General features: G+C 43.9%; 1 protein-coding gene and 1 long non-coding RNA gene across 2 annotated transcripts; both read right to left on the reverse strand.

The window, feature by feature from the left end:
- Positions 1 to 884: 884 nt before the first annotated feature.
- LOC144687268 (interferon regulatory factor 6-like) lies at positions 885 to 44,550 on the reverse strand. Its single transcript, XM_078553123.1, has 9 exons — positions 44,114 to 44,550; positions 23,447 to 23,647; positions 21,889 to 22,093; positions 16,372 to 16,403; positions 15,414 to 15,453; positions 12,991 to 13,281; positions 10,873 to 11,265; positions 2,547 to 2,665; positions 885 to 2,027 (listed from the first exon to the last, which is right to left on the reverse strand). Exons 2-9 carry the CDS (start codon positions 23,621 to 23,623, stop codon positions 1,830 to 1,832), a joined length of 1,455 nt encoding a protein of 484 aa, XP_078409249.1. The 5' UTR covers positions 23,624 to 23,647; positions 44,114 to 44,550; the 3' UTR covers positions 885 to 1,829.
- Positions 44,551 to 79,444: 34,894 nt separating this feature from the next.
- Positions 79,445 to 84,436, reverse strand: LOC144687269 (uncharacterized). The gene is made up of 2 exons (XR_013578105.1): positions 84,274 to 84,436; positions 79,445 to 84,078 (listed from the first exon to the last, which is right to left on the reverse strand). It is a non-coding gene; the product is annotated as an uncharacterized LOC144687269 (long non-coding RNA).
- Positions 84,437 to 144,179: the final 59,743 nt, after the last annotated feature.

The raw sequence follows: 144,179 nt of genomic DNA on the forward strand, positions 1-144,179 counted from the left end.
TTTAAATCCTGCTAATCCCAATTGTGTATAAATGAAAAGGTTATCTATACAGTCTGTAATAACTTATTTGTTAGAAGATTATGATGATAAGAACTTGTATTTTCAAAGCCATTTTAAAGAAACCTTCACTATGGTGAAGCTTTCTTTCTTCCAAGGAAAATGATGTGATAGAATCCATTTTCCTCTATCCACGTGTGCTGAGTAAGTTAGCAGCCTGTGGAGATTGTAACATTTAAAATACAGGATGCTCCAATGCTTGTTACATTTGTTCCTGTCTAGTAATTTGGGAGAATTTTGATAGGTCACCCAGATCAGTCCAAGAGTAAGTATTTTTTAGTCAGGCACAGTCGAAAAAGAAGTTGTCTACCCCCAAGCAGCTGAAGTGCTGTTGTTAGCTCTGAGTTGGCAGGCTCCAGGTAGAGAGGGCTTGGGAGAAGCCCTGGAGAGCTGAAATTATACCAGTAGTTAAAGGCTGATGGGCAGATTCAGGAATCCAGGGGAACGTAGTGTTGGAAGAGGAGATTGAAACCCTGGGAGGTGAGCAGTTGTTGAGGTAGTCCAAGTTGGAGTGACTTTGAGGGAGTTTCAAGGCTAGATCTTTGAAAGTGCAGAAATGGAATCCTTTGTGAAGGAGAAAGATTTTTAAATGAGTTTTGGTGACTCACAGTGTCCCTGGTGTCTGGGTGTGTTGCTGAGAAATCCATGGAATCTGTCTTAGCCACATCTGTCCTTTGATGGGTACTGTGGAGTGTTTGATCATAGTTTGTCTGTTAACTCATATGTATCTCATGTTAATTCTGAATGTTAGAGCATAAGCTATACATATTGTAAATTACTTTACTTTTCTAACTTTGTATAGTAAAGTTTATTTTGATAGTTCAAAATCCATGGAATTTTGTGCCTTTATTCTCTTAGCAAGCCTCTTGGATCTCAAACTTAGCCTGCTTTAAACCTTTAAACAAAAAGTTACTGGTCCCTAACTGGATCGTACCAAAAACTTGGGGATCTGGTCCAGGATCGTAATAGAAGACACAAATAATCCTGAAGTTCTAAATTTACCAATAGACTAATCTAAAAATGAGTGTACAAAACACTTAAAAAACCAAAAGATTTATATTTCAGGAACATTCCAAACAAAATATGGAGAACATAGGGGTTGGTACCATGGAGAGACACAGAGACAACTGGATGGTTCCTGATTCTGCTGTTATCAACTCTGGAAGTTCTGAAATCCAAACCAAACCAGTGATCATAACAGTAGCAACCACCGTTGGTTACACAAGGAGTGATATACAGGGAATCCCCTCTGGAGGATACAGTCAGCGTCCTGTGATGTGAAATCTATTCTCCTCATCATCCTCAAAGTTTAAAAGATTGCAATATGTACACACAGTGAGATCTGATCTCTAAACAAAAAGGAATTGGTCATCTCTAGACACAATCCTAGGCCTTGAAACCATTGACAAGTGCTTTTTATTAAAGTTAGGATTAAGAATGAGTTGTCTCTGAGCAGTTGTTATGCCGTCCATGGTATTGCAATCTGATAGAAGCAGGGTGAAGCAGCCCTTAATTCTTTAAAGAGGAGGCAATAATAAAAAGGCAAATGCACAAATCATGCTGAGGAAATAAGAAGAGCTCAGTCGTCCTGTACACTCCCACTCCGAGTTCTGCATTAAGAGCAGAAAGCTCGAGGGTTTGCCTCACTGTCTGCCTGGGCTCGATCTCGGTCTCCTCCTCAAAGGATGTCAGCAGCAGATTTAGAGCCAGGGCCTGAGAAACATGGCAGCATTCTGGGTAGTTTATTTCCTCTTGCTGTGCGCTTTGTAACCTCACTGTAGGTTGGCAGGCTGCATCGGCCATTGGCCCTGGCCCTGTTGGGACTGAAGTAACCGATGGAGTTCTTTAAACTGAAACACCACGTTGTCCTTGAGGTCCGGGTTTGAGATCTGCAGACGGATGCTTGTACTGTCGAAAGACAACTCCCCGGAAAACATCTCGAACATCATCCGTGCCACAACTGGAATCACCTGAACCATCCCAGAGAAAGGGAAAAGATCTTGTGTCAAATCATCACATTGCATATTGAAAAGGAAATTCACAACCAAAAGACAGATTCTGCATCAGGACATCTTTTGCAGTAGGAATCTCACACTGGGACATCCCAGAATGGCTAATTCACCATTACAGCACCTCTATAAATAGCAAACTGTTTTGGGACGAAGATCTTTTCTTTGAGGAGTGTCTTTAAACAAGGGTCCCCTCATGGAAAGAGCATCCGGACACGGGGATCCCTCATGGGTAGAGTCTAGATCTCAGGATCCTCCCTGGGAAGGGTGTCCACATAGTGGAATCCCTCATGAGGAAAGTGGGATCCTCCCCAGGAAGGTGTCTACTCTAATATGACAGCAGCCTCCCGATACCCCACCCAAGGGTCCATTCTTTGTGTACGAGCCCAGAGATGTAAGCAGGCTCCAATAGGATCCACAGGGTTCCAAGCTCAGACAATCTGACCACCCACCCTGCCCCATCCTGTCTTGCCCTGTTACCTGCACCATGATCAGCTTCTTTTCCTTGGGTTTACCATCTGGCCATTCCTCACCAAAGCAAAGCTGGATCTCGTAGAGCGGGGCAACACTAGTCTGTCCTTTCTGGTACATTATCAATTCTGTGTAAGGAAGGGACAACATTGAAAGGAGAAAAATGTTTTAAAAATGTGCTTTTTCACTTATAAAATTCTCATCCTTGTTTTCAAATTCCATTATGGTTTGTCCATCCCCAATCTCTGTAACATACTCTACCCTACAATCTTCTGAGATCTTTGTGCTCCACCGATTCTGTCTCCTTGTGCACCCCCAATTTTAATTGTTCCAACATCGGTGGCCATGCCTTCAGCTGTTTGAGCCTTAAGCTCTGGAATGCTCTCCCTAGACCCCCTTTCCTCCTTCAGACACACTAAGTCCTGCCTCTGAACAAGCTTATCATCATTTGTCATTTGCAAGAGATCCTAGGAGCGTGTCAATATTTGCTGGGGGCGAGGATGACGATGAGGAAGAGAAAGACAAATTGTATTTATATAATGCCTTTAACATGGTAAAACATCCCAAGGCACCTCACAGGACTGTTATAAAACAAAATTTGACACCGAGCCACATAAGGCAATATTACAGCAGACGGACAAAAGCTTGCTCAAAGACGCAGGTTTAAAGAGTTGCTTTAAAGGAGGAAAGAGAGGCAGGCAGGTTTAGGGAGGGGATTCCGGAGCAAGGGCCTAGGCAGCTGAAGACATGGCTGCTAATAGTGCAGCAATTAAAATTGGGGGTGCTGAAGAAACCAGAACTATAGGAGTGTAGACATCTTGGAGGTTTGTGGAACTGAAGGGGCAAGGCCAAATAAGGATTTGAAAACAAGGATGAAAATTTTAAAATCCAGGTGTTGTTTAACTGGGAGCCAATGTAGGTCAGCAAGCACAGGGGTGATGTGTGAACTAGACTTGTTGCGAGGTAGAACATGGGCAGCAGAGCTTTGGATTACCTCAAGTTTATGGAGGATAGAATGTGGGAGGCTAGCCAGAATTGCATTGGAATAGTCAATCTGGAGTTAACAAAGGCTTGGATGAGGGTTTCAGCGGCAGATGAGCTGAGGCAGGGGTGAAGTCAGGTGATGTTACAGAGGATGTGGCTGGAAGCTCATCATGGGGCCGAATATGCAAATAGTCTAGTTCAGGCCCTGACAGTTGCCAGAGAGAAAGATGGAGTCAGTGGCTAGAGAACCGAGTTTCTAATGGAGACCGAAGACAATAGGTGAGATTTTAAGTAATTAAAAAACCCATCCACTTGCACAGAGTTAAAAATCGGGCTCAATGGTTTTGGTTTTCCCAATAATTAATTGGAAGAAATTTCTGATTATCTGGATGTCAAACAGGCAACTTAGCAATGGTGGAGGAATTGGAGAGAAATGGTGAAGTAGAGCTGGGTGTTGCCAGCGTGCATTTGGAAACTAACTTACCCTTTCCCTGCCTCTACACTTGCATTAAACCTGTTACATCTCCAACTTTTGCCAGTTCCGAAGAAAGGTCATTGACCTGAAACATTAACTCTCTCCACAGACCTGCTGACTATTTCCAGAATATTCTATTCTTCTGTGAAAATGAACGTTGTAACTTTAGATGGTGTCACCAAGGGGATATCATGTGGATGAGAAATCAAGGATATTTCCTTGGGAGACACCAGAGGTAATGGTGTAGAATCAGGAAGAGAAGTGCTTTGCAAGTGATACTCTGGCTATGATTAGATAGAGAACCATGTAAGAACAGTCCCTCCCAGCTGCAGAGAGGGGTTTGGAGGAGGATGGTAGGATCAACCATGTTGAAGGCTGCAGACAGCTCGAGAGGAGGAAGAAGAATAGTTTACCTTTGTCACAGTCGCACAGAATGTCATTTATGAGTTTGATAAATATTGTTTTAATACAATGGCAGGATCCTTGGGAGTGAGTCCATATTTGCAGGGGTTCCCAGGATTGAGTCAGTGTTTACAGAAGATCCCTGGTAGTGAATCAATGTTTACAGGGCATTGCTAGGAGTGAGTCTATATTTGCAGGGGATCCATGGGAGCGAGTCAATATTTGCAGGGTATCCCCGGGAGCGAGTCGATACTTGCAGGGGATCCCCCGGAGTGAGTCAATATTTGCAGAGAGTATCTAGGAACCTGTCAATATTGGAAAATAAGATTTCCTGTAACCCTAACTCTCTTCCACATTTCTTATAAACATGAAATTTGTTGCCACAGGGAGACTCTTGATTGGAGCATCCTCCCTGTTAGCTGCTGTGAGATTGTAAGATTACCTGGGAAAATGACCTTTGTACTGTGTTGAAGGTGTAACCCCACCATGCCGCTGCTCTCGCACCTATGGCCATGCTTTCCTACCCAGAGTCAGAAGGTCGTGAATTTTCTAGTTCAGAAATTTAAGCACAAAATCTAGACAGGCATTCCCCGTGCAGGACTGAGGGAGCAACTCAGTTTTAAAATTCTCATCTGTGTTCAAATCCCTCCATGGTATTGCCACTTCCATTCTCTGCAACTTACTCCAGCCCTAAAATTCTCCAAAATTTCTGTGCTCCACCAGTTTTGGTCCCTATGCATCTCCAATTTTCTTTGATCCATCATTGTTGGGTGTGCCTTCAGCTGTCTTGGCCCTAAGCTTTGGAATTCTCTCATTAAATCTCTCTGTCCATTTATCTCCCTCTTGTCCTTTAAGATGCTCCCCAAAGCCTACTTTTTGACCAAGTTCTACCTTAATATTTTCCTTATATGGCAGAATGTCAAATTTTTTGTAGTAATTGCTCCAGTGAGATGCCTTGGGATGTTTTACTATGTTAAAAGTTTCCATATAAACGTTGTTGCCGTCTTTCAGATGAGGTATTAAATCGAGGCCCTATCTGTCTGTCCAAGTGAAAGTAAAAGATCCTATGGCACTTTTCAAAGTAGAGTACATGAGTTCTCTCCAGTGGTCTGGCCAATATTTATCCCTTAACCACCATAACTAAAAAGCAGATTATCTTTTCATTGTCACATTGCTGTTTGCGAAACCTTGCTATAAGAAAATTGGTTGTCGTGCTTTCTACATTATAACATTGGCTACACTTCGAAATAAGTACTTCATTGGCTAGAAAGCACTTTGGGACATCCTGATGTTGTGTGAAGTGCTGGGTATACTGATTCATTTGGGAACATTCTTCTGAGATTGGGGCTAAAGTAAGTTGTTAGGATGAATGACAGTGATGTTTACGTTGCATTTAATCACATTATACCTGAGATGGAAGTGTTTGACATAGATACTGAGTGCCCAAAATGGGAAATATTCCATTATCAACACCGTGTACCTTGTCAATGTATAATAATCACACTGCCTGACAATCACTTTGTTAAAGACAATTGCTAGTTAAACAGGTGATGGGCATTGATTATGCCATCTAAACAGAATAAAAAGATACAGCTGGAACACTTTGTGTGGAAGTTACTTGGAAGTTAGTGGCACTGAGGAGCTGTCTTGAAAATAAACCAGCTTGAACCAAAAGACCAGCCTGGATTAATTCTTCTACTACAACCACTTATTGTGATCAACACGGTAGCAGAGGATAAACTTTAAGCTTTGGTGATTGATTGCTGTGTATGAAGCTTTTTGTCTCAATCCTGAGGGAAAAGAAGTGTACTGTTGCTGACAATTTAAGTTACGGAATGGCTGAAGGATGGTGTAAAATTGCAAGCTTTGACTATCCACCAATTTTTTTCTGAGCCTGAACCTTATCAGCAATGGAAGGCTGAAGTTGAGATGTGGACCTGGGTTATTTCATTATCCCAGGAGAAGCAAGGTATGGCTTTGGCATTATCGTTACCAGCCAAAAGTAAGATAAGGAGAAAGGTATTTTCGGAGTGGAAAGTGGATGATTTGGATCGGGAAAAGGGATTGAACCTTCTGTAACAATTTTTGGATAAGTTTTACAAAAAGGATGAGTTATTTGAAACATATGAAGCTTGGACCATCTTTGATAGGTTTAGGAAATCAGATGATCAGTCCATGGAAGAATATATCATGGATTTTGATAAACGATCCAGGAGACTACAGAGAATTGAGCTCAAAATTCTGGAATTGGTATTGGCGTTTAAATTACTGGACTGTGCTAGCATTTCCAAAATTGATAATCTTTTACTACTAACAGGGGTTCAGTTCTGGAGGAGAGAATCTCTGCTAGATCAAATGGCTGCTATTCTAAAAAAATTTCTGGGGTAACAGTCGTTCCAAGCCACTTTCTTAGCAAATGCAAACAACTATGCTGTGAAGCAAAGGGTAGAGGATTCAATGGTGGCCAAATTTTGAGGTCGACCAAATGTTAGATGAAAATTCCAATACAAAGATGAGATTAATGACAGGAGGTCTGAAAATGATTGTTACCCTAGCCAATTTGAGAGTCGGGACAAAAAGCATGTCTGGGATGGTGACCATAGGTGTTTAAAATGCACGGGGAATAGTTAATCGGTGTTCCAGTGTGATTCCCAGTATCATTACGCGACGAACTACCCACTATATTTTTGAAGTTATCCACAAGATGGATTAATCTGAAACTGAAAATGATGATGGTGACTGCCATGATGGAATTGTATTGATCACAGAGTTTGAATCAGTGATGAGTATCTTGATGCTAGATTCCTTCAACTGTGCAGTTCTGGATAGTGGTTGCACTTCTACGGTGTGTGGCATGGACTGGCTTGACTGCTATCTGGAGTCTCTTGATGAGGCAGATCGGTGGAAGGTCAAGGAGAATGAAAGCTCTACCTGCTTCAGGTTTGGAGATGACAATACATTAACATCCTCCAAACGGGTGGCCCTCCCTTGTAAGATAACAGGGATTAATTTGTTTATCAGTACTGATGTGGTTTCTAGTGCGATACCGCCATTGTTAAGTTGATCTGCGGTGAAGACGACTCGGATGATGTTTGATATGAAGAATGATAGAGCAGTCGTGTTTGGAAAAAATGCGGATCTACATTTTACTTGGTCAAGCAATTACTGCTTGTCACTAAGGAAGCCAAAGATTTCTCATCAAAAAGTTCATGAAGTTTTGTTAACTGCTGGGAATGAGAATTTGGTGGACAAAAAGAAGATCATTTGGAAATTACATGGACAGTTTGCACATCTGGCACCACAGAAACTGAAAACTCTACTTCAAGGTGTGGGAGTGGTCGATAAAGGTTACGATGATCTTACTGAACAAATCACTGCTCAGTGTGAAATTTGTCTTAAATATTGCAAGACACCACCGTGTCCTATTGTGAGCTCGCCACTAGCCAGGGAGTTTAACGATGCAGTGACGATGGACTTGAAAGTTTGGGACAAGGATGGAGGTATTTTTTTTACTACACTTCATAGATATGGCAACCAGATTTAACCTATCCATTATAATACATAATAAAGATGAAAGGACCATTGTCGATTAAAGTCATGGAGAAATTGGAAGGAACAAGTTTAGGAACACCAACAAAGTTCTTCACAGATAATGGTGGGGAACTCGCCAATGATGAATTTCGAGATTTAAACATCATAGTTATGCATGCTGCAGCTGAGAACCCATTTAGTAATGGGCTTGCGAAAGAAACCATGCAGTAATAGACAACATGTTACATAAAATATTGGCTGATCAACCAGATTGTAAAATGTGAATGGCGCTAGCATGGGCGGTGCATGCAAAGAACTCTTTGCAAATGGTTGGGGAGTACAGTCTGTACCAGTTGATGTATGGAAGAAATCCAAAGTTCCCTTCGCTGTTGTCAGATGCTCCCCCTGCTCTAGAAGGGAATAGCACTAGCCCCACCTTTTCTGCTCATCTGGATGCTTTGCATGCGGGCAGAAAAGATTTCACAAAAGCTGAGGTTTCGGAGAAAATTCAGCGATTCCCAACAGCACCACATAAGAACATCGGGAATACAGTTTAGACAAGGAGACATGTTATATTATAAAAGGGAAGGCTGGAACGAGTGGAAAGGACCTGGCAAGGTAATAGGGAGTGATGGGAAAGTAGTAATTGTGCAACATTGCAATCAAACTGTTAGGGTACATTCTTCGTGGTTAATCAGTACTGACTATACCTTTACAGGTTCTGAACAGGACATAGAAAGCAAGGAGGCACCAAGCACTTCACATACACGCACACACTGGGTAGTTATGAGGAGCAGACGACGGCAGATACGGCGTTGACTGACTATGAACAAAGTAACACTGAGATACAGGATAACACAATTTGTCCAAAATGGCAACTACCCAAAGTAGGAACAAAGGTAACATACATGCCAGAAGGGACCAGTGTGTAGAGGGATGCCACCATCATAGGGAGAGCAGGAAAGACCACTGGTAAATACAAACATTGGCTAAATGTGCAGGATGAAGGACAGGAGACAAGACCTACCAATTGACAAACCGAGGTAAAGATGTGGAAACCCAGAAAGCGCTGTATGAGTTCTGACAGTGGACCAGAAAGTGGTCGCGACCCTAGAAAAAAATCACGAACTTGCAAACGTAGTTCTGTTCGCATGGGAGAAAGATCATATAGTAGTATTCCAGAAAGGGAGAGGAATGTGAGTAGAGGCCGTAGCTTAACAAGAACAAGGACTGGAGAGCAAGCTAGGAATCTTAATGGAAGTAGAAGTCTTTATAAACTGAAAAATAAGCTGATAAGGAAACCAAATGGAAAGAATTAGAAAGTTGGAAGGAACTTGGGGTATATTCTGGAATACCTGACAGAGGACAGCCAGCTTTATCTCACAGATGGATCTATTCAGAAAAGATACTCCCAGGCGGCACAAATAAGGCCAAAGCGAGATTAGTAGCCCGAGGCTTTGAAGAGAGACTAGGGGATCAGGATGTCACAGTGGACTCACCTACTGCGGGAAAGTGAGTTTGAAGATTTTTTTTTTAGCTATTTTGGCATCGTATTGCTGGGAGTGCAAATCAATTGATTATATAGGCTGCGTTTTTGCAGGGTGAGAAGTTTCAAAGCGAAGTTTTTTTTTTAAACTGCCCAAAGAAGCTGGTGATGTAGAAGGAAAGCTGTGGAAATTAATGACTCGACCTGACGCTAGTTATGATGTGTTGGAGCTGAGTACCATGATGAAACATGCTACAGTTGAGGAAGTTCTAAGAGCAAATAAAACACTAAAAAAATTAAACTTGCATGCTCAAGTCTCTAGCCTTGGGTGAACCAGAAGGTATGAGGTTAGTCATTTTTAGTGATGCTTCATTTGCCAATCTCCCAGATGGGTACTCTAGCACAGCAGAGTTTATCATATTCTTGGTGGGAAAGAATGAAAAATGTTGCCTGCTGGCTTGGGAGGCCAAGAAAATAAAAAGGGTAGTGAAAAGCATCTTAGCTGCTGAAGCGCTGGCATTAGTAGAAGCAATAGAAACAGGGGTTTACTTATCCAATATACTGACAGAAATATTATATAAGGGGCAATGTGGGAAAAGTTTGCCCATAGAATGTTATGTTGATAACCAGTTTCTTTTTGTCAAATGAACATTGTCTCAAAGTGTCACTGGAAAAAAGGGTAAGAATAGACCTAGCCAGCATAAAGGAAATGTTAGAGAGAAGAGCGATCTGATGGACTGATATAATGGATTGACACAAGTCGCCAACTATCAGGCTGTTTTGCAAAAAGAAGTGCCTGCCTAAAGAAATTATTAAATGTATTGGAAGAGGGGTAACTTATGCTATAATGACGATATATATATTTGGTAAAGGAAATACGGGATCTATAGATGTGGAAATACGTGACATTGTTTCCTTCTGTTTGTTTCAAACAGAATGTTCTTTAATTCTTTTTCAAAGCTTTAATTTAAAAAAGAGGGGAATCTGTCAATGTATAAATAATCACACTGCATGGCAATCACCTTGTTAAAGACAATTGCAGAGGTGTCAGCTGTGGCTCAGTCCATAGCACCCTCGCCTTTGAATCAGAAGGTTGTGGGTTCATGTCCCACTCCCGGAAACGAAGAACTGTGATTGTACTCAAAAGAGTTGCAATCTGTGACTGTTGATAACTCGAAAGAATTTTTTTTTTTAAAGACAATTGCTAGTTAAACAGGTGATGGGCATTGATTATCCCACCCAAACAGAATAAGAAGATACAGCTGGAACACTTTGTGTGGAAGCTATTTAGAAGTCAGTAGCACTGAGGAGCTGTCTTGAAAATAAACCAGCTTGAACCAAAAGACCAGCTTGGATTAGTTCTTCTACTACAACCACTTATTGTGACTAACATCCCTGACCTTTTTTCAGACACACAAAATAAAATTAACAATTTTTTGAAAATTTGGCCAACTCACCACTGAGGAAGTTTTCCAAACTGAAGAGTTTGATCTTCTTCTCCCTCTCAAGAGGGTTAGGTCCTGGTGCTCCAATAGCGCAGGGCCCAGACCAGTACACTTTACACTGGCACAGGCGGATGGCATAAATATCCTGCCCATGGATCTCCAGGATCAGACCTCGGTCCATGACATCCAGCAAGTGATTGGTGTAAAATCGCTGTTTCTCGTGAGAGACCTGGTCCGTGCTGGGGAAACGGACCTGCTCCAGGGTGATGGGTCCGAAGAGCTCCACTTGGTCTGGGATAGGGCCTAGGTCCCCATAGTACAGGCGGCAGCCATGAGGGTTGCTGACGGTGATCAACGATCCCATCTGTTTGCCTCGGTATTGGAACTTCACATCCAGGTCAGTCACTACCCCAGAGGAAGAGACAGAACCTTGGTTAGACTACACTTGGATTACCATAAACAGTTCTGGTCTCCATATTATAAAAAGAATATAGAGGCACTGGAGAAAAGATTAATGTTACCAGAACTGAGAGGTTATATCTATCTGGAAAAATTGAACAGGTTGGGTCCCTTTTCTCTAGAAAAGAGAAGGCTGAGGGTTGACCTGATGGAGGTCCTTAAGATTATGAATGGGTTTGATAGGGTAGATATGAAGATGTTTCCATGTTGGGGAGACCCCAGTCTAGAGGCCATAAATACAAGGTAATCACTAATAAATCTGATAGGGAATTCAGGAGAAACTTCTTTACCCAAAGATTCATTAGAATGTGGAATGTGCTATCACATGGGGTAGTTAATGCAAATAGCATAGCATTTAAGGAGAAACTAGATAAACGCATTAAGGGGAAAGATGTAGAAGGTTATGTCTGTCAGGGTTAAGAGGAGTAGGAGGCTTGTGAGGAGCATAAACACTGGTATGGGTCAGTTGAGCCAAATGGCCTGTTTCTGTGCTGGGAGGTGGTGGCATAGTGGTATTGTCACTAGACTAGTATTCCAGAGACCCAGAGTAATCCTCTGGGGACCCATGTTCGAAGCCCATGGCAGATGGTGAAAAAATCTGGGGTTAAAAGTCTGATGATGACCCTGAAACCATTGCCAATTGTTGTAAAAACCCATCTGGTTCACTAGTGTCCCTTTAGGGAAGGAAATCATGTTACATGTGACTCCAGACCCACAGCAATGTGGTTGACTCTTAAATGCCCCCTGAACAAGGGCAATTAGGCTCTGTAGGAGCACTCTTGCCCCTGAGTCAGAAGTAGATTTAAGTCCCACTCCAGAGACAAGCACATAATCCAGACTAAGACTCCAAGTGCACAGTTGGAGATGGCGTCTTTCAGATGAAATGTTAAAAGAGACATCACTGTTTTAAAGAAGAGCAAGGGTTTTATTGGCCTCAACCACCTCACTAAAAAAAAATTACCTGGTCATATATCTCATTGCAATATGTGAGAGCTAGCTGTATGCAAATTGGCTGCTGCATTTCCTACATTACAATAGTGACTACACTTTAAAGGTACTTAACTGAAGTAGTGTTTTGGGACATTGAAATGGTAAAAGGTACTTTGTAACTATGTCCTTTCTTTAAGCTAGGGGAGAGGTTAGAACTATGCAGGGCCTCATTCCTGGCAAATTACTTGTATAGATGTTCAGCAAAGGCAGGATGAAACTCAACTGTGACACAAACAAACTCTGCACACCTTAACAGCTTAAAAGAAGGAAACTCATCTCAGTCCTAATCAAAGAATTGGATAGAATTTATAGCACAGAAACAAGCCTTTTGTCCCAAAGTGTCTATGCTGGTATGTATACTACACATGAGCTTTCTTACACCCTATCAGCATAATTTTCTATTCCCATCTCCTCCAATGGGTAGGATTGTGTCAACTGTTAGTTCTATTCCCTACAGGATATTCAGATTCACCGCCTCCAATAGAACTGAATAACAAGCGGGGTGTATAACAGTTGGCCAATGCAATAATGCCCATTTAGCACGTGAAAGTAAAATTTCCACTCCTAAATGTTTTAAAGACCCCGTGTTTGATTCTTTATGAAGTAACATGCCTCCTGAATGCAAAGCAGCAATGTCCATGTTATACAGAAGGAAGCCAATGAGAAGAAACAATAACTTACACGGCAGAGAGTTGATAAACATTTCAGATGTGGTCATTGATGGAAACTGGTCCACTGGCTGTGCTGAGAGCGGATTAAGAGTTCCTTGAGCGATTGGAGGGGCATTTGGTTGAATGAGGCCTCCATGAGCAAGGTTGGGCTGGGAGAGTTCACTGTGATCAAGATTTGCATGGGTGAGGTCCCCTTGTGGAAGTGTCGGGTTAGAAAGTCCTCCATTCGTGCAAGAATCAGGCACCGTAACTTCCTGTTTCAGCCAGGTCTGTGTTGGGTATGGTGGTAGGCTGGCATTATCTGGCACAAATCAAAAAGAGAGGAAAAGTAAAAGTGAAAATATTTTTCTTAAAAAGCAAGATGAAGGATTCAATGGAACACTGGGTCAGGCACTGTCCTTAGTGTTTGACAGAACAGTGCAGAGGGAGTTTTACTCTCTATCTAAACCATGCTGTTCCTGCCCTGCGGTGTTTGACGGGGCGCTGTAGAGGGAGCTTTAACCTGTACTTTAAGTGACCTGAGAGAGCTTGTTACTGACACTAATTGCGCAAATTCAATTAAGTCCATTATCCAGGACAGGGAGGCAGTCAATGTTCACTGGGGAGAACATTCTGAAGGACTCTTCAAATCATATTGCCTTTAGCTTGAACGCCCTAAACTCCATTCCTCAATACCCCATCTGGCTCAGTTTTAGCACCACCCCAGTCCGGAGCGAAGTTGAAAAAGCCAATTGACAGCTGAAAAAAATCTGGAGCAGATGGAAAACCTGCCAAAGTTCTGAAACACAATGGAGATACACTCCTGGCATGGCTGCACGACCTCATATCCCTCATCTGGGAAAAGGACAGCATGCTGGGGAATCTCAGGGACGCCATTATTGTAACTATATTGAAGAAGGGAGATAAGTTTATTTGCACTAACTATATAGAAGTCTCTCTGCGGCCTGCCACAGGGAAGATCATCGCAAGGATCCTCCTCAATCGCCTCCTCTCAACTGCTGAAGAGCTCCTTCTAGAGTCACAGTGCAGTTTTCACCCATCGTGAGACACCACAGACATGATATTCACTGCTCAGAAAATCCAAGAAAAATGCAAGAAACAGCACCAGCCATTGTACGTGGCCTTTTTGGACTGCACAGAAGCCTCTGACTCTGTCAAATGTGAAAGCTTATGGAGTATCTTCCTCAAATTTGGTGCCCTCAGAAATTTGTTGCTATCCTCAGCCTACTCCATGATGACACAAAAGCTGTGATCCTCACCAATGGAACCACCATATCCCCAGAAAATTACCCCAAAGGCGCGGAGATAATTCACAGAACATACAGAAAACTGTTCAACCTATGCCACTTTCAATCCAAAACCACTCAAACTTCAGTCACCGATCTTCAGAATGGAGATGACGCTTGTGCGCTCTCTCCAAAACTAAGCTCCGTATCTTTGTCGACTCCTTCTCCGAAGCATATGAGAAAATGGGCCTTTCACTAAACACCTGGAAAACTAAGGTCCTTTTCCAACCACCTCACACAGCCCAGCACCATACCTTCCCCCACCTCCCCATGAATTAAGATCGAGATCCTGGAAAACGTGGGCCATTTTCCATAACTTGGGAGCTTCCTCGCAAATGAAGGCAGACGTAGATTACAAAACTCATCAGCGCCTCTGAATCTGCCAGCCCAGCCTTCGGCCAACTGAGGAAAGAGTACTTGAGGACCAGGATCTCAGCCTCAGCCCGCCCGCGCTCCTATATGCTTCGGAGACTTGGACATCCTACAGCTGGCACCTCAAAGCACTGGAGAAGTATCATCAGCTGTGCCTTCATGACATCCTCCAAATCTAGTGGCAAGAAAGGCAATCCAACAGCAGGGTCCCCTCCTAAGCTAACATGCCCAGCATTGAGACACTAATCACTCAAAACCAGCTTTGTTGGGCAGGACATGTCACTCATAAGCCTGACACCAGACTCCGGAAGCAACTGCTCTACTCCATACCCAGTGGCAGGAGACTCCCAGGAAGAAGACAGAAATTATTTAGGGGTCTCCTCCAAAGCATCCTTGAAGAGGTCAAATATCCCTGCCAATTCACTGATATGTGACTGACTAAAATAGAGAAGGTTCGTTTGGGAAGGCGCTGAACACATCGAGAGACCTCGCTGGGAACATACAGAGGCAAAGTTGAAACATCAGAGAGCACACACAGCTCTCAACAACTTATCTACTCGACCCTCCAAGCACCACCTGCCCTGCATGTGGCAGAGTCCACAGATCATGCATTGGACTTACCAGTCATCTCGGAACCCAATGAACTGGAGTGAAAACAAATCATCCTAAATCGTGAGGGATTGCCTAAGAAGTAACCTCAACCCACACCAAGTAATTCACTTCCCTGTTTCCTTTGCCAAGAATCTCAAAAGCAAGTGGTGAAGCCCATTCTTACCTTTTAAAGTCATTGATGGGAACAAAACTTGGAGCTGTTGCTGCAAAAATAAAAAGAGAAACAAATTTGTTATGGAGTTGAGCTTTAAGACATACATTACTTCTTTTTAAAAAATTGCAAGTCACACCAGGAGCAGCCTACAGTGTGATCTGAGCCCTACCCATCAGCAAGGTCCCAGCTTCTATTCTATTCTATGTGTAAGAGTGATCTCAGATGGGGTACTAGTCAGACACAACAATCGGCCTCAATGTCCCTGGGTTAGGAAGAAGATCACGATGGCTTCGTAGGAACAGGAAGAGGCCATTTAACTACTTGAGCCTGTTCCACTATTCTATTAGATCATGGCTGATCTGTACCTCAACTGCTCCATATCTCTTGATATCCTTATCAAACAATAACCTATCAATCTTTGTCTTGAAATCTCCAATCTACCCCCAGCATCTAAAGTCTTACAGAGGAGAGAGTTCCAGATTTCCTGTTTGTGTGAAGGAGTTTTTCCTGATTTCACCCTGAACGGTCTAGCTCTAATTTTAAGGTTGGGTCCCACTGTTCTGGCATCTCTTACCAGAGGAAGTAGTTTTTCTGTATTTCTCTATCTGATCCATTTATCATTTTAAACACCTCTTGACCTTCTAACTCAAGAGAATGTAAGTCAAGGTTTGAAATCCTACCCTAATAATTTCATTCTATAAGCTCAAAGTTTGAGGCAGTTTCTGGAAAGGGTTTACTTTCAACCCAATAGGTGAACCCTGCAGAGGTTAGAAGGGATCTTACTCCAAGAGACCTAGCGTACTAGAAATGCAATGTTTCAAACTGCAGGACCGGAGTCGACAGAATACCAGTTTCTGTTGGGTGGGCATGAAAATCACAAAACCTTACAGCACAGAAGGCGACAGTTCGGCACTCAGTGCTTGAGCTAGTGCTTTGAGAGAGTGGTTTTAATCATTAATACACTTACCTCCTCCTCCTCATCATCATAGTCAATGGTCTCTGAGAGAAAGAAAAAGACTCATGAGACAATAATTAAAGGAATGGTCGATTCAGTCACTCATCTTTGAAAGGAATTTGAATTCTAATGAAGGGTCAGATTCAAAATGGTTAGCCGGTCTTTTCCTCTGTTGCATATTTCCAGTTTGTCTTAGGTGTCAGCTGTGGCTCAGTTCATAGCACCCTCGCCTTTGAATCAGAGGGTTGTGGGTTCATGTCCCACTCCCGGAAACCAAGAACTGTGATTGTACTTGAAAGAGTTGCAATCTGTGACTGTTGATAACTCGAAAGAGTTTCCAGTTTGTTTTTCCTTTCCACTCCACCCAAGAAGTTTCCCTTTTTTCCCCCCCCAAAACCTTTCCATGTAGGTAATTAGATTCAATTTCAGGAAAGTCAAAGGCCGGGATTTTCCGGCCCCAGCCAGAAGTCCATTGACTTGCGGCAGGACCGGAAGATCTCGCCGGCGGGTGCGTGTGGAAAATCCCGCCCAAAGATAGTACAAGCTTCAGCTTCAGCTAGCAGGTGAGTACTGTGGTGCTTCAATTCCAGTGCTGAACTATGGAAATGATTCCGGGCAGGGTTCTACAGGAGACCTGGAAGTGACAGGAGGAAAATAAATTTACCTAGCGAGTTGTTTCATCTGGAACGCACTGCCTGCAAGGGTGGTGAAACACGTTCCAATAGTACAGCTATATGTATATTAACTTGAGATAGATGTTGAAAAAGAAGAATTTGCACGGCTATGGAGAAAGAGCAGGTGATTGGGACTAATTGGATAACTCTTTCAAAAACCTACACGAGCATGATGGGCTGAATGGCCTCCTCCTGTGATTTATTATATGATTCTATGAGAAATTTTCAACAGGGAACTGCAACAAGATCTGGCACTGATATTAAACATCTGGCCACTTAGCAACAGGGATACAAATCAGACATGACATGTAGTACAGATAAACATCTCATGAGATTGAGACTGGTGATTGCTCAGAGCACAAAACGGGCCAGAGAGACGCTGTATAGACTGATACCATCTTCTGTATGGTCCAGCATTCCCACATCAGCAAGTGATATTCGCTCTGAATTTCAACTTCACTGTGGAGGGATAAAGAACTGACAATGAAATTACCTCAAACAGGGTCCCACATGCAGGAGTTTGGATTGTGGACTCTGTCACAGACTGCTTGGAAGGGAGAGAGAACGGAGGGCGGGAGGGAGGGAGAGAGCGCGGAGGGAGGGAGGGAGGGAGAGCGAGAGAGCGGAGGGAGAGCGGGAGGGAGGGAGAGAGAGCGGAGGGGGGGAGGGAGAGAGAGCGGAGGGAGGGAGGGAGGGAGAGAGAGCGGAGGGGGGGAGGGAGAGAGAGCGGAGGGAGGGAGGGAGGGAGAGAGAGCGGAGGGCGGGAGGGAGGGAGAGAGAGCGGAGGGCTGGAGGGAGATGGAAGTGAGAAGGAAGGGAGAGAGAGCAGAGGGCAGGAGGGAGATGGAAGTGAGAAGGAAGGGAGAGGAGAAGGGAGGGAGAAAGAAAGAAGAGGTAGAAAGAAGGGAGGGGGAGTGAGAACGGGGAGAGAGAGAGAGACGGGGAGAGAAAAATAGAGAGAGAATGGATTGAGAGCGAGAGGGTGGAGAGAGAGGAGAGAGAGAGAGAGAGAAGGAGAGGAGAAGGTGGAGAGAGGGGAAGAGAGAGGAAGAGAAGGTGGAGAGGGAGTGAGAGAGAGCGGGGGGAGTGAGAGAGTGAGAGGAGGGCGAGAGAGTGAGAGGAGGGCGAGAGAGTGAGAGGAGGGCGAGAGAGTGAGAGGAGGGCGAGAGAGTGAGAGGAGGGCGTGAGAGTGAGAGGAGGGGGAGCGAAGGGAGTTAGGCAATCTCCTGGTGGCTGAGTGGGTTGGCACAATGTGTACTCTCAAACATCAAAGGTACACAGGCAGCAATAAGAGGATAGAGAGGATGAATGTGTGGCTGAAGAGATGGTGTAGGAAGGAGGGCTTTAGTTTTCTGGATCACGGGGTCTGTTTCTGGCGATGGTGGGGCCTGTACAAGTCGAATAGGTTGAACCTGAAATGGAACGGGACCAACATCCTTGCGGGGAGGTTTGCTACTGCTGTTGTGGGGGACACGATACAGAGTGGAGGTACAGTAGGGGGTGATGCATAGCCAAATATAGAAGAGAAACTAAGTCAGTCTGGAAGGCAGAGCAAATATAGACCTATTAAGGCACAAGGGAATAATGCAAGGTTGGATTGCATCTATTTTAAGGCAAGGAGTCTTACAAGTAAGGTAGGTGAATTCAGGGCATTGATTAACACATGGGAATATGATATTGTTGCTATCACAGAGACATGGTAGAGGGAAGGGCAGGACTGGCAGCTCAATATTCCAGGGTATAGAATCTTCAGGCGTGACAGGTGGGAGTGTAAAAGAGGAGGTGGCATTGCACTATTGATCAAGGAGTCAATTACTGCAGTAAGGAGAGATGGTATCTTAGAAGATCCCGCAAATGAGGCCATATGGGTAGAACTTAAATACAAAAAGGGGCAATCACTTTGCCTGGAGTGTACTATAGGCTTCCAAGCAGTCAGGGGGAGATAGAGGAGCAGATATGTAGACAAACCTCAGAGAAGTGTAAAAGTAATAGGGTAATAATAGTAGGGGATTTCAACTTCCCTAATATTAACTGGGATAGTCTTAGTGTGAAAGTCTTAGAGGGGCGGGATTCTTAAAGTGCATCCAGGAGAGCTTTTTGAGCCAGCACGTAGAAAGTCCTACAAGAGAAGGGGTGGGACTGGACCTAATCTTAGGGAATGAAGCCAGGCAAGTGGTAGAAGTGTCAGTGGGGGAGCAGTTTGTGGATAGTGACTATAACTCTGTAAGGTTTAAGGTAGTTATGGAAATGGACAAAAATGGACCAGAAATAAAGGTTCTAATTGGGGGCAGACTGATTTCAATATGATAAAACAAGATCTGGCCAAAGTGGACTGGGAGCAGCTATTTGTAGGAAAGTCTACATCAGACCAGTGGGAGTCATTCAAAAAGGAAATAGAGAGAGTTCAGGGCCAACATGTTCCTGTAAAGGTGAAGGGTAGGACCAACAAGTCCTGGAACCCTGGATGTTAAGGGATATAGAGGATTGGATAAGGTAAAAAAAAGGAGGCTTATGGCAGATGCAGAGGGCTGAAAACAGCAGAAGCCCTAGAAGAGTATAGAAAGTGTAGGAGGGTACTTAAAGAAAAAAGTAATTAGGACAGTGAAAAAGGGGCATGAAAAAGCACTGGTGGACAAGATAAAGGAAAATCCCAAAGCATTTTATAAATATATTAAGGGCAAGAGGATAATCAGGGAAAGAGTAGGGCCCATTAAGGATCAAAGTGGCAATCTGTGCTTGGAGCCGGAGGATGTAGGTGAAGTTTTAAATGATTACTTTTCATCTGTGTTCACTATGGAGAAGGACAATGTAGGTGTCAAAATCAGGGAGGGGGACTGTGATATACTTGAACAAATTAGCATTGAAAGGGAGGAGGTATTAGCTGTTTTAGCGGGCTTAAAAGTGGTTAAATCCCCAGGCCTGTATGAGATGTATCCCAGGCTGCTATATGAGGCAAGGGAGGAGATTGCAGATTGACACTAATTTTCAAATCCTCTCTGGCCACAGGAGAGGTGTCAGAGGACTGGAGGACAACGAATGTGGTGCCATTATTCAATAACAGTAGTAGGGATAAACCAGGTCATTACAGGCCAGTGAGTCTAACATCAGTGGTAGGGAAACTACTGGAAAAAAATTCTAAGGGATAGGATTAATCTCCACTTGGAGAGGCAGGGATTAATCAGGGATAGTCAGCATGGCTTTGTCGGGGGGGGGGATCATGTCTAATAAATTTGATTGAATTTTTCGAGGAGGTGACTAGTTGTGTAGAGGAGGGTAGAGAGCAGTTGATGTCGTCTACATGGACTTCGGTAAGGCTTTTGACAAGGTCCTGCATGGGAGAATGGTCAAGAAGGTAAAAGCCCATGGGATCCAGGGCAATTTGGCAAATTGGATCCAAAATTGGCTTGAGGCAGGAGGCAGAGGGTGATGGTTGAAGGTTTTTTTGCGATTGGAAGCCTATGACAAGTGGTGTAGCACAGGGATCGGTGCTGGGACCCCTGCTGTTTGTAGTGTACATTAATGATTTAGATGTGAATATAGGAGGAATGATCAATAAGTTTGCAGATGACATGAGAATTGGTGGTGTCGTAAATAGGAGGAAAGCCTTAGATTAAGGGACGATATAGATGGGCTGGTAAGATGAGCAGAGCAGTGGCAAATGGAATTTAATCCTGAAAAGTGTGAGGTGATGCATTTTGGGAGGACTAACATGGCAAGGGAATAGACAATGAATGGTAGGACCCTAGGAAATACAGGGGACCAGAGGGACCTTGGTGTTCATGTCCATAGATCCCTGAGGGCAGCAGCACAGGTAGATAAGGTGGTTAAGAAGGCATATGGGATACTTTTGTATGGACCCGAAACGTCGACTCTTTTCTCCTCCACCGATGCTGCCAGACCTGCTGAGTTTTTCCAGGTAATTCTGTTTTTGTATATGGGATACTTGCCTTTATTAGCTGAGGCATGCAATATAAGAACAGGGAGGTTACGTTGGAGCTGTATAAAACGTTAGTTAGGCCACAGCTGGAGTACTGTTGTGTGCAGTTCTGGTCGCCACACCATAGGAAGGCTGTGATTGCACTGGAGAGGGTGCAGAGGAGATTCACCAGGATGTTGCCTGGGCTGGAACGTTTTAGCTATGAAGAGAGACTGGATAGGCTAGGGTTGTTTTCCTTAGAGCAGAGAAGGCTGAGGGGGGAATTGATGGAGGTATACAAAACTATGAGGGGCATTGATAGAGTAGATAGGAAGAAACTTTTCCCCTTAGCGGAGGTGTCAATAACTAGGGGGCATCAGTTTAAGGTAAGGGGCAGGAGGTTTAGAGGGGGTTTGAGGAAAAGGTTTTTCACCCAGAGGGTGGTTGGAATCTGGAACACACTGCCTGAAGGGGTGGTAGAGGCAGGAACCCTCACAACATTTAAGAAGTATTTAGATGAGCACTTGAAACGCTACAGCATACAGGGCTATGGGCTAAGTGCTGGAAAATGGGATTAGAATAGATAGGTACTTGATGGCCGGCATGGAAACAATGGGCCAAAGGGCCTGTTTCTGTGCTGTATAACTCTATGACTCTAAGAGGAGACTCCAAAACAGTCTCCAGTCACTGCCACACGAAATAATAGCTTCCCAGAAGGAAAGGTATGGGAAAATCAGCTAAATTACAGGACGATCCCATAAAATACAGAATGATGGTCATCCTGATTCTCTAGTCACTGGTCCAATACCAATAGCCACTGGGTGAGCTGTAATTGCACAGTTTTACATTTGCCTTAAGTTTGAGGGTGGTATAAATCAAAGGGAAAGAAGAAGGTTGGGAGGGCATGAGCAGGACTCTGGGATTTCACGTAACTTCTACCTGGAGTGATGTTTCCCCCATTGGACTGCTGAAGATCGCACACTTGGTAGATCTTGTATGGCTGCACGGGGGTCTCCTTGGTGCCATCATAAATCAGTTTGAACTCCCGGCTCTTGTTGAGGGCACAACGGAGGTTTGCTTTCCATTTGGCAGGATCTGGCCCATCAACCCCTTGGTGATATTTGCCCGTCTCCACTGCCCAAGCCTAGATATGGAAAGAACACGATCACTCAGGAAAAATAAACAAATGCAACTTTGTCCATCAGCTGTGGCTCTGCGTTAACACTCTTGTTTTCAAGCTTCTCCATAAAACCTCTCTCTCTCTTTGACCAAGCTTTTTGTTACCCCTCTTAAGATCTCCTTTATCAGCTTGGTATCCATTTCTGTCTGATTGTCAGAGGGGTCATCTTTCAGATGAGACGTTAAAAATCCTGTTCACTTCCTCAGGAAGATGCGATAGAGCCCACAGCACTACTTTGAGGAAGAGGAGGGAAATTCTCCCTGTTGTTCCAGCCAATATTTATCCCTTAACCAGCATCACTAAAATAAATTGATGATCTAGTCATTATTACATTGCTGTTTACAGGAGGTTGCTTTTGGCTATTTGGCAATTTGGCTATCGTTTTTCCTACATTACAATAGTGACAATACTTCAAATCCTACCACCGCAGCCCACACCCCCTCCCCCAAAACCCCTGGCTGTAAAGCACTTTGGGACATTCTGAGGTTGTGAAATGCAATTTCTTTATTTTTTTCTTTACACATTATAACATGCCGTTAATGTAGCAAAACATCACCAAGGTGTTTCACAGGCTGAGTATAGTGCAAGGCGATTTAGATATCAATGGAGAAAATTTAACGGGAAGTGGGGAACGGTGGGGATGGGGAGGTGACTAAAGATGAGATCACAGAGGTCTGTCCAAACAGAGTGAAATTTTAGTTCTTCTTACTTCTGCAATCTCATCTGTTGCAACTGTTCTTGTGGCTATGTGTGAAGACTTCATGGTCTGTGTTAAAGATGTCACTGAAAATCATGGAATTCCACCTTTAACAGCACTGTGCATATACCTACAGCACATGGACTGCAGTATTCAAGAAGGTAGTTCACCGCCACTCTCTTGAGGGCAATTAAAGATGGGTACTAAATGCTGGCTTTACCAGTGATTCTCACACCATATGAACAAATAAAAATATAACTATTGAAGGAAGTAAGCATTTAATGCTTGTACTAGATCGCTCTACCTGTCCCTGTCCTGACCCAGTCCAAAGTCCTACAGTAGCAATTTTAACCTACCCCATCTATCAGGGAAACTGATGAGATTGGACGCAGTGCTGGTTGTATATCCCACCTGTTTTTACTCTCCATTGAAGTAAATGGGAAGTAATATTGGGTGAGATATAAAATCAGCCTTCTGGTTTCATGCCCAGTGAGTTAGGTTAAAGTGACTCCAGCCTTGAATCTTTTCATTACATGGGGACCCTGGGGGAAGAAGAACAAGTTACAGCAAAATTGTTCAGCACAAAGCAAACAAGAAACTACCAGAGTCGTCCACTTCACCTTGAAAATAGTGTTTTCATCGTCCTGGGTAGGGGCGTGCCTGGTGGCATGCCGCCATGGGATCTGAAAATGTTTCCGCTGGTCATCCAGCCACTGGAGCCCAGGATAGTGCCCGCTGTCCACCTGCGCCAAGAGCCACGGTTTCAAGCGAATCCTCCGTGGCTGCATGGCCATCATTCTAAACTCCTTGGAACGTCCGAGCTGAAACCAAAGAAGACAACGACACTGAAAATTACTCAAACATTTACAACAACAACTTGCATTTATAGCGCACTTTTAACCAATGTTCCCCCTAATTTTTCTCTGTTGTGAGCAGCCTGTTATTATCACACTGCTCAGTACATTCCAGATTCTTGCACAGACAGCTTAGAGGAAACATTACTTTTAACACAGTAAAACATCGACAAGTGCTTCACAGGAGCATTATGAGAGAAAACCTGACATCGAGCCACATAAGGGTATATTAGGACAGAGGATTAAAAGCTTGACCAAAGTGATATGGTTTAAGGAGTGTCTTAAAAGGAGAAATGTTTAGGGAGGAAATTCCAGAGCTTAATGCCTTGGCCACTGAAGGCATAGCCACCAATAGTAGATTGAAGGAAATTGGGAATGTGCAAGAGACCAGAACTGGAGGAACTTGCAAGATCTCAGACAGTTGTAGAATTAGAGGCCAGTGATTTGTCATTTGAAACCCTTTTTCTTTTCAAACACAGGACAAATCTTGAACAGGAAGTAACAACTTCCTATGCAATGATTCAGATAAATTAAAAGCGAAGATACTATTTACGCAGAAGTGACTTTTTCATGGCAAAAACAGCTAACTTTGGAAGTCCCTTCAATTTCAAGTTGACAAAACCCATCTGTGAACACTCAGCTTGAATAATCTTTTCACTTCAAACTTTCATTTTTGCTCCATACCAAGGGAATTAAGTCATACTTCTCTTTTTCTTTAAATAAAACTGGCATTTTCTGTTTCTGTTTAATACAAAAGCAAAAATACCTGGAAAAACTCAGCAGGAACCTAATTCTGATGAAGAGTCATTCGGACTTGAAACGTTAACTGTATTCCTCTCCGCAGATGCTGTCAGACCTGGTGAGTTTTTCCAAGTATTTTTGTTTTGGATTTCCAGCATCCACTGTTTTTTGCTTTTATTTTCTGTTTAATGATCGGGTGAAGGGGCAAAGTCCACAGCATAGGACACCAACGAGAAGCTAGGACAAGGAGAAGCTGGGTATTACAGAATGATATGCAATTATATAACACTTCCTCATTTTTCTCAGAAACATCTCAAAAGTGCTTCAAATGTAATGAATTAAATAGAAATCACATCAGTCTATGTTAGTGTTTATCCTGCACACCAGCAATGTTCCCAATATCATGTGTCCAGCCTGTTCCCCTTTCCTTTTATTCCCTTTTCCTTCAAATACTTGTCTATCCTGTTCTTAAATATTGATACAGTCTCTTTTTCAATCACTAACCCTCAGTGCAAAAATAGATTCCTCCTAGTTTGTGGGCTAAATCTCCTACATTTAATCTTAATGTCTACATTTCCTCAATCACTGGGAACAATCTCTTTCTACCTACCCTGTCACAACCCTTCATAATTTTAAACACCTTTATCAAATCACCCCGTCCACTCCTTTGTTCGAGCAGAAACAACCCAATTCTTCAAGTGGTTCTTTGTATTTGTATTTCTTCATGCCAAGCAGCACGCTTGTGAAATAAAAATATAGAATGTCAGAAATATTCAGCAGGTGATACTATCATCAGACTTTTAATTCCAGGTTTTTATTCAATTCAAAATTTCACCATCTGTCGTGGTGAGATTCGAACCCAGATCCCCAGGGTATTACCCTGGAATACTAGTCCAGTGACAATACCACTCTGCCACCAAATTCAGAAGGTTGTTTTAAAAAAAACATATGGGGGAGAATTTTCTCCCCGTTGGACGGGCCGGTCGGGATTGGGCGTGGACGGGCGCGGAGCCGATCGCTGACAGCGATCGGCTGTGCACCACCATTTTACGTGGGCTGGCCAACCGTGATGCACACCCAGAAGCGCTCAGTGCTACCTGTGCGGGCGGCAGGAGGAGGCTGAGTTGGGGCCTGCGCTCTTTTGCGCATGCACACAAAAAAGCACAGAAATCCCCCTGAGGCACAGAGCTGCCTCAGGGAGATTAAGTTCATATTTAAAGTTTCAAATAAAGACAGATTAAAATTATTTAGACTTGTCTGCTCATATGACAGTGTCACATGAGCTGGGACATGTTTATGAATTTCCATAAAAAATTTAATTTAATTAATAAACCCTTCATGAAACTTCATCCCGCCTGTGGATGAGGTTCCATGAAAAATGCGAAGGCCGCCTGGGCTCTTCACCTGCCCACCAACCTTGAGGTTGGACGGGCAGCCATGTCAATTACTTTAATTAGATTATTAACAGCCTTAAGAGGCCTTTGACAGTTCGGCGTGCGCGCAACCGACTCCGGTGCACGTCCGCTGAACAGAAGATCAGAATGACACGCGGTGACGTCGGGATGCATGCCTGACATCACCGCTCATCATTTTATGCACCGGAAAGCGCCCCTACCTCCCCCACCCCGCACACCGAACAGAACGTTCTGGCCATGGGATCTTTGGCTTTTTTGGAGGAATGGAGTGCAAATGTTAGGAAGCTATGCAAATCCTTTATAAAATTGGTTAGACCTCAGCTGGAGTATTGTGTTCAGTTCTGAGCACCACACTTTAGGATGTCACTGCCTTAGAGAGGTTGCAGAAGAGATTTATTAGAATGGTACCTGCACGAGGGACTGAAGTTATATGAAGAGACTACAGAAACTGAGTTGCTTTCCTTAGAGCAGAGAAGGTTAACAGGAGATATGATAGAGGTGTTCAAAATCATGAATGGTTTTGATATAATAAATAAGGATAAACTGCTTTCAGTGGCAGATATGTCAGTAACCAGAGGGTACAGATTGAAGGCGAATGGCAAAAGAACCAATGGGGCATGAAGACACTTATTTTTTTATGCAGTGATTTGTGATCTGGATCCCACTGCCTGAAAGGATGGTGGAAGCAGATTCAATAGTACATTTCAAAAGGGAATTGGATAAATACTTGAAGTGGAAATTTGCAGGGCTATGGGAAAAGCCTAGGGGTTTGTGATTAATTGGATAGCTCTAACAAAGAGCTGGCACAGTTATGATGGGCCAAATGACCTCCATTTGACCTGTATAATTTTATGTTCATGTAGCAATAGTACTAGACTAGCAATTCAGAAATTGAGTGTTAAAATCCCATCTAGCACCTTGTCAGATAGCGGTAGACATCGAACTGGTTCATTAATGTGAGGGGAACCTGCCACCCTACCTCTGTATTGGCCTACACATTTCTCAGCCTACTTTACATGGTTGACTTGTTTCTCTATATTGCAGCCGCATGTACAGTTCAAAAGGTGGCTGTGAAGTACTTTTGGAAATCCCAAGGTAATGAAAGGCACTATAGAAATGCAAGCCTTTCTTTTTTAAGAAACTTTCCCATGACCATTGAAGTCAATCACAAAGGTGTCACTCGTAACACATTAAGCAGGCCGGCTCTTTCAGGTAGAAACTTAGTCATCCTAATGGTCACAAGTTGTCACTAGTCACTTTTAATGCATTTGAATTAATAGCTCTTTTTAATCAGGGGAAGGTGGTGGTGGCATAGTGATATTGTCACTGGACTAGTAATCCAGAGACCCAGGGTAATGCTCTGGGACCCTGGTTCCCATGGCAGATGATGGAATTTTAATAAATAAAAATCTGGAATTAAAAGCCTAATGATAACCATAAAACCATTGTTGATTGTTGTAAAAACCTATCTGGTTCACTAACACCCTTTAGGGAAGGAAATCTGCCATCCTTACCTGGTCTGGCCTACATGTGACTCCTGATCTGCAATAATGTGGTTGACTCTGAAATGGCCTAGCACGCCACTAGAAAGTCAATAAGACCCGAACAGCACTTTGGATGTACCTATACCACAGATTGCAGTGGTTCAAGGCAGCAGCCCACCACTGCCTTTTCAAGGGCAATTAAGGATGGGCAATAAATGCTGACCTAGCCAGTGATGCCCACATCCCATTTACTGTCCACTCCTTCGAGTGGCAAATGAGCTTTAACACCAGCAGACACTCTATAACTGGCAGGGCTGTATGTGTGGCTTTTCGAGTGTCGCACACATCCTCGGAACAGAAACAAACCCATCACCAGTAACATGGGTGACTGTTCCCTGAGTCACAGGTCCCTCAGACTCAAACAATGACTTTCCATAGGGTAAGGACATACGTACTTTAAAAATGTGGAAATATCGCTTCCTATATTATAAAAATAATTTCCTTTGGGCTTCTGTTAGCAATGGTTGTGTGTAATTGAGTCAGATGGATTCCCAAAGTATGCCCAGTTAGGAGATCTTAGTTTGAGTGGCAAGAGGATAGCCCAGTGCTGAGGACAGGCAATTACTCAGAGTTCCGTGCTCTGTACAGTGACCATGCCTGGAAAAAGCTTGTGTGTGCATATTGGATGAAGACAGGATCAGGATTCACTGTGATGTCTCCAAGGTTCAGCAGCTGAGAGGAGTTACTGAGTCTGACAGTGCTGGTTTAACATTAGTCAGGACAGGGTCCTTATCTTCTTTCAGGTCCGGTACAAGATGGGCTTGCTTTGCTGTGAGTATATTGCATTCTATACCTCATCAGACAATGCTAGTAAAACATTTTATTCCCAGCTGACAGCAATCTGACGAGTATAATAGTATTCTAAAGAGAAATCCAGGGAAATAAGACCAACCAAACAGCTTCATGCCTGATGTATTTTTAGATGTAAAAAGTTGGATTAATCAACAACTCATTCATCAAGTGTGACTCATGTTAAAATGAACAGTCACTGTGCTCACTGTCAACATGATGAGATGATCACCTTCCAATTTGTGCTGCTCCCCTCTTTGCCGAGAAAGAGTTATACCCATGCCAGCCAGTACCTTATACAAAAGGCTATTAATCATGGCTATGCAATGACTGTGCATCAGCAATCTATTCAACTGTTGAAGCATCACAACTATTTCCCATTTTGCCCAATATGCAGAGACTTGAACACATAACCTGAGCTGGTAATTCAGTTCAGTACCAAGGGAATTCTCACTGTTGGAGATGTCCAAGACAGTGCATCAACAATCTTTCTTCCCAAGGATAATCCCACAATGGAACTGGTAAAAAGAAAACAGTCACAGCTCCATCACTTGAAATCTTCAAGACCGATCTTTAGATTATTTCCATTTAAAAGTTTTCATTATCAGGACTACCACCTCAGCAGGTCATGCCTGGTTTAGCTAGCGTCACCCATATTAATGTTGGTGGAATACTGATATTAATATATGATGCCAACACAACTAAAACAGAAGCAGAAGTCTTTCCAAATGAGATGTTAAACTGAGAATACCCTTTATCTGCTCAGGTGGATGTAAAAGATCCCATGGAACTATTCAAAGAAGAGCAAGGGAGTTCTCCCCGGTGTCCACGTAAACATTTATCCTCAACCAACATCACCAAAAATAAGCAAAATGGCCGTTCACTCATTTATAGCTTGTGGGACTTTGCTTTATGCAATTTGGCTGTTGTGTTTGTCAACAAGACATTCTGAGGATGTGATCATGTGCTATGTAGATGCAAAGTCTCTCTTTATGTTACTTCAAGTCATCTTATTCACAGGTTTGAATTCATGAATGATCCAAAATTGAATAAAATGTCAGCCATGGCACAGATGGTAGAAATCTCACCTCTGAGTCAAAAGGTTGTGGGGTAAAGTGCCACTCCAGGACTCGAGCACAATAAGCAACGCTGACATTCCAGTGCAGTACTGAGGGAGTGCTGCACTGTCAAAAGTGCAGTCTTGAAGATAAGATGTTAAACTGAGACCCTATCTGCCCTCTCAGATTCCATGGCAGGAGAGTTATTCCCACTGTCCTGGCCAATATTTATCCCATAATCAACATTACAAATAAGAGATAATCCAGTCATTATCACATTGTTGTTTGTTGGAGCCTGTGTACAAATTAGCTGCCACGTTTCTTACACTACAACAGTGACTACACTTCAAAAACACAGACACCCAGTAATTGTGAAACGTGCTATATAAATGCAAATCTCGCTTTTCTTTCTTTCAATAATCACCTCCTAATTTTGAACATATCACTGGCCACAAGAAAAACATAAATGCTGTAAATCTGAAATAAAAACAGGAAGTGCTACAAATATAGGCGTTTGGCACATGTACAGATAAGACAGGTTACCATTTCAAATGGGGCTCTTTCTTCTGAGCATGTGTTCAGCAGGGAAACCAATCTAGTGGTTTATTTTATAAAAGGTTCCCTTTTCTCCCTCTCTCTGCTTTGTCAGACCTTATGGAGAACACACCAGGAGTGGGTAAACTGTACCTAAGTTTCTTTATTGCCTGTTATACAGTAAAGACCTGCAGTTTGTGACTTCCTCTTTTGCAAATTCACTTATCCATGCAAAAGTCTTTGTAGACCAATCCGCCCATTGTGGGCCCAAGTGTTCACTTATCTGCGGTTTTAAAAATAAAAAGTAGAAGCCATCTTTAGAAAAGGCCAAACGAAAGAAAAACTGTCTAAATAAAGTTTAAAAAAGGTGTCCATGATGTATTTTCTGCAGAAGAAAGCAAGCACTGCGCTTGCGTCCTCTGCTGTTGTTTGCACGTGGGTGTTCCCTGTTACTGCGTTTTAATTTCTGATCACAGTCCACCTCCAGTCCCAAGTATTGTGTGACAAATTTTACACTTTTCTTGTTTTATTAAATTTATTAAAAACATAGTTTTTATTGCCTTTGATCCTTCATGCATGTAAAATTTTAGGATGGCTGGAACATATCTAATTGACTCCCATTGTAAAGTATGTTTGTTGTTTGCGATTTCGCTATTTGCAAGGTTTTGCAGGAACGTAACCCCCCCCCCACCCCCGGCGAATGGCGGGACTTTGCTGTACAATTGTTATGATGTGATGGAGCTTTAACCTCCCCTCACTCCTTATCCCTGCATTTTGAAGTGGTTTAACCCCATTTTTGCCTGGCCCCTTTCCATCATTACCCAGATCACGGGTGAAATCTTGTCAAGGCATCAGGAGTCTTGCCTGCCGGCTGAACAGCTGGCAAGAGATCTGTTGAAGGGTCATGAGGACTCGAAACGTCAACTCTTTTCTTCTCCGCCGATGCTGCCAGACCTGCTGAGTTTTTCCAGATAATTCTGTTTTTGTTTTGTAAGAGATCCATAATGCCTCTTCTCTGGAAGACCTGCCGAACTGACTTGCCAATCAGGCAGTGACAAGGCCAATGGTAGGCCTTCCTCTTGAATCAGGTTCCCAGCAGTGGAAGTCTTGTCTAGCAAGAGCTGCCGGCCTATCAGAGGTTGGCAGCTCTTGTGCACAGCAGTGCTACAGAGGAGGCCATGGCTGCTGCCACACTGGAGTCCCAGGATTGTGGAGCGAACCAAGGCCAAGGTAAGTGATGCGGTGGTGGTGGGGTGGGGTGGGGAGGGAGTGGTTTCACGGGGTGGGAGTCATGGGGAGACTAGGGGGCAGGGATGTTAGAAGAAAGGGAAGGGGGTTGGGGTTCTCAGTGGACCCCCCCCCCCCCCACACCTCCCCCCACATCCCCTTTCTGATGCTCAGTCCCTCGATCAGGTACTGAGTGCCTTTGATTGAGGGACCAACCCTGTCATCCCCCACCCCCCACAAACCCGGAGGTGACAAGCTGTCCACAGGGTAGCAGCTGTCACATAGGCTGCATGGTGACAGACCTGTCAGAAGCTAGGTTAATCTCAGTGGTGGCGGGAGGAGACTGTTTAGTGGCTCTTAATTGGCCAGTTAAGGATGTCAATTGGTGATGGGGTGGGCAAGTTGACCATGGGCTTTCCCACTCAGAACTTAATTCGGGTGGAGGCGGGAATGTGGGGTTTGGGTACACCACCATCTCTTCTAAGTACATACCCTTCCCACCTCCAAACTCGCCACCAGCTAGAGTTCAATATTCTACCCCATATCTCAAGCTTAGATGTGCCATGGATCCTGGGCAAAAATCCAAGATGTCCAGAATGCGGTATCACAGAACAGTACACAGAGAAGAGTTAAAACATTAAATAGCCATTCGATTAGATTCCAGCTTATAATTCACTCTTGGGTTTCTGTTATTCTACATACAAATCCACCAAACCCCTTGGTTTGATTCCAGCCTATAACTCACTCCTGGGTAACCATTATTCTACATATAGACCTACCTGAACCCCTTGATTAGATTCCAAACTGTAACTCACTCCCAGGTGTACCTGTTGTTCTATATATAAACTACCTGAACCCCTTGATTAAATTCCAGCCTACAATTCACTCATGGGTATCCATTATTCTACATATAAATGCCCTGACCCCTTGATTAGATTCCACCCTGTGACTCACTGTCATTCATGTAATTGCTGGGAATGTGCACACCTGCCATAACAGGAAAGTCCTCTATATCATTGTGTGGGTGGGGTGGGATGCCTGGAATATGAGTTCAGGTATGTGTGGAAATCCCCCTTACAACACTATCCACTTGGAGCTATATGTAAATGTTTTCATTGGATTTTGGGTGTGTGAAATATGTGAGCTGATCGTGATGTGGGATATTTGAACTAGGGAATTAAACAGTTTCCATTTTGGGTGCCCAGCCTCAGCAATAGGATTCCTGGGGCAGTTATAGCACCATTAGGTTCATGCCTGAGCCTCAACCTCAGTAGTGCTGCTCCTCCTGCACAGACTGACGTCTTCCATCTGCCAAAGCAGCTATTCTGTCCCCTGAGTGAAACTAACTATCTTGGAACCAAATTAAGAGCAGCCTTAATTGGAGCAGTGTGTACAATTCTGGACACCACACTTTAGGAAGAATGTAAATGTTTTAGAGAGGATACAGAAAAGATTTACGAGAATAATTCCAGGGATGAGGGACTTCAGTTATGTAGATAGATTAGCGAAGCTGAGGTTTTCCTTAAAGAAGGTAGTTTTGATAGAGGTGTCCAAAATTATGAGAGGTTTAGACAAGGAAATAGAGAAAACTGTTCCCATTACTGGAAAAGTTGAGAACCAGAGGATACCAGTATAAGGTGAATAGCAAAATAACCAATGGCGACATGAGGAAAAACTTTTTTATGCAGCGAATGGTTTAGGATCTGGAATGCACTGTCTGAGTGCGTGATGGAGTAGATTGATTTGTGGCTTTCAATAGGAAATTGGATAAGCACCTGAAGAAAAATATTTGCACATCTATGGAGAAAGGTTGGGGGTGTGCAACTAGCAAAACAGTCACAGACAATGACAGATTACCATTAGGCTTACATCCACTCCATGTATAATACGGATTGAGGATTATCTGTATAACAATAACCTAGCCAGCAGCTGTCACTATGGATTCAGAAGGCAAAAATTTTGCCTGACCAACCTATAGAACTTTTTTGAGAATGCAACAATCCAATTGGATGGCTGTGAGCTCTAGGATCCATAGTACCTAATGGCTAAGAAACTGGTTGAAGGGTAGGAAACTGCAAATATTAGATAATTGTAAAGTGCTGCTCATAGGAAGAGAAAATAGACAATGCTCTGTGAGTGGAGCTGAAATATGTTAAAATGGATTTGGAAAAGGATCTATGAGTTTTAGGGCAGAATCGTCCCATATTTGCAAATTGCGGTAGCGGGTAGGATAAAGGACGTTTTATCTGCTGGCTGTAATGGCGGCTTTTCATGCAGTATCGTCCTATTCCTGGCGCATCCCGCCTCATTAATAACGCATTCACCATGAAACATGCCGGATCGCTGGTGGCGGGTTCGGATTTGCCCATCACGCAGTCACTTCAGATGTTCAGTAATCTGGGCACCATATTTAAAGGGCGCCCCTGCACAGAGCTAGCACTCTTTGAGGGATCGGAAGCTGCTGCAAAGTCATGGCTGCCAAAGGGAGGAAACATGCTGCCTCCAAATTTAGAGATGCCTCCCTCAGGTGCCTACTAGATGCGGTGGAGGCCTGCTGTGAAGTCCTCTACCCCAGCTCTGGATGAAGACCAGCAAGCACCAATCCAGCACGTGAGGTGGTGGCAGTGGTAGTCAGCGCCAATGCCCTGCAAGAAAGGACAACCAACCAGTGCCGAAAGAGGATGAATGTTCTCCTCCGTTCTGCCATGATAAGTCACTCTTCTCATTACTCTCAACTCACACACTCAAAAACCATCACACATCCACAGAGATCTCATTCACTGCCAGTTCAAAGGACATCACCATTCACTCTCTCACACGCACCTTCATCTGCCCTGGGAATTTGTCCTCATCCCGTCCATGGCAGCGCTCACCACCCACACATGCCATGCATCCTTATCATCTGGCCTGGCAAGCATCCTGCTTAGACTCTCTCCATCTGTATTCATGCAGGGCAAGCTGGCACACAGCAAAAGGGAGAGGTCACAGACCGGTGGAGGAATGCCTGACATCAAGATCCTCACAGACTTTGAAAATCCAGCTGGCCAGCGATGATCTGGACCGTTCCTGTGCTGACGGTAGGGTCAGCAGTGCTCAGCCAAGTGAGGATCCAGCAGTGCAACATCCATCAGACAACCATGCTGTGAGTCAGTTCCCCTGTTCTGCAGTCCCCTGCCACGCACAATTTATCTCTTCTTGCTTTCGAAGGCCCATCTGGGAAACAGCCGAGGGGTCCACGACCCAGATCCTTGACTCAAGCCCCGAAAGCACCTCGGAAGAAGAATCTGATAACACCCTAATTGAAAACCCATCATAGTGCTCACCCACACCATCCACCAGCATGGAGACACACACCTCATTGGGACCTAGCTCTAGAGTAGCTTTGAGGTCATAATGTGGTGAGCACATCGCATTGCCTGATCAACAGCAGGCACCGACCGGGAAGGGCTTCCCAGGTTTCTGGCACTCAGAGGACTTCCGGAGGCCAGAAATCTGCTGAGTCCGGTCAGATGACGAGCCTCTAGACTCGGTCATACCTTAGTTGCTTTAGCAGCAAAGGCAAGCTTAGGAACATCAAGAAGGAATGTCCATGGCACTCCTTAGATTGCAAAGCACGATGGAGGAGTCCATCTGCCTTCATTCTGAGGTGATAGTGCCAGCATGCCAGCGCACCAAGGTCAACACTGGTAGGATGGCGGCCACCATGAAGACCTTGGTCCAGGATGTCGCTCCTGCACTGCTGCGTCGGCTGGACTCCATCACTGACACCATAGTTGGCCTCCAAAAGTGTCAATGCGAGAGGGGTGCAAGGCAGCTTGATTTCACTCCAGCTTCCCCTTCTCCTCAAGGAGTCAGCCAGAGGCCCTTGGGCACCCATAGAGACAAGGATCAGCAGGTGCACACCCCAGAACCATCCACCCAGATGACTCTGGCAGTGTCCGGCCCATCTGAATCTCTTCTTCCTGTGACCTCAGCAGCTCCAGCTCCACAGGCTGAGGAGGGCACCAGTGCCGCATAGCAAGACCCCGAAAGGAGGCTAGGGCCCTCCACGTCTCGGCCCTCCGGAGGATGCCCTTCAAGGTCATCACAGACAGGTCGCAGCACTCAGCGGCTGCTTCCATGTCTGCTGTGGATGTCGGGGGAGCACCAAGACATAGCAGCAGGGTTAGGAAGGTGAAGAAGATGTAACTCTTTTGCTACAAAACAAATAAACTAAATTAACAAATCAAGGGACAAATTAAAAGGCAGTCCCTTGAAGGGAAACTGCAAAAGCAAAAGATAAAATTTAAAGGAAATTTACAAATACTAAATCAAAATGTGATTAAAGGGGTCGATAAAGCACCCCAGTCCCCTCGGTACCCGCCAAGCACAGAAGGCCTCGACGGTGCTGGCGGACACTGCGTACTCCCTCTCCAGGGACACCCAGCTATGGAAGAGGGGCAGACAGTCGGGTTGGACAACCCCCTCGATTGCCCTCTGCCTGGACCTGTTGATGGCCAGGCCCAGGAGCAGGTTCACAAGGAGATCCTCCTCCTTCCCTGCCCCCTTCGCATCAGGTGTCTGTAGATCAGGAGTGCGGACTGAAGTGCAAAATAAAACAACAGTAAAAGGTTTCTCATGTAACTAAAAAGGGGGTGCAGCCTACAACAACTAACATAAGCGTGGTCTGAACAGGAGTATGCTCAGACAGAAGACCACACGCACCTGCACCACCTCGAGACCCAGAATGTATTGAGGCCGAGCACGATCGTCCTCAGGTCATGGGTGGCATTGGCTGTAAGCCAGACATCCACCAACGTGTGATGAGCCAACTCCAGTGGGAGCATCCAGCCCGCTCCTCTGTCACCCAGCACATGCGTGATCCTGGTCACCCCGGCAGCCACAGCCCTCCTCTCCGCCAGCCACTGAAAGTGGCGGAGGTGCGGATTCCTGAGCAGTGGCTCTCTGACGATAGCCACTACTCCTGACAGCGGAGAGCTGCGGCACAAGGTGACCATGTTCCAGACTTTGATTGGGTCCTGGTAAAAGAAGGGCAACTCCTGCAAGGAGCCACGAAGGCCCCTCAGGTTTACAACAGGAGCTGCACGTCATAAAAGAAGATGTAATTCTTTTGTTACAAAACAAGTAAACTATGTTAACAAAATCAGGGATAAAGTAAAAGGCAGCCCCTTAAAAGGGAAACTGCAAAAACAAAAGACAAAATTCAAAGGAAATTTACAAACATTAAATCAAAATGTGATTAAAGGGGGCTGACAAAGCACCCCAGTCTCCGTGGTGCCCACCAAGCACGGAAGGCCTCGACAGTGCCAGTGGACGCCACGTGCTCCCTCTCCAGGGACACCCAGCCGTGAACGCAGCTGTAGAAGAGGGGCAGACAGTCGGGTCAGATGACCCCCTCGATCGCCCGCTGCCTGGATCTGTTGATGGCCAACTTGGCCAGGCCCAGAAGCAGGTTCACGAGGAAGTCCTCCTCCCTCTCTGCCCCCCTGTGCACCTGGTGTCCGTAGATCAGGAGCCTGGGGCTGAAGTGGAAGCAAAACAAAAGCAAAAGGTTTTTTAAATATCTAAAAAGGGGGTGCAGTCTACAACAACCGGTATATGCGTGGTCCACGGCCTCCACAAGGCCTCAAAAAACATAGGCGTCTTGGGAGTCCATGAACCAGCACATTCTACGGTTGTATGGGACCGCCACGTGCAACACCCTCCACCCCAGGTCCCTGATGGAAATGGGGAGAACACTTCCGTAGAGGGACCTCCACCGCCAGACGGCAACAAGGCCCAGATGGCGGGCGAAGACAAGGAAGTGAAGGGTGCGCAGCAGCAGCCCATATAGGAAACCCCTCCGTACCGCGCTAAAGGGCACGGAGGTCATTGCCGCAAGATGACTCAGGTTGCAGTGCTGCAGCTCCCGAGGGGGGGTTCGAGGCTTGGGGCCAATGTGGAAATCTGTCCGAACAGGGGTACGCTTGGACAGAAGACAACGCACACCTGCGTGACCTTGAGACCCAGAATGATGTCGGGGCTGAGCACGACCGTCCTGAGGTCATGGATGGCATTGCCGCGAGCCAGACGTCCACTGACGCGTGATGCACAAACTCCTGTGGAAGCATCCAGCCCACTCCTCCGCCACCCAGCATTTCTCCAATCCTGGTCACCCTGGCAATCATTGTCCTTCTCTCCGCCAGCTACCGAAAGTAGCGGAGGGGCAGATTCCTGAGCAGCAGCTCTCTAGCCACTACTCCTGATAGTGGGGAGCTGCGTCGTGAGGCGACCATGTTCCAGACTTTGATCAGGTAAAAGACGAGCAATGCCTGCAAGGACAAGGAGTCAAATTCAAGTCTGCTGTTTCTGCTTGCTATTAAAGTACTGACATGAAATGAAACTGGGCTAATCTCAATTCACTTCCCAATGAGTGCAAGCCAAAAGCACACACCTACCCAGCATTTGACATGAACAGTGGGAAATTGGAAATTTCAACCAGACAAACTACATAAGAACATAAAAAATAGGAACTAGAGTAGACCATGCAGGCCTTTGAGTCAGCTCTGCCATTCAATAAGATCATGGCTGATCTTCTTGTGTTCCGAATTCCACATTCCCATCTACCCCTGATAACCTTTAATTCCCTTGCCTAACAAGAATTTATCTACCTCTGCCTTAAAAACATTCAATGACCCTGCCTCCACAGCCTTCTGAGGCAGAGAGTTCCAAAGTCGCACAACCCTCAGGGAAAAAATTTTGCCTCATCTCTGCCTTAAAAGGGTGACACCTAATTTTAAAAGAGTGCCCCCTAGTTTTGGACTCACCCACAAGAGGAAACATCCTTTCGACGTCCACCTTGTCAAGGCCATTCAGGATCTTATATACTTCAACCAAATCACCCCTCACTCTTCTAAATTCTGATGGAAACAAGCCCAGTCTGTCCAACCTTTCCTCATAAGACAATTCATTCATTCCAGGTATCAATCTAGTAAACTTCCCCTGAACCGCCTCCCAATGCATTTACATCCTTCCTTAAATAAGGAGACCAAAACTGCATACTGCACACTACATACAGGTGTGATTGGTGTGGGAAATTAAAGCGTCTTTGAGATTCTGGTTAAGGCACACAGGAATGGACGAGCATAGGGAGCTTCATTCTGCAACTGGCAGTGCTAACTCCTGATAGATACTATTTTAGCAGAAAACCAGTGAACAGTAAGCAAGGAAATAAAGCACAGACAAGCAAGGTATAGTCACCCTCTGATAAAAGTTGTTTGAAGATTTTCACGGTGAGAACAATAACATTGAGTAAGATGATTTTACACCAAGTAAAATTTGCTCTGAAACGAGCAGTTGTCACCTTAAAAGAATTCCTTAGAAGGACTGATAGGCAGTATCAATGAGTCCAGTGCAGTACTGTTTTGATGGAGAGGGTCTTCCTTCAGTTGTGACCTTAAGCAAGGTTCGTCTATCTGCTGAAAGGTTTCATGGCACTTTCCGATGAACAACATAAAGTTTTCCTGATGCTTTATCAACAATCTTCCTTCAACAAATATCAACCAAAACCACACAACACACACACAGTTTAAATCGATCATTCACCACTTGCGATTTGTTGAACATTGCTGGGAAATGGTGCCAGCATTCACAACAACAACAGGCCACTCCTCAGATTTCTCTTTTCTAAGAACCCCAACCTGTTCAGTCTTTCCTGATGGATATAACCTCTCAGTTCTGGTATCACACTAGTGATTTTTTGTACTTTTTTTCAATGCTTCTATACCCCTTTAATAAGCTGGAAATGAGAATATAGGGGCCAGTAGCATAGTGGTAATGTTACTGGACTGGTAATCCAGAGGCCCATACTAAAGCTCAGGAGAAGCAGCTGGGTGAATTTAAACTCAATTAGTTAATTAATCTGGAATAAAATCCCTATGATCATGAAAATACCAGATTGTTGTAAAAGACCATCTGGTTCACTAATGCCCTTTAGGGGAGGAAATCTGCCATCCTTACCTGATCTGACCTACTTGTTGAATCTTAACTGCCCTCTGATATGGCCTTGTAAGCCATTGAACTGTAGGTGGCTCAACGCTACCACCTAGGGCAATTAGAGATGGCAAGAAATGCTGGCCTTGCCAGTGACGCTCACATTCCAAATAAAAAAAAGACATGTTTACTTCTGGTTGTAGTCAATGGCTGTTACATGCTCCCTATGCCCTAGGCTCTGAACTCACATCTTTCTCTAGTTTCTCTCCTATCTCACCTCATGCTCTCTCTGAGCTCATCTTGCCCATGAAACCCACCTCCTGCTCCCTTGATCCTATTTCCACTAAACTGCTGACCACCCAACTTGCACTCCTGGTTGCCATGTTACCTGATATAGTTAACAGTTCTGTCTCCAAGTGTTGTCCCTCTTTATTTCAAATCTGCCATCATCAACCTCTCCTCAAAAAACCAACACTAGACTCCACCATCCGTGCAAACTACAGTCCCATCTTCAATCTCCCTTTTCTTTCCAAAAACCTTGAACATGTTGTTACCTCCCAAATCTGTTCGCATCTTTCCCAGAATTCCATGCTGGAATGCTTCCAGTCAGGTTTGTGGCCACAATATCTGCCACAGTACCCAAATGATTCTTATCAAAATCACAAGCGGCATCCCATGTGACTGTAACAAAGGTAAACTTTTTCACTTCATTCTTCTCAACCTGTCTGCAGCCTTTGACATGGTTATCCAATACATCTTCCTCTGATGCCTCTCCACTGTCATCCAGCTAGGTGGGACTACTCTCACCTGGTTCCATTCTTACCTAAGACACTGCTTGAAAACTACCTCTTTGATTAAGCTTTTGGTCAGCTGATAACATCTCTGTTTGTTTTATAACATTCCTTTGAAGAGCCTTGAAATATTTTATTATGTTAAAGGTGCTATATAAATATAAGCAATTGTTATTGTAAAGGGAGCAACAACAATGATGGTTTATTTGGAAAATTTGGAAACATAGGAATGGAAAGAGCTGCTCCACTATTCAATTACATCCTAGCTGATCTGTATCTTAATTCCCACCTTGATTCTGTAACCCTTACCGCCATTGCCTTACAGATGCTGGTAATGATATTGCTGTTCATTTAATTAAGACTGCTTGCCACCCTATCACAGACCTTCCTTTTTGTGCTATTGAATTTACACCCCATGCATTGTGGGAACTCCTGGATGCTTTTTCTGTCTCAGACAAACATGTGCAGGAAGTGTCATAAAGCTGGATGAAATCAAGCTCCATATTTTGGAGCTTGAGCAGCAGCTGGCATCGCTGTAGTGCATCTATGAGCCTGAGGTTTCTTGAGGTGGGCACTTGGCAGCGTAAGAGTGTGCAGGCAGAAAGGGAATGGGTGACCTCCAGATGGACAAGGAGGATCAGAAAGTTAGTGCAGGACTCACGACTGTATCTTGCTCCCTAACCAACATTCTGTTCTGAATACTGGTGAGGATGAGGTTCCTCTGGTGAGTATAGCCAGAGTTAAGTCCAGAGCACCATGGATGGCCCAGAAGTGAAGGGGGTTTGAGGAGGAAGGTCAAAAAAGCAATAATGGTAGGATATTCAATAGTAAGAGGGACAGGTAGATGTTTCAGTGATTGTAGATATGATTCCAGGTTGGTATGTTGCCTCCCTGGTAACAGGGTCAAGGATGTCACTGAACTGCTGTAGAGCACACTGAGGGGGTTGGATGAACAACCAGAGGTCATGGTTCATATTGGTATCAACAACACTATGTAGAAAGAGGGATGAGATCCTGCAGGAAGATTTTGGGAGCGAGGAAAGAAATAAAAAAGTAGGACCTCAAAAGGTTGTAATCTCCAAATTATTATTAGTACCATGTGCCATTGAGTACAGAGATAAGAAGAAATGTAGATGAATGTGTAGCTGAACAGTTGGTGCAAGAAAGAGGGCTTTAGATTCCTGGGGCTTTGGGACTGATTCTGGGGAGATGGAACCTGTACAGATGGGTTGCATCCTAACAGGGTTGGGAGCAATATCATTGTGGGGAGGTTTCCTAGAACTGCTGAGGAGTGTTTAAACAGGCTTGGCAAAGGTGAAACCTGAATGTAGATTTAGAAGGGAGAGGCGCAAAACTGAAAACGAAAGACAGCAAATTAGTAAGCAAGTATGGAAGGCAGAGGAAATAAAGGCTAGAAAATAGACAAAGGAGTTTGTCAGTGTTGATTGGAATATATTTCAATGCAAGGAGCCTAATGAATGAGCAGAGAGACAGATATACACTTGGAATTATGATACCATAGCTATTAATGAAACTTTGACTTAAGGAAAGTCAGGAATTGCAGCTCAATGTTCCTGGTTACTGGGTTTTCAGATGAGAAAAGGAGAGTCACAATATTGATTAAAGATACAATTACAGCTGTTAGGAAGGATGATATGCTAGAAGGATCATCAAATAAGACCACATGGATTAAACTGGCGATCAAACGGGTGGAAATATTCTATAATCCCCAAACAGTCAAATGGTGATAGAAGAACAAATATATAGATATGTTTCTGAGAAGTCAAAACAGTAGGTCAGGTATAGTGGGGGATTTCAACTACCTGAATATTAACTGAAATAGAGTCGGTGTTCAAGGCCTAGAGGGTGCAGAATTCTTCACCATATTAAAAAGTACTTGAATATGCCCTTGAAGTGCCATAACCTACAAGACAATGGATAAAGAGCTGGAAAGTGGGATCAGGGGTAGATATTTTTCAGCCAGCACAGAATATGATTAGCCAAATGGCTAGCTTCCGTGTTATAAATTTCTATGATTCTTTCCTTCCCTCCCCTCATTCACTGCCTCTGTACTTGTTTAAAACTTGGTACAATTCTAATATTTTCCAATGTTGATGAAAGGTCATAGACTTGAAATATTGATTCTGTTTCTCTCTCCACAGAAGCTATCCGATCTGCTGAGCATTTCCAGCATTTCCTGTTTTTAATTCCAATTTCCAGAATCTGCAGTTTTTAATGTAAAACTCTTTCAATCTTAGTTTGGTACAAATACACTATGGGGAAAAAAAAATACATCACTCATCACACTTAATTCATTACCTCAGATTGCTCCCAGCACGACCAACATCCTACAGCAATACAACTTAATCACTCATCCCTGACAAAAATTATGTTTGGAAAGTTAGAAACCAGAATCATACAATTGTATGCCCAAGTGAACATACTCACCATTACACGTCACTGAAATGGCAATGGATAATATTAAATCATCAATCCTGTCAAGTCAAATTATTCTTGTAAACATCATCAATAGGTATGGTGCCAACCTGCTGATCTCTCCTTCCCTCTTGTGCCCCTAGAATGACATACCCGTTCACTGACAGCCATTTAAAACATTCTCTCCTCTTTACTTCTGAAAGTGCTGAACGTACAGGCACTGGCAGCCATATGGTACTTCCTCCAAATTGTCAATCTTTAAGTGAGAGCTGGTAGGCATTTCTATCACAGACAGCAGTAAACCTGTCGTAGTGTCCACCTCCACACTTCCCACAGACTGGCAGTAGACAAGGAATCCTGCCTGGATTGGGATTCTACAGTTTTCCTTGATGACACTAACCCAGGGTTGCTGAAGTCAATTATAGCTCTTCCAATTCAGCACAGACTGATATTGAATCAGGGAGCTTCTTGTCTGTATGGCCTGGATATGACCAGGCATCATCATTGCTAAGTAGGGCAGTGAAAAATAGTCCAACTAATAAATGATCCAATTACTTTGTGGCTAAGGGAGGAATATATTAAAAGCTCTAACAATTAAAACGGGCAAGACTGAGTTAGATAGATTTTTGATCGACAAGGGAGCCAAGGGTTATGGTGGGAGTGCAGACAGGAAAGTGGAGTTGAGACCACAATCAGGTCAGCCATGATCTTATCAGATGGTGCCACTGGCTCAAGGGGCCAAATGGCCTACTCCTGCTCCTAATTATTGTGTTCTTGTGTTGGGCAGGTTTGATGGACCAGATGGTTTTTTCCTTCCGGTCGTTTTTATATGTCCATACATCTATATCCCCTGAAAAGAAAACATGGCAGGGAGAGACGTTGCATTAAAGAAGGATCCCAAGGTTTGGATGATGGAAGTTTTCTCAATACTTGTAGGTAGAGATCCTCTTGGTTTCTGGGTAGGAGGGCATGGGGTTGGAAGGTGTAGCACCAACTACCATCTTTTATAAACGCTGCTCAGTCTCACAAGGATTCTCGAGTGTCCTTGGACGATTACCAGACCCAGCTTTTATTCTCTCCTCTTCCCATACACATTTATCCCTCATTCTTACAGCCAATCAATCGCTTGAACCTTCCTATATTCCTATTTCCCTAAACCCCTTGTTTTCCCTGTTCTTTTTTATCCATAGCTCAAAACTTTTAACTCTTACCACTCCCTACAAACAGCAAGCCTTAAAAACCCAAACTTTATTTTACTTTAATTAATAAGTGCAAATTCTCTCATACTCTTATTAACCTTGACTGGTACCCATTAAACATTTACTACACACTGATTGCTATGTTTGCCATTTTTGAAATAGTTATCCATAGGGAGTATTATCACAAATCGGCAACAGTGCAGTCCAGCACAGACAAGATCAACTACGCATTCAATTCTCATTGAATCCAGCAATCTGGTCCTCCTTACTAACATTTTTGTAAAATAATTGAATTAAATAATCCCGAGCGAGTCCCACAGTTCAATGGAACTGGCGTTAAATACGCTCTGGAATCCAGCAGTTAGTAGATATGGGAGTTTTGTTTTCGGATTAAATCACTTTGACGGGCGTGATACATAAACAACTGCAAAAATTAATAACAAAATGACAGATCATTCAAACTTTAAATTATTTTTGAAAACATGAATTCAAAACATTTTAAACCTCTCCCAAAGAAGCGACAATTCCCAACATTTACTTGTCACCGTGTTGTGATATTCGTATGTGACAGGTATAGCCACCATACACAATGATGTAACTCCGAGATACTTGGGACCATATTAATAAAAGTGAAACAAACACGGAAGCCGCTGACTTTAGCTGCAAAACAAATAAATCATCTGAAGCCATACAACTTTTCTGAAAAATTGAGACTTATGTTCGCTTACCGGGAATCCTGGCTGAAGACGTGAAATTGACAAGCTGATCACACGGACATTGATTCGATCGATTCCGATGCCACCTCTCTTCGGGGTTTCTTCGGGACCAAGGATTTCTCCTTCTTCACTGGATTTTGACCCGTGATTTTATTTATTTTGTTGGAAGGACAATCTATCTCTTCCCACTTTGCTCTCAGATTTGTTCGTACCTCGACCTACCAGCTAGTGACAGTCAGAGCGAAAGTACATTTTATTCCTTCTTCAGCTCTCAGATAGGGGATGTGAGAGATTCAACCCCACTTCCTGAGTTTCAAACTGAGCTATAATAATTTAACCGTAAAATGACGCCGAGTTTACAGCTGTTCCTTGCACAGTACCCACCCTTCCGGGTTGCCGAGCCACATTCATTTTTCCCAGTATCCGTCTAAAGTGAGAGGAAATTAACCTTCACCCCCAAAGGCACCTTGCAAATCGGGAGAGCATGTTTGGAACAGGGAAGAGAGAGAGAGAGAGAGCGCTCTCGGTAAAGCAGTGATCCAAACACTAAATCTTTTCTACCCCCCGCCCCCCAAAAAAGTTGACAATCCTTCTTAATTCTTTGAAGTGCAGTGACTTGTTATGTTACGCAATCGCCACAGGCAGGCGCCTTGCAATAAAGTTCCACAAACCACCTTCTCTGAAGCTCAAGAATGAGAGGGTCTCTCATCGAAAGATTACATTTTTGAGAGGGATTGACAGAGTAAATGCTGAGAGGCTGTTTCTTATGGCTAGAAAATCTGAAACAAGGAATCATAGTCGCAGGATGAGGGGTCAGCCATTTAGGACTCAGGTGGGGAGAAATGTATTCAATCACTGTGAATCTTTGGAATTTTCTAACCCACAGGGTAGTAGTGGTTGCTCAGTTGTTAAGTATATTCAAGAACGAAAGACGTGCATTCATATAGTGCTTTTCAGAACCATTGAATGACTTCAAATGCTTTATAGCCAAAGAAATATTTTTGAAGTGTAGCAACTGTTGTAGGAAAGGAAGCAGCCAAATTGCACAAAGCAAGATTCCACAAACAGCAATGTGATAATGACCAGAATCTGTTTTTGTGTTATAGATTTTGGAATAAATATTGACCAAAACACCAGGGAGAACTCCCTTGCTCTTCTTCAAAATTCTGCCACTAGATCTTTTAAATACAAAATAGGAGAAGTAGGCCATTTAGCCCCTTGAGCCTGCTCTGCCATTCAATAAGATCATGGCTTATCTGCGTGTGTTGAGTTCCACATTCCCATCTATCCCCAATAACCTTCGATTCCCTTGCCTAACAAGAATCTATCTGAAGAGTCATATGGACTTGAAATTTTAACCCTGTTTCTCTCTCCACAGATGCTGCTAGACCTGCTGAGTTCTTCCAGCATTTTATGTTTTTGTTTCAGATTTCCAGCATCCACAGTGTTTTGCTCTTATTATAAGAATCTATCTACCTCTGCCTTAAAAATATTTAGTGACCCTGCCTCCATCACCTTCTGGAGGTAAAGAGCTCCAAAGTCACACAACCCTCAGAGAAAAGATTTCTCATCATCTCTGTCCTATAAGAGTGACCCCTAGTCCTGGACTCACCCACAGGAGGAAACCTTGTCAGGGCTGTTCAGGATCTTATGTACTTCAATCAAGTTACCCATCACTCTTCTATACTCCAGTGAAAACAAGCCCAGTCTGTCCAACCTTTCCTCATAAGACAACTCACTTATTCCAGGTATCAATCTAGTAAACCTCCTCTGAGCCATCTCCAACACATTTACATCCTTCCTTAAATAAGGAGACCAAAACTGCGCATAATATTCGAGACATGGTCTCACCAATGCCCTGTATAACTGAAGCATAACATCCTCACTTTTATAAAAACAAAAAACTACTGCGGATGCTGGAAATCCAAAACAAAAACAGAATTACCTGGAAAAACTCAGCAGGTCTGGCAGCATCGGTGGAGAAGAAAAGAGTTGACGTTTCGAGTCCACATGACCCTTCAACAGAACTGAGTGTAGTTAGGACAGGGGTGAAATATAAGCTGGTTTAAGGTGGGGGGTGGGGGGGAGAGAAGTTGAGGGTGGGGTAGTTGTAGGGACAAGCAAGCAGTGATAGGAGCAGATAATCAAAAGATGCCACAGACAAAAGGATCAAAGAGGTGTTGAAGGTGGTGATATTATCTAAGAAAAGTGCTAATTAAGAATGGGTGGCAGGACACTCAAGGTACAGCTCTAGTGGGGGTGGGGTGGAAAGACTGACGGGGTATTAGTTGTAGATTTAAAAATAATGGAAATAGGTGGGAAAAGAAAAATCTATATAAATTATTGAAAAAAACAAAAGGGAGGGGGAAGAAACGGGGTGGGGATGGGGGGAGGGAGTTTAAGATCTAAAGTTGTTGAATTCAATATTCAACCCGGATGGCTGTAAAGTGCCTAGTCAGAAGATGAGGTGCTGTTCCTCCAGTTTGCGTTGAGCTTCACTGGAACAATGCAGCAAGCCAAGGACAGACATGTGGGCAAGAGAGCAGGGTGGAGTGTTAAAATGGCAAGCGACAGGGAGGTTTGGGTCTTTCTTGCGGACAGACCGCAGGTGTTCTGCAAAGCGGTCGCCCAGTTTGCGTTTGGTCTCTCCTCACTTTTGATCCTCACTTTTATGTTCAATTCCTCTTGTAATAAAGGATAGCATTCCATTAGCCATCTTGATTACATGCAAACAGATGCAGCTGAGGTAACTGAATGAAGACTTGGAGTTTGGTGAGATGGGGAGTTTTAAGTGTTAATTTGTTCTTAAATTTTGCTCTTAAAATCTAGTCTCTAATTAGCAGTAATTGGAAAGTACTGTATAAGCAGGCTAAGATCTTTCTTGCTGTTTAAAAAGGGTAAACTCACTCTGAGCTGAGTAGTTAAGTAGCTAACTGGTTGAATCTGGTTACTGCAGCCCCAGTTCAGTTTACATCTAGCTGAGAGGGCAGACAGAGGGCTTTGGTTTAACATCTCACCTGAAAGACAGCACTTCTGACAATGCAGCACTCCCACAGTATTGTAATGGACTGTCAGCCTTGATTTCTGTGTTCGTGTCCTAGAGTGGGACTTGAATCCAGAACCTTCTGACTCGAAGACAAGCTCCAACTGTGGCAACTGACTCAGATCAATGGATGCTTAGGTACTAGGGAAATAAAGGGATATGGGGATAGGCAGGGAAATGAAGTTGGTGTAGCGTTATGGGCAGTAGAAAGAGGCAAATCTGAACTCCTTTATTCTCTGTCTGTAAGTAGATGCGATTTTTGTTTTAAAAATGAGCTGTGGCACTTATTCTAAAAACTCTTCGTTCATGCAGTCAATTTTTAAAGTGACTTGCAGCAAATTCTCTTAGGATTAAATCAGAAGTTTATTTCATTCACACATTCAAACCCAGGGGATGATCGCAACTACACGCGCACACACACAAGTATACAGTAAGGGGATAGGAAAGAGGAGTTTTACGATTTATAAATAACATAACAGGAAAAAGAAACACAGAAATGGATATCAATTTACGTGATTGTCAAGAGTCCAGAAAGTCCAAATCCATAGGGGGTTCCCTCATGGAGATGTTCCAGTTCAGGTGGGTTCCTGGCTGAAGGCAGAAGTGCAGAGATCCTTTAAAGATGATGGTGATGCAGTGAGGCAAGGTTGATATTCAGAGTCTTGGTCTGCTTGAAGGAGGTGGTCAGTGGTTTTCAGATAAGCAGGCTTCAAGAAGGGCTTGTTGCAGGCTGCTTGGTCAGCTGGAGTCTTGCTGTTGGATGTTTGCAAGTTGGAGTTAAATCAGCAGACTAGCCTGCTTATGAGTTCTTAATTGTATATAGAGTTTTCAAAATGGTCACTCGAGTCATGTGACTTCCTCCACAATGATTTCGTAAAGGGATGCTTATCTGGTGTCTGATCTGGCTTTTGTTTTGTGGTTTATAATGACCCAGTTGTTGGCCACTGGAAGAGTCATTATCCATATTGATTACTCTGTTGTGGATAGCTATTGTCTTGGTAGACCCTCAGACACTGCTAGAGGTGTAAGCTTATAAAGGTTCAAATGACGACCATTTCCTTTCAACAGTTCCTTTTTGAAATGGACCTTGACAGTCTCAGGTGTGGGACCTTGGCACCTTCAAAACCCACGACCACTACCATCTAAAAGGACAAGGGCAGCAGATAGGTGGGAACACCACCACCTGGAAGTTCCCCTCTAAGCCACACACCCTCCTGACTTGGAAATTTATCGCTGTTACTTCACTGTTGCTGGGTCAAGGTCAAGGGACTGCAGCGGTTCAAGAAAGCAGCTCACCACCACCTTCACAAGGGCAACTAGGGATGGGCAATAAATGCCAGCCCAGCCAGTGAAGCCAACATCTCCTGAATGAATAAAAAAAATTCCATGAGCAAAAAGTCAGGGAATGTCTCCAGTGCAATCCATATAATGCCTTAGTGGTCACCTTACAATTTCAGTCATAGGTGACTTGTGGCAGCCATCTTTTGGTTCAGCAAAGTTAATTTTTTAATAAGCAAAAAAGAATAAAGTTTGATTTACATAGTTTATGATTTATTTCATGTCTTAGGGATATGTCAACAGTCATGATCTTATTAAAAGGCTGTATAGCCTAATCCTGCTCCAGTTTCTTATATTCTTAAACATTATTGATAAGACTGACCAGTCAACTTGTGTTTTTTCTGGTGCAGGTTGAGGAGGATAGTGGGCCAGGATAATGAGATAACTCACTGTCATTCTTGTCAAGATCTTTAACTTCCACCTGAACCATCATAGAATTTTACAGCACAGAAACAGGCCACTTGGTAAAACCCTTCAATTTCTCTTGCTCTTTTTCTCCATGTCTATCAACTTCTCTATTTCACTATATCTATCGAATTCTCTAATTCTAGCAATTTCTCTATCTCAATGTGTAATTCCTTATGGTAGTGAGTTTCACATTTGAATCACTTACTAAGTGCAGAAATTTCTCCTGAATTCCTTACTGGATTTATTAGTGACTATTGGGCTGAATAAGGTGGCGTGTTTCAGTGGGTGGGATGACTCGCAACCATAAGTGGGCGGATTGACGACTCCCACCCCCACTGATGTAGCACACTGTATAAAATGGCAATAACCCAATTAATGGCTGCAGGGTAGGTTTTCAGCTCACAGCATTGCTGCATTGTTGATCCCCTGCCTAATTGGAGACAGAGGGCGCTATGTCCGGTGACCAAAGTCGAAGGCTGTGATTTGGAAGGAGGTCACAGCCACTCATTTAAAGGGGCACCTAGCACGGTACAATGTCAGATGACTCAGTGATTTACTGAAGTCCAAAGCCAGAAGGAAGTTTTTGTTTTCAGCAAGATTCTCAGATATTGTCTGAAGTAAGTATTATTATTCTGAAAAATGTTTCAATTCTAAGCCTTTGCAGAGTTTAAGTGTTTTGGCCAGTGAACACACATAGCATGAATTCTGATCATCTACTTAATGTAAAGATCTGAATCTTGGGAAGCTGCTTAGTTCTAACATGTTTTCCTCCATGGATGACTGAGGAACAGGAGCAAGGGAAGAGGCAGGGAAGAAGGTCCCGAACTGCCCTGCATTTCAATGGTGACTCCCTCTGCACCCTCCTCCAGGCTGTGTCCACCAGGCATGAGGTTTTGATGCCAGCTGACTGGAAGAGAAGACGTCCCTCAATCATCCGACTTGCCTGGACAGAGATGGCTGCAGCGGTCAGCAGCATTGGTGTGGTGCCTCAAAACTGGAGGCAATGCAGAAAGAGGCTAAATGACCTCTTGAGATCCACAAGGTTGAGTACACCCTCACTCTGTGTATTAGTGTACATGAAAGACTTGATAATGCTCGAGACTTGAGAGTAGCTCCGAAATCCGAGGCAGCATTGTGCACCAAAGTCACTGCTGATGGTCTCAATACCTCAATGGAAGTGTTGTTGTTGTTCTGGGGTGAGGGGGGGACGTGGGAGGTGGGGGGTGGTTGGCCTTAGACTTGACATAGGTACATAGCACAATGGCTGCCAACCACTGTGCAGAATATGCATTCTTCACAGAGCCTGGACGCATGTTGAAATTAAGGTACTTGTGAACAAACATCATTGCAACTTCACACTTCATTTCAAGCAAAGCGAGCCCACAATGCCCAGGAGAGAAACAGGATTTGAGGTGGTGTGTCTGCCCTTGCAGTCCTCATGTCACTAGAGGAGGAGGTTTTGTTGTCCTCCACCAAATGTGTTGTAAGGTTGTATGTTGTCTCATGAAGAGATCTAGAGGCTTGTATGGTTGAACAATAAATGTTTATTAATAACACATAACTATATAGAATACAGTCCTGACTAGGTGCTATCTTCATACCGACTTCTACCAGACTCACTACTACACTCTACTACTCCCATGTGACTGTCTACATCATAGTGTGGGCAGTGCTGATTCCCCAGACCCAAATTAACCCTTACACCCTAATACTACACCTCCCTCAAGTCTTCACCCAAATGTATTTACCATGATATTTACATGCTATCCCTTCTCCTCCCAAGTCTCTGACATTACAGATTCAGATGGTCTGGAGACTTTTATGATTCTTCCAGATCTCGTTCTTTTCAAGTTCGGAGGAGTGGCAGCTTCAACTACTTTGGGCTGACTTTGTTGGTTTGGTGTTGAAGTTGACCAACTTAGTGTTTCAATTATTTGGGTTTCTACATCTGGTTCACTCAAATGCATGAAAGGAGGCTTGTCATAAGGAATGAGGAGAAGACTCCTCCCGTTACATCTGATTATGCTTTCTGAGGTATGTATCAAGTAAGACCATTGTTGATCTTCATTCCTCGGGACGACGATGCCTTCTCTGTCAAAGTCCCTGATCCAAACCTTGTCACCTCTGTTTAGCCTGGGCAGGTTTCCAAAACACTACCTCCTATTGTAAGTGGAAGTTTGCTGCTGTCTGTAGGACTGTTTTCGGTCCTGAACCTTCTGATAGTCCCTGACTGCCAACCCTGGGATTAATTTCTTTGGCAGCATGGGAAATTGAATGCAAAGTTTCCTGTCCATCAGCAGCTCTGATGGAGCTAATCCACACTGCAGTGGGGTGGATTGATATGTCAAAAGTGGCATTGGAAAGTCATCATTTTTATTCAAGAAGGTTTTAATTGTGTGGATGCCCCTTTCTGCCTCACTGTTAGACTTTGGATACCTTGGGGAGCTGACGAGGTGCTGAAATCTGTAATTCCTGCCAAAACGAGTTAAGTATTCATTAGTAGATTGCAGCCCATTGTTGGAAACTACCTGGTCTAGGATGCCATGGATCGCAAAGATTTCTTTCTATTACCTATTGACCAGCGCTGTGGTTGTTGTGTGTGAATGCTTCAATTCAATCCACTGAGAGAAGTAATCAACAATGAGGAGGAAGGACTTGACGTTGTATATCAATAGATCCATTCCCAAATGTTCCTATGGTCACGTCAGGAACTGTGTGGGAATAAGGGGCTCCCTCTGGATTGGTTTGCGCAGTATGCACATCTGGCAGTTTAAAATCATCTCTTCAATTGGTCTTGATATTCCTGGCCACCGCACTGCAGACTGGGCTCGTGTTCTGCACTTTGTGATGCCCAAGTGGCCTTGGTGGATTCATTGTAGAATTTCCGGTCAGAGTGAGATGGGAATGACCAACCGTTTGTCACACACTAACAGATCATCAATTACAGTGGGATGTTTCTGCTGTTCAAAGTAAATTTTCATAACATTGTCATCTGGACACTGCAGTGGCCAATCTTGTAGGCAGTACTGACGGATGAGGACACATTCTTCATCTCGCATCTGTTCCTGACATATCTGTTGAAGCCTTTTGGAGCTCGTCGACAGTTGTGCTGTCATGAACTGGGAATATAGCTCGAGTTCATTGACCGATTGACATTGTGTGTCACAGAATGGTTGACTGTGTCCGCTGTCGTTTGATACTTCCCCTAGACACTTTTGTATACAAAGTGCATGAGATCCAAGTGGAATCTCTGAATTCTGAGGAGTTATCCTGGTGGGTTCTTTCTCGTCCAATGGTTTGTGATCTGTCTTGATGATCGCCTTCAGGCCAACAGTATAGTCAGGGAACTTCTGAAAAGTCTATGTTACTGCAAAGGCCTCTCTTTCAATAATTGCATACCGCATCTGTGTGTCTGACAGACCCCTAGACACGTAATATACTGGTTGGTGGCTTCCATCCAACTGCTCTTGGAACAGAACTGCCCAGATCCTGTTGATGAGGCATCTGCTGAGATGGTAGTTGGTAGGGATGGGCTGTAGTGAGCCAGGATATCTGGTGAGAGCAGCATATCTTTGATCTGACAGAATGCTGGCTCTTGGTTTGCATCCCAACACCACTCTTGGGCCTTTTGGAGAATGTGTCACAGAGGCTCTGTGACCTGCGCCAGGTTGGGCAGAAATTTCGCCAATTGGTTTGCCATGCCCAGGAATCTTTGAAGGTTAGGAATAGATGATGGGGTTGGAAACTCACTAATGGCCTTTGTTTTGTGTGGATCTGCCATGATGCCCGTGCTACTCACAATATGACTAAGAACTGAATGGGGGTCTTAGAAAACTCGTACTTATCATTCAGCGTCAATCCTGCTTCCTGAAAGCATTTCAAGACAGCCGTGAGCCTACTGTCATGTTCCTTGACAGTTATACCATAGACAAGGAAATCATTCATTTCAGGCCATGTAAGATGGCCGACATCATGCGCTGAAAAATCTCAGGTGATGAAGTAATGCCGAAGAGCAAACAATTGAAGCAGAATCTGCCATTTGGGGTGATGAAAGTTGTCAGCAACTTAGATTTCTTCTCTAATGGAACCTGCCAGAAGCTGCTGTTGGTGTCAGGTTTCAGGAACACTGTGCTCTTGGAGAGTTTGGTTGAGCTGTCACCCACCTAGGACACTGGGTGGATTTCCCTTGTCACTGTCTTGTTGACTTGTGTCAGGTCGACACAGCTGCGTATGAATCCATTTGGCTTTAGCAGTTGGGCCATCCCGGAACACCGTTCTGTTGGCTAAGTGACGGGGGAGATGACCTCCACCTTGGCCATCTCATCAAGTTGCTGTTGTACTTGCTTCATAAGTGGGCATAGTATTTTCTGTGGTGTAAGCAAACACACTGGTTTAGCATTGTTTCTCAGCATTATGATGTATGCAGTCTTCAGTCGCTCCAGCCCACTGAAAAGTGTTGGAATATCCTTTTTAAATCAGAACCAGATCCTTGCTGGTTAATCTTTGTTGATCTTTTGGATGAGTTTGAGGTCAACATAGGCCTTCCTGTTCGGGAGAGAAAATTCTTGGTTGTGGAGCACATATAACGTTTCCTGTATTTATTTGTTTTTACATTGGAGCATTGCTTGCAACATACCTTTGACCTGGAGCTTCATGCCTCCTGGTGTTGTAAGTGGCTTCAGACATTGTTTCACTAGCTACAGTTCTTTATCCTCCAGGACCATCACACTGGCTTCTGTGTCTAACTTAAAATTTGTGAGGTGACCATTTACAGATTTGTCAGCATTCCAAAATATGAACCTGGGATTCTTAATTTCTCTCAAGAAACATTGTTGGACTTTTTCTTGGCCTCACTCATCTATCTCATGGATTCGTTTGGGATCCTCCTCACGTCTCGAGGTTTTGGACTTACACATCTTTCCAAAGTGTCCCAGGTGGTTGCAGTGAAAGCACTGCGCAGTGATTGCTGGACACTGCTCACGCCTTTGAGGTCTTTTGGTGCCACAGCGCTGACATGGTCTGCTACCATCATGTATTTTGCTTGGGTAATGCTTTCCTTGCCCTGGAGTCTCCTTGCCTTTTGTTGCTTTATGAGCTGTACCACAGTTTAATATTGCTACGCAAAATGGATTGATTTTATTGGCGTACTTCCGATTGTCTGACAATTTGGATGGCTTTTTCCAAGTCAGATCTTCTTTAAATTGGAGTACACCCGAAAGATTATCATCGGCAGCTCCCACTACTATTCGGTCTCTTATGAGTTCCGACTTAAGGTCACCATAGTCACAGCCATCAGCTAATCTGTATGACTCATTTATGAAAGAGGACAAAGCAGCCCACTTGATTGGCACCATATCTACAAACATTCACTCCCTCCACCACCGACGCACAGTAGCAGCTGTGTGTACCATCTACAAGATGCACTGTAGAAATTCACCAAGGCTTCTTAGACAGCACCTTCCAAAACCACAACCACGACCATCTAGAAGGACAAGGGCAGGTGATAGATGGGAATACCACCAACTGGAAGTTCCCCTCCAAGTCAATCACCATTGTGACTTGGAAATATATCGCCATTCCTTCACTGTCACTGGGTCAAAATCCTGGAACTCCCTTCCTAACAGCACAGTGGGTGTATCTATACCACATGGATTGCAGTGGTTCAAGAAGACAGCTCACCACCACCTTCTCAAGGGCAACTATGGATGGACAATAAATGCTGGCCCAGCCAGTGAAGCCCTCATCCCATGAATGAATAAAAAAAGTCTACAGGTTCACCGGGCTTTTGGACTTTCTTGTTAAATTTTGCTTGCTCTAAAATGTTATTGCTTCTCCAGTTAAAGTAAGTGTCAAAGGATTTCATGAGCTCTTCAAAGTTTTTGGAAGATTCATTTATTCCTTGTCTGGCAATTATGTTATCGGCTATTGGACCTACTGAACATAATAGTGTATTCACTTGTTCAGCTTCTGTTTTCTTATTCAAGCCTGATGTTATCATATATCTTAAAAACCTTTTTTTCCATAATGTCCAATTTTGCACCTGCTCTGGCCCTGGCATCTGCAATGTTTATTTACCATCCATGGCTGTTCTCAGCACAGGGAAATACATCATTAAATTTTTTTCCTTCCCTCCCACGCTTGTCGGGATTTGACAGGCTTCCATTGTGGTTACGGAGCCATTTTAAACTTCAGTGATTCTGCAGAAAATCTTTTGAATGAATTGTTTTGGCCAGCTTGTTGCTTTCCTGAGTTTAAAGAATCAAATTGAAGACAAGTTTTTGTTATGACTTCTCTTTAAAATTCTTTTTTCGTTTGCGCGCAGTCTTCATATGTTATGACAATGACTCTGAATCCAGGTTGCAGCATTCTACAAGCCATACTGTGAACCAATCAGTCTGCTAGTGCTGTCTGATTATTGCACTGAATTTAATAGCTTATTTCAGCCTTTTTATGGATTTTGCTCACCCTTTTTTGATCTGGCTAGGTCCTTTGACTTTGTTTTCAATCAGGTCTCACAATGGACCTCCGCGTGCCCTGGTGGATTCCTTCTACAATGCACAGTGGATCTTTCTTCTGCCCTTCAGCCTCCACTCCTGTGATGGAGCTTCCTAGGTGTTCAAAGGCCAAGAAGCTTCCTGGTAGAAACCTTGTGAGTTTATTATGAGTGGTTTAATGGTTGCAAGGTGTCATATCTCATAAACTACACAGTGCTAATGGTGTTGAATATTGTGTTCTTGCAGACCTTATGAAGGCCATGAAAGGCCAATAAACGCCCTTTCTTCTGTGCATTCTGCATGGGTGTACCTTTGTCTGCTCACCCCACCACCTCTGAGGAGAAAGAGGAAGCATCGGAGGGTGCAGCATCACATCCCCTCCCTGCACTGAGCACCAGCGCAGAAACTGGCACCTCAGCAGGGATTAGTGCGGTGGGACGAGGGCAAGCACAATCTGGTGAAGGCAATTCACATTTACACATGCAGCTGCCAGAGAGTGTGGTGGAATGGGCTTAAGGCAATTGGAGGACTGTTCAAGGTGATCTAGAGACTGAGTTCCAGCGCAGGTCTGCCACCCTCATGCACCACCAGTGCATCCTGCCCCTGTTCATCCTTTCAATCTCCTCCTCCTCCTCTCCTCTTCCCATGGAGACCATTATCTCCATGTTTTTACAACCAAGTAGGCTGCAGTGCAATTGAGGCTCTAAATGCACTTTTCTGCCGGCTAAATGAAGCCTTAAAACAGCAAAGGTATCCCCTAGAAACAAAGCTTCCAATAGCAAATGATAGCAACACTCACAGCAGCCTGAACTGCTGAGGTCAAACGAAGGACCCAGCTGGTGACTTTTAACCCACCCTTACAAACTTTCAGTGCAAGAAACGAGATCCCCACCACCTGATGTGATTCACAGTCTGAACATTTTATTGCTCCGTGCACATATTATTGCAGTCAATTGCCACTTTACCAAGCTTAACAAAGCAATTTAATTCAATTTGAATAAGTAGGGTGGGCACCCGATTTCTAGGCCCAACTGCCTACGGTATTATTGTGCCCGGCATGATGATGTCAGGAACTCCACCCGACATCATTGCACCTAATAATACATTGGCGCGGGCGTAGCACAGGCACATTTTCACCGCGTATTATCCAGCCCTTGGTCTCGCTTGCAAATGGAAACATCTCTCTTATGTCAACCTTGTAAAACCCACCCATAATCATGAAGACCTTGAACAGGTCACCCCTCAGACTTCTCTTTTGTAAAGAAAGAGTCCTGGACAGTTCCATCTCTTAGGTATAGGCCAGGATTTTCTGGCCCTGTCGTGGTGGGATCCGCCACAGGAGATTAGACTGGCCAGCCAAAGGTCCATTGACTTTTGACGGGACCAGACAATCCTGGTGGTGGGCAGAGCAGGAAAATTCCACCCGTTAACTCTCAGTTCTAGTACATCTATTTTGCACCTTCTCCAGTGCTTCTATTTCTTTTTCATTATGCAGAGACCAAAACTGTGAACGCAGAAGAAAAAAGACTGCCTGCTCTCTTTTACATTCTCTTGTGTCTAATTTTTTAAATTAATTACACTTGCTCTTTGTTAGTCTTTTGCAGCTGTTAGCGTGCTTTGTACAGAGTTCCACTTTTGAGTTCTTCCCTTGAATAAGTTCCTCTTCTTAGATTTGCTTCTTCAAATTCCTTAGTGTCTCAATTTCTTCCTGGGTCTATTCTGTCACCCATTTTCTTCTTCCTCCTCCTCAATCAAAGCACTTCCTTTTTCTTCTCCATTCTTTTGGCTTTCTTATTCACAGTGTTGAAATTCCCCTTAGCTGCCAGTGTAGGGGAGCAGGGAAAGGCAGAAAACTTGCTTCTAGGCCAGGAACAAGCCCTCCACAGGTTTTCATGTGGAATCGTACTCGAATCGTACCTTGCTGCAGCAATATAAAAAGTAAAATTTTTTATAAACTGCAAATGTTGAACATTTCAGCAAAAGCAATGGAAAATTCTAGAAATTAGAGCTCTGAGGAAAGGTCAATAACATGTCTCATTGTATCAATTGTATCATTGTATCAATAACATGTCTCTTTTTTCAAATGACAATGCTGCTGGATATTTCCAGATTTTTCTATTTTTTAACAAAGAATGTAAAGTTGAGCTAGTATTGCATGTTATTTTGATCTACCTTTGGATAATAGGGAGTAACTTTGCAGAACCTTTTCTCAGGGGATGCAATGTCTCGGACAGAATCAATAACAGGGTGGATTGCACTAAGTAGAAAGAATATGTGATATTGTGACATGTCTTGGCTTCAACACAGTGATGATGCTGCTTAGGGAAAGAGTGTACAGGTGGACATATCTGGAACTAAAGGGGATCATCTTGCAAAATATATTTATGTACTTAAATTATTGGTAAGACTTTGAAGGAATATCCAAAGTAGGAATTCTCATTATAGTTTCTGAAAATTTTAAAGCCCTCAGCTCAACTAATTTCAGATAAAATTAAAATAAGAGTTACACTAACAGAAAAACACTGGGGATTGAGGTACACTTTATTTCCATAATCAAAACAAACAACTTGTATTTATATAGTGTCTTGACATAATGTAACGCCCCAAGGCACTTCACAGGAGTGTTATAAAACAAAGTATGACACTGAGTCACATAGGGAGATATTAGGTCAGATAACCAAAAGCTTGGTCAATGGAGTAGGTTTTAAGGAGTGTCTTAAAGGAGGAACGTAAGGTAGAGAGACGGTGAAGTGTAGGGAGGAAATTCCAGAGCTTGGGGTCTAGGCAACTAAAGGCACCAATGGTAGAGAAATTAAAATTGGGGATGCACAAGAAGTCAGAATGAAGGTGCAAGATCTTCCTGAAGAAGCATGTTTGGCCACATAAGCAATTGTTTATTGAGGCTTGCAAAGGTCAACCATCAACTGATGCTCCATCATCTGAAATATGCGAGGGGTAGGAGGTTAGGTGTCATTCCATTGAAGACACGTTTCTCATGGAGCCCACAAAAATGTTTGTGAGTGCTAGGCCTAGAGGGGATCCCATGGCAACACCATCTATTTGGGTATACATGGTATCATTAAAACTGAACTCAACTGCGTGAGTCGCCAAGTGCTTAAATTCAGTGGACGCTGATTCACGCAATTTCCACATATCATCCACTTGTCATTCACATATTTTCAAAATGTGGGTGATATGTTCGTTGTATTTAAATCTGCAGCTGCATGTCATAATTTCTTTACCTTTCTTAATGGGCTCCATCCTGTGCTCAAATTCCCCAGGAAATGGAGTAGTCAAATGAACTCTTCTTCCTTGATGTACTAGTTGAGAAATCTGCCAGGAGGGTCTCTACCATGATCTACCTCAAGCCTACCTTCGCTGGTCAATATATGCGTTGGGATTCTTACAGTTCCACACGCTATGAGATTGGTCTTACTGGCAATCTTGTAAATAGGGCCGAAGCCATTTGCTCACCATGCAAGCTTAATACTGAAACAGGGCGCATCAAAGGTATCCTGCGGGACAATAGCTACCCTGATCAGATCATTTCGTGCTGTATATCATGCAACCTCATGAATGGGCCTAAGGCTGTCACTTTCGGCCTTGAAAAGTGTCCAGTCTACCTCAGATTATCCTGGAAGGACAAGGTATCTCAAAGATTTGAGCAACAGGTAAAGCTGTTTCATGCTGCTACTATGCAATAGCAACACGAGAGGTATTTGCCACTAAAAGGATGCTGCCGTCAACCAAAAAGATGTTCTGCCTATCACACAAATGAATAATGTGGTTTATAAATTTCAGTGCCAGCGTGATGCTAGGTATGTAGGCCGTATGTCCCAAAGACTGGCGGATCATATCAAACAGCATGTCCCAGCCATGCTTGCAAAACTCAAAACACAGGGCAGGATTTTGCCCTTTGCCCTTGGCTGGGGTGCTTGGTGGGGGCGGGCAGGGCACGGTTGGGAAGCAAACCGCTGCCCGCGATCGGTACCACACCGTGATTTTATGCGGCTGGGCCAATTAAGACCCGCCCAGCGTGGAACGTGAGTGGCAGCGCTCAGAGCTGCCTGTGCAGGCAGGGGAAGGAGGGCGAGCGGGCTTAGCATAAACTTTGCACATGTGCACGAAAGAGCACTTCAATCTCCCTGAGGCACAGAGCTGCCTCAGGGAGATGAAGCGCTCTTTAAAAAAACATAATGAACAAAATAAAAATGTCATAAAACATAAGACTCTGTCACATGAACAGGGACATATTTTTAATTCAAGTGTGAAATTTTTATTTTATTTTTATTTGCTTTAGGATACCTCATCCCGCCTGTGGATGAAGTTTCCTAAAAAATGCAAAGGCCGCTTGGCGTTTTTGCCTACCCGCCAACTGTAAGGTTGGGTGGGCAGCATAAATTTGAAAGTAATTACCTTTTTAATGGCCTTAATAGGCCTTTTAATTGTTGGTGGGCACACTGCCGACTCTGGCACGTGCCCGCCAAATGAAATATCGTGGGACTACGCGATGACATCGGGACGTTCGTCCGACGTCATCGCGTGTCACTTTACGCTCGGCTGGGTCGGACGCTTGGCCGGGTTGGGCTCACGTCCGCCCGCCGAACTCAATATTCTGCCCACAGATTCCAACATTAGATTGATTCCGCGATTGGACAACATTTGCTAAATAATCCTCAATGCGCTAAGAATTACACCAACAACTAATTTAAGATTGTCAGTCGGGTTCACAGTCTGGTGCATTTGCGTGTATTGGAAGCTACATATATTAATACACAGGACCCTGGTCTTTGCAGACAGAAAGAACATGTACACACACTACACCTGTTTCAGCTAAACAAAATAAGTGACAGACATTTGCTGACTCATTCTGCAGGGCAATGCCTTGACAAATCAGGGTCAAGCTGCCTGGTTTAAATTTCAAACAATGTTAGGCTGTTAACCGTTAGTCAACATCAATTAGTGCATTCTCCATGGCAAAGCCTCTACCAATCAGAGTCTACTTACCAATCAGCACTTTCTTCTCAGATAGTATAAATTGTTGTTTTACACTTATATTGGTGTTCTTGCAGAGTGTCTTAATGACTGCAAGACAAAAAGCTTCAACAGGTCTCTTTTTTTAGCAATGCTCAATTTTTTCAATGCTGCCAAAGGTTTTCTCCCAGGTTGCTAACAGGAGTATCCTGAAAATTAATCTTCAATTCCTGGAGGGTTAGCAACCTCTCAACACACTGCACACACTCACTTGCAGTCTCCTCCATGGTCTCTGTGGAAAAGTACAGGAGCCAGGTGCTACATGAACAAGCAAACACAGACATATATATATATATATATATACACACACACATATCTGTTTTGAGCTGGCTCAGTCATGGTGTTAGTGGGAACACATTGTTTGTCTGACCTTGTCTACTACACTTGATGTCTGAGACAGCAAAGAAGAGGAGGGAGCAAAGTACTACATGAAATGAGTTGTACTTTGTAGAATTTATTTTAGTAAGAACACAGAAATGAATCATCGGACCCTTCATGACTATTCAGTTCAAAAATTTCAGCATAAAGTGCTTTCAGAGGAAGAGGTAACAGAGTGTCATCATCACACAGAGAGGCCACAAGGAGAAAGGTTATGGGAAGTAAGGACATTTTGGTTAGTACTGACTTCTCTTTGGTATGCATTGTTGGAATGGAGGTAGAGGATTAGTCATGTCAGCTGTGACTCAGTTGGTAGCATTCTCACTTCAATCACTCCAACTTAACTGATTGAGCTCCAGTATGCAGATGAGCTTGTGTGTACACTCACTCCGAAACTGAGCTCCAGCTCATTGCCAATTCCTTTTCCAAAGCAGATGAGAAAATGGTCTTTTGCTATACACCCAGGAAAATAATGTCCTCTTCCAGCCAGCTCCCACAGCACAACACATCCCCCATCGATTAAGATCAATGGCAACCATTTTCCATATCTTGAAAGCCTGGTCTCGACAAAGTCAGCCATAGATGACAAAATTCATCATTGTCTCTAAGGTACCAACTCAGCCTTCAGCCAACTGAGAAAAGAGTATTTGAGGGACAAGATCTCAAACCCGAGACTAAGGTTGTGGTTTACCTGGCAGCAGTAATCCCCGCACTCCTATGTGCCTTGGAGACTTGGACAACTTACAGCAAGCACTTCAAAGCACTGGAGAAGTAATATCCACGGTGCCTTCGCAAGATCCTCCAAATCTGGTGGCAAGAAAGACTGTCCAACAGCACTTTCGTCCCCCAAGCCAATATGCCTAGCATCAAGGTGCTAATCACTCAAAACCAGCTCCGCCAGCAGGATATATTTGTATGCCTGACACCAGACTCCTGAAGCAACTGCTCAACTTGGAATCTGGTGGAAGGACACTCCCGGGAGTATAATGGAAATGCTTAGGGATGTCCTCAAAGCATTCCTGAAGAGGTCAAACACCCTCTCCAACTCATGAGTGTTCCTGGCTTGTGGCGGATCAAAATGGAGAAGGTTCATTCAGGAAGGCACCGAACACATCAAGAGACTTCGTCCGGAACACGCAGAAGGTAAATCAAGGTTCCAGAGAGAGCGCACACAACACCCAACAACTCTTCTACCTGACCTTCGAAGCATGCCTGCCCTAGATATGGTAGAGTCTGCAGATTGCACATTGGGCTTATCAGCCATCTCAGAACTCATTGAACCGGGATGGAAGCAAGTCATCCTCAATCCTGAGGGACTGTCCAAGAAGAAGCACTCTCACCTCTGAGTCAGGAGGTTGTGGTTTAAAGTCCCACTCCAGGACTTGAACAAAATAATCAAGGCTGACACTTCAGTGCAGTTCTAAGTGCTGCACTGTCACAGCTGACATTTTTCGGGTGATGAGCTAGACTGAGGTCCTGTCTGCTCTCTTGGGTTGCGTAAAAGATTCCATGGCACTATTTTGAAGAAGAGCAGGAGAGTTATCCCCAGCATCTTCGCCAACATTTATTCCTCAATCAACATCACAAAAACAGATTATCCAGTTATTATTACATTGCTGTTTGTGGGGACTTGCTGTGGACAAATTGGCTGCCATCTTTTCTACACTGCAACAGTGACTACACTCAAAAATACTTCATTGTCTGTAAAGCTCTTTGAGGAGTCCAGAAGTTGTGAAAGGTCAATTGAAATGTAAATCTTTCTTTTCTTTTTATTTCCTCTGAGGCCCACTTTCTCTCATTTTGATTACGTATGATTTTATCACTAGGTGTAAAAATTATGATATTCTAATTTTGAGTTTTGTTGCTCCACAACTTAAAAATGAATATCTTTTCAATTTCATTAATATGCTATCAGTATGATCATTTGTAGAGACTAAAGGGGACAACGCTCAATTAAATCCTCATTATATGTGGGTGATATCACTAATGACCAGAGGTCTCCCTCATTCTTCTTTGAAATTTTACGTCTACCTGAGTCAAGGGGTTTTTGTTTAAAACAACAACAACTTGCATTTATATAATGCTTTAATGTAGTAAAATGTCCCAAGGATTTTCACACAAGTGTTATAACATTCCCCAGCTACCGAATCCATCCCTTTCCCTGGCAACAATATGAGACTAAACCAGTATGTTTGGAGCCTTGCTGTTATATTTGGCCCAGAGATAAGCTTCCAACCAGATATTTGTGCCATCACTAAGACTGACTTTTTCTACCTCTGTAACATAGGCCGACATCACCCCTATCTCATCTGCTACTGAAACCCTCATTTATGCCTGTCACCTCTCAATCTAACTATTCCAGTGAACTTCCTGACTGGTCTCCATGTTCTACCCTCCATAAACTTGAGATCATCCATTCCTAACTCGTACCAAATCCTGTTTACCTATCACGGACTTACGTTAGCTCCCAGTCAAGCAATGCCTTGATTTTAATATTTTCAGCCTTGCTTACAAATTTCTCCATTGCCTCACCTCCTCCCTATCTCTGTAATCACCTCCAGCCCCACAACCCTCCAAGTTATCTGCATTCATCTAATTCTGGCCTCTTGAGCATCCCCAATTTTAATTGTTGCACCGTTGGTGGTCGCGCCTTCCATCTTAAATCTTAAAATGTGAAATCTTGTTGATTGATCATTTAAGCCGGTCACTGGGAAGTCAAGTCTCTTTTAAAAGGTTATCGGTCTTTACGGACAGAATATTACATCCCATAGATGGATGCGTGGCCGAACTGATCGGGTGTAAAATCGCGCGACAAGGTGTCAGGCAAGTGTCCCAATGTCATCGCGCACTTATGTGATATTTTGCTTGGCGGGCATGCGCAAATGTCGGAAGTGCGCCTGCTGACAATTGAAAGAGCAATTAAGCCCATTAACGGCGTAATTGACTCTGATTTTTCATTGCCTGTCCAACCTTAAGGTTGGCGGACGGGCGAGTCAGCCAGGTGGCCTTTGCATTTTTTGACAAACTTCACCAAAGGAATGAAATTTCCGTGATGAAATAAAATAAAAATAAATATCTGTGGACAGCATTTTTATCAGCCATATGTTCAGGTGATTGATTATGATGCATGGACAATTTTTTCAGCTTCTAAAACCTTTAGCTTTTTCAGGTCTCCGGCTCCCTGAGGCAGCTGTCTGTCTTCAGGGAGCTTTCTCGCGGAAATGTCATCGCCTGCCATCTTCCCATCCCCGCCCTGGCAGCGCTGAGCTTTTCAGCGCACGTTTCAAGCTGGCTGGCTGTTAATTGGTCAACCAGTGTGAAATCGCGGTCAGGGGCTGATTGTGGTCAGGGGCCCGTTTCCCAACTGCTTCCGGGTCTGCCGATCGGGCATGCCAGCCAAAGGTAAAATTCAGGCCTATGGGGATCGTAACACTTTGAGATAGGGTTTAAGCCCACATCCCACTAATAAAGAGGTGAGAGTGCTACTGCTGAACCAAGGCTAAGCAGTTAAAAGTTTGTATCAAGTCATAACTGCAAAATTTTAACTAAGTCATGAATTCACATCTACCAAAGGATACAATTGCATTCCTATGCCACCATGTGTGATTGATAGAGTCAGACTGGAAGCAAACATTTAGTGTGAAGTTCCTCTTAGCACTACCTTCTAAATGTGTATTCCAACAATATCATGAATAGAAAGTGCTGCTCACAGCACACTGTTTCCATTTATAGTCCCATTATAGAGGAACCTCATAGAATCAAATTCAGGAGGATTCTATTCAAATCCTCTGCTCCAAGCTGCCTCCGATCAAAAGTTTATTCAGTAACAGGAAATAAATGAGTATCACGAATATAAACATATGAATTAGGAGCAGGAGTAGGTCACCCAGCCCCTCAAGCCCGCCCCGCTATTCAATAAGATCATGGCTGATCCGATTGTAACCTCAACCCCACATTCCTGCCTACCCTGATAACCTTTTACCCCCTTTATTATCAAGAATCTATCTACTTCTGCCTTAAAAATATTCAGACTCTGCTTCCATCACCTTTTGAGGAAGAGAGTTCCAAAGACTTTGAGAGAAAAAAAATTCTCATCTCTGTCTTAAAGGGGCGACTCCTTATTTTCTAGTTCTAGATTCTCCCACATGAGGAAACATCCTTTCCACATACACCCTGTCAAGGCTCCTCAGGATTTTATATGTTTCAATCATGTCGTCTCTTACTTTTCTAAACTCTAGCGGATACGAGCATAGCCTGTCCAGCTTTACCTCATAAGGCAACTTGCCCATTCCAGTTATTAGTCTGGTAAACCTTCTCTGAACTGCTTACAACACATTTACATCCTTCCTTAAATAAGGAGACCAATACTGTATACAGTACTTTAGAAGTGGTCTCACCAACGCACTGTACAATTGAAGCATAACTTCCCTATTTTTGTATTCAATTCCCCATGCCACAAACAATAACATTGTATTGGCTTTCCTAATTACTTGCTATACCTGCATACTAACCTGTTGCGATTCATTCACTAGGACACCCAGATCCCTCTGAATTTCAGAGCTCTGTGATCTCTCACCATTTAGATAATATGCTTCTTTTTATTCTTCCTGCCAAAATGGACAATTTCACATTTTTCCCATATTATACTCCATTTGCCCGAGCTTTGCCCACTCACTTAACCTATCCATATGCCTTTGCAGCCTTCTTAATTTGACTTCACAACTTACTTTCCTACCTATCTTTGTGTCATCAGCAACCATACCTTTGGTCACTTCATCCAAGTCATTTATATAAATTGTAAAAAGTTGAGGGCCCAGCACTGATCCCTGTGACATAACACTCATTACATCTTACCAACCATAAAATGACCAATTCATGCCTACTCTCTGTTTCCTGTTAGCTAGCCAATCTTCTATCCATGTCAATATGTTACCCCCTACATCATGACCTTTTATTTTATGCAATAACCTTTGATGTGGCATCTTAGATTTCCAGAAGGCATTTGATAAGTAAAGCCGATTCCCCTTTATTCACAGCACATATTAGTTCTTCAAAGAACTTCAATAAATTGGTTAAACATGATTTCCCTCACATGTTGACTCTATTTTGAATTTATTTGAATTTGAAAGTGCCCTGCCATAATGTCTTTAATAATAGCTTCTAACATTTTCCCTGTGACAGATGTTAAGCTAACTGGTTTGTAGTTTCCTGCTTTCTGTCTCCCTTTTTGAATAAAGGAGTTACATTCGCTATTTTCCAATCTAACGGAACCTTCCCTGAATCTAGGGAATTTTGGAAAATTAAAACTAACGCATCAACTATCTCACTAGCCACTTCTTTTAAGACCCTAGGATGAAGTCCATCAGGACCCGGGCACTTGTCAACCCGCAGCTCCAACAGTTTGCTCAGTACCTCTTCCCCAGTGATTGTAATTTTCTTGAGTTCCTCCCTCCCTTCCATTTTCTGGGATAATACTTGTATCCTTGATAGTGAAAACCAATGCAAAATACCCGTTCATTCATCTGCCATCTCCTTGTTTTCCACTGCTTATTCCCCAGATTTACTTTCTATAGGACCAATGCTCATTTTGTTAACTCTTTTCTTTTTAAAATATCTATAAAAACACTTACTATCTCTCTTTATATTTCTAGCTAGTTTTCTCTCATACTCTAATTTTTCCCTCGCTATTAATCATTTAGTCATTTTTTTGCTGTTTTTAATATTTTGTCAAATCTTCTGATTTGCCACCCATCTTTGTGCAATTATATGATCTTTCTTTAAGTTTGATGCTATCTTTTACTTTTTTAGTTATCCATGGATGGTGGGTCCAACCCTTGAATTTTTCTTTCTCACTGGACTGCATCTATTCTGTGTATTCTGAAGTATCCCCCTAAATATCTGCCACAGCATCTCTTTTGACCTATCCCTTAACCTAATTTTCCAGTTCGCTTTAGGTAGTTCTACTTTCATGCCCTCATAATTTCCCTTATTTAAGTTTAAAATGCTAGTCTTAGACCCATTTTGCTCTCCTTCAAACTGAATGTAAAATTCAATCGTATTATGATCGATGCTACCTAGGGGCACCTGCACTATGAGGTCAGCTTATTATCAGAGTCAACTGGCTTGATAACAAGTCTAAATGACCCTTAATTGTTCATTTAAATATGGAGGGCTGGCTGCTGATTTTGGCGCCTCCACCCCCGCATATTATGGGGGTGAGCTTGGGGGTGGGTGGGAAGGTGGTGGGATGGGCACCCACCCCATTTTATGTGCACCATTTTATGTGCCCTATTTGGGAAAAACACCCGCTGGGGGCATGTAAAATTCAGCTCTCTGTCAGATTATGTTAAAGCTAAAGAAGCCTTTGGTCAACCAAAGTTAGACTTTTCCTGGGTTTTGGGTTTAGCAGCAGTCATAGACTGCTAGTTTTTCTAATATCATCAGCAAGTAAGCATAGCACAAAGAAAACTGAAGTAATGTGCTAGCTTGCTTCAGGAAGCCCTATTTCGAGCCCAAGGTTTCAGTCCATGACCAAAACCTGTCAGCAGTGGATATGTTCACTTATCTCTGCAGCACACTCTCACGAGCTGTTTATATTGACAACGGGATGCATACAAGAATTGACAAAGCAAGTGTAGCCTTCAGCAGACTTTGAATATCAATCTGGGAACGAACTTGGTCTTCCTACCAACTGAAAGTCTATGGAGCCACAGTCCTGCCCATTCTGCTCTACACATGCGAGACTTGGACTGTGTACCAGCGTCTTGCCAAGAAGCTCAACCACTTTCACCTGAGCTGCCTTTGGAAGCTTCTGAAGATCAGATGGCATGACAAAATATCAGACATTTGCTCACCTGAGCTTGCATGCCAAGCATCCACACCATATTGAGACAGCCACAACTGTGTTGGGCTGGTCATGTAGCCAGAATGCCTTCATGGCAGTCAAAGGAAGCGCTACAAGGGCACTCCAAAGGCTTCACTCAGGAGTTTTAATATTGATTTTGAGTCCGGGGAGAAGCTCACGCAAAGTTGATGCATCTAGCACAGCCAAATAAAAAATGGTGCAGCTTCCTTTGAAAGCAAGCACCCACCAGAGGCAGAGGGAAAACGCAAGGAGAGGAAATCGCGAGCCAGCAATTCGTCCAAAACCCAGCCATCTCTGGTACCCTGTCCTATTTGCAGCACACCCTTCTGGCACAGATTGGCCTTAGAGGTCAATTTAGTACCCACCAGAACTCCTGCCAAACACCCCAGATGATGAACATCATTATCTTCGCCTTGAAGGATGAACAAAAAAGCAAGCAAGCAAAAAAGCAAGTGTGAAACAGACTATAATAGCACTCATTTAATTTCTGGAGGCAATACTATCTCAAACAGATCAGTTAAATAAAAAATCAAATATCTTTGCATTTCCATGTCTTCTGTGATATGACACTTCCATGGTTTTAGCATTTGTGCAATATTGAATCATCTCTGTCCATACTTATCTTTATAGCACTTGATTCTATATTTTTTCCAATAGCCCATGTAGGTAACTGAGCTAAACAAACCAAGAAGGTCCCAGGTTGCATACCAGAGTTGATATCTTGGCGCTCATGGGCAGGACGGATTGGACCACTCCCCATCTACATCTATCGACTTTTGCTAGAAATGATAGTGTTTGGCTATCAAGTGAGGACAAGATTGGGTTCAGATGCCATGCCCTCCATAGTTATAAAACCCGCATACTGCTGCTGCCTGTGTTCTAAATCACACCAAGTCCCCTTCATCAATCACCCCTGAGCTCACCGATCTACATTGGCTCCAAGTCTGGCAACACTTCAAATGTACAGTTCTTATCCTGGTGTTAAAATTCATCTATGACCTTTCCCCTCCCTGTCTCTATAACCTTCTCCAATCCTACACCATCCTGCGAACACTGCACTTCTCCAACTCTGGCCTGCTGTGCATCTTCCACCCACTTCACCCATCATTGGGAGCTGTATCTTCAGCCACCTTGGACCTAAGATTCTGGAATTCTCACCTCTCTCTCCTTTTTTAACATGCTCCTTAAAAACTCCAGTACTCCTTGAGCAAACGTATAGTCACCTGTATTAATATCAGTTACATGATATCCTATGATATTGGACTCGAAATGTTAACTCTGTTTGTATCTCCGCAGATGCTGCCAGATATGTTGAGTTTTTCCAGCACTTTGTTTTTTCATTTATATCATCTTCTTGGGCTTGGTGTCCATTTTGTCTGATTTACTCCTGGGAAGTGCCTGAGAAAATTTCACTCAACACCATCCAGGACAAGCAGCCTGTTTGACTGGCACCCCATACACCATCTTGAATATTCACTCCCTCCACCACTGGCACAATGTGTTCAATCTACAAGATTCACTGGAGCAACTCATCAAGGCTGATTCCACGATACCTTCTGAATCTGTGACCTCTACTGTCGAGAAGGACAAGGGTAGCAGGCACATGGGAACATCACCACCTTCAAGTTCCCTTCCAAATCAGCCACCAGATCAGGAAATACATCACTGTTCCTTCAAAGTCACTGGGTCAAAATCCTGGAACTCCCTACCTAACAGCACTGTGGGCATACCTACACCACACAGACTGCAGCAGTTCAAGAAGGCAACTCACCACCACCTTCTCAAGGGCAATAAATGCTGGCCTTGTCAGCAATTTCCACATTGCATGAAGAAGAGAGTATTGAATCATCTCTGTCCATACTTATCTCTATAGCACTTGATTCTATATTTTTTCCCATGTGGAACCCATAACCCAATGGGAGTGATGGGGAGGTAGGATGAAAAGAAAGGGCAGAAAAATTGTGAGAGGAACAATAAGCAATTATCCTCACTCCTGTTCCTAATCAGAAATTGTCTTTTTAATACTTCTTGGCCTTTCCCCCTCCGCTGTTAATTATATAAATTAAGGTTAAGTATATACAGCAGAGGGCATTCATTAGATGATTACTTGAGCAGATATAAAGAGACATTTATTGACACTGATGGGGTGGTAACGTTAAGAGCCACACACAATGTTTTACTCTGTGAATAAATCAAAACTGAGTAAAGATTGGCTTCTGGTCTCCTACTTCACCAACCGGCTGTTAGAAATTGGTTTTTCATCTCCTCCCCTGAAAGTATCGAATACTTTCAGGGATGCAATTTCATGGATGCCAAAAGGTCTCTGATACTTGCTTCATTCGTAGCTTGTTTATAATAGTTTATCTCATTACAGTATAATAATTTCCTCTAGAGGGCATTACAACCACATTTAACCCTGGTCTCAGCTGAGGCTCAAACATGAGGAAAAATCTTCACAGCAACAAACAAAATATGGCACATAAAGAGATATTAGATAAGATGACCAAAAGAACTTCCCCATATACTTTCCAGCAGGAGTCACTTGGGCAGCGATTAGGACTTGGGCCTGGCTGATTCTTCTCTTTCTCAAGCAGCTCTACAATGGATGGGCCATCTATTAGGCTACTGAGGGGAATTGCAGCACCTTGACTGCTGCCTTGCCTGAAATCAGTTAAAAGAAAGGCTTGCATTTATTTAGTAACTTTCATAGTCTCAGGATATCCAAAGCCAATGAAGTACTTTTGCAGTATAGTCACTGTTGTAAGATACGCAGCAGCAAATTTATGCACAGCAAGCTCCCACAAACAAAGTGTGATAATGACTAGATAAACTGTTTTAGATGTTGGTTGAGGAATAAATATTGGGCCCAGAACACTGGAGAGAACACCTTGCCCTTATTCAAATAATATCACAGGATCTTTTACATCAACCTGAGAGGGCAAATGTGGTATCAATTAACATCTCATCCAAAAGATGGCATCTTCAACAGAGCAGCATTCCTTCACTGGGATGTCAGGCTAGATGTTGTGCTCAAGTCCACACAGTGGAACTTACATCCACAACCATCTGACTCAGAGGCAAGAGTGCTACCATTGAGACACAGTTGATGTTTACCTCCAGGTATTAAATTTGGTTCTTTCTAATTTAATTTAGCATGTGTTGTGGACAACATTTATGTTGCAGGTATTGATCTCCTTTCATTGATTCTAAATATATTTTTAACTGAGAAACTATTCTACATATTCATTGCTCTGTTACTCTCTGAAGGAAAAAAAATCTACATCTGCATTGTCTCATCCATATTAAATGCTTGCTTTATTCATGCTGACTTGGCCACGTACTGGAATCTAATGCAACACTAGACCAAGCACAATGGATGAAGTTATTCCATATTCAGACAGATGACCATCAAAGATGTTTTCATCTTAAAGGTGCAAGTCAGTGTAACTGTATACAAGACCCAACATGTCTTTATAGATGGGTGGTTGCCAATTTAATTATTCATGCAGGTTTCAACAGAACAAAATCAGCAGTTTGTACAACTTTCCTGGGGAGATGCTTTTCAACAAAAAGGAAGTTTACTCTCTCCAATATTACAGAAAGATAAGAGATTTAGGGGTAGAAATTGGTCTTGGGTGGTGGTGCAAAGAACACAGTATTGGATCAGTGCCATTATACTCCACAGCCGCAATGTACTAACTGACTCAAGTGGTGAAGCCCCAGGCTTCAACCTTCCATGGAAAATCTGGACAACTCTCAACTGCTTGAGGACAGGCCAGGGAAGTGCCTGATATTTAATTCCATTGATACAATAAACTGAATCTCAGGCATTTTGTATCATGGGTAGTTGGCCTGAAACCGTGAATGTTGTGCCATTGCCCAAAATAAATTTCTACCCCTTAGAAGCACTTGTACTTCACTATTTTCTCACAAATGAGTTCCCGCAACCACAGCTCATTCTTTTCCAAGATTTCATGCTTCCACCCACGCACATTACGGGTTTTTAAAACCAAAGTTTGGCGTCACTCAACCACTACTTTTTGATTTACTCTTCAATTTATGCAACTGATAAACATTGATAGCTATGATTAGTCAACATTTCCATTATTGTTTTATTTTGGTGACTACCAAGATAGTAGAAAGCAAACTAGATGGTCTTTCTTGGGCTAGCAATTTCTACGTGACAAAGGGACTTTGCCCCTCTCCAAATTTTCTCAACCTAAAAATAAAACCTGCAGCAAACCTAATTAATAACTTTTGCCAAACTTTTAGTTTGGGAACCTATCTTTCACTAGGAAAAGTCTTGATGTTGCTCTGCTGTAAAGCAAGCTAGTTTTCAATTGATTATCAGTAAGTGTATATAATGTGGAGCTTTATAATTACTTGTATGGCTGGGGAAGCAGTTATAGTTTGATGTAGAGGTTAACGATCCATTCAACGGCTTCTGCTGATGAATGGTTTGGATGTCACCAGGAATAGATCTCATAGGGCAGGAGTTCAGTATGTGGTCGATGGTCTTGGATGGCCAGTCATAATTTGAGCTGTTCCTCATGTTCCACTGGAGCAAATGGCTACATCTTCCCTGGCCTGTCCTCAGTTGAGAGTTGTCCAGATTTTCTGTGGAAGGTTGAAGCCTGGGGCTTCACCACTCGGGTCAGTTAGTACATTGCGGTTGGTGATATTTGCAGTCAACCAGGAGATGAGCCATTGAGAGGTGGGTCATCAGTTTGTAGGCTGTGGAGTGTATTGCAGCAGGGGCTACAGGATTACATACAGGTGCATGGGTTTTTTGAGGTCCTGTGTCAGTGGGAGTACTTTGTTAGCTGTCAGCTGATGGTGGGTGAGACAGGAACCTTCACTTGGTCCTACTATTAAAGTAAGTTTTCTAACTTGAAGACCTGTAAAATAATGCTGTCATGAAGGTGACTGAACCCCAGCCGCTAGGCTCCCTGTCCAAGTAGTAAAAACCCACTATGGAACTGATCATCCATTTATAGTCCCTCCTCCATAAGTTCTCTTTTCCCCAAAGGCACAGACTTTTGCTAGGGAACAAATTAACGTGTGGTGTAGCCCTCCAGTGTAGGCATTCTTCATTTGTGAACTTAAGTAAAGAGCTGGGTTTCTACTTCAGAATTTTGATATACTGGTTCTTGGATGAATACCGTGATGAAATTGGGTGTTAGAATGCTGATGCAAAGTGTTTTTGTAGGAAGTTGTTGCATAAATCAGAAATTAGGGCCCAAACTAGGAACATGGTGAACATAGGACTTAGGAGCAGGAGGAGGTTTGAGCCTGTGCCGCCATTTGATAAGATCCTGGTTGATCTGGTTGTGCTCGCAACTCTACCTTCTTGTCTGCCCCCATAACCTTTGACTCCCAAAATCTATCTAACTCAGCCTTGAACAAATTCAATGGCCAAGCTTCCACTGTTTTCTGGAGAAGAGAATTCCATGGACTAACAACTCTCAAAGAGAAAAAAATCTCCTCATCTCCATCTTAAAAGGGAGACCTCTTATTTTTAAACTGTCCCCTAATACTAGTCTCCCCCACAAGTGGAAACATCCTCCAAGTATCCACCCTATCAGGTTCCCTCAAGATCTTATATGTTTCAATAAGATTCTTCTAATCTCCAATGGGTATAGGCACATTCTGTTTAACTTTTCTTCATAAGATAAGTCCTTCATCCCAGGAATGAGTCGACTGAACCTTCTCTGAATTGCTTCTAACACAATTATATCCTTTTTCAACTAAGGAGACCAAAACTGTATGTAGTTCTCCAGATGTGGTCTTACCAAGGCCCTGTACAGCTATAGTAAAACTTCCCTAATTTTATATTCCATTCCCATTGCAATAAATACCAAGATTCCATTCGCCTTCCTAATCACTTGCTGTACCTGCATACTAACATTTTGTGATTCATGTACCAGGACAACCAGATTCCTCTGTACCACTGAGTTCTGCAATTGCTCTCCATTTAAATAGTATACTGCTTTTCTATTCTTCCTGCCAAAGTGGACAAGTTCACATTTTCCCACATCATACCCCATCTGCCAAATTTTTGCCTACTTAATCTATCTATATCCCTTTGTAGATTTTTTACCTCCTCTTTGCAACTTACTTTCCTACCTATCTTGATGTCATTGGCAAAGTTAGCTACCATACATTCAGTCCCATCATCTAAGACATTGATATAGATTGTAAATAGTTGAGGCCCCAGCACTGATCCCTGTGGCACTCCACTTGTTAGTTTGCAAATCTGAAAATGACTCATTTATCCCTACTCTCTGCTTCCTGTTAGCCAACCAATCCTTTATCCATGCTAAAGTGTTACCCCCTACGCTGTGTGCTCTTATCTTGTGTAGTGATCTTTGATGTGTCATCTTAACAAATGAAGTACACCACATCTACAGGTTCCCTTTATCCATTAAAATAAAAACAAAATACTGCAGATGCTGAAAATCTGAAATAAAAACAGAAAATGCTGGAAAAACTCAGCAGGTCTGACAGCATCTATGGAGAAAGAAACAGAGTTAACATTTCGAGTCCGTATGACTCTTCTTCAGAGCCCTTACGAGTCACATGGACTTGAAACATTAACTCCGTTTCTCTCTCCACGGATGCTGTCAGACCTGCTGAGTTTTTCCAGTGTTTTCCGTTTTAATCCCTTTTATCCACCTTGCTTGTTCTTCCTCAAAGAACTCTAATTAATTAGTTAAACATGATTTCTCTTCCACATAACCATGTTGACTTTGCCTGATCCCATTATGATTTTCTAAGTATCCTGCTATAACCTCCTTAATAATGGATTCTAACGATTTCCCTATGACAGGCGTTGGGCTAACTGGCGTATAGTTTCCTGCTTTCTGTCTCCCCATTTTCTTGAACAAAGGTGTTACATTTGCTATTTTCCAATCTGCTGGGATGCTTTGAGAATCTAAGGAATTTTTGAAGATTATAACCAATGCCTCTGTTATCTCTGCAGCCACTGATTTTAAGAACTGAGGATGCAGGCCATCTGGTCCTGGGGACTTGTCAACCTTTAGGTCTAATAGTTTTCCCAGCACCGTTTTCCTGGTTATGGTGATTGTTTTAAGTTCCTCCCTCCCTTTCACCTCTTGATTTTCAAGTATCTTTGGGAAGTTTTCTATGTCTTCAACAGTGAAGACGGGCACAGAATACTTGTTCAACGCCTGTGCCATTTCCTTATTTTGCATTATCAATTCCCTAGACTCTCTCTCTCTAGATGACCAACACCAGCTTTAGATATTGTTTTCCTCCTTAAATACTTGTAGAAATTCTTACTCTCTGTTTTTTATACAACTAGCTAACTTTCTCTCATACTCTACTTTCTCTCTCTGTATTATCTTTCTCAATTCTTTGCTGGTTCTTTAAATTTGACTGATTGGTGTATATTGTTTCTTTCAATTTGATACTTTCTTTAACTTCCTTATTTAGCCACAGATGATGCATTTTTCTCAAAAAGTCTTTCTTTCTCAGTGGGATATTTTCTGAGAGTTATTAAATATAACCTTAGAAGTCTGCCACTGCATCTCTACTGTCTGACCTTCTAACCTAGTTCCCCAGCTCACTTTAGCTAGCTCTGTCTTCATACCCTTATAATTACCTTTATTTAGGTTTAAAACACTAATCTTAGACCCACACTTGTCCCCTTCACATTGAACGTGGAATTGTATCATGTTATAACCGCTGTCATCTAAAGGCACCTTTACTGTGAGGTTCTTGATTAATCCTGTCTCATTGCACATTACTAGGTATAGAAAATCCGGCTCCCTGGTCGACTCTAGAACATACTGTTTTAAGAAATTGTCCAAAATACATTCTATGAACTCAATCTGACTCTGAGTTGAAGTGGAATGAGGAGTCAGAGACATTTCACTAGAGAGGGAATGAGAGACATGCTTGCTCTTCTCTTGCAAACACTCTAGTGCTTGTTAGTAGGGCAGTTTTCACCTCCTTGTTCAAGAGTTTGTCATCTAGTTGACTTCAATGTGATTTGGGACTAAGCACAGCCCAGACTCTAGGTTTATATTAGAATGTCTGAATATTGGTGCAAAGTAAAACAGTTCTCAACAAAAAATATAACTGTGTAATTATGGCCTAAGATTCTAGCAATGCCTCATCTGGTTTTACATTTTTCATGTAACTCCCTCCTACCACTGTATGTATCATACTGCAATGCACAGTGGCCACAAGTGCAAGTTCTACAACATCTGTGGAATCTGCTTTGTAGACCATCACTCGTAGTTTTGCGAGAAGGGTCAGGGTCTCCCTCTCTATTGAAATGATTTTGTCCCTTCTCTATAACTCTCTTCCCAGCACTGGGACTGGTGAAATCCAGGAACATGCAGCATGAATAATTGTGGTCAATAGACCTACCACCTGACACATCCTTACCTTCAAGCTATCAAGTTGCTTTGAGGAACAGTTGTTTTAAATTTGTTCTCAGGATGTATGTGATGCATATTTATTGTCCATCTCTAGTTGCCCAGCGGTGGTTTGGTTTCTCCTTTGAATCCTGATTCAGGCTGCAACAATGGAGACCCAGCAGCAGAAAATCCAGACCTGCGTATCATAAGGCTATTTAACCATCAGCAAGAAGTGGAGTACCTCAGACAAACCCAATCATGTGCTCAAATGTTGCTCATTGGATAGTAATCAGGAGCAGCAATGTTGGCCAATTTTCCTGAACCTTGTTCCAGAGCTGATTCAATAGTCTTAGGAGCTCCCCACAAGTGGCTCTTTGTGAAGTGTATTGATATAGGAATCAGAACCAATGTTCAGTAGGCCAGAATTTTCCGGGTCGGCGGGGCTCGGTCACAGAGCCACTGCAATTGGCTCCACACCGCAATTTCACACGGGCGGGCCAATTAAGGTCTGCCCTGCATGGATCACGAGTGGTAGGAGCGCTACCTGTGCGGGCGGGGGGAGCAGGGAGAGTCAGGTCTAGCGCGCAGTTCGTGCATGCGTAGAGCTGCCTCAGGGAGATTGAAGCGCTTTTTTGAAAAATAACTAAAGACATTAAAAATCAGATGGCACATGTTTTTATTTTCAAAAGAAAGTTTTTATTTAATTAGTATTAGCTTTAGGAAACCTCATCCCGCTCGTGGATGAGGTTTCCTAAAAAACGTAAAGGCTGCTTGACCTTTTCGCTTGCTTGCCAACCGTAAGGTTGGACGGGCAGCATAAAATTCAGCTCAATTACCTTGTCAATGGCCTTTCAATTGTCGGCGCACGCCCGCCGAATGAAATATCGCGCGAGTTCGTGATGATGTTGGGACGCATTGCGTGTCATTTTACGTTCCGGCACGTCGGGCGCGCGCTCGCACACCGAATATAAAATTCTGCCCGTAAAATACTGTGATCTAATTCATTCTCTGGTGCAACTATAGAAAACTAAAATCAGTTCAATTCATACAAAGTCCTCATGCATGCTCTGAAACACACATACAACGAAATCCATTTCTTAAAACTCACGTCCTCTCACTCATACACTTACATTCTCAAACAATCGCAATCCTTGACCTATACTCAACCTTCTGTTAAACACTCTGACACTTATACAATTCTCATACTCTCACATGCCCAATCTTAATCCTTTCACATACTCCCTCATTCACTCACAATCCTTCTCTTGCATAATTTCAAATGCACATAACCTTTCTACATGTGCTCAATCTTTCTTACATATTCTCTCACAGCACTTGATTCTTCTCTTTTTTTATGCATTCATGGGATGTTGGCATCGCTGGCTAGGCCAGCATTTATTGCCCATCTCCAATTGCCCATGAGAAGGTGATGAGCTGTTTTCTTGAACTACTGCAGTCCACATGGTGTAGGTACATTTACAGTGCTGTTAGCAAGGGAGTTCCAGGATTTTGACCCAGCGACAGTGAAGGAATGGCGATATATTTCCAAGTCAGGTGGTGCATGGCTTGGGGGGGAACTTCCAGGTGGTGGCGTTCCCATCTATCTGCTGCCTTGTCCTTCTAGATGGTAGTGGTTGTGGGTTTGGAAGGTGCTGTCTGAGGAGGCTTGGTGAGTTCCTACAGTGCATCTTGTAGATGGTACACACTGCTGCCACTGTGTATCAGTGGTGGAGGGACTGAATGTTTGTGGATTTTCTTTTTTATTCATTCATGGGATGTGGGCTTTGCTGGCTGGGTGGAGGGAGTGAATGTTTGTGGATGTGGTGCCAATTAAATGGGCTGCTTTGTCCTGGACAGTGTCAAGCTTCCTGAGTGTTGTGGGAGCTGCACTCACCCAGGCAAGTGGGGAGTATTCCATCACACTCCTGACTTGTGCCTTGTAGATGGTGGACAGGCTTTGGGGAGTCAGGAGGTGAGTTACTTGACACATAATTCCTAGCCTCTGACTTGCTCTTGTAGCCACAGTATTTATATGGTTAGTCCAGTTCAGTTTCTGGCCAATGGAAAACCCCAGGATGTTGATAATGGGGGATTCAGTGATGATAATGCCATTGAACGTCAAGGGGTTAGATTCTCTCTTGTTGGAGATGGTCATTGCCTGACACTTGTGTGGCATGAATGTTACCTGCCACTTGTCAGCCCAAGCCTGGAAATTGTCCAAGTCTTGCAGCATTTGGACATGGACTGCTTCAGTGTCTGAGAAGCCATGAATGGTGCTGAACATTCATCAGTGAACATTCCTACTTCTGACCTTAAGATGGAAGGAAGGTCATTGATGAAGCAGCTGAAGTTGGTTGGGCCGTGGACACTGTCCTGAGGAACTCCTGCAGTGATGTCCTGGAACTGAGATGATTGACCTCCACAAACCACAACCATCTTCCATTGTGCTAGGTATGGCTTTAACCAGCAGAGAATTTTCCCCCCGATTCCCATTGACTGCAGTTTTGCTAGGGCTCCTTGATACCATACTCGGTTAAATGCTGCCTTGATGTCAAGGGTAGTCACTCTCACCTCACCTTGGGAGTTCAGCTCTTTTGTCCATGTTTGAACCAAGGCTGTCATGAGGTTAGGAGCTGAGTGATCCTGGTGGAACCCAAACTGAGCGTCAGTGAGCAGGTTATTTCTAAGCGAGTGCCACTTGATAGCACTGTTGATGACCCCTTCCATCACTTTACTGATGATCAAGAGTAGACTTATGGGGCAGTAATTGGACGGGTTGGATTTGTCCTGCTTTTTGTGGATGGGACATAGATGGGCAATTTTTCACATTGCTAGGTAGATGCCAGTGTAGTAGCTGTACTGGAACAACATGGCTAGGGGACTGGCAAATTCTGGAGCACAAGTCTTTGGTATTATTGCCGGAATATTGTCAGAACCTATAGCTTTTGCAGTATCCAGTGCCTTTACCTGTTTCTTGATATCGAATTGGCTGAAGACTGGCATCTGTAATGCTGGGGACCTCTGGAGGAGTCTTACATACTCTCTTACCATTTAAAAAAGCTTTTCCCATTTTAGATGATTTCCTGTGGCATTGCTCATGGGGAGTCTGGAGCATAGTTGAGATCATAGGTGCTAAAAGCATGTGTCTCTTTAAGGTCACTGATCAGATACTCCCTCCCTCTAAGCTATCACATGCTGAGGTCAATTAGAGACTACCACTGCTGCTGTTGGAAAATTTCCCTAGGATAGCAGCTGCTTGATTCCTCAGTTTTGGGAGAGGTCAGGTTCAAGGTTAATAAGATGTGTCTAACTTTACCTCTTGAAAAATTATTCAATTGCGATTTATTGGTGGCTCATACAAAATGTGATGGGTACGAGGATAAATATAAGAAGAACTTCTACTAATAAAGCATCCTTAATGTAGTAAAACATACAAAGGTATTTCACATGCTTGTAATAAAACAAAATTTGCCACTATGTCACATAACGAGATATTATGATAGGTGACCAAACACTCAATCAAAGGAGGAAAGAGCTAGAGAGGCACAGTGGCTTAGTTTAGTTACAAGAGTGTTTCTGGGAATGTGTCATTGTTTCGAGAGAATCTTCCTTACAAAATCTTCAAAGCTCCTGCTTCAGATGAACGGTTGTCTCCAAGGATAAATACCTTGCATTTTCTTCCCAATAAAACAATTTAAACCTTATTTTGATCTCTAACAATCAAACCACCCAGGTTCACTGTTAGGCAGACTTCACAACAGGTCACATGACCCCCTTCATTTTACGCTAAATTTAAAAATGCTGTCCCAAAACATAATACTGCATCTGCGATGATTCATGGCCAAATTTGCATTCATTGATTTGCAAATGAGTTTGAGCAGAAACTCCTTAGAACAGGAATAATTTTGGGCACAATTGCGCTCAGATTGCAGACTCCACCAAAATCTACACATTGTGTGAAGACCTATAAGTCACTATGTAATATTGCTAATTGTCACTGGCTGCTGCCATTGTCTCGAAGGATAAATACCTTGCACCTTCTTCCCAGTAAAACAATCTAAACCTTCTTTTGATTTCTGGCAATCAAACCACCCAGGCTCACTGTTAGGCAGACTTCAGAACAGGTCACATGACCCCCTTCATTTTACACTAAGTTGAAAAATACTGTCCCAAAACATAATACAGTATCTTATAAACATCATATTTGTAACAATTTGAAAAATTTGGCTAAAGGCACAGCTAGTTTTGGAGCACAAGTTTTAAGCACTACAGCCAAAATGTTGTCAGCCTTATGGCCTTTACTGTGTCCACTGCGTGTAGCTGTTTCCTGCTACCACTTGGAAATGAACTGAATTGGCTGAAGGCTGGCTTCTGCAATGGTTGGGACTTTGGGAGGCCAACATGGATCATCCAGTCAGCACTTCTAGCTGAAGATGGTTGCAAATGCTTCAGTTTTGACATTTGCACTTTTGCTGGGCTCTGTCATCATTGAGGATGGGGATGTTCATGGAGCCTCCTCCTCCTCCTGGTTGTTAATTGTCTATCACAATTAACCACTTGAGAAGGCAGGACTGCACAGCTTTGATCAAATTAGTTTTGGGGTTGTGGGATCACCTAGCTCTGTCTATAGCATGTTGCTTCTAATACTTAGCATGTAGTCCTAAGTTGTAGCTACACCAGGTTGACATCATTTTTAGATATGTCTGAAACTGCTCCTGGTATCTCTTCTAAACTCAATGAACCAGGGTTGATCCACTGATTTGATGGTAATTGTTACATCCTTCTTGTACTCGGTGTAAATGTATCAATTATACACAAGCATTGGTGAAAAAAATGTGGGTTTTTTTGAAGTTAATACTATATACAGATAGAATTAACTAGAAGACTAAGTATTCTACATCTAATGTCTATTACTGCTGCTTGTAGAATGACTTCAAGTCATGGGACTAATATATTTTATCGTGTCAAAGTAGTATTGATCGACAGTAATTTAAGATATGCTATCTTAAAGGTGCATGCACAACATATCACAACATCCCCCTTCTTTTAAACTAAAGGTTTATCTTTAAAGAATCAAACTATTTACATGAAAGCAAAAGCAAATAACATTGTGCCTGCATGTATTTTAACACAGAACAATAAATTTACAAGTCTCTGAAATGTAAATGCTTATCTGTCCAACTTCAGTTATGAAGAGTTTTGCCAGATGCTGTTGTACATTTTCAGAATGCTGTTTGGGGTACTTTGTTTTTGTTGAGTCTTAGACCATGTTCTGTTTGCAACAGGAATACTTGGGAGTCTCTGTTTATGATATTGTTCTGATTTGGCATCTTTTTCATTGCACTGCCATATCATTTGTTGTTCGTACGTGATACAACCTTGGTTCTAGGTATATATTGGCAATTTCTGTTGGATTCCAGGTGCAATAATTTGGGTGTTGTACTTGAACTTTCTGTCCGATGCTCAGATTGGGCAATTCGTTACCTGCATGACAGTCATGGGCATCTTTCATCTTCCCGTTTTTTGAGTAATGCATCACGTAGACCTGGGAGTATGGATGAGTGATGACTGGGGAGGTTTGCCTGCACTTGTCTGCCAACAGTAATTCCGCATTGGTTCCGCAGTGGGATGAAGTGTGCAAATTCGGAATGGGTATATGTTTTTGGTTCGAACTGTTCTGCAAAGCGTGTCAGCTGCTGGTCTACGTTGCAAAGTTAGGTGATCTTCTCCCAGTGTATGCGCGGGGTTTCCAATGGCACATGGTGAGTTTGGCGTTGGTTGGTTGAATCATCACTTTGCCACTTTTATGGATACATACATTTCAGTGTGCGAAGTGAAAGGATGTTTGCATCTGCATCAGTATCCAGCTTTGCATATAGATTACGCTGACCCTGCAATTATGGGCATATAATCTGTGGATGATGGCAAAATCTCCTGCTGGTATTACTATTGGTGCCAATACAGTCTTTGTTAATCACTGCGTTGCATGTCTGCTCACTTCCTGTGTCAATGATCTGGTCATTCGCATCATCTGACTGTGTAGCTTGGCTAGACATTTTGTGGATCTTGTCTTGAAGCTGTTCGGTACACATTTTTGGTTGTTTAGAATGCTTACTGTCTGGCCTCTGGTTGTGGCTTCTTGTGACGTTGAACCACATGGCTTACATACTGCATTAAAAGCTAGGCAATTTCTGGATGCACGTACGAGTCCGCACCTCCCGCACTGCTTATCAGACTTGCCTGCATTGGCTATTCTGCTGATGATGGACGAATTACACATAGCCTGTAGACTCTGTCTACCCATTAGTATGACTTTGTACTTGCATCTGCTTTGTATTAGCGTTTCCATTGTGGTAGATGCTATCACAAGCTCGATTATTCTGTCGGCTAGTTCTGCTGCTGTAAAATCACAATCATGCCCCCTGTCTCTGCATCTACTTATGAACTGATCAATGGTCTCTGTCAGTTGTTGCCTAAAGGACACTAATTCTATATACTATATTCTGAAGTTGAGCTTCACTTGTAACTGATCTTCGAGTGTTGGCTATATTTTTTCTGGATTTTTAAGATGGCCGTTGGATAGGCCTGATGCGTTCAATCTGTGGAGGCCTTCATTGCCGATAGCAATTTTAATGGCTTATCTGGTTCGGAAATATTAAAGTCCAGAAAACACAGCTCGGTGCATTGGCAGAACAAAGTAAATTCAGATAGGAGTTCTGTTGTCTTTCAATTGCGTGTTGGAAATTTTATGGTTATCTTTTAGCATTTTGCAGGATTTTTAATGTTATCTAGAGCTTTTGACAGCTATGCAAGTTTCACCCAGCTATTTTAGAGTTAATTTAGCTCTGAGTTGCAGTACCTTTAGTGGCCACTGCCTTAGCTGGTCATGGGTTACTTGCTTGACTGCAGTGGTGGTGCTATTGGGCTCTTTCTGATTTTTCTGAGATTTACATAAGCTACAAAGCAGTGATTTAGGCAGGAAAATGGCTGCAGGACTTCAAAAGTGAAAGCAAACAGTGAAAAACCTTTTTTTTTTTACAGGCTTCTTTTAGCAGTTAGGAACTGTTTCTGGATACATTCTTCTTCCCAGCCGAATCTGTAGTATTTAGTTTTCCCATACCTCCAGTAATGAATTCTCATGTCTGTGGAGTTCTACTTAAAGCAAGACCACCTGGAGTGTGCTGTTTAATTTCTGTTCCCATTGAAACTTCACAGCAGGTAGACTTTTACTGTTTAAGCTCTCCCAGATTTAGACAATCTTACTGGGACTCGATGCCTGCTGCCTAGAGTGAGGTGCATTCCTAGAACAATGAACAGTGTGAGTAGGATTCTTGCAGAACTGCAGAATCACTTACACAGGGCGTGTTTTGATAGTTTCTTCACTTTCACACGTCTTTTTCTTTGCCAGATGTGAGGGGTTGAGGCTTGTATTCTGCTCAGTCAAATGTTTAAAACTATGCTGTCACCACATTACGTTGTTCTTCTAAACATTCCAATCATAACACAAGGATTGGTGCAAAAATGTCGATTCTTTTTGAAGATAAGACTATATGCAGATAGAGTTAACTGGGAGACTAAGTATTGTACATCTAATCTCTGCTCCTGCTGTTTGCAGACTGACTTCAAGTCATGGGACTAATATATCATATCCCATTGAGGTAGTAATGATTGACAATGGTTTGTGATACACTTCCTTAAAGGTGCAAGCACATCATATCACAACAGTAATGGTTCAGTGAAGGATATGCCGGGTCATGACATTACAGATTGTGGTGAAATAAAATTCTGTTGCTGTTGATGGCCATCAATGCCTCATGGATGCCCAGTTTGATCTGCTGAACTGTTTTGAATCTATTGCGCTTAGCACTGTGGTAGTGCCACACATGATGGAAGGCGTCCTCAGTGTGAGAATTGGACTTCATTTCCAAAAGGACTGTGCGGTGGTCATCCTCCCAATATTGTCATGGAGACATGCACCTTCGACAGGCAGATTGGTGAGTGCACAGTCAAGTATGTTTTACTCTTTACTCCTATTATGGGAGGGAATAATATGACAGGGGAGTCATCACTCTTGCTAACGTTCGTTTACCACAAAAAAAAACATAGACAAAGAGTTGACAAGGAGCAGGTTGCCCGAATATTCTTAGTTGGAAAATAGCACCCGGTTCAGGAAAATTAATGGTGCTAAAGTGCCTTTGGGAAATTTAATCTACAATTTAAAGTACCTTGTCTTTCCTAGCAGGTCGGTATTTGCCTGAACGATCGCTGTACGAATCAATATCCAATTAATGAATAAAAGGTCTCTCCGTATATAGGATGTAATTCAGTCAGAAAACTGCGCTTAAAAACATCACAGCAACTGCAGCACTGAATTTTTGGACCAACAAGAGTCTTAGCCTTCGAGGTTTTCCAGAATCCTGATAGGCTACCTATGTTCCACGTGACCTCGATACATGAAATCTATTGGCCATCCTAAGCATTGATGCCCGGCTGTGCCTGAAGGGGGGGGGGGGTGGGGGTTCCGAAAGCGCGAGCGTTTCCCTGGGTAACGGGCGAAAAGGCTAACGGAAGAAATAGGACTGGAAATAAATTGATGTAAACTCGCTGAATTTTTTTATAAATTTTGCAGTTGTAAGTAACCTATGACAGAAACGCGTCGTGTTTTAACGTTTTTCATCTAAACAAATATTTTTGGGAAGAGGGGCTGAGATAAATAAAGACGAATAGAGCCAATTTTACTCGTGATTTTTACTGCTTTTTTTTTTACTGAAAATCACTTATTTTTGAGTCGCTGGCCCTGATTTCTAGACTGCCTTGCCCAGTTTGCTGCAGCCTTTGAATCAAATAAACCTGATGCCTTTATTTCCAGAGTCTTTTACAGAATTTGTTATGTGAATCCTCATGTTATGCGAATTTTTGCCACGATTATGGATGCACTAACGTTTCTTGCACCCATGTAAACATTCGACTTTATTCTTAGTGGAAAAATCTTTTCCATAAATTTAGAGTCAGAATAGTTGGTGTTTGGACTGACTGTAGTTGTCAGGTCTTATTGAAGAATTCAAATGGCAGTGTTAGTAGGTATTTAAATGAAATGAAAGAGAAAAACTTGTATCTATAAAAGGGGGAAATAAAACCTTGCAGTTATGTAGTGCCTTTCATGATCTCTGCACATCCCAAAAGCGCTTTGCGGCCAATGAAGTACTTTTGAAGAGCAGTTGCTGTTTTAATGTAGGAAACGCCTCCTAGCAACTCAAGGCAATGAATTATGAACTGTCACTTGTTATTGCACACAAAGGACCTGTAAACGACAGTGAGATGAATGACCGAGCAGTGTATCTTTGGTGATGTTGGATGAGAAAGTAATGTTGGCCAGGATACTCTCATCTTCAAATAAATGGAATCCATAACACTCACTTGACAGCACCTTTGAGATATTCTGTTCTGGATGTTAAACAAACAATTCTGTACTCCCCTCAGTATTGCACAGAAATAGCTCTCTAGTCTATGCTCTCAAGTCTTGGAGGGAGGCTTGAACCCCCAGCCTTCAGATTGAGAATGCAATCAATTGAACAAAACTGATAAGAAATACTAAAGGTGTGAAAAGGCAAATTGGTTGAGGATACAGGAACTCCTTTAGCTGTCTGAAGGCTTTGGTTATCAATAACTCTTGAGTTATTCTGTTTAATACACATTAGGTGGCTTATTGCTTTATTTTTAAGGTCAGTTGTATTAGGTGTTCATCAAAGCTTACTTATATCACAGACTCATTGTTGAGACTCTTATCTGCACGTTTGTCATCTTCAAGTTTGACTTAACTCACTTCTTTATCTGGCCTCTCATAAACTCTAACTGATGCAGATGCGTTGCCACCAGATTCTACTTCTTTTATTTGAACCAATGATGGTTTTTAAATCAAATATTTAAATGAAGCTAATGAGTTCCCCCTTCTTAAAGGGACACACACTAGTAAACTTTAACAAAATAAAAATTAAACTTTAAAGGAAACTTAAGTCAAATTAAAATGACGTTCCCGAGGTTGATGATGCACTCCAGTCCCTCTGGTACCCCTGGTCCCCGAAGGCCTCCAGTGTATGGCAGACATCTCATGCCCCCTCTCCAGGGACACCTAGATGCAGATGTAGCTGCAAAAGAGAGACAGAAAGTTGGGCTGAGCAAGTTAGCCTGATTCTAACTGTGCTGAGTCTCAATAGCCCAGAAATGACTGGAATGGCACTTCTTGCGATGTGAGATGTGAATTGGACTTTCTTACATCACCCTTAAGATCTATATTTTACACTATATTTGTGCAACAAGCGATTTTGGAGTCACATCTGGGATCAATGATCTATCTTCTTAACCAATTAAATTTAAGAATAGAGAAAATAAAATCAGTGATGGAGATGAAAGTACACCTGGAGTACTGTGTATAGTTTTGGTCCCCAATTTAAGAAAGGATATACTGGCATTGAAGGCAGTTCAAAAGAGATTCACTAGGCTGATTCCTGGGATGAAGGGGTTGACTTATCAAGAATGGCTAAACAGGTTAGGCCTTTATTCATTAGAGTTTAGAAGAATGAGGGGTGACCTTGTTGAAACGTACAAGATTCTGAGGTGGCTTGACAGTTTAGATGTTGAGAAGATGTTTCCACTAGTGGGAGAATCTCGAACTAGGGTACATAGCTATAGAATAAGGGGATACGCATTTAAAACTGAGATGAGAAGGAATTTTTTCTCTCAGTGGGTAGTGAATGTCTGGAATTCTCTACCCCAGAGAGTTGTGGAGGCTAGATCACAGAAGTATTTAAAGAGGAGGATGATAGATTTTTGAAATATCGGGGAGTTGAGGGCTATGAGGAGCTGGCACGAAAGAGGAGTTGAGGCCTTGGGCAGATCAGCCATGATCTTATTAAATGGGGGGCAGGCTTGAGGGGCCGAGTGGCCTACTGCTCCTATTTCTTATGAAATGTGGTGATTTGAGTCAAGTTATAGACAGAAGGAGAACTAAAGAGGGAAAGAGTAGGTTAAGAGAGAGATAAAGGAAAAGTAGAAAGAAATTAAAAATAAGCAGGAGGACATTGTAACCCAGTTGTGTTTGGTAATTGTACTGGTCCTTGAGAAATTAATGATGAGAGACGGCATGGTAGGTGTGCAACATGTGCAAACATTTTTGCTCTTACACGGTAACCCAAAATTATTTTCTAAAAGAAATCTATTTTGAACTTCTGAATGTCAAAACAACTTTACATCATGAAAATTATTGCCTTCTGTTGCGAACAGTAATGTGGATGGCATGATGGACACAAAAATACTGCCAAAACAAAAAATACTTAACAAACCTCTAAGGACAGTTCACCACCTGCTGGAGTGAGACTCCACAGCTTCATTTTCTACCTTTTTGGGAGTCCCAAACTGGAATTTCAACTTGGAACCATAAATCATTTCATTACCCTTATAACAATAATTACTAACCCTAAATGGTAACAACGAAATTAATTTGCAGTTATTTTGCAAATCCAACGATTTCTCAACTTGCAATTAATTATAATGGGGAAAGAGAGGCTCATAGCAAGGCTGCAATTTTTGGGTTTTCTCCAGGCTAATGATGGAGTGGCACAAATCGCCCAGCAATTTGTAGATAATTGGAACCTGTAGTGTATCTCTTTGCCAAAAATGGCTGACTTTTTTTTGGTGAACTAATAATAACAGTGAGCATGACTTTGCATTATTTTCCTATTAATTTCTGGGCCATTGATCCTCTTCATCTGTTACTGCCGTTGTTCAGAAACTAGCGAGTTGGAAGGTTTGCATTATCAACTCTAAAAGTAGACGGGTTTGGACTCGTGACTTCATTTCTGAAATTTGTTTTGCCAATGGTGAAAGTTGAAAATCTTAAATAATGAAGAGAATCAAAGAAGTAGTACTGTGAATATCGACTAAACTCCAGGGGTCTAAGACTGAGAATGTTGTATCCCCGATAGTTTTCCAGGATTAGGCACCTACTTTTTGACTCTGTCAACCATGAATGCTTAGAGAGTATCCTCCTTAAATTTGGCTGACCTCAAAAACTTTTTACCATCCTCTGCCTACTCCATGATGGCATGCAAGCCTGTGATTCTCACCAATGGAACCTCCACAAACCCTATCTCAGTGAAAACTGGGTTCAAACAAGGCTGTGTCATTGCATCAGCTCTCTTCTCCATTTTCCTCACTGCAATATGGCACCTCACCTCCAGCAAATTACCCACAGGCATAGAGATAACCTTCAGAACAGATGGGAAATTGTTCAACCTACACATCTTCAATTCAAAGTCAAAACCACTCCAACCTCAGTCATAGAGCTTCAGTATGCACTTGCTCAGTGCATGCACTCACTCAGAAACTGAGCTCCAGGTCATTGTCAAATCCTTTTCCGAAGCATATGAGAAAATGGACCTTTCACTAAACACCCGAAAAACTAAGGCCATTTTCCAACCAGACCTCACAGCAAAACACCCACCCCGGTCAACTAAGATCAACAGCAAGATCCTGGAAAATGTGAAACAAAAACAGAATTACCTGGAAAAACTCAGCAGGTCTGGCAGCATCGGCGGAGAAGAAATCAGTTAACGTTTCGAGCCTTCATGGCCCTTCGGCAGAACTGTGGACCATTTTCCTTATCTTGGGAGCCTCCACTTGATGAAGACAGACATAGATAACAGAATTCAACATCATCTACAATGTGCCAGCTCAGAATTCAGTCAGTTGTGGAAAGGAGTATTTGAGGACCAGGATCTCAAAGCCAAGACTAAGATCATGGTTTACCAGGCAGCAGTGATCCCCACGGTCCTATATGCCTTGGAGAGCTGGATAACCTACATCAAGCACCTCAAAGCACTGGAGAAATACCAACAGCAATGCCTTCGCAAGATCCTTCAAATCTGGTGGCAAGGAAGGCCGTCCAACGGCAGTGTCCTCTCCCAAGCCAACTTGCCCAGCATTGAGGTGTTAATCATTCAAAAACAGCTCCGCTGGGCAGAACAAGGTATTCATTTACCTGACACCAGACTCCCGATACAAGTGCTTTACTTGGAACTCAGTTGCGGCTGGAGACTCCCAGGAGGACAGTGAAAACGCTTTAGGGATGCCCTCAAAGCATCCATAAAGAGGCCAATCATACCCACCGACTCATGGGGAAATCCTGGCTTGTGACCAATCAAAATGAAGAAAGCTCCTTCAGGAATGCACCAAACATATTGAGAGACCATTGGGAATCTGCAGAAGCAAAGTTGGGCATCGGAGGGAGCATACAAATGTTCCAATGCCCCAGCTACCCAACCCTTCAAACACCACTACCCCACACGTGGCAGAGTCTGCAGATTGCACATTGGACTTATCAGTCATCTCGGAACTCATTGAAGCAGAGTGGAAGCGAATCATCCTTTATTCTGAGGGATTGCCTAAAAAGAGAGCTCCGGATCACCTCTTTGGATAGAAGGAAATTCTAGCCCTTTTATTCCCAATGAGGTTGAGGAGGCATCTCATTGCAGATGTCATGGAGTGATTTAGTGGATAGGCTGGCATGATTCAAGGACATTCTAGTATGTGATAAAGTTCAACGAATCAAATCGTTGCAGATAAATCATTTTTCTTTACATGAAATGTGGAGGGGGAGGGAGAGATCATAAGACATAGGAGCAGAAGTAGGCAATTTGGCCCATCGAATCTGCTCCACCATTCAATGAGATCATGGCTGATCTGATAATCCTCAACTCCACTTTCCTGCCTCTTCCCCATAACTCTTGATTCCCTTACTGATTTAAAAATCTGTCTATCTCAGCCTTGAATATACTTAACGACCCAGCCTCTACAGCCCTCTGCAATAAAGAATTCCACCGATTCACTACCCTCTGAGAGAAGAAATTCCTCCTCATCTCTGTCTTAAATGGGCAACCCCTTACTCTGAGATTATGCCCTCTGGTCCTAGACTCTCCCACAAGGGGAAACAACCTCTAAGCATCTACCCTGTCAGTCCCCTAAGAATCTTATATGTTTCAATAAAGTCGCCTCTCATTCTTCTAAATTCCAATGACTACAGGCCCAACCTACCTCTCCTCATAAGAAAATCCTTCCATACCCAGGATCAACCTAGTAAACCTTCTCTGGACTGACTTCAATGCCAGTATATCTTTCCTTAGATTAGGGGACCAAAACTGTTCACTTTATTCTAGGTGGGTCTAATTAGTGCCTTGTAAAGTTTTAGCAAGATTTCCCTATTTTTATACTCCATTCCCTTTGAAATAATGGCCAACATCCCATTTGCCTTCCCTATTATCTGCTGAACTTGTATGTTAGCTTTTTGGGCTTCATGCACGAGGACTCCCAAATCCCTCGGTGCTGTATCTTTCTGCAGTCTTTCTCCATTTAAATAATATTCAGCTCCTCTATTCTTCCTGCCAAAATGCATAACCTCACATTTTTCCACATTATATTCCATCTGCCAAATTTTTGCCCACTCACTTAACCTGTCTATATCCCTCTGTAGACTCTTTGTGTCATCCTCACCACTTGTCTTCGCAAACTTGGCAATAGTACATTCACTTCCCTCATCCAAGTCATTAATATATATTGCAAATAATTGTCCTCCAGCACTGATCCCTATGGCACTGCACCACTAGTTACAGGTTGCCATCCTGAAAATGCCCCCCTTATCCCAACTCTGTCTTCTATTAGTTGGCCAATCCTCTATCCATGCTAATATACTACCCCCAACACCATGGGGCCCTTATCTTATTAAGTAGCCTTATGTGAGGTACCTTATTGAATGCCTTTTGGAAATCCAAATATTCTACATCTACTGGTACCCCTTTATCTATCCTGCTTGCTACCTCCTCAAAGAATTCTAATAAATTTGTCAGGCATGATTTCCCCTTCATTAGGCCATGCTGACTCTGCTTGATTATATTATGCATTTCTAAATGGTCGGCTATTACATCCTTTATTCTCAATGACCGATGTTAAGCTAACCGGCCTATAGCTGACTGTTTTTGAATAAGGGTGTTACTTTAGTAGTTTTCCAATCTTCTGGGATTTTTTCAGAATCTATGCATTCTTGGAAGATTACTACCAGTGCATCCGCTGGTAGTAGCTACTTCCTTTAATACCCTAGGATGCAACCCATCAGGTCCAGGGGGCTTACTGCCCTTTAGCCCCATTAGTATCCCTAGTACTTTTTCTCTCGTGATAGTTATTGTATTTATTTCTCCCCCCCCCCCCAATTTTGCCCCTTGATTAGTATTTTTGGAATACTATTAGTGTCTTCTACTGTGAAGACTGAAGCAAAGTATTTATTCAACTCCTCTGCCATTTCCTGGTTCCCTATTATTATTTCTCCAGCCTCATTCTCTAAGGGGCCTATGCTCACTTTGGTTTCTCTCTTCCTTTTACTATAATTAAAGAAGCTCTTACTGTCCGTTTTTATACTGCTTGCTAGTTTGCCCTCAAAGTTTATTTTCTCCCTCTTTATTTTTTTGGTCATTTTTTGTTGGTTTCTAAAACTTTCCCAATTCTCTGGCTTACCTCTAACCTTTGCCACATTGTATGTTTTTTCTTCCAATTTGGTACTATCCTTAACTCCTTGGTTAACCATGTTTGGTTTATCCCCCTTCCTAGAATCCTTCTTTCTTACTGGGATATATCTTTGTTGTGAGTCAAGAACTATTTTCTTAAATGTCTGCCATTGTTCATCAAACATCTTTTCTGCTCAGCTCCTTTCCCAGCCCACTCCAGCCAACTTTGCCCTCATTCCTTTGTAATTACCCTTATTTTAAGTTTAGCACAGTTGCTTCTGACCCAAATTTCACTAACCTCTATATGTTATGGTCACTGTTTCCTAGGGGATCTTTTTACTCTGAGATCATTTATTAAACCTGCCTCATTACACATTACCAGATCCAAAATAGCCTGATCCCTGGTTGGATCCACAACACATTGTTCTAGGAAACTGTCCCGAATACACTATGAATTCTTGCTCGTGGCTACCTCTGGTTTTCCCAATCTACATGAAGATTAAAGTCACCCATGATTAAACTACTGCCTTTTTTACATGCCCTCATTATCCCATGATTTATTTTCTGTCCTACAGTATAGCTACTGTTTTGGGGCCTATAGACTACTCCCACCAGTGTCTTCTTCCCCTTGTTATTTCTTACCTCCGCTCATATGGATTCTACATCTGCCGATCCAAGATCATTTCATGCTATTGTACTTATTCCATCTCGTACTAACAAAGGTACCCCATCGCCCTTTCCTTCTTGCCTGTACTTTCAAAAAGCCTCACGCCCCTGAATATTTAGTTCCTAGCTTTGATCTCCTTGTAACCACATCTCCATAAAGCTATAAGATAATACCTATTAACCTCTATTTGTGCCATTAGTCCATTTATTTTGTTCAGAATTCTACGTGCATTTAAGTAAAGAGCTATTAATTTTGCCTTTTTACCATTTTTTTTCCCCCTTTGACCCTATTTGCTGCTTTTTTTATGTTTGTACACTCTCTGTCCCTTCCTGTCCCACTCTGGGCATTAATACCTAAATAGCTGCCCTGCAATGCTGCCATATCCTTTTGCTTTGTTAGCCTACATATCCCCTCTCCAGAACCGCCCCCCGCCCCCCAAACCCAACGCATTTAGTTTAAAGTCCTCTCTACAACCCTAGTTATTTGATTAGCCAGGACACTGTCCCAGCACGGTTCAAGTAAAGCCCGTCCCACTGGAATGGCTCCCTTCTACCCAAGTACTGGTACCTGCACCCCTTGGATTGAAACCCATTCCTCCCACACCAATCTTTGAGCCACGCATTTAACTCCTTGACTTTTTTTACCGTATGCCTGATTGCCAGTGGCTCAGATGGTTATCCTGAGATAACTACCTTGGAGGTTCTGCTATTTAATTTAGCTCCTAACTGTTCAAATTCTCTCAGCAAAACCTCCTTTCTAGTCCTATCAATGTCGTTGGTACCAACCTGGACAACAACAACTGGATCCCTCCCCTCCTACTCCAAGTTCCTCTCCAGCCCTGAGGGGATGTCCTTTACCCTGGCACCGGGCAGGCAACACAGCCTTCGGGACTCACGCTCATGGCTGCAGAGAACACTATCTGCCCCCCTAATTATTCTGTCCCCTACCACTACTACGTTCCTATTTCCTCCCCCGACTTGAATGGCTCCCTGTACCACAGTGCTGTGGCAGTGCTCTGGTCAGTTTGTTCATCCTCCCTGCAGTTCCTGCTCTCACCCATGCAGCTTGCAAGAACCTTGTAACTGTTGGAAAGTTGCAGGGGCCTAGGCTCCTCGAACGCTACCCCCTGGGTCCCCATACCTGCTTCACTTGCAGTCACATCCTCCTGTCCCTGATCACAGACCAATTTTGAATTACCTAATCTGAGGGGTGTGACCACCTCCTGGAGCAAAGTGTCCAGATAACTTTCCCCCTCCCTGATGTGGCGCAATGTCTGCAGCTCGGACTCCAGCTCCTTAACTCAGATCCGAAGTTCCTCGATCTGCAAACACTCGCTCTAGATCACCTTGGTGTCCAGCAGCTCCTACTTGCTGCAGCAGGAACACATCACCCATCCTGCCATCTCTATCGTACTTTATTTAATTACTTAATTAATTACTTTCGTATCCATGCTCTTTACACTTAAAGAATCCCTCACTCTTTACACTTTACTGGTGTGTAAAAAAAAATTACAATGTCGATCTTACACTTAACAAGCTATATTTAAGAAAAAAAGACTAGAGACCTTAACACAAACTAAAGACCTTACTTTTACTTTAAAGACTAGAAATGGTCTCTCGTCATTCTCTCTCCACGCTCTTCTTTCACTCGCTCACTGTTAAAGGCTCCGCTGCTCCTCCCGCTCTTTCACTGTTAATGGCCCCACTGCTACTTTCACACTCTCACTGTTAATGGCCCCACTGCTCCTCTCGCACTCTCTCACTGTTAATGGTCCTGCTGCTCCTCTCGCACTCTCATTGTTGATGGCCACGCTGCTCCTCCCGCTCTCTCACTGTTAATGGCCTCGCTGCTACTTTTGCACTCTCTCACTGTTAATGGTCCTGCTGCTCCTCTCGCACTCTCTCGTTGTTAATGGCCCCGCTGCTTCTTGCATTCTCTCACTGTTAAAGGCCACATTGCAGCTCTCTCTTTCTCTCACTGTTAAAGGCCATGCTGCTCCTCTCGCCCCAGTACTTTGAAATAAACTTACTCTATCCTCACTTTCTTTCCTTTTTCCAAAGATGTTGACCATGCTCAGTGGTAGCATTCTCACCTCTGAGTAAGAAACTTATGGATTTGAGTCTCATTCCAATGCTTTGAGCACATGATCCAGGCTGGCATTTCAGTGCAGTACTGAGGGAGTGCTGCACTTCTGGCAGTGCTGCTTTATGGATGAAACGTTAAAACCAAGGCCCCAATTTTCTCCTCAGGCAGACATAAAAGATCCCGCGGTACTATTTGAAAAAGGGCAAAGGAATTATCCTGGCGTCCTGGCTAATATTTATCAACATCACTAAAAAAAGACTACCTGGTCATGTATCTTGTTGTTTGTGGCCCCTTGCTTTATACAAATTGGCTTCTGCATTTCCCAAGTTATAACAGTGACCACACTTCAAAAAGTAACTCATTGGCTGTGAAGTGCTTTGGGACTTCCAGGATTATGAAAGATGCAATACTAATGCAAGACTGCCCTTCTTTCCCTTTATAAAGATGTGTCTCAATACCATGATGCCAGGAATGTTTTACTTTCAACTGTATTCTTCCAATAGACATGAAAATTATATGCTATATATTATATATTAATACACATCATTTGGATTGTTACAGACAAAGCCAGATGGGCATCTCAGTACCGGGTTCTTGCACATCACTTTTTCAGACACAATGACGCACAGGGAGACAGACCGGAGCAACGTAGTCAAGAAGTTTTCCACTGTCACTAAACTAAGTGCCTTGGTGAGTATTTACTAGACCCCTTTCTTACGCGTGGACATATAGCAAGTAGTTCCCAAGAGCTATATTTTTCTCCCTCCAAATTTCTTTGCTCCTCTCCTGACGGTGCAGTTTCGTTGGGATATGATTCCATGTTGCTGGCAGACATTCAATATTTTGTTCAGGTGGGCTTTTTTTTATTTTTTCACAGACCAGCATTTATTGCCTATCCCTAATTGTCCTTGAGAAGGACAATTGGTGGTGAGCTGCCTCCTTGAACTGCTGCAGTCCATGTGGTGTAGGTACACTTACAGTGCTGTTAGGAAAGGTGTTCCAGCATTTTGACCCAGTGACGGTGAAGGAACGTCGATATAGTTCCAATTCAGGATAGTGTGTGGCTTGGAGGGGAATTTACAGGTGGTGGTGTTTCCATGCATCTGCTGCTCTTATCCTTCTTGGTGGTAGAGGTCGTGCATTTAGATGGTGGCATTCTTCATGTGTGCATCTAGACAATAAGTCTTGATAGGCTATTTGGCTAGGTGGTGTGCCACAGGTGTATATGTTCCTGTCCTCCCCTGACATGCACATTTAACAGCAGGAATCACAGAACCTTGATCAGGAACTCTGTTGGATTTTGCACCCCCTTCCAGCCCTAGGCCACTGAGGCCAATTGTAGTCACCCTGCTGAGTTCAGCTAAACTAACATAGACTGCATATGTGCTCTTGAATCCTGTGTTCAAATAGCCTGGCTATGCTCGATTTCTGGACTCACACCTAAAGAATGGCTTAAGTCATTCAAGTCAGGAGAATGTCAAGAATCCATGAAACCCTATTTAAGGAAGAATTAATGCCTTTGAGAGAAGAAAGAGGTTAGAAAATTTGCAAGGGAAGGGCATTTATCACTTTAGTATTTAAAATTTTTTGGATATTTTTGTGTGCAAGTGCATCTTATCAGTGATATCAGGTGTATTGGTTTGGGAAATATGATTGTGCAAAAGATCTGAATAGATCTATTTCATTAATGCTGAGATACTCCAATACTGTGGCTGAGCTGAATCAGACTGTTCACAATTTTGATGCCATATTTGATCCCAAGATGACCTTCCGACCACGTATCTGCACCATCACTAACTCAAGTGCAATGTTGGCAATGTTGATGAAGCATCAGGAGAACTTTCTACTGTTCTTCTAAAAATGCAATGAAATCTTTCAGCAGGCAGTCAATAACTATGTGTAACATCTCAACTGAAGGATGACCTTCTCTGATAAAACAATAATGTAAAGGATTGGGAGGCTAGGTTGAATGCTCTGCAAATCCTGGATCTAATCCCAAAGAAAGGAAACTATCAACTGAAAGTGTAATACCCAGCTCCTGTTGGCTGCAAAGCCAGTGTTGGCATTGACCTGTATTGTATGTTGATACCAATACTCTGGAGGATAAAGAACAGTTAAAACATCACATTTTTTTCTGACATCTGCTTGAAATCAAAAGCCGCCTACTTCCACTTCGGTAACATTGCCCAACTCCCCTCCTTTTTCAGCTCATTAGCTACTGAAACCCTCATCCACATCTTTGTTACCTCTAGACTTGACGGTTCCAATGTCGACCAGCCCCCCAACCTCCACCCTAGTTAAACTTGAGCTCATCCCAAAATGTGCTGCCCATATCCTAACTTGCGTCAAGCGCCATTCATTTATCATCCCTGTGCTCACTGTTCTACATTGGCTCGGTGTTAAGCAACGAGAGAGAGGTAGAGAGGTGAACAAGTTTAGGGTTAGAATTCCAGAGCTTAGGGCCCCGACAGTTGAAGGCATGGCGGGCAATAATGGAGCAATTAAGATGAGGGATATGCGAGAGGTTAGCATATAGTTACAGAGCTAGGGAGGGGTGAGGCCATAGAGGGACCCCACAGTATCATTTCTACAATCTCAGTAACTACCAAAGGAAATTTGTCTTGTTACGATGTACTTAATGTGCCATCAGCACTGGTTATACAGCAGTCCCAGTAATAGCAGCAGCTTGAATTTTATGTGGGCCTTCTTATTTAGAATAATGCCTCAGAGCATTTTACAAATGAAAGGGGACCATAATGAGGAAGTGAAGGTATTTGGGAGCGCTGTAGACACAATTGCAGAAAGGGGCTTTTAGGAGGTTTTTGAAGATGCAGCAAGCTGACCAACTAAAGTGGCTTTGGAAGAGAATTCCAGAGGACAGGAGTGCAGTGCTAGAAGATAGACTTTAGAATGTGGAATGAAGCAAAATGATCATCTAGAGTTAAATGAGAGTTAAAATTCTCAACCTATTTTCAAATTCCTCTATGGCCTCACCCCTCCCTAGCTCTGTAACCTTCCCCAGCCCTACAACCCTCAGATATCTGTGCTCCTTCAATGCTAACCTCTTGCACATCCCTCATCTTAATTGCTCCATTATTGCTCGCCATGCCTTCAACTGTCGGGGCCCTACGCTCTGGAATTTTGACCCTAAACTTGTTCACCTTTCTACCTCTCTTTCCTCATTTAAGACACTCCTCAAAACCAACCTCTTGAACCTAACATTTGGTCGTCTGCCTTAATGCTGTTGTGTAACTTGGGATATTAAAGGTGCTACATAAATGCACGTTGTTTTGTTGAAATACTGTTAAATTAATAACATTGGGAATCATGTCCTTCTGTACCCCCATAATCAGTGCCCAGTGGCACTCACTAATGATCTCTAGTTTGTTTGTTAGCACTGTCAGGCTCAGTAACTTCAGCCAAAATGGCACTTTGTGATAGCTAATGCTTTTAATGGTGCCAAAAGCTTTCATTTGTAAAATATATTGCTCATGCAACAATAAAGCTGGTGTGGACAATTTCTGATGGGTGTAAAAGGGCACTATTCTTAAAATTGTCACAGGAACGTCAACTGTGGCTCAGTTGAGTATCACCTGAGTAAGGAGGTTGTAGATTCAAGCTTCACTCCAGGACAAAGCACAAAAATCAAGGCTGACACTCTCTTGTGGTACTGAGGGAGTGCTGTACTGTCAGAGGTGCTGCCTTTCAAATGAGATGTTAAACCGAGTACCCATCTGCCCTATCAGAGGGGCATAAAAGATCCCATGGCATATTTTGAAGAAGAGCAAAGGAAGTACTCTTGATATTCTGGACAATATTTATCACTCAACCAATTTCACTGAAACAGATTGTCTGATTATTAGCACATTGCTATGTTTGGGAGCTTGTGTGTTAATTGACTGTCGCGTTTCTTACATTACAACAGTGACTCTATTTGAAAATACTTAATTGTCTATAAGCTTATATTTTATTGAGCTTTGGGACACCCTGATGTCATGAAAGGCACTATATAAATGCAAGTTTTTCTTTATTAATGTTATTCTGTTGGCACTACATTTTCTGTACTTAGAAGTGTGCAAATGTTGGAGTTCGGAATTTTGCAAACAGACTACATAGCATCACAAATAAAATACAGAGGTAGCACACAGGCATACAATATTGTTTATCTGCTCTCCTTGAATCCAAGTTGAGTGTTGAAATGTTTTTCTCCAGCTCACTGTTCCCCAGCAAAGGAATATGAATAGTGAAAACTATGTGCATTGTGACTATTGCCTGGGATGTTTCCTTCCAGACACTTTTCACCTTGAATGCAGAAATTCACATCCAGAGTCACCATTACCATCAGAAATTCTTGAACCATTGGACCCCACAGTACAATTTCTAGGTGTTCCTACAATCTCAAAGAAAATTTGTCTTGTTATGATGTACTTAATGTGCCATCAGCACTGGTTATACAGCAGTCCCAGTAATAGCAGCAGCTTGAATTTTATGTGGGCCTTCTTATTTAGAATAATGCCTTAGAGCATTTTACAAATGAAAGGGGACCATAATGAGGAAGTGAAGGTATTTTGGGAGTGCTGAAGACACAATTGCAGAAAGGGGCTCTTAGGAGGTTTTTGAAGATGCAGCAAGCTGACCAGCTAAAGTGGCTTTGGAAGAGAATTCCAGAGGACAGGGGTGCAGTGGCTAGAATATTGACTTTAGAATGTGGAATGATGCAAAACGATCATCTAGAGTTAAAAGAACAGAAGATGCCAATGGAATCTGAAATCCATGCTTCCAATAATGTCAGATTCAATGGACATAATTTTCAGGACGTAGACCCTGCCAGAACAGCAGGATCATTTGCAGATTGGCAACCTGAATGCTAAAGGAATGGGGTCTGCCCATGCTCTTTCACTGAACCACTTTATTAGCATTCCACCTCTGTGTTCTCCAACCAATCAGGGAGGATGGACAGGAAGACACACCCATTATGCCCAAAGGAAGGATTTTGGATTAAACTGACTATGACATGGATTACAATGGCTCACCAACATTTGGGACTTGATTTCACGGGGTGGGTGGGGGTGGTGTTGCAAGAGTCGGCTGGCAGCTGATGCACCTGAAAAACAAATGCCGCCCCCGCAGTCATAATACGCTGCGGGCAGGCTAAACTGGCAGAGAGTGGACATCTGCTCTTCAGTAGGAGGAAGTGCTGCCCTCGAAAGCTGCTGGCCAATCTGATTGTCCCAGTCCCAGCAGAGCTGATTAGTGGGTGCTGCTGGGACTGCAAGGAGACCCACGCAGACCTTCAATGGATCCCTGAACAGGATAAGTCCCTTGCTTTTAGGGTGGGGCTGGAATGGGCAGCCTAGGGAGGGGGTTGGGGATGGGCTTTGGACACCAGGCTGAGAGGAACAAAAGAGGGGTGCCCCTGATGCGCCCAAGGCACCCCCGAATCACTTTCCCCTTCTTCCCACCTTTTAACCACTTGCGTTTACAAAATGGCCAGCCCACACCTGTTAACCTGCCCGTGCCAACCATATTATGGTGTGAGCAGCATAATATTTAAGTCAATTGGCTTGTTAACAAGCTCCATTGACGATTAATTGTTTATCTAAAAATGGTGGGTGGGCTGCCAATTTTGGTGCTCGCCACCTGCTGTATTATGGGGTCAGCTTGGCTGTGAGTGGGAAGGTGGTGGGCTTCCACCCCTAATATTTTTTACGCCCCACCCCCTACCTTGCGATCTAGCCTTTGGATTTTTCAAGCTGCAGTAACCACAGGAATGGAGAGGAGACCTAGAAAGGCTCCACCACGAATCTGTCACTCTTACCTGGAGGTATCCACCCACTAATCAGTTCTGCTAGGACTGGGACAAACATGATTGGCCGGCAGCTCTCAGGGCAGGATTTCCTCCCACTGAAGGGTGGATGTCCCACTCTCTGCCAGTTTAGCCTGTCAGCAGCGTATTATGGCTGCAGGTGCGGCATTTTTTTTCAGGTGCGTCAGCTACCAGCTGACTCTTGCAACACCACCCCCGCCCACCCCATGAAATCTGGTCCCAAGCGTTGGTGAGCCACTGTAAGCAGTTTAATAGCCAGTTTAATTAGAAATCCTTCCCTGTTGCAGGATCTGAGGGGCTGGAGTGACGTGACCTCTCCCAAGGATGGGAGAAAGGGGACAGCCTCTTCAACCAAGCAGGTGTGGATGGAAGTGGTGGAGAAAGTCAGTAGCGGATGTGTGGCTTCTCTAGCTTGGAGACAGTGCCATAAGAGGTTCGAGTACTTCAGGATGGGAAGGCATGACAGGTGAGTGGCATAACACTTTCAGGTGCCAAGTCCCATATTCTGGGTGGATGCCTCCAGGTAAGAGTGACAGATTCGTGTTGGTGCCTTTCTAGGTCTCCTCTCCATCCCTGTGGTTACTGCAGCTTGAAAAATCCAATGGCTAGATCGCAAGGGGGGGGAAGGGGGGTGGGGCATATAAAATATGAGGGGTGGGTACCCCACCATCTTTCCCCGCATTCTCTTGCACAGCACTCTTCAGGACAACATACCTTGCAGCTGCAGTCATTCCTGTCACTGCAGGCACCTCATACCCCCATCTAAGTAGCCAATACTCACACTGACCCTCATCCTATTGCCCTTTCACACCCATGCCTCACATTCACCCTCTACAAATGTTGTCCTTCCCTCCTCACCACACAAGTTGTTACAAACGTTCATACCCCTGTTTTCTCTCCTTGCTGGAGAAGAGAGCACACAACTTGGCGAAGAACAGGGATGCCCCACCCCCCCGGCGACAGGCACCTTATTGGCCACTGGAAATGTGCCCCCACCTACTCCACTGGGAGGGAGGCCTTGTTCCAGTCGGCTGCAAATGCCAGCAGTGACCTGTCATGAAAACCTGAGCCCCCTGTGGTATTAGCGTTCAGACATGACAGGAAAGCTGATCCTCTAGATATAAACACTGTGTTGGGGGTCTCGCCGCCTCCTAACAGGATCTTGTTATCTATCTCTTTATGCCCTGTGGAGAAGCATGGAAAAAGCACCTGCTGCTGTTGGTGTTATTCCTCTTGCTGCTGCTTGTGATGCTGTTTTTCCTCTTACCCCAACAGAGGTGCAAGATAGAGCTGTATAAGCTGCTCCCATGCCATGGTGAAGGCTGGCAGCAGGGAAGTGCAGCTAAAGGTTTGAAGTGCTAGATAGGTGAAGTGCTTCCCAAGAAGTTGTCAATCATTTGTCAAGCAGTGATAGCATTCTGTCAGGCTGCTGTTCACAGCATTACTTTATCACCTAACCTTGGCTGAAGCACTTTATTGATCAAAGCAGTTTGTCAGTTTCAGTGAAGAAGCTCTTGCTGCACACTTGCCTCGGTTGACCCTGGCGAGTTGCCAACAGGTGGGGAAACAGGTACCTTGGCTGGGAAATCCAGAATTTTTTTCTTTATTATTTCATAAGATGTAGGCGTCGCTGGCTAGGCCATTATTTGTTGCCCATCCCTAACTGCTCTTTAACTGAGTGGCTTGCTAGGTAATTTCAGAGGGCTGTTGAGAGCCAACAGTTGTGGGTCTGGAGTCACATGTAGAACAGACTAGGTAAGGATGGCAGATTTCCTTCCCTAAAGAACATTAGTGAGCCAGATGGGTTTTTACAACAATTGATGATCATGGTCGTCATTACTGAGACTGGCTTTATATTCCAGATTTATTAACTGAATTTAAATTCCACCAGCTGCCATGGTGGAATTTGAACTCGCCCCCAGAGCTTAGCCTGAGCCTCTGGATCACCAGTCCAGCGACATTACCACTGTGCCACCAAGGACTGTAACATTAATTAATTGTTTTAAATTTATTAATTACTTACCTGCAAGCTGCATGGATGCTTCCTGTCCGCCTTTAATCCCGACCCGATGAAACCTGGAAGAGTGCAGGTGGTGTTGGGATCCCGAATGGATGTTACTTTTAGGGGTTTTAACTACCCAAAAGCATGCAAGCCCACCTCCCCTTGCCTGGGAAAATTCTCTCCAATTTTCCAGTAATCATAAGAGTTCAAGTTGGAGGTGTGGAAAATCCAGACAATTCCTGTTGGATCTCTAACATGGAGCAGGACCAGATGAATAAAGTTAAAAAGGGAGAGTGGGTTCAGCAGTTGCTGGTCTTCATTTGGTTGCTGTGGTGTGCTAGTGCTCTGGTTTAGTATAAGAGTGCCTCTGGTTGGAACCTTTCACCATTTTTTTTGAAAAGAAGATGCAGAAAGCCATTGTAAGGGATGTGATTTATTGTCCTAGTAAGTTTGGCAGTTTTTAAGGAATCATAGAGTAGCTTTAAGAAATAAAGATTTTGCCTCACTAATCTGATTGAGTTCTTTGATCAAATTAGTAGATAATTGTAGGTAGATAATGGCAGGTAGGCACGTGTTTTGAGATATGGTCTAATTCCACTGAAGCAGAGGAGGCTATGAATATATTTGAAAAGGAGTTTTGATTGGTTGAATAGGGAGAGACTAATGCCTCTGGTTAGGGAGTTAGTCATGAGGGATCATCAATTTAAAATTGTTGCTAAGAATATCAGGAAAAAGTTTAGAAGAAATTTCTTCAAGCAAATGGTTGTTGGGCCTTTGAATGCTTTGTCATGGAAGAGATTAAAGCAGGTTTCAAATATTTATTCAATTTCCCTTTTAAAAAGAAGCAGAAGAAGACATAAGGCTCTGAGGAGAGAGAACAGGACAGTGGGATTAGTTTCTGTTTGCTTCTGCAAACAGCCAGTGCCAAAATGATGGACTGAATGGCTCTTTCTATGCTGTAAACTTCCATGGTTTTCTGAGTCACACTGGTTTCCTAGAACTTTGCTTACTTGCTTCAGGGGCAGGGAGAAGAACATTTCAGGGATTTTCCTAGACTAGATTCAGTTTATTTTATATTTTTATATATCTTAGGTGATTGAGTGGATCAGTATTGGTACATCCCTGCATCCTGTCTGCAGGTGTGATGAATCAGATGTTTGTCAATTTTTGATAATTGTAAAACATTTTTTTGCTTCTAAACAAGGATAGTGAAATTGAAAGCAGCTCATTGGATAGTCAAGTTTCCAGCAAGCAAAACATAGTGACAATAAGTGAAAAAACCCCTGAATTCCAGGTATGGAAAATTCAAATGCTGATGATTAAATAACCTCCTTGTTGTAGTATTTTGACTGCTTTTGCCTTTTTTTAAATTCATTATAATCCTCTTGCAAATGAGCACAAATGAAAGAACTTGCATTTGTATAACATCTTTCACATCTTCAGGACACCCCAAAGAGTTTCACAGCCAATTGATTATTGTGAAGTATAGCCAATTATTGTTTTGTTGGCAAAAGCACCAGCTAGTGTATGCACATCAAGGCTATGCCAGCAGTAATGAGACAAACCAGTTAATTGTTTTGGTTGTATTGGTTGTGGAATGTATATTGGCCAGGGAAACACTGCTGACTAGTGCTATGGGACTTTATGCATTCACCTTGAAGCAGTTGAGGCCTCAGTTTAATATCTCATCTGAAAGGGCCTGTCACTAGTAATGCAACATTCCCCGTGCTGTATGAAGTATCAGCCTATATGTGCCTCTGGACTAGGGCTGGAATCCATCAGCTACTGATTCTGATTCTTTGAATGGCAGCTGGAGATACTGATTGCTAATTTTTAAATGTGATCTGTTTCTAAAAGAAATGACTTTGCTTTTATTTCTGGGAACTAGATTTGAATTCAGTCCAGTGATCTGTTTCTAAAAGAAATGACTGCTTTTATTTCTGGGAACTAGATTTGAATTCAGTCCATGCTGGTAGAATTAAATTCACTTATGTATAAGAACTCTCAGTAAAATAAACTTGAGCAATTTGAATCCATTTCCTAGTTGGCATGAATGAACAACACATGACTACACTAATTTGGTACTAAACTTGTAGGTCAGGATTTTATGTTTGGGATTGGACTCCTACATCAGGATCAAATGCATGTTCTGACCAAAAAGGAATTTTGTAGTATTGGCCAACTAGTTCGCCACCCTGTTTAGGACCTTCAAAGTGATGTTGGAGCACTAACTACCCCCACCATCCCCCTAATCTGCTGCAACTCTAGGCATCTGCTATGCTTCCAATGCTGGGGTGGGTGGGGGGGGGGGGGGGTGGAGTTGTGTGTTGATGAGGTCACAGGCCGACTGGTAAATTTCAGTTTGCCTCCTAATTAAGGTAACTTGCTTAAGGACGATTATCCATTTTGTGCCTAATGTGGCCTCCAGGGGAATGACTGGGAGTCAGGACTTCGGTAGGGAACCAGCACAGCAGCCGGTATCAGGAAATTTCACACCTGCCCTCTTCATTCCCGCTCCTATATCAGCACCAAAATCCTGCCCACAGTCTCACTCAGGTTATTGGTTAGATTAAGAAGTGGAAAATTACCACATTGATATACTTCTAGTATGGGGCTACAGCACATTAATGAAAGGTTTCCAATATGTTATATGTAGCAGAGTCATAAACCAATGCTTACATGAGGGTTTATGATAGCATTACACAAAATACTAAGAAAATCATCTTGTGCTGTTGGGATAAGGTTGAGGGAATTTTACTCAGCATGTTATCAGTGTGCTATGTCTGATCTGGGAGTATCATTGTCGACATTGGATGGTCAAAATTGCAAGAATTCCTCAACGCTAAGATTAATCAGAAAGTTAACCATACAAAAAGAAACAGTGAGGTCTTGAATGTATTAATTAACAAATATAATATCCATGACTAAAGAATAAACACCTAAACAAAAACAGTTGCCATCCACATTGAAATGAGTTATCAGAAGAAGCTGAAAATAAATAGTACAAAAATGGGATAAAAACAAAAAATGCTGGAAAATACTCAGCAGGTCAGGTAGCATCTGTGGAGAGAAACAGAGTTAATAGGTGGAATCTTCTAGTACCACCCGCAGCAGGAAGCGTGGCGGGTGGGGGAAACTAATTTGGTGTGAGGCCAAGAATCAGATTCCCAATGTTGTGATGAACTGTAGGAATTTTGTTCTTGGGACTTTAAAGGCAGGCCAGACTTCTCGATGAACAATGCCGTCATGCATGCTCATTAAAAGGCCACTTCGGCAGAATTAAGTTCCCCTGCCAAATTAAGTTTCCACCAGTGAGAGATTAGAATGTTCAATTTTATAACTGTATATAAGCGACGTGCAGCTGGCGAGCTTCACTTTTTCCATGACTTTGAAGTAGTAGGCGCTGCTTTCACCTTCTTGGAGACCCTCATAACTTCACTCATATCAGTTGCCGGTAGCAAAAGCTGCACCAAGGCTGGAAACGGGAGGCAGGTGAAGGCTGGAAGGGAGGATAAGTTGGAGCAAAGGCTGGACAGGGGAGGCAGGCTAAGTGGGGTAGGGTGGAGTGACAGCTGGACAGGGGAGGCAGGGTGGGGGTAGTTGGAGTGATGGCTGGACAGGGGAGGCAGGCGAAGGCTGGAAGTGAGGGGGAGACTGTCTGGTAAAGTGGAGGGAGATTCCGGGGAAAGTCTGGGGGGGAAGGGGTGGAGACACTGTCTGGAGAATGGCGTGGGGGTGAGAGTGCGTTCTGGAGGGCGGGGTCTGTGCTGTTGACGGTGGGTCCCTGGGGGTTGAACTCATGGAACTAGTCAGAGGAGAGAACAGTCACAGTCAGAGTGGAGATTGGGGTGCAGCAGGGCGGCAGGTCCAGGGTGATTGTCTCTTAGGTGAAGGTTTCATTGTGGGTAGGTGGGGGATGGGGCGTGGGGGAAACGGAGGTGAACTAGACAGGTGGCTCAGATAATGGAAGGAGTCAGGATGGACATGGGAATAATAACAGGTGTCGGTTCTGAGGGGAGAGAATGCACGTGGAGGTGTATGGTAATAGGCTTCAGGATAATCGGGAGAGGCTCAATTGTGACAGAGGGGAGAGGAATGGCGATATTGGGTGGGTCAAGGGTGATGGGGAGAAGTTTGTGGTTGACGGGGAGGGAAGAAGGTGATGAACCAAGTTTGGAAGATGAGGCGCATCATTTTTCAAATATGACCTTGACACCGTAGTTAGTCAGAAAGTGCGATCCCTTGAAGACTGAGGAGGGCCTTTTCGGCTAGATGGAGTTCAAGGTCAGCACAAGTATGACAAAAGGACACAATCGTGAGGCAACTGAATGTCAACCATGCTCAGTTGTGTTCTCCTCTCTATGGTGAAGCCCATACAGCAGCAGGTTTGTTCCCAACTCATGGGTTTCATAACATCAAAATCCCAGCAAAGTGTGAATCATTCTATGTGATTTGCCATCTCCTGCAGTCAGAGGCAGGGATGAAGGTGAGCTGCAAGTAATGACTTGCATGAGGAGTGGCCAGGTTGCACACTCACAACTGATGGCCAGTGCTTAATCATACGTGTGTAGAATTATTGAGTAATCACTATGTTGATAATGTGGGAGAACTGAATCTATGGGAGTTCATGATTGGTCTCTGATGGGTGCCCACATTCCAAAGCCTTAAATGCTCGTGACCATCAAAGCAACTAGCAGCAAGATGGAATCCAGGAAATTTCCAAACGGTGAAAGTGAACATATATTTGCAAGTGTCAATACTATATTCAATGAGCGTACACCTGTGCCACCTGTGTGCCTTCAATATTTCTTCATTTTTTTTTCATTCATTCACGGGATATGGGCATCGCTGGCTAGGCCAGCATCTATTGCCCATCCCTGATTGCCTTACAAAAGTTGGTGGTGAGCTGCCTTCTTGAACCGCTGCAGTCCATATGATATGGGTGCACCCATAGTGTTGTTATTGAGGGAGTTCCAGGATTTTGACCCGGCCTCAGTGAAGGAATATATTTCCAAGTCAGGATGGTGTATGGCTTGGAGGGAACTTCCAGGTGGTGGTGCTCCCATGCATTTGCTGGCCTTGTCCTTCTAGATGGTAGCGATCATGGGTTTGGAAGGTGCTATCTAAGGAGCCTTGGTGAGTTCCTGCAGTGCATCTTGTAGATGGTACACACTGCTGCCATTGTGCACCAGTGGTGGAGGGAGTGGATGTTTGTGGATAGGATGTCAATCAAGTGGGCTGCTTTGTCCTGGATGGTGCTGAGCTTCTTGAGTGTAGTTGGACCTGCACATATCCTGGCAAGTGGGGATTTTTCCATCACACTCCTGACTTGTGCCTTTCTGATGGTGGACAGGGTTTAGAGAATCAGGAGGTGAGTTATTTGCCACAGGATTCCCAGCCTCTGACCTGCTCTTGTAGCCACAATATTATATGGCTAGTCCAGTTCAGTTTCTGGTCAATGGTAACCCCCAGGATGTTGATAGTGGGGGATTCAGCGATGGTAATGCCATTGAATGTCAAGGGATGATGGTTAGATTCTCTCTTGTTGGAGGTGGTCATTGTCTGGCACTTGCATGGCGCAGATGTTACTTGCCATTTGTCAGCCCAAGCCTGGATATTGCCCAGGTCTTGCTGCATTTGGACATGGACTAATTCTTCTTTTCCTACCTCTATGTCTAGGTACATCCTCAGTTGAAGGGGAGGCAGCCTGCTAACTGCTATGCTCTGTTGACTGTGATGACTTTGGGCATCCTCTGGTGGCCTGAGGCCTTAAGGGCCCCGGCCTGCTAAGTGTCTCCTGCTCAGGCGCAGGTGGACCCTCCTTTGCCTGACCTACTGGAGGTGATGGGATCACTGGCAGAGGGGAGGTGGAACGGTAGGGCATCCTTGGGAGTGTCCTGGGATGAAGCCCCTGGGGTGAATGGATGGTGTTCCTCCTCCCTGTGGGTGCCTGTTGACACCTCCCTGACCCCTTGAGGAGAAGGAGCACTTGGAGGGATGTCAAGGTGCCCTGTCCCCCTCTCTCCTAGGCACTGCTGCACTGCACTAATGCCCAGAGCGATGGAGCGCCGTTCCAAGTGCATATCTGTACATTCTCCTGGACCTAGGTCTTCAAGGTGGCCACCACCCTTTCCATGGAGGCTGCCAAGCACTCAGATGCTGGAGCCACGACAGCATACAGAACTTGGATGGACTTCTTCAGCCTTCGGACCAGTCTGCGCATGGCCTCTGGCAACCACACCTGCTGTTCCCTATTGTCTCTGCATCTCCAGAAGGTCTCTTAGGGCCGAGTCCAGGGGCTTGTTATCTGCTTGGGGCTTAGCTTGGGGCCTGGTCTCTAGCAGTCCTTTGAGTATCAGAGACCTCGGCTGTCACTGCCTCTGCCAGCTATGGACCTGTATCAGCGATTTGCTCACCAGATTGTAATCCTGACCCTACTCTAGAACTTGTACCCACTGAGATGAGTGTATCTATGCTGGTGGAGGATGCAGGTAAACGCCACAACGGTGCATCCTCTGAGGATTCTTAGGCATCCTCCGCAGAAATTGATTTGGGGCTGAGGCTGTGGCTGGTCCGGATTGCAGTGTGCCCTGTTTCTTGCTGGTACCTGGGATAGAGAAAAGAAAGATTAAATGCTTGACCAAGCAGACTTGTTAATTAAATACATCTCATTCTCAGTGGGTGCAGCTGACAACTGCAGATTGGAGGCATCCTCATTGGCTTCCTGGGTGAGTCCTATCTTGCCCTCAGGACAGGCATGGTCCTTCTCCTCCCCAGCTATCTAGGCAGCCATCTCCTCATACGGGATGAAGACTCGAATATCTGATTTGCCCCTCTGGTCTGGGAGCACTCCTGCTTATTGTGGGTGTTCTCCTGCAGAAACGCGGAAGGATTGATTGTCATGCCAATGATTGCGTGAGCAGTTCAGAAGCAAGCATGCCTATGGCAACTGCTGAGCCGTCCCCAGTAAGTGGTTAAGAAGCTGTTTGTCTTGATATGAGATTGAGAGCATAAAGTGACTGGCGCATATTCATTGCAGATGTCCCATCTGCTGGTGAATGCTGTAACCTAAACTCGTGTGTAACATCCCTGTGCACTCCCACACAAAAACTGCATGATGCCCTTATTAGAGTGTCAGTTTGTAGTGAGTAGACAGTGCACGTACCCTGGCGGAACTCAGCAGACCATTCACCCCCTCCTGGGAGCGCCTTCTGCTGCCTACCCTGGGAAACAGCACCTCCCGCCTTTGCTGACAGCCTGGAGGAGGATCTGCAGGGAGGCATCACTGAACCATGGGGCCACACCTTGCTATCTTCTCCTTGACACTTTTGAGGATGTAGAACCTGGAGCTCCTGACCATCAGTGAGTAAACGGTGCTCGGACCTTTGACCCCGTGAAGTAACAGTGGGCATGGCGATTTCCTGCCTATCCTCACCACAAGATTCACCGTGCTCCGCACAGGTGCATAAGTAATGATCTGAACAGCGCAAGATCGTGCATGTTCAGTCATCCTGCCACCAACCCCCCCACCCACAGGAATCATTCTCACTTCCACACCTTCCACCGAATTTAGCTTGCAGAGCGGAAGGTTCCGCCCAATGTTTCAGGTCAATGACCTGACCTGAAACATTAACCCTATTTCTCTCCACAGATGCTGCCTGACCTGCTGAGTATTTCCAGCATTTTCTGTTTTTATTACACATTTCCAGTATCTGCATTTTTTTGTTTTAGTACTAAACTGGGAATAAACATACTAAGCTAGGCAGGATTGGGTTTGTGAGGGACTGAACGACTCTCTGTTAGGGGGAAGTCTTTTTTTCCGCACTGAGGCACCATAAGCCTTGGTGCATAACCAAATCAGATTAAGAATCTTATTTTAAAAATACTGAGTATAATGGAAGGGATTATAGCTGATAGAGGATGTTGATTTTTCTTCTTTAAAAGTGATTAATTCATTGGTTTTTCACTCGAGAGAACTCAGAGGACTGTGATGGGATTATTTATGGAATTCCTGTCTCTGATTGCTTTTAGGAAAATGCTGTTGATTCAAGCCCCTGGGATAGTGAAGAAGAGGGGCTTTCTAAACATAAGGAGGCTAATGAGCAGAAGAGGTAAACATGTTATGTAATGATTAGATGGGCTGGTCAAATACAAATAAATGCAGATAAACAGAGCTAGGAAACATTGTGTATATCTTTTTTTGCTATTTTGCTTCCCTCCCTTTCCCAAAGCTGTTGGCATCTTCTGGGGTTGGTTCTGTGGATATTGGCATTCTTGATACCTGGTTCAGGTACCCATTCGTTATCTGTGACTCTGACTGTTGAGCTGTCAGGGAATCGATATGGGGAATGGGCAGGCAAATGGAGTTGAGGCAGATTAGCAATGATTGTATTGAATGACGGAGCATCAGCAATTGACCATAGGTCTACTTCTGTTCCTATTCTTATGTTCTTAGTGTCTTAGTAGTCTGTTCAGCAATGAGAGGGTATCACAATTGGGCTCAATCCTGCCCTTAGCTGTTGCACACTTTACCGCAAATGTCACTGCACAGTGATCAGGAATCAAAATCTTGGCTGATTATTCCATTCCCTTTCCCATGGTTACTAAGGCAAATTATATGTCTTGCTGCCCAGTTGGGGTCAGCTGACTCTACAATAGTGGGATTGAAGCTGGAACTGTACCACAGACTTTGTATTTAGTACCACATTGGTTAATGCCTTTATCCAATAGGTCACCAGCAAGCATATATGTACTCAGAAGCAACTGCCCAAAGAGCAAAATTGAATCCCAATCCCAATGTTGTTTGGGCAAAGAGCAAATTTCTACTCTGCATTGTGATTCTCATTGACACTGATAACTCTGGGGACTTATGTTTATGAGACATTGTAAGAATCCCTCTGCATGAAATAGTACTGACATTTTATATAATTTTTTTTCTAATTGGAGAATCACAGTTGAAAGCAGACAATATTCAGTTTTTAACCACGATACAGCATTTTGACAACTCATGGTACACTTCAAACATAGCCTTTATTGATGGTATGGTTGGATTAGTGATTTTTTATGGGTATATTGTTTTCTATGGTGATAGTGCACGTGGAATTTGTTAGAACAGGTTGCCCATGCTTTTGAATTTGGAGACTGCATAGATATATACCATGGAACCTTGAAGTTGAATAAATAAAACTAAAATCCATATTCCCACTGATTTGCATATAGCTCAAGTTTCTGATACTAACATATCTTGATGTTCTGATTTAGGATTTGCAGCCCTTTCCAAACATCTAGTACGACAAAACAGGTCAGCCGAGCAAATGAGAAACAGAAGCAAATATAAGCACTGAATTGCCTGAACCTCAAGGGATGAATTTCCAGGATTAGGGCTTCATTAGCTAGAATTGCAAGTTGGGTTACCATCCTTTTGCCTTGGGGGCCTGCCTTTGTATCCATTTCAGGTTTATAGGGTGTTTTTCTCTGTTCACTGAAATAGTCCATTGTTAAGGAAGTTTAAATGACACACAGGTGTACTTCTGAGATTAGGGTTAAGGTTCATGTCCAACAGAGTAGAAAAGTTATTCTGTATCTAATCTATGCTCTTCCTGGCCTGGCAGTGCTTCATGGGTACTACAAGGAGAGAGCTTTACCCTCCCTCCAACTCATGCTACAACCAAGACAGGTAGATGGAATTAAGATACAGATCAGCCATGATCTAATTGAATGGTGGAGCACACTCGAAGGATTGAATGGTCTATTCCAGTTCCTGAGTTCCTATGGGTGTGCCTGCTGGGGAAACATGGAGGAGGTGGTATTCTGCATCTAGCCCTGTGCTATTCCTGACCCCGGATTCTGACTGACGGAGCAATGCAGTGGGTTTCATTTTATGTTTAACCTGTGCCTGTGTTATGCTAGCAGCTCAATGTAACTCTTCCTTTTGGCTTTCATACTTCAGTCTGGTGACCACCTACTCAGTGTCCTGTTGACTCACATGTCACCCTGTTTCTTGACGAAAGCCAAACCTGGGAAAAGAAAAGTGCTAGGGTTTGCAAAAATGTTGAACACCAGGGTAAAGAGGAGCCATAGGTCTACTCCTGTTCCTATTCTTATGTTCTTAGTGTCTTGGTAGCCTGTTTGGATTTCTTATGGGGAAGTGAGTGCAACATTGGGCCTGATTTTAATTCTGCAACTGGATGGGTTTTGAATGAATTAAACTCTAAACTGAATTAAACTTTGCCTCTAAAGCAATGGTGTATTGTCAAGGAAAATTATGGCCGAGTCAACTGATTATCAAGATTGGTTTCATGCAAGAAACATGCAAACAGAAGACAGTTCCATAATTTTATCAAATTAAGTTGCAGCATCCAGGAATATTAGCAAAGTTTAAAAAAAAATCTTACATTTTACCCCTTCCATTTGTGGAGGAGATGGCTGCTTGCTGCGTTCCTGGATTAGTTGTGGGAGCTGAAGGCTCCCCTTTATTTTATCGAAATGCTCACTCTTCATGTGTGAACAATGGTCACTGGATAGGAGCTGGAACCTTGTTTATACCCCTGCAATCAGTGTTAAAATAGCACTTGGTATTCTGAGGCTAATTTTAGTGCCTCAATTTCTGTCCAGTTAAGATAGGCCTGAAATTGAATTAGAAACCTTTTTGCTCTGTATAACTCAATCAAGTACTGTGTTTACCACCTGGCCCATTGTGGCACTAAAAAATCCAATCTTGTATATCGTATTTTGCTATCATATTCACCAAAATCTAATAGTAAGAATAGTAACATTCGTTTGGGACAATATTACTCAATTAGTTTCGTTATGATCTCGCGCTCAAATTTTTCCTTCTGCCTGTGGGGCTAAACATACTTGGGTTTACCACTTGTCCTGTTTATCCTTGCTTATATCTGCCAAATCACTGTTCTTTCCTTATTCTTCTCCATCTCGCAGCAAGAATTGTTCACAGGATTTTCCGTCTGCCACCGAGATCGTCAGGTCCCACTGAAAGTCAATGGACTTTTGGCTGGGCCGCTGAATCTCCCGCAGCGGGTCCCACCACTGGAAAATCCTGGCCTGAGTAAAAGAAAAAATACATTTGTAGTGCTTGCTGCTTCTCTTTTTCTCTGTTGTTCTTAGGCCATGTTGCAGCGTGACGTTACCAGATCATCAGATGCTGAAGCCTCAAGCGTCAACCAAAGCTGCACTCTCTTCTTATGAAGGTTTTAAAGAGACTTTGAAAGGCAAGAGAGTTTTTTTATAAATTGTAAACGGTGGAAAGATGAAATAAAAAGGAAAATTTTGAAAATATACAGCTAGCGAAACACAGTCTCAAAGAAAAAAATTATCGATAATTTGGGAGTGACTCCATCGAGTAGTATCCCTACATGTAGACAGTGGTGTTAAATTATGTATTTTGTTTTGCAGATTTATTTATTTACCTCAAGAGGGCTGAATTCACGAAATATGCAGTCTTGAGATTTTTAATATAGTTTATTTTAGGTTCTCAGTCTCCCTTACTGCCTCAATTAAATTGACATTCTGGGAAATTTAAAGTTTGCTTCCGTGAGCTGAATTTTCGGGTCCTGCTGGAGGTGCAGGATGAAAATACTGGCCCTGGTCAGCGTGCCGGTTTCCCTGAGCTTCACCAGGGTGGGTGGGGGAAGGCCCTGAGGTTCCACCCATTCCACTAACAGCACCAGTTAGCATTGTTAAAGAACTCATTGAGACTTGTTAAGGGGTATGTTCTGATTTTGATGGGAGCGCACGGGCTGCACACATTATCTGGGGCAGACAAGATGAATGGAGGCAGACACGCAACAGGGAGCCAGCAGTGGTTACTCCAGGGAATTAGGTGGGGCTCATGAAAAGGCACAGAGTTGGACTCAATTATGGCACACAGGTGACATTGGGACAGCGCAAGTTGTGGGGAGAGTGGGCAGTTAAGCGCTCAGGTAGTAGAGGAGATCATTACCCCTCTATGCATCACAGGGGCATAAACAGAGGGGTCAAGGCTCGCAAACACAATTGTGGGGGTGGGTGGGGGAGGGGGGGTGGGGAACCTTAGGACAAGGAAAGCAGCAGTTGACAAGGGGGCATGACTCTCAGATTTTAGTTCCAGTGGCAGTGTGGAGCAACATCTTCTGCGGGAATGGCAGAACCCCAGACATCATGAGGACAGAGGAGAGGGATGAGGGGCAGGGTGTAATGGAGGACATATCCTCAGCATAGGATCTGCTTCCAAACATGAAGCTACCTTGGCATGACCAAGCACCAGTGCCACAGGAAACTGTGACTCTCCAGGGAGATGGTCACAGTGACCTGTGCCCTCAGCACTGCAGACCTCTCACTTCACAGCACTGCTTGCCATGCCCTGCCAGTAGTCATCAAAGTCACTGTGGACTTGCACTTCTTCACTTCTCGTTTTTTCTAAAGAACAGTTAGGAGCCTTGGTGACATCTTGTAAATGGCTGCACGCCACTGCATCTCTCAGGTTACTGAAAACCTATTTGTGAGAGCTGGGAAATACATTCAGTTCCAGGCAGACATTGCCTCATGGGCAGAGGGCAGTGGGCTTCACCTCCCTTGCTGAATTTCCCCACATGCGGGACATTATCGATTGTACCCATATGGCCATTCAAGGTTCCCAGTGACTGGCCAGTGAAACCCATCAACAGGAAGGGCTTATGCTCCCTCAACATCCAACTGTTCTGCGACCACAACAAGAGCTTCCTCCATGTGTGCTTGTTTCCTGGAAGCTGCCATGACTCCTTCATCCTCCACCTGTCCAGGCTGCCATAGGTCTTCACTGCAACCGCTGAATTCTGTGGATGGATTCTAGGGGTCAAGGGGTATCCTTTGAAGAGATGGTTACTCACCCTTCTATGAGAACCCAATACAGAGGCACAGAGGCAATACAACCGCAGCCATCTGCTCGCTAGGACTACCATTGAGCAGGCCATCAGGCTTCTGAAGATGTGGTTCCAGTGCCTGGACCAGTTGAGTGGTGCCCTGCATTACACTCGCTCCTTGTGGTAGCCTGCTGTGCTCTCCATAACATGGCCCTGCAGAGAGGTGTGAATCATGAAGCTGGCAAGGGCCTAGAGAACACAGCTCACTGGAGGAAATGGAGGAGCAGGACCTGAAAGAGGAGGAGGAAGAGAAAGTGAAGGGGAAATACACTGAATAACGAGGTGCCCAGCTGCATAGGGAGGTGGCCAGGCCTGATGCAGTGTTCAATGGTCTCACCAAGATGCCATTAATGTCAGCCACCATCTGATGCTGGCTCATTTCGACTGAGTCCCCCTGGCGCAGGCGCAATTACATTGCCTGGAACTCGCTCTAAGCTGCCTGTGCTAACATTCCCATTGAAAACCCAGCCTATAACATGTAAACTCTTAATGCCAGCAAAGGATGCATATGTCAATATTTTCATGGTGCGCTCATAAAAGGAAAATAATACATAGTTCCCCAGGATAGTGTCCTATCGATGACCTTCCCTCCATCATAAGGTCAGAAGTGGGGATATTTGCTGATGATTACACAATGCTCAGTATCATTCACAACTCCTCAGATACTAAAGCAGTCTGTGCCAATATGCAGCAAGACCTGGTCAACATTCAGGCTTAGGCTGATGTGTGGCGTGAATGTTACTTGCCACTTAAGTGCCAGGATGAGTGCGGCTGTAACAACACTCAAGAAGCTTGACACCATCCAAGGTGAAGCAGCCTGCTTAATTGGCACCCCATCCACCACCTTAAACATTCACTCCCTCCACCACTGATACACAGTGACAGCAATTAGTACCATATACAAGATGCTTTGCAGCAACTCGCCAAGCCTCCTACGCCAGCACCTTCCAACCAGCGACCTCTACCAGCTTGAATGTCAAGGGGTCAGATGTAAGGGAGCACCACCACCTGTAAACTACCCCCCCCGCCACACACACACACACACACACATACACAAGCAAGCCACACACTATCGCCATTCCTTCACTGTCAGAGTCAAAATCCTAGAACTCCCTTCTAGGGAGCATTGTGAGTGTATCTGCAGATGGTCTGCAGCGGTTCAAGAAGGTGGCTCACCAGCACCTTCTCAAGGGGAGTGAGCGATGGGTAACAAATAGCGATGCCCACATCCCCTGAAAAAATAAGAATATGTTACAGGTAGAAGACACCCCAGTGACCCACTCAGTGCTCTGTCCAACACATTTGCTCTTTTATGCAGTATTCCCTATGTGGCCTTGGAGGAGATGGAGGCAGCTTGCTCACTTGTTTGTGACTGCTACTTAGGGCAGAATCATCCCAGATTTGCACAAAGTGCAGTAGCGGATGGGAAAAAGGATGTTTTACCCACCGGCCACAATGGTGGCTTTTTGCGCCATATCGTTCCATTCCCAGCCTGTCCACCTTATTAATAATGTATTCCTGGGAAACATGCCGGATCACTGACGGGGCGGCCTCTGATTTGCTGGCCCTACCGTCACCTCGAGTCTTCAGTAATCCGAGTGCCATATTTAAAGGGTGCCCCAGCACAGAGCTAGCTCCCTCTAAGGCATCGGAAGCTTCTGCAAAGTCATAGTTGCCAAAGGGAGGAACCATGTTGCCTTCAAATTTAGCGCCGCCTCCCTTGGGCGCCTACTGGACACAGTGGAGGTGCAGCATGAACTCCTCTATCCCTGCTCTGGACAAAGGCCAGCAAACAGGGTAACAAATCCAGCATGGAAGGCGGTGGCAGAGGTGGGCAGCGCAAACGCCCTGCAAAAGAGGACAGCCACCCAGTGCCGAAAGAGGATGAATGATCTCCTCCATTCTGCCAAGGTAAGTTACTCTTCTTATCACTCTCGACTCGCACACTCACAATCCCATCACACATCAGGGATCTCACTCATTGCCAGTTCAAGGGACATCACCATTCACTGTCTCACACACACCTTCATCTGCCCTGCGGATCGTGTCCTCATTTTGTCCATGTCACCACTCACACATGCCAAGCATCCTTCTCATCTGGCCTGGCAGGTGTCCTGCTTACACTCTCTCCATCTGTCTTCGTGCAGGACAGCTGGCACAAACAAGAGGGAGAGGTTGCAGACTGATGGAGGAATGCCCGACATCAAGGTCCTCACGGACTTCGAAAATAAGAGTCATCCAGCTGGCTGGTGACAATCTGGACCATTCCTGTTCTGACAGTGAGGTCGGTGGTGCTGAGCCAAGTGAGGATCCAGCAGTGCAACATCCATCAGACAACCATGCTGTGAGTCATTTCCCTGTTCTGCAGTCCCTTGCTATGCACAAATTATCTCTCCTTGCTTTCGCAGGCACATCTGGGAAGCAGCCGAGGGTGTCCAGGACCCAGGTCCTCTCCTCAAGCCCCGAAAGCACCTCGGAAGAAGAATCTGATGACACCTTAATTAAAGACCCTTCACAGCGCTCACCCACATCACACACCAGTGCAGAGAAACACACCTCGGTGGGACCTAGTTCTAGAGTAGCCTCAGGATCACAATCTGGTGAGCACATCGCACTGTCTGATCCACAGTAGGTGGCAGCAAGGACTTCCAGGTTTCTGGCACTTGGAAGATTGCTGGAGGCCAGAAATCTCCTCAGTCCGAGTCAGCTGAGGAGCCTCTGGACTTGTTCATACCCCAGTTGCTTTAGCTTCAAAGGCAAGCTCAGGATGTCTACTGCACACCTCAGATTGCAAGGCATGATGGAGGAGTCCGTCCACCTTCAGTCTGAGATGATAGCACCAAAATGCCAACACAACCGAGGTCAACACTGGTAGGATGGCGGCCGCCATGGAGACCTCGGTCCAGGACGTCGGACAAGCATTGTTTCATTGGCTGAACCCCACCGCTGATGCCATAGTTGGCCTCCAACAGTGTCAACACAAGTGGGTGCAGGGCACCTTGATCTCACTCCAGCTTCCCCTTCTCCTCAAGGAGTCAGCCAGGGGCCCTCGGGCGCCCATAGGGAGGATCAGCAGGTGCACACCCCAGGGCTATCTACCCAGATGACTTTGGTAGTGTCCTGCCCATCTGAATCCCCACTTCCTGTGACCCCAGCAGCCACCAGCTCCACAGGCTGAGGAGCATGTCACTACCACGCAGCAGGACCCCGAAAGCAGCCCATGGCCCTCCAGGTCTTGGCCCGCCAGAGGCCGGCCATCAAGTAATCACAGACAGGACGTAGCAGTCAGAAGGCTGCTTCCACCTTTGCTGTGGATGTCGGGGGAGCACCAAGACAGGTTTAGAAAGGTGAAGACTATGTAGCTGCAGAGCCTTGGCATGAGTGTTAATCACGTACATAATGTTCATTATTGTAAATAAACTCCCAAGACTATCTCCTTGCCTGTGGCTCCTTGTTATGATGAGCAGTGTTTGTGTCACTCAGATGTGAAACCTTGCTTCCTGCACAGGACAAAGGCAGGTGTCTCATTCCAGGGCCTGTTCCCTGTGCAGTATGTTCCCTTCAGACCAAAGTGATGGTCCGACTTAACACTCACTGGACACAATGATGCCTGCTCCTCGATGGTGCTAGTCATTGTTGCCAGAATGTCATGGGCAGACTTCGTAGAACTCCGTCATTCTATTCTGTATGATCTCAACACCTTTGAGGTGGGGCTAGATTCCCATCTCTTCAGCATCTGTGACGGGTAATGTTATACTCCTGAAGGGATCTGGTGCTGAAGGCTGACAAAGGATCAGGTGCATTTAAAATTTCACAGCTGTGTCTCCATGATATGACCCTGATGTCAAGAGTGCAAGCGAGCTGCCCTCAGCTAGACAGGAGTCAGACATTACAGAAGCAATGTGAAGATCTTTGGAGCATCCTCACTGCATGTCATCATCATCCTCCTGAAATCTAATGACTATTAGGGCTTCCACTGCGTCTCCATGATATGAGCCTGAGTACTGAGGGCATGGGCGATACCATCAGCCACACAGGAGTCAAATGTTCACAGATGCAAGGTAAGGACGTCAGAACTGTCTTCACTGCATCTCGTCATCATCCTCCACTAATCTTGCTGCTACGAAGGCCTCCTGAGCATACCTGCCTCGACTGGCCAGTGCGATGGCCTCATCACCAGCATCCTTGCCTTCGAGGACCTCATCATCATCATCATCCCCTTCAACCCCCTGCTCATCAGAGGATATATGCAGCCCCTTCATCATCTCCTCAGCCAGGTCTTCCCCCTGCTTTGCAGCACCAGGTTGTGGAGCATGCAGCAAGTGACAAGGATGTGCTCCACCCTCTGGGGACTGTATTGCAGTGCTCCACTGGCCCTGTCAAGGCACTGGAACCTCATTTTCAAAATGCCTATCGTTTTGCTCCACTAAAACCCAGGTTGCGGCAAGAGCCTTGTTGTACCATTTCTCTGCTGAAGTCTGAGGCTGCCGCATGGGCGTTATCAGCCACGTCCTCTGTGGGTAGCCCTTGTGCCTGAGGAGCCAACACTGCAGCCTGCTAAGGATGTAGGAGTCGTGGATGCTCCCTGGTAATCATGCGCAGACCTGCAGGATGTGGTTGTGGTGGTCGCACACCAGCTGAACATTCAGTGAGTGGAAGTCCTTGCTTGATGTAGTTGACTGCTTGTTGCCACAGAGATCTAAGCACCAAGCGAGTGCGGTCGATGGCACCTTGCACCTGTTGAAAACCTGAGGTCTGCGCAAGTCTCAGCGCTCTTGCTTCCTGGCTTCCCTGAATCAGGGCGAAATGCACAAAGTTCTGTGCCTTCTCGAATATGGTGTCCGTGACCTCCTGGATGCACTTGTGCATGGAGGCTTGCAAAATCCCACATAGGTCACCTGTGGAGCCTTGGAAGGAGCCACTGGCATAAAGATTTGAGCACTGCAGTTACTTTCACGGCCACTGGCAGTGGATGCCCTCTGTGTCCCCGTGGCGCCAAGTCCTGCAGCAGGTGGCATATGTGGCCGACCAGTTCCCAACACATGTACAGTCTTCAGCGACACTGGTTTTCAGTCATGTGCAGGAAAGACAGGCACAGCCTATAAACCCTGGGTCTAGTGAGGTGCCTGTGAGTGACAGCTTGCTGTGAACCTTCAGCTGCGTGCTCAGCAGGCCCTGCTGCCCCTTCACCTTGAGGGAGGTGCTCCTCCCTTTGCCAAGCCAGGCACCTCCACCGCTCTCGTCTTCTACTTCTCTGGTCTCTTTAAGCCATGAGGCATACTTGCTAAATCACCAGGCTCTGTGATCCTGATGTTCTTCTCCTGCTGGATCAAAGAGAGAGAAATGTGGGTTAGCAAAATTGTCCAAAGAACCTCACTTGGTTAAGTTTGAAGGCCCCTTTACACATGTAGGAAAATACTGGCCGCTACTTGGATGGCCCATGTGTAGTGCGTTCATTGGCTGCCCAAACCCCACCCACCTCCACCCCACCGGCTAGCGGCAGCTTCGGCCATTGGACTGCATGTTGTGCTGTCAGCTTAGGCGCAGGTATTCTCCTAACTCACACTACAAGGCTGTGCTGTTAGCTTGAACCATAATGGATACTGGTCCACACCTTAAAAACATTTCAAGGGGCTGTGAGCATCTCCACCAGTGACTGGCCACCTTTTGCAAGGGGATTGTACAACTTGCCCAGTTGGCCAAATGCTTTGCTGCCCCCTAAAACGCACATTAATTTTGAGTCTGCGCCCAAAGAGTGAAAAGTTCTGGAGCATTAGATGGCACTTTCATGCTTTTTCATTGCTTGAGAGGGCAGAAAATCTTCAGAGGCCCAACTCCAAGCATGTCAATGAAGTTACAGCTGAATGGACTCAACTGCAGAAGAATGCTCGGTTTTGACAAGCTTTTCCAAGTGCATGGCCGCTTCCCTCACTGCCCCCCTCCTTCTCCCCATCCCCCCAGCATGTGCTTGAGTATTTCCTTCAGTCTGTCTGTGCTGCCTTGCCCCCACAATCCCCTCCCCATCAACACCACCCCCCAACCGGTCTGATCTGCACTGGAACCCTTGTCTCGGCACTGCACCGAAACCCAGCCGGGAAAAGTGACTTGCTTGTGCCCCCCACAAATGCACAGTGCCTCTTCCTTGATGTCCTATGGGGTGATGCTTGCAAACGCTGTGCAAGGTTGTGTGCACTCACCCCTGAATTCCCCTCGAAGTTCAGGTCTCTAGGTGCATGCCTTATTAAGATAGTCGTGAAGCACACTGTTCTGAAGTCATGCCGACATGGGTGGTAAATTTGATGGGGGAGATGATTTTGGTGAGCAGGGCTCATAATTAGATGCAACTGTATTGAAATGATGTTCCTGACATCCGGTGGTGGGAAATGTGGCTCGCCATTGAAAACGTAACCAACCTCTTGAAGAGCTATATGCGACTACACTTGGAGTGCATGCAGTAATTGTGCACTAACGTTCACAGGATGCATTCCACACTATTTAGCCTTGAATGGTTGGTAGCATTGATGGTGCAGAGCTGTCTGGAAGGATGCAAGCTGAGCCCCAGCTTTAGCTCTCCTCCGAAGTTGTCCTCCTCCATCTGAAGCACTGCCAAGGTCTAAGGCAGTCACTGAGGAGGAGGAGGGTGCCACCCCTTGTGGGCATCTTCATCATCATCATCAGTTTCCTTGGCTCCTCTGACTGAGGGACCATATGTGCAGAAGGGTCCAGTGAGGGAGTCTGCCCCTGCAAAGATGCAGCAGCCTCTGGAGGTGCCCCAACAAGAATGACCACTGCTTGCATCTCAGGCCTGAATTTTCTGGTCCTGTTGGCATCGGCTGGTGGGGGGGCATGATAATATGGAGAGAAGGCCAAAAGTCAATTTTACACCATTGTGAAACCAGTTTACGATCGTCCGCTCCACCTGTCGATGGCGGGCCACGTTTCCCGCCTCCGAACGTAAGGAACATCATTTTAATACATTCATATTTATCTCTTTAGTAATTAAACAACAATGATTTGGTCATTTATATCATTGCTTTTTGTGAGACCTGGCTGTGCATAAATTGATTACCAAGTTTCCTATGCTACAAAAGTGGCTACTCTTCAAACAGTATTTCATCGTTTTGAAGTGATTAGAATGTCCTGAGGATGTAAAAGGTGCTTCATAAAATCAAGTTTATTCATCAGGAAAAAACATTTGAACTATTGTGTTTGTTTATGTTTTTAAACTGATAACCTATTTATTTTCACTCATCCAGCTACAGAATCCCCAAACAAACATTTGCTATCGCCTGGTAAATTTCGGGCAAAGAATCGTTATGATCTGAATTTGCAGGTTCCTCACCTATCTTCAGCCTCCCTAAATAAGGCCACAGCAGTGGAAAGTGTGATCCATCCAAGTAGGTACAATTCAGGAGAGCCTAATTATTAGTTGGCTTACTTCAAACTGTTCCTGGATTGCACTGCTTAGTTAAATCGCGCCGCAAACTATTTATATGGTATGGTATGTGTGCTATGCACAAAGGCAGGACCTTTGCTCATTGTCTGCTGATGCTTCACCCTGAGCCGCCATCTTGGCAGTTTTTGCCAGTGGTGGTTTGCCATTGCATTCCACTCTCGGGCAGGACAGGGAGGCAGATCCCAAGTCTATCTCAGCCAGAACTGGAATTAAACCCAGTGTGTTGATGTTATTCCAGCACTGTGACTCCTGCCAATGCAAGATGGCAGGTCTAGACATGCACACTGGCCCGTGCACGCGCAGAATGCCGATGACATCATTCCGCTGCACCCAGCCTGCCAGTACCTCTGCGCATGCGTGAATAGTTCTGAAGCTCGAGTTGTTTGTAATAAATAAGAGTGCAATTCAACTCTCATGTTGTTTGAAAAAATGTACTCAAACATGTTCGACTTAAAAGGTCAGGAAGAGCGGACATATGTTTTATGGGCTACGTTTTCTCTATTTATAAGCTGTTGCCACTTTGACCCTGCTTCCAATATACGGACATTATTGGGGCTCAGTGGCTAAACACAAATCAGCTTTAAACCTTTCAAACGTTAGTGAGAACATGTCCATCAAAGTGAGTGTCTATACTCTATAAGTGCATTACTTAATGCCTTTGTTACAACACAAAGGATGCCAGAAACATGGGTGAGTCAACCCAAGAGCTTAAAATGCTTTTAAAAATACAATTATTCAGTAAAAGCTCTTAAGGCCATTGCTGTTCCCTGCCCACATAAGAAAAAGGCAAATAACATCTAGATAATGTACAGTGAAATCCTGTCAGATGCAAAAGATTGGACAAAAGCTATAAAGAAATGGATTTCCCGTTAACAGGGTTGATATTATATCATCACTGGTCTGTGAGAAGCTAAAATCGTTACTTGTAGCAACAAACTGAGACAGTAACATGAATTGTGGATGCGCTTATTTCTATCGCTGTGACTTTCCCATAACATATTGCAGACCTAGACAGCATGTTCTGTTCTTTTCATTTTCTCACTACACATTTTAAAGGTCTGCATGTAAATAAATATTTACAACCTGTGCATCTATCGCCCTTTCTGTAACTGATGGAGGGTAAGCAGCTCAGCACCAACACGAAAATCAAGTCGACATCATATCTGTGGCCTTACAATAACTTTGAAAGGGATGTTTTAAAATTCAAAGGAGAGTTAGAAAAATAAAGGAGTGATTAACAGAGGAACCATACTCCACTCACACTTTGCAAACCATACACTGCACCTCCAGCTTAAAGGTAAGTGCTCACTTCACAGAGCTGGTGAACAGATTTGTGAAATTATAAAGATGACGCTGTTAAAGAAATCCAGCTAATGGAAACATTGAAGAGCTGTAGTCTTATCCTTTACTGGTTATGTGAAAACAAGCAGCTACCCCCTTATAACTATTGGAACCCAGATTGTTACAGCGGCTTTCCTGCAATCTTTGGCAATGGCATGGCATTTGGAGTTATTTTATTGTCCCATTCCAATTTCAACAATCTGTAAAATCAGCAAAAGTGATGAATGCAACTAATATTTCAAATCTAGATTGCAAAAACAATATTTGGCTGGAAGCTTTGAATGGAATCTTCAGAGGAAGGCAAGACAGTTTTCCATGAATTATAGATATTTTAATAAACAATATTTTAATATGCTATAGGATGCAGGTTTATACAATTTTCTGGACTATGTACCTTTTTTGTTATGGTATTTTCTCTTATTATCTTGAATTGCTTACAAGAAAGTATCTGCTAATTCTGCAAAGAACTGACAAGAACGAGTCCCAAACTATTAGCAAACTATTCCATTTTTATTCTTTTAAAAAAATGTTGATCAGTAACACTTAACGTCTTGAATCATTCCTATTCTGCAAAGATTGATGCCTGACAAGTGGAAAAGGATGGACTCGGCTTAAACTGTCAAATTAAATGTAAAACTTGTTCAAGAGAAAATATGTTTGACTAATAAGATGTTTATTATTAATTTTCAAATGATAAAACACACTTGTATTAGTAAAATGTGCAAATCGCTGAAGCATTACTGTTTAGTCTGGGTATGTGGCCTCCTCCTGCTCCTCCTACTGACTATAACAAACTCAATTGACATGGACAAAGAATGATGAATGGAAATGTTGTCTTTAAATACAAAGTACAGATATAGGGGTGAAAGTAATGGATGTACCTGATAACTCAAAGCTACCGGATCCAGGGGAGAAAACACAGCTGTGATTATTTGAGCGGCACCATTTTTAATCCTGGCCGCTGCCAACTCCATCGCTCTCTATGATGTAACGGAGCAACAGAATCGACTGCACATGCCTGTCGTTGGCTGCAATATTGGCAGAAATGGAAACCACCCACTAGCCATTTAGTGAACTGAGTTAACTAGCCACAAAACTATTTAGGTAGTTGCGTAATTAGCCATAGTCCACCAAGGACTGTAGGCAGATCTCTCCATGTAGCTTGAAGGGCACCATTCCGCATAAAGTGTGGGGAAGACAAGGAGGCACGCCTCCATGAATCACAGAATTGTTATAGCACAGAAGGAGGCCATTCAGCCTGTCATGTCTGCGCCAGCTTTCCGAATGAGCAATGCTCCTAGTGCATTCCCTGCTGCCTTCCCATAATCCTGCACGTTCTTCCTTTTCAGATAATAATCCAATTCCCTTTTGAATGCCTCAATTCAACCTGCCTCCACTACACTGTCAGGCAGCACATTGTGGATCTTAACCACTCGCTGTGTGAAAAAGTTTCTACTCATGTCTCCATTGCTTCTTTTACCTTAATTCTGTGTCTTCTTGTTCTTGATCCTTTCACCAGTGGGAACAGTTTTTCCCTATCTCCTCTGTCCAGACCCCTCATGATCTTGTGTACCTCTGTAAAATCTCCTCTCAACACTTTTTTCTGCAAGGAAAACAGTCCCAACTTTTACAATCTATCTACGTAACTGAAGGTCCTCATCCCTGGAACCATTCTTGTGAATTTTTCTGCACTCTCTCTATTGCCTTCATATCTTTCCTAAAGTGTGGCACCCAGAACTGGATACAATACTCCAGTTGAGGCCAAATCAGAGTTTTGTATAGGTTTAACATAAGCTCATTGCTGTTGTACTCTATGCCCCCATTAATAAAGCCTAGGATACTGTATGCTTTATTAACCATGCTCTCAATCTGTCCTGCCACCTTTACTGACTTATGCACCCTTCACTGACTTATGCACCAAGGTCCCTCTGCTTCTGCACCCCCTTTAGAATTGTACCTTTATTTTATATTGTTTCGTCATGTCCTTCCTACCAAAATGAATCACTTCTCACTTCTCTGGATTGAATTTCATCTGCTACTTATCCACCCATTCCACCAACTTGCCTGTGTCCTTTTGAAGTTCTCTACACTATCCTCCTCACAGTTTGCAATGCTTCCAAGTTTCATGGCATCCACACATTTGAAATTGTGCGCTGTACACCAAGGTCTAGGTCATTAATATATATCAGGAAAGCAAGGGTCCTATCTCCAACCTTTGGGGAACTCCACTTCAAACCTTCCTTCAGCACAAAATACATCTATGAACCACTACTCTGTTTCCTGTCCCTCGGCCAATTTCATATCCATGTTGCTACTGTCCCTTTTATCCATGAGTTATAACTTTGCTCACAAGTCTGTAGGGCAGCACTGTATGAAATGCCTTTTGGGAGTCCGTGTTTACCACATCAACAGCATTACCCTCATCAACCCTCTCTGTTACCTCTTCAAAATATTCCAGCAAGTTAGTTAAACATGATTCCCCCTTAACAAATCCATGATGGCTTTCCTTAATTTTCCTCAAGTGACTATTAATTTGGTCCTGAATTGTTGTTTCTAGAAGCTTCCCTGCCATTGAAGTTAAAGTTACTGACCTGTAGTTAGTTACTGGGCTTATCTTTGCACCCTTTTTTAACCAAGGGTGTAACATTTGCAATTCTCCAGTCCCCTAGCACCATCCCTGAATCTAAGGAAGACTGGGAAATTATGGCCAATGCCTCTGCAATTTCCACTCTCACATATTCCTACAATATCCTTGGATGCATTTCATTGGTCCTGGTGCTTATCAACTTTGTGTACAGGCAGTCTATCTAAACCTTCTCCTTATCAATTTTAAACCTTTCAGGTGACTGAATTATTTTCTCTTTCACTATGACTTGGGCAGCATCTTGGTAAAGGTAGATTATTCATTTAATACCTCAGCTATGCCCCCTGCTTCCATGCACAAATGTCCTTTTTTGGTCCCACTCGCTTTTTTTTTTACTATTTATATCCTGTAGAAGGCTTTAGGTTTCTCTTTTGTGTTAGCTGCCAGTCTATTTTCATACTCTGTCTTAGCATCTCTTATTTGCTTTTTCACTTCCCGTCTAAACCTTCTTTATTCGGCCTGGTTCCCTGTTGTATTATCCACCTGACATCCATCATTGGCACATCTTTTCCTTCATCATCATCTTGAGAGCTCTGGATTTATTTGCCCTACCTTTCCCCTTTGTGGGAATATACTTTGACTGTCTCTTCTTTATATAGATAGCCCGTTGTTCAGTTACTGTTTTTCCTGCCAACCTTTGACTCCAAATTATCTGGCTCAAATCCATTCTTACCCCATTTAACTACCGCAGCCAGTCCAGGGATTGAACCTGCACTGTTGGTATTGTTCTGCACCACATTCTAGCCATCTAGCCAACTGAGCCAACCAACCCACACAAGACTATTTACTAATAGGAAAATCCCAACAATCTGATATCATTTTGATTAATTTCAAATCCATTTACCTGCCTTCTCATCATATCCTTCAACTCTTCCTTCTCTGGAAATCCGTTCAGTTTCCTTAGCAATACCCATTATTGGCTTTGATTGCTTTCCTTGGTAAAGTTCTTTTTACATAAAGTGCAATAAATTGTGAATTAACATTTGTCTCACTTCTTTTCTTGTTCCTAATGCATAATTTGTGCCCTGATATTTGACACCATCGCTATTGTGAACATTTTGCCCCAAAACTCAGCTCAGGATCAATAGGAAGTTGAGGTTGCGAATGGTCTAGTTCAACCTGGGAGAATGGTCAGGGAGAGGATGTAATTTATTAAAGGTACCAAAGACAATGGCTTATGTCTTCCCAAATTTAATTCAGGAAATTTCAACTCATCCAGGAATGGATGTTGGATAAGCAGTCTGACAACACAGAGGCAATGGAGGGGGCGAGCAATGATGATGTAGTAGAGCTGGGAGATGTCAGCATACACTTGAAATCTGACTTCATGAGAAAAAGGATGGTGTCAAGGATAGATGCTTAGGAATTCCAGAAATAATGGTTTGGGAAAGAGAAGAGAAACCATTGTTGGAGATTCTTTGATCATAAGTGTTTAGTTAAGAGTTGAACCAGCCAGTGGCTATTCCACTCACTTGGGTGATGAAGAAGAGAAGCTGGAGGAAGATGGTGTCATCAACCATGTCAAAGGCTGAAGATAAGTAAGGATGAGAAGGGATAATGCACTACGGTCACAGGGATATCATTAGTGACTTTGTTTGGGGCCATTTTAGTGCTGTGGAAGATGTGGAAACCTGATTGCAGAGATTTGTACATGGAGTTGTGGAAAAGATGGGCACGGATTTGGGAGTTAAAAACATATTGAAGGACTTGAAGAGGAAAGGGAGCTTGGGACCGCAGTTTGCAAGGACAGAGGTCAAATGTTTTTTTGAGTGCTGGGATAATGATGCTAGCAGATTTGAAATGGAGGGGGACATGACCTGAGCAGAGGGAACTCTTTACAATACCAGATAGCATTGAGGCCAATAAGAAGATCAGTTTAGTGAGAATAGATTTGAGAAAGCAAGAGGGGTATCTCATGGACAAGATGAGCTTGAAGTGAACATTAGAGGAATTGAAGAGAAACTAGAAAAAGATGTGAGTTCAGGGTCAGAGGAAAGGAGGGAAGCTGTAGAGCCAGCTGAATTGATGGTCTCAACCTTAGTGACAAAGAAATACTTGAGACACTATTATTTGAGACGAGGGTGGAAGAGAGGGCTTAAGGATATGGTTGGTATTGGAAAAAAGAAACCAGGATTATCTTTGCATTCCACAATGATCCTGGAGTAGTAAGCAGTTTTGGTTTTGATTGGCTGGAAACCTTAGTCACCTGGAAGTCTCTTTACCAAAAAGATAAAGTCTGACTTCCATAACCTGTCCCATGTTAGATTCTTAAAATGGCCTGATGCTCACCTCTATACCTTCTCAACAGCAGTAATATCCTTCCTACGATTCACTGACTATACACTAATGACCACTACCTCATGCAGCAACAGTATCATCTCCTTTTATTTATATCCTGTAGTTTGTTAATTTAACTGAGGACATTTTTTGTCAAGCACTAACTTGATTTCATAAACACAACCACTACAACACATTAATCTCTTTCCTGATTGGAATATTGTATCACTGTGCTATCTAACTGCAACTGCCTTTTGGCTCCTTTCTCCCTCTGTTTTTCTCTGTGATTTCTAATATAATACTGCCCTCCCACAGGAGCTTGTTGGTTGAGTGTACTAAGAAAGGATCTTTATAACTATAATGGACATCTGTATCAATTAAAGAGAGACTTACATTGCTTCTATATTTTTGTTAATTATTTATTTCTTCCCTACATTTCTAAAACATTTATTCCTTTTTTAAAATTCGTTCATGGGATGTGGGTGTTGCTGGCTATGCCAGCATTTATTGCCCTTGAGAAGGTGGTGGTGAGCTGCTCTCTTGAACCACTGCAGTCCATGTGGTGTAGGTACACCCACAGTGCTGTTAGGAAAGGAGTTCTAGGATTTTGACCCAGCAACAGTAAAGGAATGGTGATAAATTTCCAAGTCAGCATGGTGAATGGCTTGGAGGGGAACTTCCAGTTGGTGGTGTTCCCATGTGTCTACTGTCCTAGCCCTTCTAGATGGTGGTGGTCATGGGTTTGGAAGGTGCTGTCTAAGGATGCTTGGTAAGTTCCCTTGCAGATGATACACACTGCTGCCACTGACTTTCAGTGGTGGAGGGGGTAGATGTTTGTGGATGGGGTGCCACTCAAGCGGGCTACTTTGGATAGTGTCAAGCTTCTTGAGTGTTGTTGGCACTGCACACACCCGGGCAAATGGAGAGATAGTATTCCATCACACTCCTGGCTTGTGCCTTGTAGATGGTGAACAGACTCTGGGGAGTCAGGAGGTGAGTTACTTGCTGCAGGATTCCTAGCCTCTGACCGGCACTTGTAACCACAGTATTTATATGGCTAGTCCAGTTCAGTTTCTGGTCAATAGTTACCCCCCAGGATGTTGATAGTGGGGGATTCAATGATGGCAATGCCACTGAATTTCAAGGGGCGATGATTAGATTCTGTCTTGTTGGAGATGGTCATTGCCTGGCACTTGTGTGTGCGAATGTTACTTGCCACTTGTCAGCCCAAGGCTGGATATTGTGCTAGGTATGAATCCAACCAACAGAGAGTTTCCCTCCTGATTCCCATTGACTGTAGCTTTTCTAGAGCTCCTTGATGCCACACTCAGTCAAATGCTGCCTTGATGTCGAGGGCAGTCGCTCTCACCTCACTAGAATGATTCCAAGGATGAACGATTACATGGCTAAACTGGAGAAACTGCGATTGTTCTGCTTAGAGCAGAAAAGGCTGAGAGGAGATTTGGTAGGTGTTTAAAATCATGAAAGGTTTAGATAAAGAAAATTAAGAGAAACTAATTGGTGGTTGAAGTGTAGATAACCGGAGGGCACAGATTTAGGGTGATTGTCAAAAGAATCAGAGGCAATACGAGAAAATATACACTGGTTAGGATTTGGAACGCACAGGGTAGTGGATACAGATGCAATAGTAGCCTTCAAAAGGGAATTTGATAATACTTCAAGGAAAAAACTTTGCAGGTATTTGGGGAAAGAGCCAGAGAGTGAGACTAACAGGGTTGCTCTTTGAAAGAGCTGACACAGACTGAGTGGACCAAATGACTTCCTTCTGTGCTGTATTACTGTACAATTCCATGATTCTATGATTCTAATGACTATATACAAACTGAGAATACCGGCTGGAGGTCTCTACTCCACCAACAGGGCGTGAAGCATCTGAAGCTGACAGACCTGTGGCAATGTTGGCATGGATTGGTTAGCAGATAGGAAACAGAGAATAGGAATAAATGGATCTTTTTCAGAGTGGCAGGCAGTGACTAGTGGGGTACTGCAGGGATCAGTGCCTGGGCCCCAGCTACTCACAATATATATCAATGATTTGGATGAGGGAACCAAATGTAATATTTCCAAAGTTTGCTGATGATATGAAACTTGGTGGGAATGTGTGTGATGAGGAGGATGTTAAGAGGCTTCAAGGTGATTTTGACAAGTTGAGTGAGTGGGTAAATACATCGCAGATGCAGTATAATGTGGACAAGTGTGAAGTTATCTACTTCGGTAGGAAAAATAGAATGGCAGAATATTATTTAAATGGTGATAGATTAGGAAATGTTGAAATACAAAGGGACCTGGATATACTTGTGCACCAATCACTGAAAGCATGCCTGCAGGCACAGCAAGCAGTTAAGAAGGCAAATGATATGTTGGTCTTTATTCTGAGAAGACTTGAGTACAGCAGCAAGGATGTCTTACTGCAGCTATACAGGGCCTTGGTGAGACCGCACCTGGAGTATTATGTGCAGCTTTGGTCTCCTTACCCAAGAAAGGATGTACTTGCCATAGAGGGAGTGCAGCGAAGGTTCACCAGACTGATTCCTGGGATGGCAGGATTATCGTATGAGGAGAGATTGGGTTGACTTGGCCTGTATTCATTGGAGTTTAGAAGAATGAGAGGGGATCTCACTGAAACATACAGGATTCTGACAGGGCAGGACAGACTGGATGCAGGAATGATGTTTTCTCTGGCTGGGGAGTCTAGGACAAGGGGTCACAACCTCAGGATTCAGGGTAGGCCATTTAGGACTGAGATGAGGAGAAACTTCTTCACTCAGCGTGGCGAAACTATGGAATTCTGTATGACAGGAGGCCAAGTCACTGAATATATTTAAGGAGGAAATAGATAGATTCCTGACTCTAAAGGTGTTAAGGGGTATGGGGAGAGAATGGAAGTATGGCGTTGAGATAGAGGATTAGCCACGATCATATTGAATGGTGGAACAGGCTAAAAGGGCCAAATGACCTCCTCCTGCTCCTATTTTCCATGTTTCTAATGGAGCCAACCTCACCCAGACGCGGAGAGACTGCCACTTCCAGTCCCAAACCCAGTTAACAGCCGCTCCCGCTCCCAGCAGTCACTTGACTATCTCTGAAGCACATGCATTACCCAATTCGAGCAGTTCTGGAAGGACTTCTAACATGCGCTGAGGTGATTTGTTTCTCATTTGGGGATGTGGGTTATATCAAAATGATTGCAGCATCTAGATCTACATTGATCAATATAATAACTTCAATTTATTTAGCAACCAGAGTGCTTTACAAGGACCAGAAAAAGGATAGACAACACACAGCATGAGGAAAATGGGAGAGAAATGGACAGGCTATGTTTAGGGATCCAAAATTACAGTAGAGGAGGAGACTTTCGAGCAGTTTTTGGTGGCAGGACTGGCTTTGGAAAGTGGGAAGGAGCTGGTTGGGGATTTCCAAAGGGTTGAACAAGCGACTAGTAGTGGCGGAACGGTGAAAGCAAGGAATGAGAAGTAGTTAAGAGGAGCAGAAGGTGTGTTTTTAGTCACTAATGTAGAATGGGCCAATTGGTTATGAACTGATGTGAAACCAAGGATGTAAATTTTGACATTGGAACATTGAGAGGTTGTAACCAGTTCCAATTAAAAATGACATTGAGATCCTGTTACGTAAATATTACATAGTGCTTATGTTGGAATTTTCAGGTGTTTGTTAAAATCCTTCCTTGCACCCCTGAAATCTGCATATCAAAGAAAATTGCTTTTGGTAATGTCTAATGTTTAACATGAACACATTTAAGGAAATTCTCCAAGAATTATTAAGAATTATTAAGAAATAACAATAGCACCAGAATAAAATATTGCCATTCTGGATCTAAGCACCAAGAGGTTACTGAAAAAAACAGCTTGAAGAATTGCTTCTCACAACTTATTTGCTGTCTTCTTTGCTTTTACAGTTCAAACCTATTAATAACACTAAATTTCTGGCATAAAATAAGTAGTATTAATAAGGATTAAATTATTTTTGCCAGTATTTATTCCCCATATCTAGTCCCCCAGAGGGAATATGACGCCCTGATTATTGAGACAGAATGCACAACTTATAGCTGATAGGATTTTTGAAAAGTGTTTTGTAAAACCTTTTTAGATGCAGTAATATAGTTTTATAAAGAGCTCAGATCTGTTCAAGATTAAATAAGCCTCTAAGGTTTATGAACCAACTCTCAATCTACATTGGTTTATATTTGAAAAATAGCAACTTACAAATATTTTACCAAATTTATTGACTTTTAAGAGTTTGCCTCTTGATTTATGAGCTGATGGGATTGGCATGTCTGTTGCAGAATGGCATTGATTCAAGCCTGCGTTAAGTTGTTTTCAGCTGTCTGTCCCCTCAGCTGTGGAATTCCCTCCCTAAACCTCTGCACCTCTCTACCTCTCTTTCCTTCTTTTAAGCCTTAAAAACTTTTGATCAATCTTTTCTGTGGTTTGGTGTCAAATTTTCTTTGAGAACGATTTTATGAAGTTAAAGGCTCTATGTAAATGCAAGTTGTTGTTTGCTTGCCCTTGGTACAAAACCATTAGAGCAATGCAGCCTTTTTCTCTGTAGGCTATTCTGGATGGAGTGATTCATCCAGTGAGACACAGTCAATATTCTCCTTTTATGAAAGAGCTAATAATCATGATAATCAGAAGAAGAAAGGTGAAAACATAAAAGACAAAAGGGAGGAGCAGAAAAAAAGGAAAGGAAGAGTTAAAGGTGAGATATAATAGCAATGATATAGAGATCTGGATTGAGTCTTCAGGCATTACTTATTAGAAATGTGAAATTTGTTTAGCGGCCCACCACCCCCAACCCCATTGAGCCAATGCACTTTGATCTTATACTTATTTATTGCTTTACATTGCTGTAATTCTGTGTCTAAATCATAGTCATGGTGGGGATAGAAAATAGATTTTATGGCCATTCAGATGCTTTACTTAATGGGTCAAAACTTTCAAAACCTTGTGTATTTTGTAAGGGTATGCTTAGAAAATGACTAGCAGTCAGGTGCAAATACTGCTAACGGAGGACCTCCAGTGAGTTGTTAATATTAGGGCACCTTCTCATCATATAAAGCTGGTGTTGCAACATTTCAGCGTCCACCACAGATATCAAAGTAGAGTCACTCCAAATGATCTCAGTTCTCTTAATTAGCGTAAGATGAAAGAAGCAGCCAGGATTCTTGTCCTTGATCAAAACCTAGTGGCTGGTGCTGGAAAATTCCTGTAAGCTTTGAACCATAAGTTGGCCACCTTTACATGCTTGACACTTGTGTATGACAATTGTGATTTGTTTTCACCGAGCTGGTAACTAGGATAAATATCTTTAGCCAGCACGGAAACAAGTACCAATCGCACATACTCAAAATTGTTTATTAAAAATAGACTCCCACATCACCTGAAACTGAACTATCCAGCTTGGCATCAAGCAACAAGTCACCCTAGTTGCAGCTGCACTATCTTACTGCTGATTTGGTTTGGATCTGTTTCATGTTCACACAATGGGAGTTAAGCACATGTTCCGAGATTTATTAACTCTATAATTATAAACAAAAGCAATTACCGTGACTACAACGGAAGCAGTTACAAAATTCATTAGTGCTGCTGTTTTGTGGAATTTTTGAGGTTTCTTGGAGAGGAGGGGCTTCATCAGATAATAAATCAGTTTCAGGAGATGAATTAAATTTTGATTGATACCATTTAGCAACAATAATATAGCAAAATGTAACCACAGACTGAAATGCACATGTATGTGAAACAATCAAGACAAAGGCTGAGTAACTTCTTACTATCCTTCATTTAGTAATGAATGTAATTTTTGTCAGCTATGTTATGTGCATATATATAAATAAAAGTAAAACTGTTCATTTTTCAGGCTAGGTTAGCTAAAAAAGGGCGTAGCTGGGCCACACGAGCCAAGAATTTGACAGTTTTAATTCCCAGTCTGTTCTGATTTAGTTATGCCCATAGGTATGATGGTCAGAACAATAGAGTTGACATCAGCACTATAGGAAAGGGAAAATCCTGCCTTCTGTTGCTATTCAGCTCTTCCTGGAGGAAAGGCACTTGCAATGACATTCACTGAGGACAGGAACTAATTCTGCTCCATTTCCCTTTGCTTGAATAACCAGCTGTCATTAATGGCAGGATGTTTTCAGCCCCGGGATGGTGAACTGAGAGGCGGGTGGTCCGGACAGATGGTGGGGAGCTTCGTTGGATGGCTCCCTGACACATTCCCGCAGCTGGGAGTGCTTCTCTGAGACGGGACCCAATGCACATTGGTTGCCAGCTGAATGGAGGTGGGCAGGCAGTTTGAATAATTAAGTTCTCTATGGGATGTCACCAGTTTCATGTAGGTTGATCTTGTTGTGGCCATCCAGGGGACCAGTGGATCTGGAGGCTCTATGACCCAAAAAGGAGGTCTCAGGCAGGGAAGGCCGCCTCCATGGCCCCAATGAGTCATCCAGAGGGGGTACCTTCTTAACCCCTCTGATTTTTAATTTTACACTTGCCTATCTGAGGGCTCCTCCATGCTGAGGCAACTATCAATCCCTGAGCTGTGCCCACCTCTCCTGGTGTGGATGCCAAAACTCTAGATCTGCTGTCAAGTGCAGGTGCGGGACCCCATTTCTTCCTATTGTCAGAGCACCAAGGCCCATAGTAAAGTACTGCCCTCACAGCCTAGACTCAAATGTGAAGAATGGCCATCTGCATGAAGCATTAGAAAGCTATTGACACCTGCAGAATTACATCAAATAAGAAGTTAGCCCCCCCTAGGGAGGAGACAGGGAGAATTGTGGAGGGGAGAAAATATTAATTTTGACCCAAGAAATAAAATTCACACAAGTATAGTTTTTTTTCTCTTCCAATTTCCTGCCCTCCTCGTGTAGACTTATGCTGTGGCATGAGTCTACAGACACCTGTCATCCCTCCAGTTGGTTACATAAGAAACCATGTGTGAGTGTAAACAATGGGTATCAGTATGTTACTTGAACAAGGAGAATTCCTGACTGTCCTCACCTGATGGCCACACAAAAGCATTTTCCAGCAGGAGTCAGTGAGTAGCAATCAGACAGGAACCCTGTATTTTTTTTGCCTTTGATTAGCCAGGGAATCTGAGGCCAGTTGGTGTAGTTGTCCTAGCTGTGATCAGCTTGCTCTGTATGGACCATCCAGGTGTGTAAGGCCCAGTATTATATTGGATGATGCACTTATTGATAAAGCTATTGGAGAACTTAGTGTTTATATATTTTTAAGAGAACATATAGGGCAGAATCGTCCTGGATTTGCACAAATTGTGGTAGTGGGCGGAAAAAGGCACACTTTACCCATGGCTGCAGTGGTGGGTTTTCACGCAGTATTGTCCCATTCCCAGTGCATCCCGCTTCATTAATAATGCATTCCCAGGAAACATGACGGATCCCTGGCAGGTCAGCTTCTGATTCGCCTGCCCTGCCGTCACCTCAGGCCTTCAGTAATCCAGGCGCCATATTTAAAGGGTGCACCTGCACAGAGCTAGCACACTCTAAGGGATCGGAAGCTGCTGCAAAGTCATAGCTGCCAAAGGGAGGAAACATGCCCCCTAATTTAGTGACAGCTCCCTCGGGCACCTACTGGATGAAGTGGAGGCCCGCTGTGAAGTCCTCTGCCCTGTTTTGGGTGAAGACCAGCAAGCAAGGTCACCAATCCAGCATGGGAGATGGTGGCAGTGGTGGTCAGCGCCAATACCTTGCAAAAAAAGGACAGCCACCCAATGCCAAAAGAGGATGAATGATCTCCTTCGTTCCACCAAGGTAAGTCACTCTTCTCATCACTCTCAATTCACATACTCACAAACCCATCACACATCCACACGGATCTCACTCACTGCCAGTTCAAGGGACATCACCATTCACTCTCTCACACACACCTTCATCTGCCCTGCGGATCATGTCCTCATCCAGTCCATGACACCACTCACATATGCCAGGCATCCTTATCTTCTGGCCTGGCAGGTGTCCTGCTTACACTCTCTTCTTCTGTCTTCATGCAGGACCAGCTGGCACACAACAAAAGGGAGAGGTCGCAGACAGGTGGAGGAATACCTAACATCAAGGTCCTCACAGAATTTGATTCATCCAGCTGGGCGATGATGATCTGGACCGTTCCTGTGCTGACGGTGAGGGTGGTGGGGCTCAACCAAGTGAGGATCCAGCAGTGCAACATCCATCAAACAACCATGCTGTGAGTCAGTTCTGCTGTTCTGCAATCCCCTGCCATGCACAAATTATCTCTCCTTGCTTTCGCAGGCTCATTTGGGAAGTAGCTGAGGGGGTCCAAGAACCAGGTCCTCCACCCTCCACCAGCACAGGGACACACACCTTGGTGGGACCTAGTTTTAGAGTAGCCTCAGGGTCACAATCTGGTGAGCACATCACACTGCCGGATCCACATCAGGCGGTGGCATGAACGTCCCTGGTTTCCAGCACTTGGAGGACTGCTGGAGGCCAGAAATCTGCTAAGTGTCAGTCAAATGAGGAGTCTCTGGACTCAGCCATACCTCCATTACTGAAGCTGCAAAGGCAAGCTTGGGAGCACCAGGAAGGGATGTCCGCTGCACTCAGAATGCATGGCACGATGGAGGAGTCTGTTCGACTTCAGCCTGAGATAATAGCACTGGCATGCCAATGCACCGAGATCAACATTGGTGTCCGCCATGGAGACCTTGGCCAAGGACATCAGTTCTGCATGCTGCACGGGCTGAACTTCGCCACTGACGCCATTGTTGGCCTCTAACAGTGTGAACACAAGAAGGGTGCGGGGCAGCTTCCCCTTCTCCTCAAGTCAGTCAGGGGCCCTCGGGCACCCATAGGGAGGAGGATCAGCAGGATGGCCAGAAGTCCCCAAGGCCATCCACCCTGGTGTCTCCGGGAGTGTCCGGCCCATCTGAATCCCCTCTACCTGTGACCCCAGCAGCTCCAGCTCCACAGGCCGAGGAGCATGTCACTACCACACAGCAGGACCCCGAAAGCAGGCTGGGGCCCTCCAGGCCTTGGTCCTCCAGAGGACGTCCACCAAGAGCATCACTGACAGGGCATAGCAGTCAGCAGGCTGCCTCCACCTCCGCTATCGATGGCGAGGGAGCACCAAGATGTGGTGGCAGGGTTAGGAAGGTTAAGAAGATATAGTTGCACAGCCTGGGCAAAGGTGTTAATCACTTGTACTTAATGTTCACTATTGTGAAGACCTATGGCTCCTTGTTTTGATGAGCAGTGTTTGTGTCAACTCAGATGTGAAACCTTGGTTCCTGCACGAGATAAAGGCGGGTGTCTCAGCCTAGGGCCACTTCCGTCGGCAGTGTGTAACCTTCAAAACAAAGTGATGGTCCGGCTTCATATTCACTGGGCATGTTAGTGCTTCTTGCACCTCGATGGTCCAGGATGTCTTAGGCAGGCATCACAGAGTTCCATCATTCTCTGTTGTGTGCTCTCAGCATCTTTGACATGGGGCTGCCCCCCCCCGCCTGCACCCCCCCTCCATCTCTTCATCTGTGACTGGTGATGCTGTGTTCCTGAAGGGGCAGGTGCTGAAGGCTGACAAAGGATCAGGTGAATTTAAAGTTTCATGGCGACGTCTCCAATATATGAGCCTGATCACACAGTGCAAGAGAGCTGTCCTCAGCTAAACAGGAATCAGACATTCACAGGGGCAATGTGAAAATCTATGGTGTGTCCTCACTGCATGTTAACATCACCCTCCTGGAACTTGGCAACTATTAAGGCCTCTGCTGTGTCTCCATGACATGAGTCTGAGCACTTAGGGTATGTGCGCAGCCATCGACCACACAGGAGTCAAACGTTCATGATGCAAGGCAAGGATGTCATGACTGTCCTCACTGCACCTTGTCATCATCCTCCACGAATTTTGCAACTATGAGGGCCTCCTCAGCGGGCCTGCCTCGTCGGGCCAGTGCGATGACCTCATTGATGGTATCCTCGCCTTTGAGGACCTCATCATCGTCACCCCCTTCGATGACCTCCTCATCGGAGCATACGTGCAGTTCCTCCACCTCCTCCTCAGCCAAGTCCTCCCCCTGTTGCAGCACCAGATTGTGGAGCGCGCAGCAAGCAACGCTGATGTGCGACACCCTTTAGGGAATGTATTGCAGTGCTCCACCGGACCTGTCAAGGCACCGGAACCTCATTTGCAAAGTGCCTAGAGTTTGCTCCACCAAAGTCTGCGCCGTGGCATGAACCTCGTTATATCACCACTCTGCTGCAGTTTGAGGCCGCCGCACGGGCGTCATCAGCCCCGTCCTCTTTGGGTAATCTTTGCCCCCGAAGAGCCAACCTTGTAGCCTCTCTGGATCCTGGAAGATGTCAGGGATCCGAGACCTGCTAAGGATGTAGGAGTCATGGACAGTCCCTGTGAATCATGCACAGACCTGTAGGATGGGTGTGTGGTGGTTGCACACCAGCTGAACATTCGGCGAGTGTAAGCCCTTACAGTTGATGTAGTTGATTGCTTGTTGCCCAGGAGATCTAAGCGCCATGCGAGTGCAGTCAATGACACCCTGCACCTGTGGAAAACTAGAGATCTGTGCAAATCCCAGAGCTAATGCTTCCTGGCTTTCCTGATCCCGGGCAAAATGCACAAATTCCTGTGCCTTCGCGAAGATGGCGTCTGTGACCTCCTGGATACACATGTTCGTGGAGCCTTGCGAGATCCCACACAGGTCACCTGTGGAGCCCTGGAAGGAGCCACTGGAGTAAAAATTGAGCACTGTGGTCACTTTCATGATCACTTGGATGCCCTCCCTGTCCTTGTAGGGCCAAATCTCGCAGAAGGCGGCATATGTGACTGACCAGTTCCCTAGACATGCGCAGTCTTCAGTAACATTGGTTCTCGGTCATTTGCAGGAATGATAGGCACCATCTATAGACCCTGGGTCTAGTGAGGTGTCTATGAGCGACAGCTCACTATGGATCTTCAGCTGTGTGCGCAGCAGGTCCTGCAGCCTCTTTGTACTGAGGGAGGTGTTCCTCCCTTTACCGAGACAGGTGCCTCCTCCACTTCTCTGGTCTCTGTACGCCAAGAGGCATACTGCTAAATCACCAGGCTCCGTGAGCCTGATGTTCTGCTCTTGCAGGGTCAAAGAGAGAGACGCATGGGTTAGCATAGGTATACTAAGAACCTCTCTTGGTTAAGTCTGAAGGCCCCTTCATGCATGCAGGAGAGTGCTGGCCACCACTTGGATGGCCCGTGTGTAGTGCACTCATTGGCTGTCTGAAAAGCCACCCACCCTCTGCCCTACTCCACTTGACCGATTGGTAGCAGCTTTGGCTATTGGACTTCATGCTGTGCTCTCAGTTCAGGTGCAGGTATTCTCCTAACCCGCATTGCAAGGCTGCACTATTAGCTTGAACCATAATGGATACTGGTTCAAACCATAATAAAGACATTGCAAGGGGCTGTGAGCACCTCCATCAGTGACTGCGCTATGACCACCTTTTGCAAGGGAATTGTACAACTTGACTAGTCGGCCAATTGCTATGCTACACCCTAAAACGCACATTAATTTGTGGTCTGCGTCCGAGGGTCGAACATTTCTGGAGCACTTGGCGGTTCTTTAATGCTTTTGCGTTGCTTCAGTGGGCAGAAACACTTCAGAGGCCCAACTCCAAGCATGTCAATGGAGCTGCAACTGAACGGTCTCAGTTGCAAAAGAATGATCACTTTTGACAAGCTTTTCCAAGTGTATGGTTGTGTCTCTTAGCTCTCTCCCCCGACCCCTCTGGTGTGTGCTTGAGTATTTCCTTCAGTCAGTGCTGCCTTGCCCCTCACCCCCCCTGGCATGTGCTTGAGTATTTCCTTCAATCTGTCGTGCCTTGCCTCCCACGCCCCTCCCCCGCCCCCGCCCCCGGCCTGACCCGCACTGGAGCCCTTGCCCCGGCACCAATCTGAAAACCAGCTGGACAAAAGCGACTTGCTGTGCCCCTACGAATGTGCGGCGGCTCTTCTTTGATGTCCTACCAGCGATGCTCGTGAGCACTGTGGAAGGTTGTGTGCAGTCGCCTCCGAGTTCCCCTCAAAGTTCAGGTTGCACACCTTTTAAAGGCAGCTGTGAAGCACGCCATTCTGAAGTGACACCAATGTGGTTGCTAAATTTGACGTGGGGGGAATGATTAAGGTGAGCAGGGCTTATAATTAGACGCAAATGTATTAAAATTATGTTTGCGATGTACGACTGGTGGAGTGGATAATCACAAACTGGTTTCATGGTGGCGTGAAACCGATTTTTGCCATATTGTCGCTTCTCGCCATACTGTCTCTCCCCCCACCCCCCCCACCCACCGCCCGCCATGACACCTGGTGCCAATAGGGCCAGAAAATTCCGGCCACAGTCCTTTTTCATTTCCTTGACCAGGAGAGGCTGGAAATTGGGGAAGGGGATGGGGTGTGGGAAAGTCTGTACTGGTCCGTATCTTATCAGTCACTAAAAGGTACTTGTTGTCTTTTAAAAATAAAATAGATAATTGTCTGTGAATCTAAAATTTATTTTGATTGAATTGAAGGAAGTTTTATGACAGCTGATCCTTGACTTGGTTCCTCATTTTAAAAAAACTTTGTTTAGAAACCTTCAAGAAGAACCTGCAAAGCTTCAGTGGCCATCACAAATCAAGCCAAACGTCCAGCCATGTGCTCAGCAAGCAGAACTCCGTATCCAGCCAGGTACTTGTTGGGGAATGGGTGAAAGAAAGAAAGGCAACAAATAAGACTCAGTCTGAGAGAGGAGTGTTTGGGACCGATGTACTACACTACCATTTGTGGAAACTTGTTTTTCATGTTTATCAAATTGATGGGTGTTAGTATTGAAAAACTGTGTTGTCATTTCAGGGACCCAGTGTTCAATATTGGGAATTCCCAGGTTGGGTAGATTTAGCTGGTTAAAGTTTGTCTCAACCCAACCTCAGAGTGCCTTGTACTGCACCAGTGTTGACACTTTTTTTTCCATTTCCTATGCTAGTCATCCTGAGTGAGGCCAATCAAAAAGCATTTTTTATCCTATATTCACTAGTAATGAAATTGAGAATGCACCAATTTGAATTCTCTTTCTTTCCTGACAGCAAATACCCTGTGGCCTCTTTGATACCAAAAAGGTTGAAGGTTTGCCTGTAGAGCAAAACTCATCACTGGGTTTGAGATGGCTTCAAACCCAGTTCACATGGAACTTTTAAACAGACCAAAGAAACATTCACTCCATCAATCTGGTTTGGATTTGAAACCAAGTGCTGAATGTTCCCGCCTTAGGCTTTTTTGTGGACAGTGGAACTATTTTGAAGCTGTGAACCCGATCACCACAGCAGCTAGACTGTTGATTCAATTTTCTAGGAGGCATCTGATTAAGGATCGCTGTCAAATTAGGGTCAATGGTGGGTTGAGGAGGGAAGGGGATTCAGCGCACATGATTGCAAGGGTGGCTGGCAGCTTTCACTGTGTCTGCAGTAGAGTGCTGCAGAGATGAATGGGATACAGAGGGCAGGACGAAATGAAGGCACAAAACGGCTGGAAGAAATGGCAGCCATTCTTTACCACCAGCACTATCAGTGACATCAGTCTCCAGCAGATAATTACGAAATTGCAAATCTTTGCCAACGGATGACCACAGGCTTGTGGATTTGCATCTTTAACCTACAGATTGCACTTTACTTTCATGACATCCGACCTCCTGCTGTGTACTCGCCGCCTGTGAGTTGATGAGCTGTAGACTCAGTGGGGGTCCCGTGCATCACCAGTAAAATTCCACTTCCCTTAGAAAATGCCTTCTGATTGCTTCATTAACAACTTCAATGGGCTTTCCACCACTGCTGGGCAGAAGAGTATAAGAAATAGAAGTAGGCCATTCTGCTCTTCCAGCCCGCTTTGCCATTCAATAAGATCATGGCTGATCTTCTACTTCAACACCATTTTCCTGCACTATCCCCATATTCCCTGATGTTTTCAATATGTAGAAATCTATCAATCTCAGTCTTGAACATACTCTACGGCTGAATTTCCACAGCCCGCTGGGACAGAGAATTCCAAAGATTCACCATACCTAGTGAAGAAATTCCTCCTTATTTCAGTCCTAATTGGTCTGCCCCTTGTTTTGAGACTGTGTCCCCTGATTCTAGAGGCCGCCCCCAGCCATGGGAAAAATCCTTCCTGCATCTACCCTGTTGAGCTTTGTAAGAAATTTATGCGTTTGAATGAGATCACCTCTCATTCTTCTAAATTCGAGAAAATAAGGGTGCAGTCTATTTAATCTTTCCTCCTAGGACAATCCCTCCATGCCAGGAATTTAGTGAACCTTCGTTGCACTCCCTCTATGGCAAATGTATCTTTGCTTAGGAAAGGAGACCAAAACTGCACACAATACTCCAGATGCGGCCTCACCAAAGCTCTATATAATTGCAGTAAGACATTTTTACTCCTATACTCAAACCCTTTTGTAATAAAGGCCAACATACCATTTGCCGCCTTAATTGCCTGCTGTACCTGCATGTTAGCTTTCAGTGACTCATGAACAAGGACACCCAAGTCCCTTTGAAGTTCAACACTTCCCAGTTTCTCACCATTTAAGAATACTCTGTATTTGTTTTTCCTACCAAAGTGGATAACCTCACATTTCTCCACATTGTATTCCATATGCTGAATTTTTGTTCACTCGCTTAGCTTCTCCAAACCTCCTTGAATTGTCTTTGCATCCTCCTCACAATTCACACTTCCACCTAGTTTTGTGTCATCTGCAAACTTTGAAATATTACATTTAATCCCCACATCCAAATCATTGATATAGGTTGTGAGTAGCTGGGGCCCAAGCACTGATCCTTGCAGTATCCCACTAGTCGAAGCCTGCCAACCTGAAAATGACCCATTTATTCCTACTCTCTGTTTTCTGTCCGTTAACCAGTTCTCAATCCATGCCAGTATATTCCCCCCTATCTAATTTGTTTACTAACCTCTTGTGTGGGACCTTATCGAAAGCATTCTTAAAATCTAAATATACTACATTCATCAGTTTCCTCTTATCTATTCTGCTAGTTACATCTTCAAAAAACTCCAACAGGTTTGTTAAACATCATTTCCCTTTTGCAAATCTATGTTGACTGCCCAATCTTACCATTATTTTTTCAGTGTCCTGTTATCACATTCTTTATTATAGATTCTAGCATTTTCCCTACTACTGATGTCAGGCTAACAGGTCTGCAAGTTCCCTGTTTTCTCTCTCCCTCCTTTCTTAAATAGTGGGATTACATTTGCCACCTTCCAATTTGTACGAACCATTCCAGAGTCTATAGAATTTTGGAAGTTGACCACCAATGCATCTACTATCTCTGCAGCTA

Source organism: Cetorhinus maximus, chromosome 12, assembly GCF_964194155.1.
Source record: "Cetorhinus maximus chromosome 12, sCetMax3.hap1.1, whole genome shotgun sequence".
In the NCBI taxonomy this organism is placed as follows: Eukaryota; Metazoa; Chordata; class Chondrichthyes; order Lamniformes; family Cetorhinidae; genus Cetorhinus; species Cetorhinus maximus.

Bases quoted from the DNA above. Each gene is read 5' to 3' on its own strand.
- LOC144687268 (XM_078553123.1), bottom strand. From the start codon at position 23,623: ATGATGGCCATGCAGCCACGGAGGATTCGCTTGAAACCGTGGCTCTTG. The intron at 16,404-21,888 runs GTAGAAGTTACG...TCTTTCTCTCAG, and splicing joins TGGGGGAAACATCACTCCAG to AGACCATTGACTATGATGAT. The intron at 2,666-10,872 runs GTGAGTTGGCCA...TTCCTTACACAG, and splicing joins TTTGGAAAACTTCCTCAGTG to AATTGATAATGTACCAGAAA.